The sequence below is a fragment of the Opisthocomus hoazin genome, chromosome 8 (assembly GCF_030867145.1).
Source record: "Opisthocomus hoazin isolate bOpiHoa1 chromosome 8, bOpiHoa1.hap1, whole genome shotgun sequence".
NCBI lineage: Eukaryota > Metazoa > Chordata > Aves > Opisthocomiformes > Opisthocomidae > Opisthocomus > Opisthocomus hoazin.
The window spans coordinates 6,803,369-6,942,185 of record NC_134421.1 but is presented as its reverse complement, the minus strand read 5'-3'; positions in this window follow the sequence as shown (position 1 = coordinate 6,942,185).

Below are 138,817 nucleotides of genomic sequence, written 5' to 3'. Positions count from 1 at the left end.
CTGCCCATGGCACTGCTCGCACAGAGGCACAGAGCCTGGGGCTGCTTGCTTGTCTTGCCACCTCAAACTTCAACCGTGGTTTTGTGGTCTGTGCCGGGCGCCTGCGGCAGCCCTGCTCCCAAAATAAGAACATCTTCAGATAGCTTCCCGCCAGAAAGAGCTAGCCTGGAAAGCTCTTGCTCAGCCTCATCTGCCCATGGCACTGCTCGCTCAGAGGCACAGAGACTGGGGCTGCTTGCTTGTCTTGCCACCTCAAACTTCAAAAGTATATTTGGGGGTCCTTGCCGGGCGCCTCCGGCAGCCCTCCTCCCAAAATGCGAACGTCTGCAGATAGCTCTCGACCAGAAAGAGCTAGCCTGGAGAGCTGCTGCTCAGCCTCATCTGTCCGTGGCACTGCTCGCACAGAGACAGAGACTAAGGCTAATTGCTTGTCTTGCCACCTCAAACTTCAAAAGCAGCTTTAGGGGCCCGTGCTGGGCGCCTGCGGCAGCCCTGCTCCCAAAATGCGCACGTCTGCAGATAGCTCGCAGGCAGAAAGAGCTAGCCTGGAGAGCTGCTGCTCAGCCTCATCTGTCCGTGGCACTGCTCGCACAGAAACACAGAGACTGGGGCTGCTTGCTTGTCTTGCCACCTCAAACTTCATACGTATATTTGGGGGTCAGTTCCGGACGCCTCCGGCATCCCTGCTCCCAAAACAAAAACATCTACAGATAGCTTGCCGCCAGAAAGAGCTAGCCTGGAAAGCTCTTGCTCAGCCTTATCTGCCCATGGCACTGCTCGCACAGAGGCACAGAGACTGGGGCTGCTTGCTTGTCTTGCCACCTGAAGCTTCAAACGTATATTTTGTGGTCCGTGCCGGGTGCCTGTGGCAGCCCTGCTCCCAAAATGCGAAAGTCTGCAGATAGCTCGCAGCCACAAAGAGTTGGCCTGGAAAGCTGTTGCTCAGCCTCATCTGCCCATGGCACTGCTCGCACAGAGGCACAGAGACTGGGTCTGCTTCCTTGTCTTGCCATCTCAAACTTCAAAAGTAACTTTGTGGAATTCGTGCAGGGAGCCTCCGGCATCCCTGCTCCCGAAATGCGAAGGTCTGCAGATACCACGCAGGCCGAAATAGCTAGCCTGCAAAGCTGTTGCTCAGCCTCATCTGCCCATGGCACTGCTCGCACAGAGGCACAGAGACTGGGGCTGCTTGCTTGTCTTGCCACCTCAAACTTCAAAAGTATATTTGGGGGTCCTTGCCGGGCGCCTCCGGCAGCCCTCCTCCCAAAATGCGAACGTCTGCAGATAGCTCTCGACCAGCAAGAGCTAGCCTGGAGAGCTGCTGCTCAGCCTCATCTGTCCGTGGCACTGCTCGCACAGAGACAGAGACTAAGGCTGCTTGCTTGTCTTGCCATCTCAAACTTCAAACGTAGCTTTGAGGGTCCGTGCCTTGCGCTTCTGTTAGCACTGCTCCCGATTTGCGAAGGTCTGCAGACAGCTCGCAGCCAGAAAGAGCTAGCCTGTAAAGCTGTTGCTCAGCCTCATCTGCCCATGGCACTGCTCGCACAGAGGCACAGAGACTGGGGCTGCTTGCTTGTCTTGCCATCTCAAACTTCAAACGTAGCTTTGAGGGTCCGTGCCTTGCGCTTCTGTTAGCACTGCTCCCGAATTGCGAAGGTCTGCAGATACCACGCAGGCAGAAAGAGCTAGCCTATAAAGCTGTTGCTCAGCCTCATCTGCCCATGGCACTGCTCGCACAGAGGCACAGAGCCTGGGGCTGCTTGCTTGTCTTGCCACCTCAAACTTCAACCGTGGTTTTGTGGTCTGTGCCGGGCGCCTGCGGCAGCCCTGCTCCCAAAATAAGAACATCTTCAGATAGCTTGCCGCCAGAAAGAGCTAGCCTGGAAAGCTCTTGCTCAGCCTCATCTGCCCATGGCACTGCTCGCACAGAGGCACAGAGCCTGGGGCTGCTTCCTTGTCTTCCCACCTCAAACATCAAACTTAGCTTTCTGGGGTCCGTGCTGGGCGGCTCGGCAGCCCTGCTCCCAAAATGCGAACATCAGCAGATAGCTCGCAGGCAGAAAGAGCTAGCCTGCAAAGCTGTTGCTCAGCCTCATCTGCCCATGGCACTGCTCGCACAGAGGCACAGAGACTGGGTCTGCTTCCTTGTCTTGCCATCTCAAACTTCAAAAGTAAATTTGTGGAATTCGTGCAGGCAGCCTCCGGCATCCCTGCTCCCGAAATGCGAACGTCTGGAGATAGCTCGCAGCCAGAAAGAGCTAGCCTGGAAAGCTGTTGCTCAGCCTCATCTGTCCGTGGCACTGCTCGCACAGAGACAGAGACTGGGGCTGCTTGCTTGTCTTGCCACCTCAAACTTCAAAAGCAGCTTTAGGGGCCCGTGCTGGGCGCCTGCGGCAGCCCTGTTCCCAAAATGCGAACATCAGCAGATAGCTTGCAGGCAGAAAGAGCTAGCCTGGAAAGCTGTTGCTCAGCCTCATCTGCCCACGGCACTGCTCGCACAGAGGCACAGAGACTGGGGCTGCTTGCTTGTCTTGCATCTCAAACTTCAAACGTAGCTTTGAGGGTCCGTGCCTTGCGCTTCTGTTAGCACTGCTCCCGAATTGCGAAGGTCTGCAGATAGCTCGCAGCCAGAAAGAGCTAGCCTGTAAAGCTGTTGCTCAGCCTCATCTGCCCATGGCACTGCTCGCACAGAGGCACAGAGACTGGGGCTGCTTCCTTGTCTTGCCATCTGAAACTTCAAAAGTAACTTTGTGGAATTCTTGCAGGGAGTCTCCGGCATCCCTGCTCCCGAAAGGCGAACGTCTGGAGATAGCTCGCAGGCAGAAAGAGCTAGCGCGGAAAGCTGTTGCTCAGCCTCATCTGCCCATGGCACTGCTCGCACAGAGGCACAGAGACTGGGGCTGCTTGCTTGTCTTGCCACCTCAAACATCAAACGTATATTTGGGGGTTAATGCCAGACGCCTCCGGCAGCCCTGCTCCCAAAATAAGAACATCTTCAGATAGTTTGTCACCAGAAAGAGCTAGCCTGGAAAGCTGTTGCTCAGCCTCATCTGCCCATGGCACTGCTCGCACAGAGGCACAGAGACTAAGGCTGCTTGCTTGTCTTGCCACCTCAAACTTCAAAAGTATATTTGGGGGTCCTTGCCGGGCGCCTCCGGCAGCCCTCCTCCCAAAATGCGAACGTCTGCAAACAGCTCGCAGCCAGCAAGAGCTAGCCTGGAGAGCTGCTGCTCAGCCTCATCTGTCCGTGGCACTGCTCGCACAGAAACACAGAGACTGGGGCTGCTTGCTTGTCTTGCCTCCTCAAACTTCATACGTATATTTCGGGGTTAGTGCCGGACGCCTCCGGCATCCCTGCTCCCAAAATACGAACATCTACAGATAGCTTGCCGCCAGAAAGAGCTAGCCTGGAAAGCTGTTGCTCAGCCTCATCTGCCCATGGCACTGCTCGCACAGAGGCACAGAGCCTGGGGCTGCTTGCTTGTCTTCCCATCTCAAACTTCAAACGTATATTTTGTGGTCCGTGCCGGGTGCCTGTGGCAGCCCTGCTCCCAAAATGCGAACGTCTGCAGATAGCTCGCAGCCAGAAAGAGCTAGCCTGTAAAGCTGTTCCTCAGCCTCATCTGCCCATGGCACTGCTCGCACAGAGGCACAGAGACTGGGGCTGCTTGCTTGTCTTGCCATCTCAAACTGCAAACGTAGCGTTGAGGGTCCGTGCCTTGCGCTTCTGTTAGCACTGCTCCCGAATTGCGAAGGTCTGCAGATACCACGCAGGCAGAAAGAGCTAGCCTGTAAAGCTGTTGCTCAGCCTCATCTGCCCATGGCACTGCTCGCACAGAGGCACAGAGCCTGGGACTGCTTGCTTGTCTTGCCACCTCAAACTTCAACCGTGGTTTTGTGGTCTGTGCCGGGCGCCTGCGGCAGCCCTGCTCCCAAAATAAGAACATCTTCAGATAGCTTGCCGCCAGAAAGAGCTAGCCTGGAAAGCTCTTGCTCAGCCTCATCTGCCCATGGCACTGCTCGCACAGAGGCACAGAGCCTGGGGCTGCTTCCTTCTCTTGCCACCTCAAACATGAAACTTAGCTTTCTGGGGTCCGTGCTGGGCGGCTCGGCAGCCCTGCTCCCAAAATGCGAACGTCTGGAGATAGCTCGCAGGCAGAAAGAGCTAGCCTGCAAAGCTGTTGCTCAGCCTCATCTGCCCATCGCACTGCTCGCACAGAGGCACAGAGACTGGGGCTGCTTGCTTGTCTTGCCACCTCAAACTTCAAAAGTATATTTGGGGGTCCTTGCCGGACGCCTCCGGCAGCCCTCCTCCCAAAATGCGAACGTCTGCAGATAGCTCTTGACCAGCAAGAGCTAGCCTGGAGAGCTGCTGCTCAGCCTCATCTGTCCGTGGCACTGCTCGCACAGAGACAGAGACTAAGGCTAATTGCTTGTCTTGCCACCTCAAACTTCAAAAGCAGCTTTAGGGGCCCGTGCTGGGCGCCTGCGGCAGCCCTGCTCCCAAAATGCGAACGTCTGCAGATAGCTCGCAGGCAGAAAGAGCTAGCCTGGAGAGCTGCTGCTCAGCCTCATCTGTCCGTGGCACTGCTCGCACAGAAACACAGAGACTGGGGCTGCTTGCTTGTCTTGCCACCTCAAACTTCATACGTATATTTGGGGGTCAGTTCCGGACGCCTCCGGCATCCCTGCTCCCAAAACAAAAACATCTACAGATAGCTTGCCGCCAGAAAGAGCTAGCCTGGAAAGCTCTTGCTCAGCCTTATCTGCCCATGGCACTGCTCGCACAGAGGCACAGAGACTGGGGCTGCTTGCTTGTCTTGCCACCTGAAGCTTCAAACGTATATTTTGTGGTCCGTGCCGGGTGCCTGTGGCAGCCCTGCTCCCAAAATGCGAAAGTCTGCAGATAGCTCGCAGCCACAAAGAGTTGGCCTGGAAAGCTGTTGCTCAGCCTCATCTGCCCATGGCACTGCTCGCACAGAGGCACAGAGACTGGGTCTGCTTCCTTGTCTTGCCATCTCAAACTTCAAAAGTAACTTTGTGGAATTCGTGCAGGGAGCCTCCGGCATCCCTGCTCCCGAAATGCGAAGGTCTGCAGATACCACGCAGGCCGAAATAGCTAGCCTGCAAAGCTGTTGCTCAGCCTCATCTGCCCATGGCACTGCTCGCACAGAGGCACAGAGACTGGGGCTGCTTGCTTGTCTTGCCACCTCAAACTTCAAAAGTATATTTGGGGGTCCTTGCCGGGCGCCTCCGGCAGCCCTCCTCCCAAAATGCGAACGTCTGCAGATAGCTCTCGACCAGCAAGAGCTAGCCTGGAGAGCTGCTGCTCAGCCTCATCTGTCCGTGGCACTGCTCGCACAGAGACAGAGACTAAGGCTGCTTGCTTGTCTTGCCATCTCAAACTTCAAACGTAGCTTTGAGGGTCCGTGCCTTGCGCTTCTGTTAGCACTGCTCCCGATTTGCGAAGGTCTGCAGACAGCTCGCAGCCAGAAAGAGCTAGCCTGTAAAGCTGTTGCTCAGCCTCATCTGCCCATGGCACTGCTCGCACAGAGGCACAGAGACTGGGGCTGCTTGCTTGTCTTGCCATCTCAAACTTCAAACGTAGCTTTGAGGGTCCGTGCCTTGCGCTTCTGTTAGCACTGCTCCCGAATTGCGAAGGTCTGCAGATACCACGCAGGCAGAAAGAGCTAGCCTATAAAGCTGTTGCTCAGCCTCATCTGCCCATGGCACTGCTCGCACAGAGGCACAGAGCCTGGGGCTGCTTGCTTGTCTTGCCACCTCAAACTTCAACCGTGGTTTTGTGGTCTGTGCCGGGCGCCTGCGGCAGCCCTGCTCCCAAAATAAGAACATCTTCAGATAGCTTGCCGCCAGAAAGAGCTAGCCTGGAAAGCTCTTGCTCAGCCTCATCTGCCCATGGCACTGCTCGCACAGAGGCACAGAGCCTGGGGCTGCTTCCTTGTCTTCCCACCTCAAACATCAAACTTAGCTTTCTGGGGTCCGTGCTGGGCGGCTCGGCAGCCCTGCTCCCAAAATGCGAACATCAGCAGATAGCTCGCAGGCAGAAAGAGCTAGCCTGCAAAGCTGTTGCTCAGCCTCATCTGCCCATGGCACTGCTCGCACAGAGGCACAGAGACTGGGTCTGCTTCCTTGTCTTGCCATCTCAAACTTCAAAAGTAAATTTGTGGAATTCGTGCAGGCAGCCTCCGGCATCCCTGCTCCCGAAATGCGAACGTCTGCAGATAGCTCGCAGGCAGAAAGAGCTAGCCTGGAAAGCTGTTGCTCAGCCTCATCTGTCCGTGGCACTGCTCGCACAGAGACAGAGACTGGGGCTGCTTGCTTGTCTTGCCACCTCAAACTTCAAAAGCAGCTTTAGGGGCCCGTGCTGGGCGCCTGCGGCAGCCCTGTTCCCAAAATGCGAACATCAGCAGATAGCTTGCAGGCAGAAAGAGCTAGCCTGGAAAGCTGTTGCTCAGCCTCATCTGCCCACGGCACTGCTCGCACAGAGGCACAGAGACTGGGGCTGCTTGCTTGTCTTGCATCTCAAACTTCAAACGTAGCTTTGAGGGTCCGTGCCTTGCGCTTCTGTTAGCACTGCTCCCGAATTGCGAAGGTCTGCAGATAGCTCGCAGCCAGAAAGAGCTAGCCTGTAAAGCTGTTGCTCAGCCTCATCTGCCCATGGCACTGCTCGCACAGAGGCACAGAGACTGGGGCTGCTTCCTTGTCTTGCCATCTGAAACTTCAAAAGTAACTTTGTGGAATTCTTGCAGGGAGTCTCCGGCATCCCTGCTCCCGAAAGGCGAACGTCTGGAGATAGCTCGCAGGCAGAAAGAGCTAGCGCGGAAAGCTGTTGCTCAGCCTCATCTGCCCATGGCACTGCTCGCACAGAGGCACAGAGACTGGGGCTGCTTGCTTGTCTTGCCACCTCAAACATCAAACGTATATTTGGGGGTTAATGCCAGACGCCTCCGGCAGCCCTGCTCCCAAAATAAGAACATCTTCAGATAGTTTGTCACCAGAAAGAGCTAGCCTGGAAAGCTGTTGCTCAGCCTCATCTGCCCATGGCACTGCTCGCACAGAGGCACAGAGACTAAGGCTGCTTGCTTGTCTTGCCACCTCAAACTTCAAAAGTATATTTGGGGGTCCTTGCCGGGCGCCTCCGGCAGCCCTCCTCCCAAAATGGGAACGTCTGCAAACAGCTCGCAGCCAGAAAGAGCTAGCCTGGAGAGCTGCTGCTCAGCCTCATCTGTCCGTGGCACTGCTCGCACAGAAACACAGAGACTGGGGCTGCTTGCTTGTCTTGCCTCCTCAAACTTCATACGTATATTTCGGGGTTAGTGCCGGACGCCTCCGGCATCCCTGCTCCCAAAATAAGAACATCTACAGATAGCTTGCCGCCAGAAAGAGCTAGCCTGGAAAGCTGTTGCTCAGCCTCATCTGCCCATGGCACTGCTCGCACAGAGGCACAGAGCCTGGGGCTGCTTGCTTGTATTGCCATCTCAAACTTCAAACGTATATTTTGTGGTCCGTGCCGGGTGCCTGTGGCAGCCCTGCTCCCAAAATGCGAACGTCTGCAGATAGCTCGCAGCCAGAAAGAGCTAGCCTGTAAAGCTGTTCCTCAGCCTCATCTGCCCATGGCACTGCTCGCACAGAGGCACAGAGACTGGGGCTGCTTGCTTGTCTTGCCACCTCAAACATCAAACGTATATTTGGGGGTTAATGCCAGACGCCTCCGGCAGCCCTGCTCCCAAAATAAGAACATCTTCAGATAGTTTGTCACCAGAAAGAGCTAGCCTGGAAAGCTGTTGCTCAGCCTCATCTGCCCATGGCACTGCTCGCACAGAGGCACAGAGACTGGGGCTGCTTGCTTGTCTTGCCATCTCAAACTGCAAACGTAGCGTTGAGGGTCCGTGCCTTGCGCTTCTGTTAGCACTGCTCCCGAATTGCGAAGGTCTGCAGATACCACGCAGGCAGAAAGAGCTAGCCTGTAAAGCTGTTGCTCAGCCTCATCTGCCCATGGCACTGCTCGCACAGAGGCACAGAGCCTGGGACTGCTTGCTTGTCTTGCCACCTCAAACTTCAACCGTGGTTTTGTGGTCTGTGCCGGGCGCCTGCGGCAGCCCTGCTCCCAAAATAAGAACATCTTCAGATAGCTTGCCGCCAGAAAGAGCTAGCCTGGAAAGCTCTTGCTCAGCCTCATCTGCCCATGGCACTGCTCGCACAGAGGCACAGAGCCTGGGGCTGCTTCCTTCTCTTGCCACCTCAAACATGAAACTTAGCTTTCTGGGGTCCGTGCTGGGCGGCTCGGCAGCCCTGCTCCCAAAATGCGAACGTCTGGAGATAGCTCGCAGGCAGAAAGAGCTAGCCTGCAAAGCTGTTGCTCAGCCTCATCTGCCCATCGCACTGCTCGCACAGAGGCACAGAGACTGGGGCTGCTTGCTTGTCTTGCCACCTCAAACTTCAAAAGTATATTTGGGGGTCCTTGCTTGACGCCTCCGGCAGCCCTCCTCCCAAAATGCGAACGTCTGCAGATAGCTCTCGACCAGCAAGAGCTAGCCTGGAGAGCTGCTGCTCAGCCTCATCTGTCCGTGGCACTGCTCGCACAGAGACAGAGACTAAGGCTAATTGCTTGTCTTGCCACCTCAAACTTCAAAAGCAGCTTTAGGGGCCCGTGCTGGGCGCCTGCGGCAGCCCTGCTCCCAAAATGCGAACGTCTGCAGATAGCTCGCAGGCAGAAAGAGCTAGCCTGGAGAGCTGCTGCTCAGCCTCATCTGTCCGTGGCACTGCTCGCACAGAAACACAGAGACTGGGGCTGCTTGCTTGTCTTGCCACCTCAAACTTCATACGTATATTTGGGGGTCAGTTCCGGACGCCTCCGGCATCCCTGCTCCCAAAACAAAAACATCTACAGATAGCTTGCCGCCAGAAAGAGCTAGCCTGGAAAGCTCTTGCTCAGCCTTATCTGCCCATGGCACTGCTCGCACAGAGGCACAGAGACTGGGGCTGCTTGCTTGTCTTGCCACCTGAAGCTTCAAACGTATATTTTGTGGTCCGTGCCGGGTGCCTGTGGCAGCCCTGCTCCCAAAATGCGAAAGTCTGCAGATAGCTCGCAGCCACAAAGAGTTGGCCTGGAAAGCTGTTGCTCAGCCTCATCTGCCCATGGCACTGCTCGCACAGAGGCACAGAGACTGGGTCTGCTTCCTTGTCTTGCCATCTCAAACTTCAAAAGTAACTTTGTGGAATTCGTGCAGGGAGCCTCCGGCATCCCTGCTCCCGAAATGCGAAGGTCTGCAGATACCACGCAGGCCGAAATAGCTAGCCTGCAAAGCTGTTGCTCAGCCTCATCTGCCCATGGCACTGCTCGCACAGAGGCACAGAGACTGGGGCTGCTTGCTTGTCTTGCCACCTCAAACTTCAAAAGTATATTTGGGGGTCCTTGCCGGGCGCCTCCGGCAGCCCTCCTCCCAAAATGCGAACGTCTGCAGATAGCTCTCGACCAGCAAGAGCTAGCCTGGAGAGCTGCTGCTCAGCCTCATCTGTCCGTGGCACTGCTCGCACAGAGACAGAGACTAAGGCTGCTTGCTTGTCTTGCCATCTCAAACTTCAAACGTAGCTTTGAGGGTCCGTGCCTTGCGCTTCTGTTAGCACTGCTCCCGATTTGCGAAGGTCTGCAGACAGCTCGCAGCCAGAAAGAGCTAGCCTGTAAAGCTGTTGCTCAGCCTCATCTGCCCATGGCACTGCTCGCACAGAGGCACAGAGACTGGGGCTGCTTGCTTGTCTTGCCATCTCAAACTTCAAACGTAGCTTTGAGGGTCCGTGCCTTGCGCTTCTGTTAGCACTGCTCCCGAATTGCGAAGGTCTGCAGATACCACGCAGGCAGAAAGAGCTAGCCTATAAAGCTGTTGCTCAGCCTCATCTGCCCATGGCACTGCTCGCACAGAGGCACAGAGCCTGGGGCTGCTTGCTTGTCTTGCCACCTCAAACTTCAACCGTGGTTTTGTGGTCTGTGCCGGGCGCCTGCGGCAGCCCTGCTCCCAAAATAAGAACATCTTCAGATAGCTTGCCGCCAGAAAGAGCTAGCCTGGAAAGCTCTTGCTCAGCCTCATCTGCCCATGGCACTGCTCGCACAGAGGCACAGAGCCTGGGGCTGCTTCCTTGTCTTCCCACCTCAAACATCAAACTTAGCTTTCTGGGGTCCGTGCTGGGCGGCTCGGCAGCCCTGCTCCCAAAATGCGAACATCAGCAGATAGCTCGCAGGCAGAAAGAGCTAGCCTGCAAAGCTGTTGCTCAGCCTCATCTGCCCATGGCACTGCTCGCACAGAGGCACAGAGACTGGGTCTGCTTCCTTGTCTTGCCATCTCAAACTTCAAAAGTAAATTTGTGGAATTCGTGCAGGCAGCCTCCGGCATCCCTGCTCCCGAAATGCGAACGTCTGGAGATAGCTCGCAGCCAGAAAGAGCTAGCCTGGAAAGCTGTTGCTCAGCCTCATCTGTCCGTGGCACTGCTCGCACAGAGACAGAGACTGGGGCTGCTTGCTTGTCTTGCCACCTCAAACTTCAAAAGCAGCTTTAGGGGCCCGTGCTGGGCGCCTGCGGCAGCCCTGTTCCCAAAATGCGAACATCAGCAGATAGCTTGCAGGCAGAAAGAGCTAGCCTGGAAAGCTGTTGCTCAGCCTCATCTGCCCACGGCACTGCTCGCACAGAGGCACAGAGACTGGGGCTGCTTGCTTGTCTTGCATCTCAAACTTCAAACGTAGCTTTGAGGGTCCGTGCCTTGCGCTTCTGTTAGCACTGCTCCCGAATTGCGAAGGTCTGCAGATAGCTCGCAGCCAGAAAGAGCTAGCCTGTAAAGCTGTTGCTCAGCCTCATCTGCCCATGGCACTGCTCGCACAGAGGCACAGAGACTGGGGCTGCTTCCTTGTCTTGCCATCTGAAACTTCAAAAGTAACTTTGTGGAATTCTTGCAGGGAGTCTCCGGCATCCCTGCTCCCGAAAGGCGAACGTCTGGAGATAGCTCGCAGGCAGAAAGAGCTAGCGCGGAAAGCTGTTGCTCAGCCTCATCTGCCCATGGCACTGCTCGCACAGAGGCACAGAGACTGGGGCTGCTTGCTTGTCTTGCCACCTCAAACATCAAACGTATATTTGGGGGTTAATGCCAGACGCCTCCGGCAGCCCTGCTCCCAAAATAAGAACATCTTCAGATAGTTTGTCACCAGAAAGAGCTAGCCTGGAAAGCTGTTGCTCAGCCTCATCTGCCCATGGCACTGCTCGCACAGAGGCACAGAGACTAAGGCTGCTTGCTTGTCTTGCCACCTCAAACTTCAAAAGTATATTTGGGGGTCCTTGCCGGGCGCCTCCGGCAGCCCTCCTCCCAAAATGCGAACGTCTGCAAACAGCTCGCAGCCAGAAAGAGCTAGCCTGGAGAGCTGCTGCTCAGCCTCATCTGTCCGTGGCACTGCTCGCACAGAAACACAGAGACTGGGGCTGCTTGCTTGTCTTGCCTCCTCAAACTTCATACGTATATTTCGGGGTTAGTGCCGGACGCCTCCGGCATCCCTGCTCCCAAAATAAGAACATCTACAGATAGCTTGCCGCCAGAAAGAGCTAGCCTGGAAAGCTGTTGCTCAGCCTCATCTGCCCATGGCACTGCTCGCACAGAGGCACAGAGCCTGGGGCTGCTTGCTTGTATTGCCATCTCAAACTTCAAACGTATATTTTGTGGTCCGTGCCGGGTGCCTGTGGCAGCCCTGCTCCCAAAATGCGAACGTCTGCAGATAGCTCGCAGCCAGAAAGAGCTAGCCTGTAAAGCTGTTCCTCAGCCTCATCTGCCCATGGCACTGCTCGCACAGAGGCACAGAGACTGGGGCTGCTTGCTTGTCTTGCCATCTCAAACTGCAAACGTAGCGTTGAGGGTCCGTGCCTTGCGCTTCTGTTAGCACTGCTCCCGAATTGCGAAGGTCTGCAGATACCACGCAGGCAGAAAGAGCTAGCCTGTAAAGCTGTTGCTCAGCCTCATCTGCCCATGGCACTGCTCGCACAGAGGCACAGAGCCTGGGACTGCTTGCTTGTCTTGCCACCTCAAACTTCAACCGTGGTTTTGTGGTCTGTGCCGGGCGCCTGCGGCAGCCCTGCTCCCAAAATAAGAACATCTTCAGATAGCTTGCCGCCAGAAAGAGCTAGCCTGGAAAGCTCTTGCTCAGCCTCATCTGCCCATGGCACTGCTCGCACAGAGGCACAGAGCCTGGGGCTGCTTCCTTCTCTTGCCACCTCAAACATGAAACTTAGCTTTCTGGGGTCCGTGCTGGGCGGCTCGGCAGCCCTGCTCCCAAAATGCGAACGTCTGGAGATAGCTCGCAGGCAGAAAGAGCTAGCCTGCAAAGCTGTTGCTCAGCCTCATCTGCCCATCGCACTGCTCGCACAGAGGCACAGAGACTGGGGCTGCTTGCTTGTCTTGCCACCTCAAACTTCAAAAGTATATTTGGGGGTCCTTGCCGGACGCCTCCGGCAGCCCTCCTCCCAAAATGCGAACGTCTGCAGATAGCTCTCGACCAGCAAGAGCTAGCCTGGAGAGCTGCTGCTCAGCCTCATCTGTCCGTGGCACTGCTCGCACAGAGACAGAGACTAAGGCTAATTGCTTGTCTTGCCACCTCAAACTTCAAAAGCAGCTTTAGGGGCCCGTGCTGGGCGCCTGCGGCAGCCCTGCTCCCAAAATGCGAACGTCTGCAGATAGCTCGCAGGCAGAAAGAGCTAGCCTGGAAAGCTGTTGCTCAGCCTCATCTGCCCATGGCACTGCTCGCACAGAAGCACAGAGACTGGGGCTGCTTGCTTGTCTTGCCACCTCAAACATCAAACTTAGCTTTCTGGGGTCCGTGCTGGGCAGCTCGGCAGCCCTGCTCCCGAATTGCGAACCTCTGCAGATAGCTCGCAGCCAGAAAGAGCTAGCCTGGAAAGCTGTTGCTCAGCCTCATCTGCCCATGGCTCTGCTCGCACAGAGGCACAGAGACTGGGTCTGCTTCCTTGTCTTGCCATCCTAAACTTCAAAAGTATCTTTGTGGAATTCGTGCAGGGAGCCTCCGGCATCCCTGCTCCCGAAAGTCGAACGTCTGGAGATAGCTCGCAGGCAGAAAGAGCTAGCCTGGAAAGCAGTTGCTCAGCCTCATCTGCCCATGGCACTGCTCGCACAGAGGCACAGAGACTGGGGCTGCTTGCTTGTCTTGCCACCTCAAACTTCAAACGTGCCTTTTTTGGTCCGTGCCGGGCGCGTACGGCAGCCCTGTTCACAAAAAGCAAACGTTTGCATATAGCCCTCAACCAGAAAGAGCTAGCCTGGAGGTCTGCTGCTCAGCCTCATCTGTCCATGGCACTGCTTCCACAGAGGCACAGAGAGTGGGGCTGCTTGCGTCTCCTGCCACCTCAAACTTCAAAAGTATATTTTCTGTTTCGTGCTGGGCATTCCGGCAGCCCTGCTCCCAAAATGCGAACGTCTGCATATAGCTCGCAGGCAGAAAGAGCTAGAGTGCAAAGCTGTTGCTCAGCCTCTTCTGCCCATGGCAGGGCTCGCACAGAGGCACAGAGCCTGCAGCTGCTTGCTTGTCTTGCCACCTGAACCTTGAAAACGTATATTTTGTGGTCCGTGCCGGGTGCCTGTTGCAGCCCTGCTCCCGAAATGCGAACGTCTGGAGATAGCTCGCAGGCAGAAAGAGCTAGCCTGGAAAGCTGTTGCTCAGCCTCATCTGCCCATGGCACTGCTCGCACAGAGGCACAGAGACTGGGGCTGCTTGCTTGTCTTGCCATCTCAAACTTCAAACGTAGCTTTGAGGGTCCGTGCCTTGCGCTTCTGTTAGCACTGCTCCCGAAATGCGAACGCCTGCAGATAGATCGCAGTCAGAAAGAGCTAGCCTGTAAAGCTGTTGCTCAGCCTCATCTGCCCATGGCACTGCTCGCACAGAGGCACAGAGACTGGGGCTGCTTGCTTGTCTTGCCATCTCAAACTTCAAACGTAGCTTTGAGGCTCCGTGCTTTGCGCTTCTGTTAGCACTGCTCCCGAATTGCGAAGGTCTGCAGATAGCTCGCAGCCAGAAAGAGCTAGCCTGGAAAGCTGTTGCTCAGCCTCATCTGCCCATGGCTCTGCTCGCACAGAGGCACAGAGACTGGGTCTGCTTCCTCGTCTTGCCATCTGAAACTTCAAAAGTAACTTTGTGGAATTCGTGCAGGGAGCCTCCGGCATCACTGCTCCCGAAAGGCGAACGTCTGGAGATAGCTCGCAGGCAGAAAGAGCTAGCCCGGAAAGCAGTTGCTCAGCCTCATCTGCCCATGGCACTGCTCGCACAGAGGCACAGAGACTGGGGCTTCTTGCTTGTCTTGCCACCTCAAACTTCAAACGTGCCTTTTTTGGTCCGTGCCGGGCGCGTACGGCAGCCCTGTTCACAAAAAGCAAACGTTTGCAGATAGCCCTCAACCAGAAAGAGCTAGCCTGGAGATCTGCTGCTCAGCCTCATCTGTCCATGGCACTGCTCGCACAGAGGCACAGAGAGTGGGGCTGCTTGCGTCTCCTGTCACCTCAAACTTCAAATGTATCTTTTGTGTTTCGTGCCGGGTGCCTGTGGCAGCCCTGTTCCCAAAATGCGAACGTCTGCAGATAGATCGCAGCCAGAAAGAGCTGGCCTGGAAAGCTGTTGCTCAGCCTCATCTGCCCATGGCACTGCTCGCACAGAGGCACAGAGACTGGGGCTGCTTGCTTGTCTTGCCACCTCAAACTTCATACGTATATTAGGGGGTTAGTTCCGGACGCCTCCGGCATCCCTGCTCCCAAAATAAGAACATCTACAGATAGCTTGCCGCCAGAAAGAGCTAGCCTGGAAAGCTGTTGCTCAGCCTCATCTGCCCATGGCACTGCTCGCACAGAGGCACAGAGACTGGGGCTGCTTGCTTGTCTTGCCATCTCAAACTTCAAACGTAGCTTTGAGGGTCCGTGCCTTGCGCTTCTGTTAGCACTGCTCCCGAAATGCGAACGTCTGCAGACAGCTCGCAGTCAGAAACAGCTAGCCTGTAAAGCTGTTGCTCAGCCTCATCTGCCCATGGCACTGCTCGCACAGAGGCACAGAGACTGGGTCTGCTTCCTTGTCTTGCCATCTCAAACTTCAAAAGTAAATTTGTGGAATTCGTGCAGGGAGCCTCCGGCATCCCTGCTCCCGAAATGCGAACGTCTGGAGATAGTTCGCAGCCAGAAAGAGCTAGCCTGGAAAGCTGTTGCTCAGCCTCATTTGTCCGTGGCACTGCTCGCACACAGGCAGAGACTAAGGCTGCTTGCTTGTCTTGCCACCTCAAACTTCAAAAGCACCTTTAGGGGCCCGTGCTGGGCGCCTGCGGCAGCCCTGCTCCCAAAATGCGAACATCAGCACATAGCTCGCAGGCAGAAAGAGCTAGCCTGGAAAGCTGTTGTTCAGCCTCATCTGCCCACGGCACTGCTCGCACAGAGGCACAGAGACTGGGGCTGCTTGCTTGTCTTGCATCTCAAACTTCAAACGTAGCTTTGAGGGTCCGTGCCTTGCGCTTCTGTTAGCACTGCTCCCGAATTGCGAAGGTCTGCAGATAGCTCGCAGCCAGAAAGAGCTAGCCTGGAAAGCTGTTCCTCAGCCTCATCTGCCCATGGCTCTGCTCGCACAGAGGCACAGAGACTGGGGCTGCTTCCTTGTCTTGCCATCTGAAACTTCAAAAGTAACTTTGTGGAATTCTTGCAGGGAGCCTCCGGCATCCCTGCTCCCGAAAGGCGAACGTCTGGAGATAGCTCGCAGGCAGAAAGAGCTAGCGCGGAAAGCTGTTGCTCAGCCTCATCTGCCCATGGCACTGCTCGCACAGAGGCACAGAGACTGGGGCTGCTTGCTTGTCTTGCCACCTCAAACATCAAACGTATATTTGGGTGTTAAAGCCAGACGCCTCCGGCAGCCCTGCTCCCGAAATAAGAACATCTTCAGATAGCTTGTCGCCAGAAAGAGCTAGCCTGCAAAGCTGTTGCTCAGCCTCATCTGCCCATGGCACTGCTCGCACAGAGGCACAGAGACTAAGGCTGCTTGCTTGTCTTGCCACCTCAAACTTCAAAAGTATATTTGGGGGTCCTTGCCGGGCGCCTCCGGCAGCCCTCCTCCCAAAATGCGAACGTCTGCAAATAGCTCGCAGCCAGAAAGAGCTAGCCTGGAGAGCTGCTGCTCAGCCTCATCTGTCCGTGGCGCTGCTCGCACAGAAACACAGAGACTGGGGCTGCTTGCTTGTCTTGCCACCTCAAACTTCATACGTATATTTGGGGGTTATTTCCGGACGCCTCCGGCATCCCTGCTCCCAAAATAAGAACATCTACATATAGCTTGCCGCCAGAAAGAGCTAGCCTGGAAAGCTCTTGCTCAGCCTCATCTGCCCATGGCACTGCTCGCACAGAGGCACAGAGACTGGGGCTGCTTGCTTGTCTTGCCACCTGAACCTTCAAACGTATATTTTGTGGTCCGTGCCGGGTGCCTGTGGCAGCCCTGCTCCCAAAATGCGAACGTCTGCAGATAGCTCGCAGCCACAAAGAGCTGGCCTGGAAAGCTGTTGCTCAGCCTCATCTGCCCATGGCACTGCTCGCACAGAGGCACAGAGACTGGGGCTGCTTGCTTGTCTTGCCATCTCAAACTTCAAACGTAGCTTTGAGGGTCCGTGCCTTGCGCTTCTGTTAGCACTGCTCCCGAAATGCGAACATCTGCAGATAGCTCGCAGCCAGAAAGAGCTAGCCTGTAAAGCTGTTGCTCAGCCTCATCTGCCCATGGCACTGCTCGCACAGAGGCACAGAGACTGGGGCTGCTTGCTTCTCTTCCCACCTCAAACTTCAACCGTGGATTTTGTGGTCTGTGCCGGGCGCCTGCGGCAGCCCTGCTCCCAAAATAAGAACATCTTCAGATAGCTTGCCGCCAGAAAGAGCTAGCCTGGAAAGCTCTTGCTCAGCCTCATCTGCCCATGGCACTGCTCGCACAGAGGCACAGAGCCTGGGGCTGCTTCCTTGTCTTCCCACCTCAAACATCAAACTTAGCTTTCTGGGGTCCGTGCTGGGCGGCTCGGCAGCCCTGCTCCCAAAATGCGAACGTCTGGAGATAGCTCGCAGGCAGAAAGAGCTAGCCTGCAAAGCTGTTGCTCAGCCTCATCTGCCCATGGCACTGCTCGCACAGAGGCACAGAGACTAAGGCTGCTTGCTTGTCTTGCCACCTCAAACTTCAAAAGTATATTTGGGGGTCCTTGCCGGGCGCCTCCGGCAGCCCTCCTCCGAACATGCGAACGTCTGCAGATAGCTCTCGACCAGAAAGAGCTAGCCTGGAGAGCTGCTGCTCAGCCTCATCTGTCCGTGGCACTGCTCGCACAGAGGCACAGAGACTAAGGCTGCTTGCTTGTCTTGCCACCTCAAACTTCAAAAGCAGCTTTAGGGGCCCGTGCTGGGCGCCTGCGGCAGCCCTGCTCCCAAAATGCGAACGTCTGCAGATAGCTCGCAGGCAGAAAGAGCTAGCCTGGAAAGCTGTTGCTCAGCCTCATCTGCCCATGGCACTGCTCGCACAGAGGCACAGAGACTGGGGCTGCTTGCTTGTCTTGCCATCTCAAACTTCAACCGTAGCTTTGAGGGTCCGTGCCTTGCGCTTCTGTTAGCACAGCTCCCGAATTGCGAAGGTCTGCAGATAGCTCGCAGCCAGAAAGAGCTAGCCTGTAAAGCTGTTCCTCAGCCTCATCTGCCCATGGCACTGCTCGCACAGAGGCACAGAGACTGGGGCTGCTTGCTTGTCTTGCCACCTCAAACTTCAAAAGTATATTTGGGGGTCCTTGCCGGACGCCTGCGGCAGCCCTGCTCCAAAAATAAGAACATCTTCAGATAGCTTGCCGCCAGAAAGAGCTAGCCTGGAAAGCTCTTGCTCAGCCTCACCTGCCCATGGCACTGCTCACACAGAGGCACAGAGCCTGGGGCTGCTTCCTTGTCTTGCCACCTCAAGATTCAAAAGTATATATGGGGGTCCTTGCCGGGAGCCTCCGGCAGCCCTCCTCCCAAAATGCGAACGTCTGCAGATAGCTCGCAGCCAGAAAGAGCTAGTCTGGAGAGCTGCTGCTCAGCCTCATCTGCCCATGGCACTGCTCGCACAGAGGCACAGAGACTGGGGCTGCTTGCTTATTTTGCCACCTCAAACTTCAAACGTATATTTGGGGGTTAGTGCCAGACGCCTCCGGCAGCCCTGCTCCCAAAATAAGAACATCTTCAGATAGCTTGTCGCCAGAAAGAGCTAGCCTGGAAAGCTGTTGCTCAGCCTCATCTGCCCATGGCACTGCTCGCACAGAGGCACAGAGACTGGGGCTGCTTGCTTGTCTTGCCATCTCAAACTTCAAACGTATATTTTGTGGTCCTTCACGGGTGCCTGTGGCAGCCCTGCTCCCGAAATGCGAACGTCTGCAGATAGCTCGCAGCCACAAAGAGCTAGCCTGCAAATCTCTTGCTCAGCCTCATCTGCCCATGGCACTGCTCGCACAGAGGCACAGAGACTAAGGCTGCTTGCTTGTCTTGCCACCTCAAACATCAAACGTATATTTGGGTGTTAAAGCCAGACGCCTCCGGCAGCCCTGCTCCCAAAATAAGAACATCTTCAGATAGCTTGTCGCCAGAAAGAGCTAGCCTGCAAAGCTGTTGCTCAGCCTCATCTGCCCATGGCACTGCTCGCACAGAGGCACAGAGACTAAGGCTGCTTGCTTGTCTTGCCACCTCAAACTTCAAAAGTATATTTGGGGGTCCTTGCCGGGTGCCTCCGGCAGCCCTCCTCCCAAAATGCGAACGTCTGCAAATAGCTCACAGCCAGAAAGAGCTAGCCTGGAGAGCTGCTGCTCAGCCTCATCTGTCCGTGGCACTGCTCGCACAGAAACACAGAGACTGGGGCTGCTTGCTTGTCTTGCCACCTCAAACTTCATACGTATATTTGGGGGTTATTTCTGGACGCCTCCGGCATCCCTGCTCCCAAAATAAGAACATCTACAGATAGCTTGCCGCCAGAAAGAGCTAGCCTGGAAAGCTCTTGCTCAGCCTCATCTGCCCATGGCACTGCTCGCACAGAGGCACAGAGACTGGGGCTGCTTGCTTGTCTTGCCACCTGAACCTTCAAACGTATATTTTGTGGTCCGTGCCGGGTGCCTGTGGCAGCCCTGCTCCCAAAATGCGAACGTCTGCAGATAGCTCGCAGCAACAAAGAGCTGGCCTGGAAAGCTGTTGCTCAGCCTCATCTGCCCATGGCACTGCTCGCACAGAGGCACAGAGACTAGGGCTGCTTGCTTGTCTTGCCATCTCAAACTTCAAACGTAGCTTTGAGGGTCCGTCCCTTGCGCTTCTGTTAGCACTGCTCCCGAAATGCGAACATCTGCAGATAGCTCGCAGCCAGAAAGAGCTAGCCTGTAAAGCTGTTGCTCAGCCTCATCTGCCCATTGCACTGCTCGCACAGAGGCACAGAGACTGGGTCTGCTTGCTTCTCTTCCCACCTCAAACTTCAACCGTGGATTTTGTGGTCTGTGCCGGGCGCCTGCGGCAGCCCTGCTCCCAAAATAAGAACATCTTCAGATAGCTTGCCGCCAGAAAGAGCTAGCCTGGAAAGCTCTTGCTCAGCCTCATCTGCCCATGGCACTGCTCGCACAGAGGCACAGAGCCTGGGGCTGCTTCCTTGTCTTCCCACCTCAAACATCAAACTTAGCTTTATGGGGTCCGTGCTGGGCGGCTCGGCAGCCCTGCTCCCAAAATGCGAACGTCTGGAGATAGCTCGCAGGCAGAAAGAGCTAGCCTGCAAAGCTGTTGCTCAGCCTCATCTGCCCATGGCACTGCTCGCACAGAGGCACAGAGACTAAGGCTGCTTGCTTGTCTTGCCACCTCAAACTTCAAAAGTATATTTGGGGGTCCTTGCCGGGCGCCTCCGGCAGCCCTCCTCCGAACATGCGAACGTCTGCAGATAGCTCTCGACCAGAAAGAGCTAGCCTGGAGAGCTGCTGCTCAGCCTCATCTGTCCGTGGCACTGCTCGCACAGAGACAGAGACTAAGGCTGCTTGCTTGTCTTGCCACCTCAAACTTCAAAAGCAGCTTTAGGGGCCCGTGCTGGGCGCCTGCGGCAGCCCTGCTCCCAAAATGCGAACGTCTGCAGATAGCTCGCAGGCAGAAAGAGCTAGCCTGGAAAGCTGTTGCTCAGCCTCATCTGCCCATGGCACTGCTCGCACAGAGGCACAGAGACTGGGGCTGCTTGCTTGTCTTGCCATCTCAAACTTCAAACGTAGCTTTGAGGGTCCGTGCCTTGCGCTTCTGTTAGCACAGCTCCCAAATTGCGAAGGTCTGCAGATAGCTCGCAGCCAGAAAGAGCTAGTCTGTAAAGCTGTTCCTCAGCCTCATCTGCCCATGGCACTGCTCGCACAGAGGCACAGAGACTGGGGCTGCTTGCTTGTCTTGCCACCTCAAACTTCAAAAGTATATTTGGGGGTCCTTGCCGGGCGCCTGCGGCAGCCCTGCTCCAAAAATAAGAACATCTTCAGATAGCTTGCCGCCAGAAAGAGCTAGCCTGGAAAGCTCTTGCTCAGCCTCACCTGCCCATGGCACTACTCGCACAGAAACACAGAGACTGGGGCTGCTTGCTTGTCTTGCCACCTCAAACTTCAAACGTGCCTTTTTTGGTCCGTGCCGGGCGCGTACGGCAGCCCTGTTCACAAAAAGCAAACGTTTGCAGATAGCCCTCAACCAGAAAGAGCTAGCCTGGAGATCTGCTGCTCAGCCTCATCTGTCCATGGCACTGCTTCCACAGAGGCACAGAGAGTGGGGCTGCTTGCGTCTCCTGCCACCTCAAACTTCAAAAGTATATTTTCTGTTTCGTGCCGGGCATTCCGGCAGCCCTGCTCCCAAAATGCGAACGTCTGCATATAGCTCGCAGGCAGAAAGAGCTAGAGTGCAAAGCTGTTGCTCAGCCTCTTCTGCCCATGGCAGGGCTCGCACAGAGGCACAGAGCCTGCGGCTGCTTGCTTGTCTTGCCACCTGAACCTTGAAAACGTATATTTTGGGGTCCGTGCCGGGTGCCTCCGGCATCCCTGCTCCCGAAATGCGAACGTCTGCAGATAGCTCGCAGGCAGAAAAAGCTAGCCTGGAAAGCTCTTGCTCAGCCTCATCTGCCCATGGCACTGCTCGCACAGAGGCACAGAGTCTGGGGTTTCTTGCGTCTCCTACTACCTCAAACTTCAAACGTATCTTTTGTGTTTCGTGCCGGGCGCCTCCAGCAGCCCAGCTCCCAAAATGCGAACGTCTGCAGATAGCTCTCGACCAGAAAGAGCTAGCCTGGAGAGCTGCTGCTCAGCCTCATCTGTCCGTGGCGCTGCTCGCACAGAGGCTGAGACTAAGGCTGCTTGCTTGTCTTGCCACCTCAAACTTCAAAAGCAGCTTTAGGGGCCCGTGCTGGGCGCCTGCGGCAGCCCTGCTCCCAAAATAAGAACATCTCCAGATAGCTTGCCGCCAGAAAGAGCTAGCCTGGAAAGCTCTTGCTCAGCTTCATCTGCGCATGGCACTGCTTCACAGAGGCACAGAGACTGGGGCTGCTTGCTTGTCTTGCTACCTGAACCTTCAAACGTATATTTTGTGGTCCGTGCCGGGTGCCTGTTGCAGCCCTGCTTCCAAAATGCGAACGTCTGGAGATAGCTCGCAGGCAGGAAGAGCTAGCCTGGAAAGCTGTTGCTCAGCATCATCTGCCCATGGCACTGCTCGCACAGAGGCACAGAGACTGGGGATTCTTGCGTCTCCTGCCACCTCAAACTTCAAACGTATCTTTTGTGTTTCGTGCCGGGTGCCTGTGGCAGCCCTGTTCCCAAAATGCGAATGTCTGCAGATAGATCGCAGCCAGAAAGATCTGGCCTGGAAAGCTGTTGCTCAGCCTCATCTGCCCATGGCACTGCTCGCACAGAGACACAGAGACTGGGGCTGCTTGCTTGTCTTGCCACCTCAAACTTCATACGTATATTAGGGGGTTAGTTCCGGACGCCTCCGGCATCCCTGCTCCCAAAATAAGAACATCTACAGATAGCTTGCCGCCAGAAAGAGCTAGCCTGGAAAGCTCTTGCTCAGCCTCATCTGCCCATGGCACTGCTCGCACAGAGGCACAGAGACTGGGGCTGCTTGCTTGTCTTGCCATCTCAAACTTCAAACGTATATTTTGTGGTCCTTCACGGGTGCCTGTGGCAGCCCTGCTCCCGAAATGCGAACGTCTGCAGATAGATCGCAGCCACAAAGAGCTAGCCTGCAAATCTCTTGCTCAGCCTCATCTGCCCATGGCACTGCTCGCACAGAGACAGAGACTAAGGCTGCTTGCTTGTCTTGCCACCTCAAACTTCAAAAGCAGCTTTAGGGGCCCGTGCTGGGCGCCTGCGGCAGCCCTGCTCCCAAAATGCGAACGTCTGCAGATAGCTCGCAGCCAGAAAGAGCTAGCCTGCAAAGCTGTTGCTCAGCCTCATCTGCCCATGGCACTGCTCGCACAGAGGCACAAAGACTGGGGCTGCTTGCTTGTCTTGCCATCTCAAACTTCAAACGTAGCTTTGAGGGTCCGTGCCTTGCGCTTCTGTTAGCACTGCTCCCGAATTGCGAAAGTCTGCAGATAGCTCGCAGCCAGAAAGAGCTAGCCTGTAAAGCTGTTGCTCAGCCTCATCTGCCCATGGCACTGCTCGCACAGAAGCACAGAGACTGGGGCTGCTTCCTTGTCTTGCCATCTCAAACTTCAAAAGTAACTTTGTGCAATTCGTGCAGGGAGCCTCCGGCATCCCTGCTCCCGAAAGGCGAACGTCTGGAGATAGTTCGCAGGCAGAAAGAGCTAGCCTGTAAAGCTGTTGCTCAGCCTCATCTGCCCATGGCACTGCTCGCACAGAGGCACAGAGACTGGGGCTGCTTGCTTGTCTTGCCACCTCAAACTTCAAAAGCAGCTTTAGGGGACCGTGCTGGGCGCCTGAGGCAGCCCTGCTCCCAAAATGCGAACGTCTGCAGATAGCTCGCAGCCAGAAAGAGCTAGCCTGGAAAGCTCTTGCTCAGCCTCATCTGCCCATGGCACTGCTCGCACGGAGGCACAAAGACTGGGGATTCTTGCTTGTCTTGCCACCTCAAACTTCAAACATGTCTTTGTGGTCCATGCCGGGCGCGTCCGGCAGCCCTGTTCACAAAAAGCGAACGTTTGCAGATAGCTCCCAACCAGAAAGAGCTAGCCTGGAGATCTGCTGCTCAGCCTCATCTGTCCATGGCACTGCTCGCACAGAGGCAGAGACTAAGACTAATTGCTTGTCTTGCCACCGGAACCTTCAAACATATCTTTTGCTGTCCGTGCCGGGTGCCTGCAGCAGCCCTGCTCCCAAATTGCGAACGTCTGTAGCTAGCTCGCAGGCAGAAAGAGCTAGCCTTCAAATCTGTTGCTCAGCCTCATCTGCCCATGGCACTACTCGCACAGAGGCAGAGACTAAGGCTGCTTGCTTGTCTTGCCATCTGAACATTCAAACGTATCCTTTGGGGTCCGTGCCGGGTGCCTGCGGCAGCCCTGCTCCCAAAATGCGAACGTCTGCAGATAGCTCGCAGCCAGAAAGAGCTAGCCTGCAAAGCTGTTGCTCAGCCTCATCTGCCCATGGCACTGCTCGCACAGAGGCACAGAGACTGGGGCTGCTTGCTTGTCTTGCCATCTCAAACTTCAAACGTAGCTTTGAGGGTCCGTGCCTTGCGCTTCTGTTAGCACTGCTCCCGAATTGCGAAAGTCTGCAGATAGCTCGCAGCCAGAAAGAGCTAGCCTGGAAAGCTCTTGCTCAGCTTCATCTGCCCATGGCACTGCTCGCACAGAGGCACAGAGACTGGGGCTGCTTGCTTGTCTTGCCACCTCAAACTTCAAACGTGGCTTTTGGCGTCCGTGCCGGGTGCCTCCGGCATCCCTGCTCCCAAAATGCGAACGTTTGCAGATAGCTCGCAGGCAGAAAGAGCTAGCCTGCAAAGCTGTTGCTCAGCCTCATCTGCCCATGGCACTGCTCGCACAGAGGCACAGATACTGGGGTTTCTTGCGTCTCCTGCTACCTCAAACTTCAAATGTATCTTTTGTGTTTCGTGCCGGGCGCCTCCGGCCGCCCAGCTCCCAAAATGCGAACGTCTGCAGATAGCTCTCGACCAGAAAGAGCTAGCCTGGAGAGCTGCTGCTCAGCCTCATCTGTCCGTGGCGCTGCTCGCACAGAGGAAGAGACTAAGGCTGCTTGCTTGTCTTGCCACCTCAAACTTCAAAAGCAGCTTTAGGGTCCCGTGCTGGGGGCCTGCGGCAGCCCTGATCCCAAAATGCGAACGTCTGCAGATAGCTCGCAGCCAGAAAGAGCTAGCCCGGAAAGCTGTTGCTCAGCCTCATCTGCCCATGGCACCGATCGCACAGAAACACAGAGACTGGGGCTGCTTGCTTGTCTTGCCACCTCAAACTTCATACGTATATTTGGGGATTAGTGCCGGATGCCTCCGGCAGCCCTGCTCCCACAATAAGAACATCTTCAGATAACTTGCCGCCAGAAAGAGCTAGCCTGGAAAGCTCTTGCTCAGCTTCATCTGCCCATGGCACTGCTCGCACAGAGGCACAGAGACTGGGGCTGCTTGCGTCTCCTGCCACATCAAACTTCAATCGTAGCCTTGGAAGGCGGGACCCGGCCAGGCTCCTTTCGCAGCCCTGCTCCGAAAGTGCGAATGTCTGCAGATAGCTGGCAGCCAGAAGGGGCTAGCCTGGAAAGCTGTTTGTCATCCTCATCTGCCCATGGCACTGCTCGCACAGAGGAACAGAGCCTGGGGCTGCTTACTTGTCTTGCACCTCGAACTTCAAACGTATCCTGGGAAGGGGGGGAACTTGCCAGGCTCCTTTTGCAGCCCTGCTCTGAAAGTGCGAACGTCTGCAGATAGCTGGCAGCCAGAAGGGGCTAGCCTGGAAAGCTGTATGTCAGCCTTATCTGCCCATGGCACTGCTCGCACAGAGGCACAGAGCCTGGGGCTGCTTGCTTGTCTTGCCACCTCAAACTTCAAACGTAGCCTGGGAATGGTGGTGTCCCTGCCAGGCTCCTTTCGCAGCCCTGCTCTGAAAGTGCGAACGTCTGCAGATAGCTGGCAGGCAGAAGGGGCTAGCCTGGAAAGCTGTTGCTCAGCCTCATCTGCCCATGGCACTGCTCGCACAGAGGCACAGAGACTGGGGCTGTTTGCTTGTCTTGCCACCTCAAACTTCAAACGTAGCCTGGGAAGGGGGGACCTTGCCAGGCTCCTTTCGCAGCCCTGCTCCGAAAGTGCGAACGTCTGCAGATAGCTGGCAGCCAGAAGGGGCTAGCCTGCAAAGCTGTTGCTCAGCCTCATCTGCCCATGGCACTGCTCGCACAGAGGCACAGAGAGTGGTGCTGCTTTCTTCTCTTGCCACCTCAAACTTCAAACGTATCCTGGGAATGGTGGTGTCCCTGCCAGGCTCCTTTCGCAGCCCTGCTCCGAAAGTGCGAACGTCTGCAGATAGCTGGCAACCAGAAGGGGCTAGCCTGGAAAGCTGTTGCTCAGCCTCATCTGCCCATGGCACTGCTCGCACAGAGGCACAGAGAATGGGGCTGCTTCCTTGTGTTGTCACCTCAAACTTAAAACGTAGCCTGGGAATGATGGTGACCCTGCCAGGCTCCTTTCGCAGCCCTGCTCCGAAAGTGCGAACGTCTGCAGATAGCTGGCAGGCAGAAGGGGCTAGCCTGGAAAGCTGTTTGTCAGCCTCATCTGCCCATGGCACTGCTCGCACAGAGGCACAGAGACTGGGGCTGCTTGCTTGTCTTGCCACCTCAAACTTCAAACGTAGCCTGGAAAGGGGGGACCCTGCCAGGCTCCTTTCGCAGCCCTGCTCCAAAAGTGCGAACGTCTGCAGATAGCTGGCAGCCAGAAGGGGCTAGCCTGGAAAGCTGTTGCTCAGCCTCATCTGCCCATCGCACTGCTCGCACAGAGGCACAGAGCCTGGGGCTGCTTGCTTGTCTTGCCACCTCAAACTTCTAACACAGCCCGGGAATGGTGGTGTCCCTGCCAGGCTCCTTTCGCAGCCCTGCTCCGAAAGTGCGAACGTCTGCAGATAGCTGGCAGGCAGAAGGGGCTAGCCTGGAAAGCTGTTGCTCAGCCTCATCTGCCCATGGCACTGCTCGCACAGAGGCACAGAGAGTGGGGCTGTTTGCTTGTCTTGCCACCTCAAACTTCTAACACAGCCCGGGAATGGTGGTGTCCCTGCCAGTCTCCTTTCGCAGCCCTGCTCCGAAAGTGCGAACGTCTGCAGATAGCTGGCAGGCAGAAGGGGCTAGCCTGGAAAGCTGTTGCTCAGCCTCATCTGCCCATGGCACTGCTCGCACAGAGGCACAGAGAGTGGGGCTGTTTACTTGTCTTGCCACCTCAAACTTCAAACGTAGCCTGGGAATGGTGGTGACCCTGCCAGGCTCCTTTCGCAGCCCTGCTCCGAAAGTGCGAACGTCTGCAGATAGGTGGCAGGCAGAAGAGGCTAGCCTGGAAAGCTGTTGCTCAGCCTCATCTGCCCGTGGCACTGCTCGCACAGAGGCACAGAGACTGGGGCTGCTTGCTTGTCTTGCCACCTCAAACTTCAAACGTAGCCTGGGAATGGTGGTCTCCCTGCCAGGCTCCTTTCGCAGCTCTGCTCCGAAAGTGCGAACGTCTGCAGATAGCTGGCAGCCAGAAGGGGCTAGCCTGGAAAGCTGTTGCTCAGCCTCATCTGCCCATGGCACTGCTCGCACAGAGGCACAGAGACTGGGGCTGCTTGCTTGTCTTGCCACCTCAAACTTCAAACGTAGCCTTGGAAGGGGGGACCCTGCCAGGCTCCTTTCGCAGCCCTGCTCCGAAAGTGCGAATGTCTGCAGATAGCTGGCAGGCAGAAGGGGCTAGCCTGGAAAGCTGTTGCTCAGCCTCATCTGCCCATGGCACTGCTCGCACAGAGGCACAGAGCCTGCGGCTGCTTACTTGTCTTGCACCTCGAACTTCAAACGTAGCCTGGGAAGGGGGGGACCTTGCCAGGCTCCTTTTGCAGCCCTGCTCCGAAAGTGCGAACGTCTGCAGATAGCTGGCAGCCAGAAGAGGCTAGCCTGGAAAGCTGTTTGTCAGCCTCATCTGCCCATGGCACTGCTCGCACAGAGGCACAGAGACTGGTGCTGCTTGCTTGTCTTGCCACCTCAAACTTCAAACGTAGCCTTGGAATGGTGGTGACCCTGCCAGGCTCCTTTCGCAGCCCTGCTCCGAAAGTGCGAACGTCTGCAGATAGCTGGCAGCCAGAAGGGGCTAGCCTGCAAAGCTGTTGCTCAGCCTCATCTGCCCATGGCACTGCTCGCACAGAGGCACAGAGAGTGGGGCTGCTTGCTTGTCTTGCCACCTCAAACTTCAAACGTAGCCTGGGAAGGGGGGACCCTGCCAGGCTCCTTTCGCAGCCCTGCTCCAAAAGTGCGAACGTCTGCAGATAGCTGGCAGGCAGAAGGGGCTAGCCTGGAAAGCTGTTGCTCAGCCTCATCTGCCCATGGCACTGCTCGCACAGAGGCACAGAGACTGGGGCTGCTTGCTTGTCTTGCCACCTCAAACTTCTAACGTAGCCTGGGAATGGTGGTGTCCCTGCCAGGCTCCTTTCGCAGCCCTGCTCCGAAAGTGCGAACGTCTGCAGATAGCTGGCAGCCAGAAGGGTGATTCGAAGATCCGGTAAGAAAAACCTAACAGTACAATGTATACTGTTAAGCAGGTATTCTTTATTGCGGCGCCGGGCACACGGGGGATTTCTCCTCCAAACGTGCGCGCCAGACACCCTGTTGCTTCAGGTTAAATACAATCACACAGGTAATTATTCATTATATTTCTAGGAACTAATTAGCATATGTAAATATATTTCACGCATGTCTGCTAGTATCTTTGGGTGGTCTTCGGGGGTCCCAAGATGAAGGCCCATCCTCTTCATCACGCTGTTCACTGATTGACATTTGTTTTCTGCGCAAACTCAGTTCTAGCATTACGTATATCATGTCCTTCAGGTTGTTTTGCTCCAGTCTTGTTGCTCTCTTGGTGCCTCCTTATCTCTGTAGCTTAGCGCATTTGCCCTCCCAAGGCTGAGCTGTCTGGAGTAGAGTTATTTAGGAGTCTCTTTTATCCCACAATTATCCCAATTATTTGCTGAAAATCAAGACCACTTTTGTTTCACTTAATTATTTTGTCTAACGACTAAGTGATAGCTTGTGCCCATGTCCTTCCACTACATTCCTTAATGAGAAAACAGGGATTAGTGTAACAGTTATATTGTTAGATCACTATGCATGCAGAAATACAAGTTACAATACTAAAGACTACTAAAAACTAGAGAATATTAAGGCCTTTTTGTTGTAGTTTCACATTTCTTACAATCCTCTCTATCATTCCCCCCTTTTCTTTTAAGACTTTTGCTTCTTTTAGATCAAAAAGTCTTAGTAATCATCAGATCAGTCCATTCTTACATTGCCAGCATAATTGATTACAGCACTTGCAGCACTGAATCATTATGCAAGCCAAAACACATACACCTACTATCACAAGAGCTAGGAAAAATAGGTTCTTTAACCAGGATAAATTTGGTAGCCATGAGGTGCGTTTATTCCACATTTCCTCAAATCCGTAGGAAGTATCATCTTTAACTACTTCGTGTAATATTCTGGTTTGTTTCCAAATTTCCTCTAGATCCGTCGAGACTCTACCACTTTGGTCTATATACACACAGCAGCTTGTGTTTATGACTGTGCAGACACCACCCTGTGAGGCTAGTAGTAAATCAAGGGCCATTCTGTTTTGGATCACTACCTTTGATAGGCTTGATACTTCAGTTTGCAGGGCACTTATGGCATCTGTGGTTCTATTTTCGAGGTTTTCTATCACTGCTGATATGTTTACGATGGCTTTTTCTAATTCACTTACTCCAAGCCATGGAAGGAACCATCTAACAAAGCTGTGAAAGCTAGTAGGCCTTTCTACGATGGGATTGGGAGTATTTGGGGTCCTTTTAATTCGCCTAAAGAAAGTCTTGATCCATCCCTCCTGTTGATGTATTTTGTCAGTAATTGTAATATTGGGGATTACAGCTCCCAGAGTGCATACCCCTTTCCACCCAAAAGGTAGAACCTTCCAAGCTCGATTTCCGCACAGCCAGTACCATCCTGTTTTCTCAGGACTTTTAGGCACCGGCCACCCAACGTCAGGTTTAGTATTAGTTGCCTTAAAGCCCGCTAGTAAATCTTCGTCCCAACTTCCCTCCCCAAACAAATCTTTATATCTGCTACACCCTGTTGTTTTCCCCACATCTATGGTAGTATTACTCTTGCAGAATGGGGTGTTGATCTCTCCCTGTATGTGGCATCGTTGTATGCAGGTATAATTGTACCATGTTTTGGGTTCCTCTATTTGAATTTCTTGCTGGGTGCTCATGTTACCCGATTCCCATTTTTGGTCTACCTTTAAATGTAAGCTGCCGGGGATGGGTATCCCTATGAGGGTTCCCCTGCTCTCTCCTGAAGTTGGCATTTGAGTACAAATCCAACAATCATTTTTGTGTAGTATCTGAGTGATGTTCTGGACTAGGGTTAGATGCAAATTCCTGTCCCATTGTATTGTCCAAATAGCTGGACTCATGGCTACCATCATTACCCACGGAGTTAGATCCATCATGGTCGTCTTGTTATTTTTATCTTGAGAGGTGACTGTTGTTCTACAGTCCAGGGAACAGAGGCTTTCTTGACCCTTGAATAATGAATCCAAGCTGGTTGTTCTCGGATTTTGATTGCAGTAAAAGTGGTTAGCAGCACTTGATAAGGTCCGTTCCACTTCTCTCCAAGGGGATCACCTGAAAGAGTCTTAACAAAAACCCAATCTCCAGGTTTAATCAAGTGTATTGGTTGGTCTAGGCCCCTACCCCGTGCTTCTAGAACTAATTTCTGAACATTATTTATCTGCTTTCCCAAAGCTATCAGATATTCTTGTAAGTATCCCTCCCCAATTTGCACCATATTCTCCCCTTGATATGACAATTGATAAGGCCTTCCAAACAAAATTTCAAATGGACTAATGCCCTCTTTGCTCCTGGGTTTTACTCTGATTCTCAGTAAAGCTAAGGGTAGAGCTTTGTCCCAAGACAAATTTGCCTCCTGACCGATTTTTGCCAGTTGTTGTTTGATCAAATGATTCATTTTTTCTACTTGGCCACTTGCCTGTGGTCTGTAGGGGGTGTGTAGCTGCCAATCAATACCCAAAATTTTACTGATGTGTTGTACTATTTGTGCACAAAAATGTGACCCTCTATCTGAGGATATGATTGCTGGTACCCCAAACCGTGGTATGATTTCATTTAACAGAATTCGTACCACTTCCCGAGCCTTATTTGTTCTACAGGGAAATGCTTCAGGCCATCCGGAAAACGTGTCTGTTATAACCAATAAGTATCTATACCCCCCTTTTCTTGGAAGTTCTGAAAAATCTATTTGCCAATGTTGTCCTGGTATGTTCCCCTTTCCAATTTTCCCCAAGTGTACTTTGCATGTTGTATTTGGATTATTTCTCAGACAAATTTCACACATTTGTGTTGCTTGTTTTACAGTAGTGTACAGGTTTCTGCCTACTATTCTCTTGTTCAGATCTTTATATAGTGCATCTGCTCCCCAGTGAGTTTTGTTGTGTTCTTTTCTGACTATTTCCCATAATAGATTTGAAGGTATAACTGTACGATTATCTGGTGTTAAATACATCTTACCTTGTTCACTTGCTCCCAAATCTTTTACTAATTTCATATCTTCTTTTGAATATTTAAATTCCATTTCTGTATCTACGAGTTTACCATCTGGTACCAGTGCCAAGGTTTTTACAAAACTTCTTTCTGCTGCCCTTTTGGCCTCTTGATCTGCTAGTTTATTTCCCAGTTCCTGTTCAGTGTTACCTTTTTGATGTCCTCTGCAATGCATTATTGCCACTTGTTCTGGTAGATTTATAGCGTCCAAAAGCTGTAAGATTTCTTTTGCATGTTTGATCTGTTTACCTTGAGCTGTGAGCAGTCCTCGTTCTTTCCACAATGCTCCATGAGCATGGACGACCCCGAAGGCGTATTTGGAGTCTGTCCAAATATTTATTTTCTTTCCTTTCGCCAATTCTAAGGCTCTGGTTAAAGCGATTATCTCTGCCTTTTGAGCAGACGTACCTGCAGGTAAAGGTTCTGCCTCGATTACCTTGTGTGCGGTGGTTACTGCATACCCTGCTTTACGAGCTCCGTCTTTTATGAAGCTGCTGCCATCGGTGAACCAGGAGTCCTCTGCACTTTCCAGCGGTTCCTCCTTTAAATCAGGTCTGCTGGAATAGACTGTTTCAATAGTCTCCAAGCAGTCGTGCGTTAGGGGTTCCATAGTGGCGGAATCTTTACTAAGAAAAGATGCTGGATTTACAATGTTAGCTGTCACAATATTAACATCATCTTGTTCCACCAAAATAGCCTGGTACTTTAGGAATCGGGATGGTGAGAGCCAATGGCCCCCTTTTTGTTCCAATACTGCAGAAACTGTGTGTGAGACTATGACTGTCATTTTCTGGCCCATAGTGAACTTACGAGCTTCTTGAATGTTAAGGACAACTGCTGCCACAGCTCGCAGACACCCAGGCCATCCTTTGCTTACCTCATCCAATTGTTTGGAGAAATATGCCACTGCTCTCTTGTGCGGCCCCAGCTGTTGAGCGAGCACTCCCAGGGCAATGCCTTGTCTCTCGTGAGAAAATAGCCAAAAGGGTTTTAGAACATTTGGAAGTCCAAGAGCCGGGGCTCTCATAAGTTCCTTTTTTAACTGTTCAAAAGCCCTTTTTGCATCTCCGGTCCAAATTAGGTATCTGGCATTATTTTTCAACAGTTCATACAAGGGCTTTACCATTAGTCCATAATTATATATCCATAGTCTACACCATCCTGTCATTCCTAAAAAGGTTCTTAATTCTTTTACCGTTTGTGGTTCTGGAGTCCGGCAGATTGCTTCTTTCCTCTCTCTTCCCAGTTCTCGTTGTCCTCTTGAGATTTTGAGTCCGAGGTAAGTCACTTGTTGTTGAATCATCTGAGCTTTCTGTTGAGAAACTCGATAACCATTAAGTCCCAGAAAATTAAGAAGACTCACTGTCCATTTTCTGCAATCCCCCTCTGTTTCTGCAGCGATGAGGAGATCATCGACATATTGTAACAAAGTCCCCTTTTGTGTCGGAGGATTCCACTTTTCGAGATCCCGAGCTAGCTGATTTCCAAAGATGGTAGGGCTATTTTTGAAACCTTGGGGTAACACTGTCCAGGTTAACTGGGTTTTTCGTCCAGAATCTGGATTTTCCCATTCAAAAGCGAATAGGTTCTGACTGTTTGAGGCCAGAGGTAAACAGAAAAAGGCATCTTTTAAATCCAGTACAGTAAACCATCCCTGGCTATCTTCCAGTTTATTCAACAAGGTATAGGGATTAGCTACTACTGGGTAGAGATCTTCCACGATTTTATTAATTGCCCTCAAATCTTGTACTAACCTGTAACTTTTCCCATCCGACTTTTTCACTGGCAAAATGGGGGTGTTGTATTCAGATTCACATTCTATTAACAATCCAAAATTTATAAAACTATCAATTATTTTCTTAATTCCTCTTCGGTCCTCTAGCTTAAGGGGGTATTGTTTGATCTTAACTGGTCGAGCTCCAGGCTTCAATTTTATCTCTATTGGGTCTGCATTTTTGGCTCTGCCTGGAGTTCCCGAAGCCCATACACCTGGATACACTTGGTCCAGTATATCCTGAGGTATTTCTCCTTTTTCTATAATTTGAATCAATGCCAGGCTCAGAATTTCGGTTAATTTAGTATCCTCAATTTTAAATTTTATTTGTCCCTTTCTGAAAATTATTGTGGCATTCAGTTGCTCCAATAGGTCTCGTCCTAGAAGGGACTTAGGGGCCCCAGGCAGGTACAAAAATCTGTGTATTCCAATGTGTTTACCTAATTTGTACTTTAATGGTTTTAGAAAATATGCCTTTTCCGATTGGCCTGTAGCACCCACAACGGTTATAAAATCCTTATCCAAAGGCATCAGTTGTTGATTTAAAACAGAAAACGACGCACCAGTGTCTACCAAAAATTCCACATTCTGTTTCCCTAGCTTTATGTTAACCAGTGGATCCGCTAGGGTGGATTCCCCAGGTCCCCGTCATTCAGTATCCTGTAGGTCAGCAACTATTCTGGGGCAGGGTGCCTTTTTCTTCTGTGGACATTCCCTCTGCCAATGTCCAAATCCTTTACAACGAGCACACTGATTGCTTTTTAGTCTCCTTTGATCGTAATTCCTCTTACTGTTCTCATCCCTGTTACGATACACTCGCCACGCCTCTTCCACTAGTTTCTCTAAATTCCTTACATCTGGTTCTTTAAGTCTCTGCAGCTTCTTTCTAATATCGTTAGCAGCCTGTCCTATAAATAGAGATATTAGCTGCTGTCTAGCTGCATCTGATGCTGGATCCATGGTAGTGTATTTCCGCACTGCGGTTCGTAATTTATCTAAGAATTCTGTCGGAGTTTCTGTCGGACCTTGTTTTACTTCATACAAGGCTGACCAGTTTACTGCTTTCGGGATCCCGTGTTCCAGCCCATACTGAATCCAAATACGGTATTGCTGTAACAGTCGATACTGGGTTTGATCATTAGGGTCCCACCCCGGGTCTCTAAGTGGAACATGTTGCTCCTCGGTCCCTTGTAAAGTACCTGCAGTAATTTGTGCCCTCACATGATCCCTTGCTGTTTTTAACACAATTCCTTTCTCGGTCTCTGTCATTGCCTCTAACATCAAATCCACATCTTTCCAATCCGGATCCAAATTCTTAACTATCCATTCAAATTTCTTGGCTACCCTGCTAGGATCTTCCCTGTATTCCCTTACAGTTTCTCTCCATTTGTCTATATCTTCCATCTGGAAGGGTGTTCTTATCAGGGTTGGCCCCCCCGGCCCCATCGCCTGTCTTAAAGGGGCTTGGATGATGGGTCCCACCCTACTACGAGTCCGAGCAGTGATGGGACTTGACCCGCTAGATGGCGTTCCGTCCTCATCAGAGGACTCGTCCCCGTCTGCGCGGGCGGGGGTTCCCGCAGCCGACCCAGCATCAGGGAGAGGAGGGGGTGACACAAAATCCTCCATACGCTCCTCTAATTTCTTCCGATTCGCTTTTGTTTTTAGACACCTTTGCCCTATGCTGCACGCAGAACAACACCGCTTAAGTCTTTTCGGCTCTTTCTTTCTATCCCTTTCCAATGCCAACACAAGGGGATCCTGCGGGGCTAGATTTATACCACTTTCTTTTTGCCACTCGGGGTGATTTCGCAAAGTGAAAAACATATCGGCATATGAGACCTCATCCCATTTTCCTTCTCTTCTCAAGAACAACATTAGCTGTAGCAAAGTATTATAATCCAGGGTCCCATTCTCAGGCCACTTTGCCTCCTCATCTAACTTGTATAACGGCCACCATTGATTACAATACTTAACTAACGTCCTTTTATTCACACTACCTCCTGGGGGTCCCCCTATCTCCTTCCAATGTTGCAAAATACAGCCCAAGGGGCTCTTCTTCAGAATCTCTTTGCTCTGTGAAGTTCCCATTATGCAGCACGTCCACCTCTTTGTTCCCCAATCAATGTACAGCAAACCCTAACAAACAAATCTAAACAAATCCTTCTAATGCCGATAGCTCTAATTACTTAACCAAAATTCTATACTTTAAGCTAAGAGAAATAATTACTGAACCGCGATTTTACACCAGAACGTTATACAACACTTATAACAAAACAACTATTATAATTATCACTAGTAGTATTCCGTCGATAACAACAATGGGATAATTACTTTAAAATAAACATTCACTGTTTTCTTACGCTTTGTTCTTTACCGGCTGCTTCCCTCGCGGGAGAACAGAACCGCAGGTCAAAACTCCACACTCACCCTTGTTTCTATGTCTCATTCACACAGAGGCCTCACACACAGTCACACAATTTTAACCCGGAGTTACTGCAATCCGAACCGTTTGCCAGAACCGTAGTCAATTTCCAGAATAATGATCCATGTATCAGTCAAGACCGTGTCCAGTGGGGACTCAAACCCCCCACAGTGGGGACTCAAACCCCTATATACCTCTAAGGTGCTAGCAGCCCGGTATACTCTCCCTGCGTAATTAAATTACGACTTAGGGGACTCGAACCCCGTTGCTTAGTAAAAAGTAGTAAAAGAATACCTTTACTCACGGATGGTCCTTGTCTGTTCCCGCGGTGATCCAGATAAGGCGAGGAGCCCCTTCGGGAAAAGGATCCCGAGGGCCCAAGGGGGTCCTGTTCTTACCGGGTCCCGCAGCCGAACAGAGTGTGTCCCATCTGGGGTGCCAAATTGATTCGAAGATCCGGTAAGAAAAACCTAACAGTACAATGTATACTGTTAAGCAGGTATTCTTTATTGCGGCGCCGGGCACACGGGGGATTTCTCCTCCAAACGTGCGCGCCAGACACCCTGTTGCTTCAGGTTAAATACAATCACACAGGTAATTATTCATTATATTTCTAGGAACTAATTAGCATATGTAAATATATTTCACGCATGTCTGCTAGTATCTTTGGGTGGTCTTCGGGGGTCCCAAGATGAAGGCCCATCCTCTTCATCACGCTGTTCACTGATTGACATTTGTTTTCTGCGCAAACTCAGTTCTAGCATTACGTATATCATGTCCTTCAGGTTGTTTTGCTCCAGTCTTGTTGCTCTCTTGGTGCCTCCTTATCTCTGTAGCTTAGCGCATTTGCCCTCCCAAGGCTGAGCTGTCTGGAGTAGAGTTATTTAGGAGTCTCTTTTATCCCACAATTATCCCAATTATTTGCTGAAAATCAAGACCACTTTTGTTTCACTTAATTATTTTGTCTAACGACTAAGTGATAGCTTGTGCCCATGTCCTTCCACTACATTCCTTAATGAGAAAACAGGGATTAGTGTAACAGTTATATTGTTAGATCACTATGCATGCAGAAATACAAGTTACAATACTAAAGACTACTAAAAACTAGAGAATATTAAGGCCTTTTTGTTGTAGTTTCACATTTCTTACAATCCTCTCTATCAAGGGGCTAGCCTGGAAAGCTGTTGCTCAGCCTCATCTGCCCATGGCACTGCTCACACAGAGGCACAGAGACTGGGGCTGCTTGCTTGTCTTGCCACCTCAAACTTCAAACGTAGCCTTGGAATGGTGGTGACCCTGCCAGGCTCCTTTCGCAGCCCTGCTCCGAAAGTGCGAACGTCTGCAGATAGCTGGCAGCCAGAAGGGGCTAGCCTGGAAAGCTGTTGCTCAGCCTCATCTGCCCATGGCACTGCTCGCACAGAGGCACAGAGACTGGGGCTGCTTGCTTGTCTTGCCACCTCAGACTTCAAACGTAGCCTGGGAATGGTGGTGTCCCTGCCAGGCTCCTTTCGCAGCTCTGCTCCGAAAGTGCGAACGTCTGCAGATAGCTGGCAGCCAGAAGGGGCTAGCCTGGAAAGCTGTTGCTCAGCCTCATCTGCCCATGGCACTGCTCGCACAGAGGCACAGAGACTGGGGCTGCTTGCTTGTCTTGCCACCTCAAACTTCAAACGTAGCCTTGGAAGGGGGGACCCTGCCAGGCTCCTTTCGCAGCCCTGCTCCGAAAGTGCGAATGTCTGCAGATAGCTGGCAGGCAGAAGGGGCTAGCCTGGAAAGCTGTTTGTCAGCCTCATCTGCCCATGGCACTGCTCGCACAGAGGCACAGAGACTGGGGCTGCTTGCTTGTCTTGCCACCTCAAACTTAAAACGTAGCCTTGGAAGGGGGGACACTGTCAGGCTCCTTTCGCAGCCCTACTCCGAAAGTGCGAACGTCTGCAGATAGCTGGCAGCCAGAAGGGGCTAGCCTGGAAAGCTGTTGCTCAGCCTCTTCTGCCCATGGCAGGGCTCGCACAGAGGCACAGAGCCTGGGGCTGCTTGCTTGTCTTGCCACCTGAACCTTCAAACGTATCTTTTGGGGTCCGTGCCGGGTGCCTGCAGCAGCCCTGCTCCCAAAATGCGAACGTCTGTAGCTAGCTCGCAGGCAGAAAGAGCTAGCCTTCAAATCTGTTGCTCAGCCTCATCTGCCCATGGCACTACTCGCACAGAGGCAGAGACTAAGGCTGCTTGCTTGTCTTGCCATCTGAACATTCAAACGTATCCTTTGGGGTCCGTGCCGGGTGCCTGCGGCAGCCCTGCTCCCAAAATGCGAACGTCTGCAGATAGCTCGCAGCCAGAAAGAGCTAGCCTGCAAAGCTGTTGCTCAGCCTCATCTGCCCATGGCACTGCTCGCACAGAGGCACAGAGACTGGGGCTGCTTGCTTGTCTTGCCATCTCAAACTTCAAACGTAGCTTTGAGGGTCCGTGCCTTGCGCTTCTGTTAGCACTGCTCCCGAATTGCGAAAGTCTGCAGATAGCTCGCAGCCAGAAAGAGCTAGCCTGGAAAGCTCTTGCTCAGCTTCATCTGCCCATGGCACTGCTCGCACAGAGGCACAGAGACTGGGGCTGCTTGCTTGTCTTGCCACCTCAAACTTCAAACGTGGCTTTTGGCGTCCGTGCCGGGTGCCTCCGGCATCCCTGCTCCCAAAATGCGAACGTCTGCAGATAGCTCGCAGGCAGAAAGAGCTAGCCTGCAAAGCTGTTGCTCAGCCTCATCTGCCCATGGCACTGCTCGCACAGAGGCACAGATACTGGGGTTTCTTGCGTCTCCTGCTACCTCAAACTTCAAATGTATCTTTTGTGTTTCGTGCCGGGCGCCTCCGGCCGCCCAGCTCCCAAAATGCGAACGTCTGCAGATAGCTCTCGACCAGAAAGAGCTAGCCTGGAGAGCTGCTGCTCAGCCTCATCTGTCCGTGGCGCTGCTCGCACAGAGGAAGAGACTAAGGCTGCTTGCTTGTCTTGCCACCTCAAACTTCAAAAGCAGCTTTAGGGTCCCGTGCTGGGGGCCTGCGGCAGCCCTGATCCCAAAATGCGAACGTCTGCAGATAGCTCGCAGCCAGAAAGAGCTAGCCCGGAAAGCTGTTGCTCAGCCTCATCTGCCCATGGCACCGATCGCACAGAAACACAGAGACTGGGGCTGCTTGCTTGTCTTGCCACCTCAAACTTCATACGTATATTTGGGGATTAGTGCCGGATGCCTCCGGCAGCCCTGCTCCCACAATAAGAACATCTTCAGATAACTTGCCGCCAGAAAGAGCTAGCCTGGAAAGCTCTTGCTCAGCTTCATCTGCCCATGGCACTGCTCGCACAGAGGCACAGAGACTGGGGCTGCTTGCGTCTCCTGCCACATCAAACTTCAATCGTAGCCTTGGAAGGCGGGACCCGGCCAGGCTCCTTTCGCAGCCCTGCTCCGAAAGTGCGAATGTCTGCAGATAGCTGGCAGCCAGAAGGGGCTAGCCTGGAAAGCTGTTTGTCATCCTCATCTGCCCATGGCACTGCTCGCACAGAGGAACAGAGCCTGGGGCTGCTTACTTGTCTTGCACCTCGAACTTCAAACGTATCCTGGGAAGGGGGGGAACTTGCCAGGCTCCTTTTGCAGCCCTGCTCTGAAAGTGCGAACGTCTGCAGATAGCTGGCAGCCAGAAGGGGCTAGCCTGGAAAGCTGTATGTCAGCCTTATCTGCCCATGGCACTGCTCGCACAGAGGCACAGAGCCTGGGGCTGCTTGCTTGTCTTGCCACCTCAAACTTCAAACGTAGCCTGGGAATGGTGGTGTCCCTGCCAGGCTCCTTTCGCAGCCCTGCTCTGAAAGTGCGAACGTCTGCAGATAGCTGGCAGGCAGAAGGGGCTAGCCTGGAAAGCTGTTGCTCAGCCTCATCTGCCCATGGCACTGCTCGCACAGAGGCACAGAGACTGGGGCTGTTTGCTTGTCTTGCCACCTCAAACTTCAAACGTAGCCTGGGAAGGGGGGACCTTGCCAGGCTCCTTTCGCAGCCCTGCTCCGAAAGTGCGAACGTCTGCAGATAGCTGGCAGCCAGAAGGGGCTAGCCTGCAAAGCTGTTGCTCAGCCTCATCTGCCCATGGCACTGCTCGCACAGAGGCACAGAGAGTGGTGCTGCTTTCTTCTCTTGCCACCTCAAACTTCAAACGTATCCTGGGAATGGTGGTGTCCCTGCCAGGCTCCTTTCGCAGCCCTGCTCCGAAAGTGCGAACGTCTGCAGATAGCTGGCAACCAGAAGGGGCTAGCCTGGAAAGCTGTTGCTCAGCCTCATCTGCCCATGGCACTGCTCGCACAGAGGCACAGAGAATGGGGCTGCTTCCTTGTGTTGTCACCTCAAACTTAAAACGTAGCCTGGGAATGATGGTGACCCTGCCAGGCTCCTTTCGCAGCCCTGCTCCGAAAGTGCGAACGTCTGCAGATAGCTGGCAGGCAGAAGGGGCTAGCCTGGAAAGCTGTTGCTCAGCCTCATCTGCCCATGGCACTGCTCGCACAGAGGCACAGAGACTGGGGCTGCTTGCTTGTCTTGCCACCTCAAACTTCAAACGTAGCCTGGAAAGGGGGGACCCTGCCAGGCTCCTTTCGCAGCCCTGCTCCAAAAGTGCGAACGTCTGCAGATAGCTGGCAGCCAGAAGGGGCTAGCCTGGAAAGCTGTTGCTCAGCCTCATCTGCCCATCGCACTGCTCGCACAGAGGCACAGAGCCTGGGGCTGCTTGCTTGTCTTGCCACCTCAAACTTCTAACACAGCCCGGGAATGGTGGTGTCCCTGCCAGGCTCCTTTCGCAGCCCTGCTCCGAAAGTGCGAACGTCTGCAGATAGCTGGCAGGCAGAAGGGGCTAGCCTGGAAAGCTGTTGCTCAGCCTCATCTGCCCATGGCACTGCTCGCACAGAGGCACAGAGAGTGGGGCTGTTTGCTTGTCTTGCCACCTCAAACTTCTAACACAGCCCGGGAATGGTGGTGTCCCTGCCAGTCTCCTTTCGCAGCCCTGCTCCGAAAGTGCGAACGTCTGCAGATAGCTGGCAGGCAGAAGGGGCTAGCCTGGAAAGCTGTTGCTCAGCCTCATCTGCCCATGGCACTGCTCGCACAGAGGCACAGAGAGTGGGGCTGTTTACTTGTCTTGCCACCTCAAACTTCAAACGTAGCCTGGGAATGGTGGTGACCCTGCCAGGCTCCTTTCGCAGCCCTGCTCCGAAAGTGCGAACGTCTGCAGATAGGTGGCAGGCAGAAGAGGCTAGCCTGGAAAGCTGTTGCTCAGCCTCATCTGCCCATGGCACTGCTCGCACAGAGGCACAGAGACTGGGGCTGCTTGCTTGTCTTGCCACCTCAAACTTCAAACGTAGCCTTGGAAGGGGGGACCCTGCCAGGCTCCTTTCGCAGCCCTGCTCCGAAAGTGCGAATGTCTGCAGATAGCTGGCAGGCAGAAGGGGCTAGCCTGGAAAGCTGTTTGTCATCCTCATCTGCCCATGGCACTGCTCGCACAGAGGCACAGAGCCTGCGGCTGCTTACTTGTCTTGCACCTCGAACTTCAAACGTAGCCTGGGAAGGGGGGGACCTTGCCAGGCTCCTTTTGCAGCCCTGCTCCGAAAGTGTGAACGTCTGCAGATAGGTGGCAGGCAGAAGGGGCTAGCCTGGAAAGCTGTTTGTCAGCCTCATCTGCCCATGGCACTGCTCGCACAGAGGCACAGAGACTGGTGCTGCTTGCTTGTCTTGCCACCTCAAACTTCAAACGTAGCCTTGGAATGGTGGTGACCCTGCCAGGCTCCTTTCGCAGCCCTGCTCCGAAAGTGCGAACGTCTGCAGATAGCTGGCAGCCAGAAGGGGCTAGCCTGCAAAGCTGTTGCTCAGCCTCATCTGCCCATGGCACTGCTCGCACAGAGGCACAGAGACTGGGGCTGCTTGCTTGTCTTGCCACCTCAAACTTCAAACGTAGCCTGGGAAGGGGGGACCCTGCCAGGCTCCTTTCGCAGCCCTGCTCCAAAAGTGCGAACGTCTGCAGATAGCTGGCAGGCAGAAGGGGCTAGCCTGGAAAGCTGTTGCTCAGCCTCATCTGCCCATGGCACTGCTCGCACAGAGGCACAGAGACTGGGGCTGCTTGCTTGTCTTGCCACCTCAAACTTCTAACGTAGCCTGGGAATGGTGGTGTCCCTGCCAGGCTCCTTTCGCAGCCCTGCTCCGAAAGTGCGAACGTCTGCAGATAGCTGGCAGCCAGAAGGGTGATTCGAAGATCCGGTAAGAAAAACCTAACAGTACAATGTATACTGTTAAGCAGGTATTCTTTATTGCGGCGCCGGGCACACGGGGGATTTCTCCTCCAAACGTGCGCGCCAGACACCCTGTTGCTTCAGGTTAAATACAATCACACAGGTAATTATTCATTATATTTCTAGGAACTAATTAGCATATGTAAATATATTTCACGCATGTCTGCTAGTATCTTTGGGTGGTCTTCGGGGGTCCCAAGATGAAGGCCCATCCTCTTCATCACGCTGTTCACTGATTGACATTTGTTTTCTGCGCAAACTCAGTTCTAGCATTACGTATATCATGTCCTTCAGGTTGTTTTGCTCCAGTCTTGTTGCTCTCTTGGTGCCTCCTTATCTCTGTAGCTTAGCGCATTTGCCCTCCCAAGGCTGAGCTGTCTGGAGTAGAGTTATTTAGGAGTCTCTTTTATCCCACAATTATCCCAATTATTTGCTGAAAATCAAGACCACTTTTGTTTCACTTAATTATTTTGTCTAACGACTAAGTGATAGCTTGTGCCCATGTCCTTCCACTACATTCCTTAATGAGAAAACAGGGATTAGTGTAACAGTTATATTGTTAGATCACTATGCATGCAGAAATACAAGTTACAATACTAAAGACTACTAAAAACTAGAGAATATTAAGACCTTTTTGTTGTAGTTTCACATTTCTTACAATACTCTCTATCAAGGGGCTAGCCTGGAAAGCTGTTGCTCAGCCTCATCTGCCCATGGCACTGCTCACACAGAGGCACAGAGACTGGGGCTGCTTGCTTGTCTTGCCACCTCAAACTTCAAACGTAGCCTTGGAATGGTGGTGACCCTGCCAGGCTCCTTTCGCAGCCCTGCTCCGAAAGTGCGAACGTCTGCAGATAGCTGGCAGCCAGAAGGGGCTAGCCTGGAAAGCTGTTGCTCAGCCTCATCTGCCCATGGCACTGCTCGCACAGAGGCACAGAGACTGGGGCTGCTTGCTTGTCTTGCCACCTCAGACTTCAAACGTAGCCTGGGAATGGTGGTGTCCCTGCCAGGCTCCTTTCGCAGCTCTGCTCCGAAAGTGCGAACGTCTGCAGATAGCTGGCAGGCAGAAGGTGCTAGCCTGGAAAGCTGTTGCTCAGCCTCATCTGCCCATGGCACTGCTCGCACAGAGGCACAGAGACTGGGGCTGCTTGCTTGTCTTGCCACCTCAAACTTCAAACGTAGCCTTGGAAGGGGGGACCCTGCCAGGCTCCTTTCGCAGCCCTGCTCCGAAAGTGCGAATGTCTGCAGATAGCTGGCAGGCAGAAGGGGCTAGCCTGGAAAGCTGTTGCTCAGCCTCATCTGCCCATGGCACTGCTCGCACAGAGGCACAGAGACTGGGGCTGCTTGCTTGTCTTGCCACCTCAAACTTAAAACGTAGCCTTGGAAGGGGGGACACTGCCAGGCTCCTTTCGCAGCCCTACTCCGAAAGTGCGAACGTCTGCAGATAGCTGGCAGCCAGAAGGGTCTAGCCTGGAAAGCTGTTGCTCAGCCTCATCTGCCCATGGCACTGCTCGCACAGAGGCACAGAGCCTGGGGCTGCTTGCTTGTCTTGCCACCTGAACCTTCAAACGTATCTTTTGGGGTCCGTGCCGGGTGCCTCCGGCATCCCTGCTCCCAAAATGCGAACGTCTGCAGATAGCTCGCAGGCAGAAAGAGCTAGCCTGCAAAGCTGTTGCTCAGCCTCATGTGCCCATGGCAGGGCTCGCACAGAGGCACAGAGACTGGGGTTTCTTGCGTCTCCTGCCACCTCAAACTTCAAAAGTATCTTTTGTGTTTCGTGCCGGGCGCCTCCGGCAGCCCAGTTCCCAAAATGCGAACGTCTGCAGATAGCTCTCGACCAGAAAGAGCTAGCCTGGAGAGCTGCTGCTCAGCCTCATCTGTCCGTGGCGCTGCTCGCACAGAGGCAGAGACTAAGGCTGCTTGCTTGTCTTGCCACCTCAAACTTCAAAAGCAGCTTTAGGGTCCCGTGCTGGGTGCCTGTGGCAGCCTTGATCCCAAAATGCGAACGTCTGCAGATAGCTCGCAGCCAGAAAGAGCTAGCCCGGAAAGCTGTTGCTCAGCCTCATCTGCCCATGGCACTGCTCGCACAGAGGCACAAAGACTGGGGCTGCTTGCTTGTCTTGCCATCTCAAACTTCAAACGTAGCTTTGAGCGTCCGTGCCTTGCGCTTCTGTTAGCACTGCTCCCGAAATGCGAACGTCTGCAGATAGCTCACAGCCAGAAAGAGCTAGCCTGTAAAGCTGTTGCTCAGCCTCATCTGCCCATGGCTCTGATCGCACAGAGGCACAGAGGCTGGGTCTGCTTCCTTGTCTTGCCATCTCAAACTTCAAGAGTAACTTTTGGAATTCGTGCAGGGAGCCTTCGGCATCCCTGCTCCTGAAAGTCGAACGTCTGAAGATAGCTCGCAGCCAGAAAGAGCTAGGCCGGAAAGCTGCTGTTAAGCCTCATCTGCCCATGGCACTGCTCGCACAGAGGCACAGAGACTGGGGCTGCTTGCTTGTCTTGCCACCTCAAACTTCAAACGTATATGCGGGTTAGTGCCGGACGCCTCCGGCAGCCCTGCTACCAAAATAAGAACATATTCAGATAGTTTGCCGCCAGAAATAGATAGCCTAGAAAGCTGTTGCTCAGCCTCATCTGCCCATGGCACTGCTCGCACAGAGGCACAGAGCCTGGGGCTGCTTGCTTGTCTTGCCACCTCAAAATTCAAAAGCAACTTTAGGGGCCCGTTCAGGGCGCCTCCAGCAGCCCTGCTCCCAAAATGCGAACGTCTGCAGATAGCTCGCAGGCAGAAAGAGCTAGCCTGGAAAGCTGTTGCTCAGCCTCATCTGCCCATGGCACTGCTCGCACAGAGGCACAGAGACTGGGGCTGCTTGCTTGTCTTGCCACCTCAAACTTCAAAAGTATATTTGGGGGTCCGTGACGGGCGCCTCCGGCATCCCTGCTCCCAAAATAAGAACATCTTCAGATAGCTTCCCGCCAGAAAGAGCTAGCCTGGAAAGCTCTTGCTCAGCTTCATCTGCCCATGGCACTGCTCGCACAGAGGCACAGAGACTGGGGCTGCTTGCGTCTCCTGCCACATCAAACTTCAAACGTAGCCTTGCAAGTGGGGACCCTGCCAGGCTCCTTTCGCAGCTCTGCTCCGAAAGTGCGAATGTCTGCAGATAGCTGGCAGGCAGAAGAGGCTAGCCTGGAAAGCTGTTGCTCAGCCTCATCTGCCCATGGCACTGCTCGCACAGAGGCACAGAGACTGGGGCTGCTTGCTTGTCTTGCCACCTCAAACTTCAAACGTAGCTTGGGAATGGTGGTGTCCCTGCCAGGCTCCTTTCGCAGCCCTGCTCTGAAAGTGCGAACGTCTGCAGATAGCTCACAGCCAGAAGGGGCTAGCCTGGAAAGCTGTTTGTCAGCCTCATCTGCCCATGGCACTGCTCGCACAGAGGCACAGAGAGTGGTGCTGCTTGCTTGTCTTGCCACCTCAAACTTCAAACGTAGCCTGGGAATGGTGGTGTCCCTACCAGGCTCCTTTCGCAGCCCTGCTCCGAAAGTGCGAACGTCTGCAGATAGCTGGCAGGCAGAAGGGGCTAGCCTGGAAAGCTGTTTGTCAGCCTCATCTGCCCATGGCACTGCTCGCACAGAGGCACAGAGACTGGGGCTGCTTGCTTGTCTTGCCACCTCAAACTTCAAACGTAGCCTGGGAATGGTGGTGTCCCTGCCAGGCTCCTTTCGCAGCCCTGCTCCGAAAGTGCGAACGTCTGCGGATAGCTGGCAGCCAGAATGGGCTAGCCTGGAAAGCTGTTTGTCAGCCTCATCTGCCCATGGCACTGCTCGCACAGAGGCACAGAGAATGGGGCTGCTTCCTTGTTCTGTCACCTCAAACTTCAAACGTAGGCTGGGAATGATGGTGACCCTGCCAGGCTCCTTTCGCAGCCCTGCTCCGAAAGTGCGAACGTCTGCAGATAGCTGGCAGGCAGAAGGGGCTAGCCTGGAAAGCTGTTTGTCAGCCTCATCTGCCAATGGCACTGCTCGCACAGAGGCACAGAGACTGGGGCTGCTTGCTTGTCTTGCCACATCAAACTTCAAACGTAGCTTGGGAAGGGGGGACCCTGCCAGGCTCCTTTCGCAGCCCTGCTCCGAAAGTGCGAACGTCTGCAGATAGCTGGCAGCCAGAAGGGGCTAGCCTGGAAAGCTGTTGCTCAGCCTCATCTGCCCATGGCACTGCTCGCACAGAGGCACAGAGCCTGGGGCTGTTTGCTTGTCTTGCCACCTCAAACTTCAAACGTAGCCTGGGAAGGGGGGACCCTGCCAGGCTCCTTTCGCACCCCTGCTCCGAAAGTGCGAATGTCTGCAGATAGCTGGCAGGCCGAAGGGTCTAGCCTGGAAAGCTGTTGCTCAGCCTCATCTGCCCATGGCACTGCTCGCACAGAGGCAAAGAGCCTGCGGCTGCTTACTTGTCTTGCACCTCGAACTTCAAACGTAGCCTGGGAAGGGGGGGACCTTGCCAGGCTCCTTTTGCAGCCCTGCTCTGAAAGTGCGAACGTCTGCAGATAGCTGGCAGGCAGAAGGGGCTAGCCTGGAAAGCTGTTGCTCAGCCTCATCTGCCCATGGCACTGCTCACACAGAGGCACAGAGAATGGGGCTGCTTTCTTGTCTTGTCACCTCAAACTTAAAACGTAGCCTGGGAATGATGGTGCCCCTGCCAGGCTACTTTCGCAGTCCTGCTCCGAAAGTGCGAACGTCTGCAGATAGCTGGCAGCCAGAAGGGGCTAGCCTGGAAAGCTGTTTCTCAGCCTCATCTGCCCATGGCACTGCTCGCACAGAGGCACAGAGACAGGGGCTGTTTGCTTGTCTTGCCACCTCAATCTTCAGACGTAGCCTGGGAAGGGGGGACCCTGCCAGGCTCCTTTCGCAGCCCTGCTCCGAAAGTGCGAACGCTAGCCTGGAAAGCTGTTGCTCAGCCTCATCTGCCCACGTAGCCTTGGAAGGGGGGACCCTGCCAGGCTCCTTTCGCAGCCCTGCTCCGCAAGTGCGAATGTCTGCAGATAGCTGGCAGGCAGAAGGGGCTAGCCTGGAAAGCTGTTTGTCATCCTCATCTGCCCATGGCACTGCTCGCACAGAGGCACAGAGCCTGCGGCTGCTTACTTGTCTTGCACCTCGAACTTCAAACGTTGCCTGGGAAGGGGGGGACCTTGCCAGGCTCCTTTTGCAGCCCTGCTCCGAAAGTGCGAACGTCTGCAGATAGCTGGCAGGCAGAAGGGGCTAGCCTGGAAAGCTGTTGCTCAGCCTCATCTGCCCATGGCACTGCTCGCACAGAGGCACAGAGACTGGGGCTGCTTGCTTGTCTTGCCACCTCAAACTTCAAATGTAGCCTGGAAAGGGGGGACATTGCCAGGCTCCTTTCGCAGCCCTGCTCCGAAAGTGCGAACGTCTGCAGATAGCTGGCAGCCAGAAGGGGCTAGCCATGAAAGCTGTTTGTCAGCCTCATCTGCCCATGGCACTGCTCGCACAGAGGCACAGAGAGTGGGGCTGTTTGCTTGTCTTGCCACCTCAAACTTCAGACGTAGCCTGGGAAGGGGGGACCTTGCCATGCTTCTTTGGCAGCCCTGCTCCGAAAGTGCGAGCGTCTACAGATAGCTGGCAGGCAGAAGGGGCTAACCTGGAAAGCTGTTTGTCAGCCTCATCTGCCCATGGCACTGCTCGCACAGAGGCACAGAGACTGGGGCTGTTTGCTTGTCTTGCCACCTCAAACTTCAAACGTAGGCTGGGAAGGGGCGACCCTGCCAGTCTCCTTTCGCAGCCCTGCTCCGAAAGTGCGAACGTCTGCAGATAGCTGGCAGGCAGAAGGGGCTAGCCTGGAAAGCTGTTGCTCAGCCTCATCTGCCCATGGCACTGCTCGCACAGAGGCACAGAGCCTGGGGCTGCTTGCTTGTCTTGCCACCTCAAACTTCTAACGTAGCCTGGGAATGGTGGTGTCCCTGCCAGGCTCCTTTCGCAAGCCTGCTCTGAAAGTGCGAACGTCTGCAGATAGCTGGCAGGCAGAAGGGGCTAGCCTGGAAAGCTGTTGCTCAGACTCATCTGCACATGGCACTGCTCGCACAGAGGCACAGAGACTGGGGCTGCTTGCTTGTCTTTCCACCTCAAACTTCTAACGTAGCCTGGGAATGGTGGTGTCCCTGCCAGGCTCCTTTCGCAGCCCTGCTCCGAAAGTGCGAACGTCTGCAGATAGCTGGCAGCCAGAAGGGGCTAGCCTGGAAAGCTGTTGCTCAGCCTCATCTGCCCATGGCACTGCTCGCACAGAGGCACAGAGACTGGGGGTGCTTGCTCGTCTTGCTACCTCAAACTTCAAACGTAGCCTGGGAAGGGGGGACCTTGCCAGGCTCCTTTCGCAGCCCTACTCCGAAAGTGCGAATGTCTGCAGATAGCTGGCAGGCAGAAAGGGCTAGCCAGGAAAGCTGTTTGTCTGCCTCATCTGCCCATGGCACTGCTCGCACAGAGGCACAGAGCCTGGTGCTGCTTGCTTGTCTTGCCACCTCAAACTTCAAACGTAGCCTGGGAATGGTGGTGTTCCTGCCAGGCTCCTTTCGCAGCCCTGCTGCGAAAGTGCGAACGTCTGCAGATAGCTGGCAGGCAGAAGGGGCTAGCCTGGAAAGCTGTTGCTCAGCCTCATCTGCCCATGGCACTGCTCGCACAGAGTCACAGAGAGTGGGTCTGCTTGCTTGTCTTGCCACCTCAAACTTCTAACGTAGCCTGGGAATGGAGGTGTCCCTGCCAGGCTCCTTTCGCAGCCCTACTCCGAAAGTGCGAACGTCTGCAGATAGCTGGCAGGCAGAAGGGGCTAGCCTGGAAAGCTGTTGCTCAGCCTCATCTGCCCATGGCACTGCTCGCACAGAGGCACAGAGACTGGGGCTGCTTGCTTGTCTTGCCACCTCAAACTTCAAACGTAGCCTGGGAATGATGGTGTCCCTGCCAGGCTCCTTTCGCAGCCCTGCTCCGAAAGTGCGAACGTCTGCAGATAGCTGGCAGGCAGAAGGGGCTAGCCTGGAAAGCTGTTGCTCAGCCTCATCTGCCCATGGCACTGCTCGCACAGAAGCACAGAGACTGGGGCTGCTTGCTTGTCTTGCCACCTCAAACTTAAAACGTAGCCTGGGAAGGGGGGACCTTGCCAGGCTCCTTTCGCAGCCCTGCTCTGAAAGTGCGAACGTCTGCAGATAGCTGGCAGCCAGAAGGGGCTAGCCTGGAAAGCTGTTGCTCAGCCTCATCTGCCCATGGCACTGCTCGCACAGAGGCACAGAGACTGGGGCTGCTTGCTTGTCTTGCCACCTCAAACTTAAAACGTAGCCTGGGAATGGTGGTGACCCTGCCAGGCTCCTTTCGCAGCCCTGCTCCAAAAGTGCGAACGTCTGCAGATAGCTGGCAGCCAGAAGGGACTAGCCTGGAAAGCTGTTGCTCAGCCTCATCTGCCCATGGCACTGCTCGCACAGAGGCACAGAGACTGGGGCTCCTTGCTTGTCTTGCCACCTCAAACTTCAAACGTAGCCTGGGAAAGGTGGTGTCCCTGCCAGGCTCCTTTCGCAGCCCTGCTCCGAAAGTGCGAACGTCTGCAGATAACTGGCAGCCAGAAGGGGCTAGCCTGGAAAGCTGTTGCTCAGCCTCATCTGCGCATGGCACTGCTCGCACAGAGGCACAGAGACTGGGGGTGCTTGCTCATCTTGCTACCTCAAACTTCAAACGTAGCCTGGGAAGGGGGGACCTTGCCAGGCTCCTTTCGCAGCCCTGCTCTGAAAGTGCGAATGTCTGCAGATAGCTGGCAGGCAGAAGGGGCTAGCCTGGAAAGCTGTTTGTCTGCGTCATCTGCCCATGGCACTGCTCGCACAGAGGCACAGAGCCTGGTGCTGCTTGCTTGTCTTGCCACCTCAAACTTCAAACGTAGCCTGGGAATGGTGGTGTTCCTGCCAGGCTCCTTTCGCAGCCCTGCTCCGAAAGTGCGAACGTCTGCAGATAGCTGGCAGGCAGAAGGGGCTAGCCTGGAAAGCTGTTGCTCAGCCTCATCTGCCCATGGCACTGCTCGCACAGAGTCACAGAGAGTGGGTCTGCTTGCTTGTCTTGCCACCTCAAACTTCTAACGTAGCCTGGGAATGGAGGTGTCCCTGCCAGGCTCCTTTCGCAGCCCTACTCCGAAAGTGCGAACGTCTGCAGATAGCTGGCAGGCAGAAGGGGCTAGCCTGGAAAGCTGTTGCTCAGCCTCATCTGCCCATGGCACTGCTCGCACAGAGGCACAGAGACTGGGGCTGCTTGCTTGTCTTGCCACCTCAAACTTCAAACGTAGCCTGGGAATGGTGGTTTCCCTGCCAGGCTCCTTTCGCAGCCCTGCTCCGAAAGTGCGAACGTCTGCAGATAGCTGGCAGGCAGAAGGGGCTAGCCTGGAAAGCTGTTTGTCAGCCTCATCTGCCCATGGCACTGCTCGCACAGAGGCACAGAGACTGGGGCTGCTTGCTTGTCTTGCCACCTCAAACTTCAAACGTAGCCTGGGAAGGGGGGACCTTGCCAGGCTCCTTTCGCAGCCCTGCTCCGAAAGTGCGAACGTCTGCAGATAGCTGGCAGGCAGAAGGGGCTAGCCTGGAAAGCTGTTGCTCAGCCTCATCTGCCCATGGCACTGCTCGCACAGAGGCACAGAGACTGGGGCTGCTTGCTTGTCTTGCCACCTCAAACTTCAAACGTAGCCTGGGAATGGTGGTGACCCTGCCATGCTCCTTTCGCAGCCCTGCTCCGAAAGTGCGAACGTCTGCAGATAGCTGGCAGGCAGAAGGGACTAGCCTGGAAAGCTGTTGCTCAGCCTCATCTGCCCATGGCACTGCTCGCACAGAGGCACAGAGACTGGGGCTGCTTACTTGTCTTGCACCTCGAACTTCGAACGTAGCCTGGGAAGGGGGGACCTTGCCAGGCTCCTTTTGCAGCCCTGCTCTGAAAGTGCGAATGTCTGCAGATAGCTGGCAGCCAGAAGGGGCTAGCCTGGAAAGCTGTAGCTCAGCCTCATCTGCCCATGGCACTGCTCGCACAGAGGCACAGAGAATGGGGCTGCTTTCTTGTCTTGTCACCTCAAACTTAACACGTAGCCTGGGAATGGTGGTGTCCCTGCCAGGCTCCTTTCGCAGCCCTGCTCCGAAAGTGCGAACGTCTGCAGATAGCTGGCAGGCAGAAGGGGCTAGCCTGGAAAGCTGTTTGTCAGCCTCATCTGCCCATGGCACTGCTCGCACAGAGGCACAGAGCCTGGGGCTGCTTGCTTGTCTTGCCACCTCAAACTTCAAACGTAGCCTGGGAAGGGGGGACCCTGCCTGGCTCCTTTCGCAGTCCTGCTAGGAAAGTGCGAATGTCTGCGGATAGCTGGCAGGCAGAAGGGGATAGCCTGGAAAGCTCTTTGTCATCCTCATCTGCCCATGGCACTGCTCGCACAGAGGCACAGAGCCTGCGGCTGCTTACTTGTCTTGCACCTCGAACTTCAAACGTAGCCTGGGAATGGGGGGACCTTGCCAGGCTCCTTTTGCAGCCCTGCTCCAAAAGTGCGAGCGTCTGCAGATAGCTCGCAGGCAGAAGGGGCTAGCCTGGAAAGCTGTTGCTCAGCCTCATCTGCCCATGGCACTGCTCGCACAGAGGCACAGAGAGTGGGGCTGCTTGCTTGTCTTGCCACCTCAAACTTCAAACGTAGCCTGGGAATGATGGTGTCCCTGTCAGGCTCCTTTTGCAGCCCTCCTCCCAAAGTGCGAACGTCTGCAGATAGGTGGCAGCCAGAAGGGGCTAGCCTGGAAAGCTGTTTGTCAGCCTCATCTGCCCATCGCACTGCTCGCACAGAGGCACAGAGACTGGGGCTGCTTGCTTGTCTTGCCACCTCAAACTTCAAACGTAGCCTGGGAATGGGGGACCCTGCCAGGCTCCTTTCGCAGCCCTGCTCTGAAAGTGCGAACGTCTGCACATAGCTGGCAGGCAGAAGGGTCTAGCCTGGAAAGCTGTTGCTCAGCCTCATCTGCCCATGGCACTGCTCGCACAGAGGCAAAGAGCCTGCGGCTGCTTACTTGTCTTGCACCTCGAACTTCAAACGTAGCCTGGGAAGGGGGGGACCTTGCCAGGCTCCTTTTGCAGCCCTGCTCTGAAAGTGCGAACGTCTGCAGATAGCTGGCAGGCAGAAGGGGCTAGCCTGGAAAGCTGTTGCTCAGCCTCATCTGCCCATGGCACTGCTCGCACAGAGGCACAGAGAATGGGGCTGCTTTCTTGTCTTGTCACCTCAAACTTCAAACGTAGCCTGGGAATGATGGTGCCCCTGCCAGGCTACTTTCGCAGTCCTGCTCCAAAAGTGCGAACGTCTGCAGATAGCTGGCAGCCAGAAGGGGCTAGCCTGGAAAGCTGTTTGTCAGCCTCATCTGCCCATGGCACTGCTCGCACAGAGGCACAGAGACTGGGGCTGCTTGCTTGTCTTGCCACCTCAAACTTCAAACGTAGCCTGGGAATGGTGGTGTCCCTGCCAGGCTCCTTTCGCAGCCCTGCTCCGAAAGTGCGAACGTCTGCAGATAGCTGGCAGCCAGAAGGGTCTAGCCTGGAAAGCTGTTGCTCAGCCTCATCTGCCCATGGCACTGCTCGCACAGAGTCACAGAGAGTGGGTCTGCTTGCTTGTCTTGCACCTCGAACTTCGAACGTAGCCTGGGAAGGGGGGACCTTGCCAGGCTCCTTTTGCAGCCCTGCTCTGAAAGAGCGAATGTCTGCAGATAGCTGGCAGCCAGAAGGGGCTAGCCTGGAAAGCTGTTGCTCAGCCTCATCTGCCCATGGCACTGCTCGCACAGAGGCACAGAGAATGGGGCTGCTTTCTTGTCTTGTCACCTCAAACTTAACACGTAGCCTGGGAATGGTGGTGTCCCTGCCAGGCTCCTTTCGCAGCCCTGCTCCGAAAGTGCGAACGTCTGCAGATAGCTGGCAGGCAGAAGGGGCTAGCCTGGAAAGCTGTTTGTCAGCCTCATCTGCCCATGGCACTGCTCGCACAGAGGCACAGAGACTGGGGCTGTTTGCTTGTCTTGCCACCTCAAACTTCAAACGTAGGCTGGGAAGGGGCGACCCTGCCAGTCTCCTTTCGCAGCCCTGCTCCGAAAGTGCGAACGTCTGCAGATAGCTGGCAGGCAGAAGGGGCTAGCCTGGAAAGCTGTTGCTCAGCCTCATCTGCCCATGGCACTGCTCGCACAGAGGCACAGAGCCTGGGGCTGCTTGCTTGTCTTGCCACCTCAAACTTCTAACGTAGCCTGGGAATGGTGGTGTCCCTGCCAGGCTCCTTTCGCAAGCCTGCTCTGAAAGTGCGAACGTCTGCAGATAGCTGGCAGGCAGAAGGGGCTAGCCTGGAAAGCTGTTGCTCAGACTCATCTGCACATGGCACTGCTCGCACAGAGGCACAGAGACTGGGGCTGCTTGCTTGTCTTTCCACCTCAAACTTCTAACGTAGCCTGGGAATGGTGGTGTCCCTGCCAGGCTCCTTTCGCAGCCCTGCTCCGAAAGTGCGAACGTCTGCAGATAGCTGGCAGCCAGAAGGGGCTAGCCTGGAAAGCTGTTTGTCAGCCTCATCTGCCCATGGCACTGCTCGCACAGAGGCACAGAGACTGGGGCTGCTTGCTTGTCTTGCCACCTCAAACTTCAAACGTAGCCTGGGAAGGGGGGACCTTGCCAGGCTCCTTTCGCAGCCCTTCTCTGAAAGTGCGAACGTCTGCAGATAGCTGGCAGCCAGAAGGGGCTAGCCTGGAAAGCTGTTGCTCAGCCTCATCTGCCCATGGCACTGCTCGCACAGAGGCACAGAGACTGGGGCTGCTTGCTTGTCTTGCCACCTCAAACTTCAAACGTAGCCTGGGAATGGTGGTGACCCTGCCATGCTCCTTTCGCAGCCCTGCTCCGAAAGTGCGAATGTCTGCGGATAGCTGGCAGGCAGAAGGGGATAGCCTGGAAAGCTCTTTGTCATCCTCATCTGCCCATGGCACTGCTCGCACAGAGTCACAGAGAGTGGGTCTGCTTGCTTGTCTTGCCACCTCAAACTTCTAACGTAGCCTGGGAATGGAGGTGTCCCTGCCAGGCTCCTTTCGCAAGCCTGCTCTGAAAGTGCGAACGTCTGCAGATAGCTGGCAGGCAGAAGGGGCTAGCCTGGAAAGCTGTTGCTCAGCCTCATCTGCCCATGGCACTGCTCGCACAGAGGCACAGAGACTGGGGCTGCTTGCTTGTCTTGCCACCTCAAACTTCAAATGTAGCCTGGGAATGGTGGTGTCCCTGCCAGGCTCCTTTCGCAGCCCTGCTCCGAAAGTGCGAACGTCTGCAGATAGCTGGCAGGCAGAAGGGGCTAGCCTGGAAAGCTGTTGCTCAGCCTCATCTGCCCATGGCACTGCTCGCACAGAGGCACAGAGACTGGGGCTGCTTGCTTGTCTTGCCACCTCAAACTTAAAACGTAGCCTGGGAAGGGGGGACCTTGCCAGGCTCCTTTCGCAGCCCTGCTCTGAAAGTGCGAACGTCTGCAGATAGCTGGCAGCCAGAAGGGGCTAGCCTGGAAAGCTGTTGCTCAGCCTCATCTGCCCATGGCACTGCTCGCACAGAGGCACAGAGAGTGGGGCTGCTTGCTTGTCTTGCCACCTCAAACTTCAAACGTAGCCTGGGAATGGTGGTGTCCCTGCCAGGCTCCTTTCGCAGCCCTGCTCCGAAAGTGCGAACGTCTGCAGATAGCTGGCAGGCAGAAGGGGCTAGCCTGGAAAGCTGTTGCTCAGCCTCATCTGCCAATGGCACTGCTCGCACAGAGGCACAGAGACTGGGGCTGCTTGCTTGTCTTGCCACCTCAAACTTAAAACGTAGCCTGGGAAGGGGGGACCTTGCCAGGCTCCTTTCGCAGCCCTGCTCTGAAAGTGCGAACGTCTGCAGATAGCTGGCAGCCAGAAGGGGCTAGCCTGGAAAGCTGTTGCTCAGCCTCATCTGCCCATGGCACTGCTCGCACAGAGGCACAGAGACTGGGGCTGCTTGCTTGTCTTGCCACCTCAAACTTAAAACGTAGCCTGGGAATGGTGGTGACCCTGCCAGGCTCCTTTCGCAGCCCTGCTCCAAAAGTGCGAACGTCTGCAGATAGCTGGCAGCCAGAAGGGACTAGCCTGGAAAGCTGTTGCTCAGCCTCATCTGCCCATGGCACTGCTCGCACAGAGGCACAGAGACTGGGGCTCCTTGCTTGTCTTGCCACCTCAAACTTCAAACGTAGCCTGGGAAAGGTGGTGTCCCTGCCAGGCTCCTTTCGCAGCCCTGCTCCGAAAGTGCGAACGTCTGCAGATAACTGGCAGCCAGAAGGGGCTAGCCTGGAAAGCTGTTGCTCAGCCTCATCTGCCCATGGCACTGCTCGCACAGAGGCACAGAGACTGGGGGTGCTTGCTCATCTTGCTACCTCAAACTTCAAACGTAGCCTGGGAAGGGGGGACCTTGCCAGGCTCCTTTCGCAGCCCTGCTCCGAAAGTGCGAATGTCTGCAGATAGCTGGCAGGCAGAAGGGGCTAGCCTGGAAAGCTGTTTGTCTGCGTCATCTGCCCATGGCACTGCTCGCACAGAGGCACAGAGCCTGGTGCTGCTTGCTTGTCTTGCCACCTCAAACTTCAAACGTAGCCTGGGAATGGTGGTGTTCCTGCCAGGCTCCTTTCGCAGCCCTGCTCCGAAAGTGCGAACGTCTGCAGATAGCTGGCAGGCAGAAGGGGCTAGCCTGGAAAGCTGTTGCTCAGCCTCATCTGCCCATGGCACTGCTCGCACAGAGTCACAGAGAGTGGGTCTGCTTGCTTGTCTTGCCACCTCAAACTTCTAACGTAGCCTGGGAATGGAGGTGTCCCTGCCAGGCTCCTTTCGCAGCCCTACTCCGAAAGTGCGAACGTCTGCAGATAGCTGGCAGGCAGAAGGGGCTAGCCTGGAAAGCTGTTGCTCAGCCTCATCTGCCCATGGCACTGCTCGCACAGAGGCACAGAGACTGGGGCTGCTTGCTTGTCTTGCCACCTCAAACTTCAAACGTAGCCTGGGAATGGTGGTTTCCCTGCCAGGCTCCTTTCGCAGCCCTGCTCCGAAAGTGCGAACGTCTGCAGATAGCTGGCAGGCAGAAGGGGCTAGCCTGGAAAGCTGTTGCTCAGCCTCATCTGCCCATGGCACTGCTCGCACAGAGGCACAGAGACTGGGGCTGCTTGCTTGTCTTGCCACCTCAAACTTCAAACGTAGCCTGGGAAGGGGGGACCTTGCCAGGCTCCTTTCACAGCCCTTCTCTGAAAGTGCGAACGTCTGCAGATAGCTGGCAGCCAGAAGGGGCTAGCCTGGAAAGCTGTTGCTCAGCCTCATCTGCCCATGGCACTGCTCGCACAGAGGCACAGAGACTGGGGCTGCTTGCTTGTCTTGCCACCTCAAACTTCAAACGTAACCTGGGAATGGTGGTGACCCTGCCATGCTCCTTTCGCAGCCCTGCTCCGAAAGTGCGAACGTCTGCAGATAGCTGGCAGGCAGAAGGGACTAGCCTGGAAAGCTGTTGCTCAGCCTCATCTGCCCATGGCACTGCTCGCACAGAGGCACAGAGACTGGGGCTGCTTACTTGTCTTGCACCTCGAACTTCGAACGTAGCCTGGGAAGGGGGGACCTTGCCAGGCTCCTTTTGCAGCCCTGCTCTGAAAGTGCGAATGTCTGCAGATAGCTGGCAGCCAGAAGGGGCTAGCCTGGAAAGCTGTAGCTCAGCCTCATCTGCCCATGGCACTGCTCGCACAGAGGCACAGAGAATGGGGCTGCTTTCTTGTCTTGTCACCTCAAACTTAACACGTAGCCTGGGAAAGGTGGTGTCCCTGCCAGGCTCCTTTCGCAGCCCTGCTCCGAAAGTGCGAACGTCTGCAGATAGCTGGCAGGCAGAAGGGGCTAGCCTGGAAAGCTGTTTGTCAGCCTCATCTGCCCATGGCACTGCTCGCACAGAGGCACAGAGCCTGGGGCTGCTTGCTTGTCTTGCCACCTCAAACTTCAAACGTAGCCTTGGAAGGGGGGACCCTGCCTGGCTCCTTTCGCAGTCCTGCTAGGAAAGTGCGAATGTCTGCGGATAGCTGGCAGGCAGAAGGGGATAGCCTGGAAAGCTCTTTGTCATCCTCATCTGCCCATGGCACTGCTCGCACAGAGGCACAGAGCCTGCGGCTGCTTACTTGTCTTGCACCTCGAACTTCAAACGTAGCCTGGGAAGGGGGGGACCTTGCCAGGCTCCTTTTGCAGCCCTGCTCCAAAAGTGCGAGCGTCTGCAGATAGCTCGCAGGCAGAAGGGGCTAGCCTGGAAAGCTGTTGCTCAGCCTCATCTGCCCATGGCACTGCTCGCACAGAGGCACAGAGAGTGGGGCTGCTTGCTTGTCTTGCCACCTCAAACTTCAAACGTAGCCTGGGAATGATGGTGTCCCTGTCAGGCTCCTTTTGCAGCCCTGCTCCCAAAGTGCGAACGTCTGCAGATAGCTGGCAGGCAGAAGGGGCTAGCCTGGAAAGCTGTTTGTCAGCCTCATCTGCTCATCGCACTGCTCGCACAGAGGCACAGAGACTGGGGCTGCTTGCTTGTCTTGCCACCTCAAACTTCAAACGTAGCCTGGGAATGGGGGACCCTGCCAGGCTCCTTTCGCAGCCCTGCTCTGAAAGTGCGAACGTCTGCACATAGCTGGCAGGCAGAAGGGTCTAGCCTGGAAAGCTGTTGCTCAGCCTCATCTGCCCATGGCACTGCTCGCACAGAGGCACAGAGACTGGGGCTGCTTGCTTGTCTTGCCACCTCAAACTTCTAACGTAGCCTGGGAATGGTGGTGTCCCTGCCAGGCTCCTTTCGCAGCCCTGCTCCGAAAGTGCGAACGTCTGCAGATAGCTGGCAGCCAGAAGGGGCTAGCCTGGAAAGCTGTTTGTCAGCCTCATCTGCCCATGGCACTGCTCGCACAGAGGCACAGAGACTGGGGCTGCTTGCTTGTCTTGCCACCTCAAACTTCAAACGTAGCCTGGGAAGGGGGGACCTTGCCAGGCTCCTTTCGCAGCCCTTCTCTGAAAGTGCGAACGTCTGCAGATAGCTGGCAGCCAGAAGGGGCTAGCCTGGAAAGCTGTTGCTCAGCCTCATCTGCCCATGGCACTGCTCGCACAGAGGCACAGAGACTGGGGCTGCTTGCTTGTCTTGCCACCTCAAACTTCAAACGTAGCCTGGGAATGGTGGTGACCCTGCCATGCTCCTTTCGCAGCCCTGCTCCGAAAGTGCGAATGTCTGCGGATAGCTGGCAGGCAGAAGGGGATAGCCTGGAAAGTTCTTTGTCATCCTCATCTGCCCATGGCACTGCTCGCACAGAGTCACAGAGAGTGGGTCTGCTTGCTTGTCTTGCCACCTCAAACTTCTAACGTAGCCTGGGAATGGAGCTGTCCCTGCCAGGCTCCTTTCGCAAGCCTGCTCTGAAAGTGCGAACGTCTGCAGATAGCTGGCAGGCAGAAGGGGCTAGCCTGGAAAGCTGTTGCTCAGCCTCATCTGCCCATGGCACTGCTCGCACAGAGGCACAGAGACTGGGGCTGCTTGCTTGTCTTGCCACCTCAAACTTCAAACGTAGCCTGGGAATGGTGGTGTCCCTGCCAGGCTCCTTTCGCAGCCCTGCTCCGAAAGTGCGAACGTCTGCAGATAGCTGGCAGGCAGAAGGGGCTAGCCTGGAAAGCTGTTGCTCAGCCTCATCTGCCCATGGCACTGCTCGCACAGAGGCACAGAGACTGGGGCTGCTTGCTTGTCTTGCCACCTCAAACTTAAAACGTAGCCTGGGAAGGGGGGACCTTGCCAGGCTCCTTTCGCAGCCCTTCTCTGAAAGTGCGAACGTCTGCAGATAGCTGGCAGCCAGAAGGGGCTAGCCTGGAAAGCTGTTGCTCAGCCTCATCTGCCCATGGCACTGCTCGCACAGAGGCACAGAGACTGGGGCTGCTTGCTTGTCTTGCCACCTCAAACTTAAAACGTAGCCTGGGAATGGTGGTGACCCTGCCAGGCTCCTTTCGCAGCCCTGCTCCAAAAGTGCGAACGTCTGCAGATAGCTGGCAGCCAGAAGGGACTAGCCTGGAAAGCTGTTGCTCAGCCTCATCTGCCCATGGCACTGCTCGCACAGAGGCACAGAGACTGGGGCTCCTTGCTTGTCTTGCCACCTCAAACTTCAAACGTAGCCTGGGAAAGGTGGTGTCCCTGCCAGGCTCCTTTCGCAGCCCTGCTCCGAAAGTGCGAACGTCTGCAGATAACTGGCAGCCAGAAGGGGCTAGCCTGGAAAGCTGTTGCTCAGCCTCATCTGCCCATGGCACTGCTCGCACAGAGGCACAGAGACTGGGGGTGCTTGCTCATCTTGCTACCTCAAACTTCAAACGTAGCCTGGGAAGGGGGGACCTTGCCAGGCTCCTTTCGCAGCCCTGCTCCGAAAGTGCGAACGTCTGCAGATAGCTGGCAGGCAGAAGGGGCTAGCCTGGAAAGCTGTTTGTCTGCGTCATCTGCCCATGGCACTGCTCGCACAGAGGCACAGAGACTGGGGCTGCTTGCTTGTCTTGCCACCTCAAACTTCAAACGTAGCCTGGGAATGGTGGTGTTCCTGCCAGGCTCCTTTCGCAGCCCTGCTCCGAAAGTGCGAACGTCTGCAGATAGCTGGCAGGCAGAAGGGGCTAGCCTGGAAAGCTGTTGCTCAGCCTCATCTGCCCATGGCACTGCTCGCACAGAGTCACAGAGAGTGGGTCTGCTTGCTTGTCTTGCCACCTCAAACTTCTAACGTAGCCTGGGAATGGAGGTGTCCCTGCCAGGCTCCTTTCGCAGCCCTACTCCGAAAGTGCGAACGTCTGCAGATAGCTGGCAGGCAGAAGGGGCTAGCCTGGAAAGCTGTTGCTCAGCCTCATCTGCCCATGGCACTGCTCGCACAGAGGCACAGAGACTGGGGCTGCTTGCTTGTCTTGCCACCTCAAACTTCAAACGTAGCCTGGGAATGGTGGTTTCCCTGCCAGGCTCCTTTCGCAGCCCTGCTCCGAAAGTGCGAACGTCTGCAGATAGCTGGCAGGCAGAAGGGGCTAGCCTGGAAAGCTGTTGCTCAGCCTCATCTGCCCATGGCACTGCTCGCACAGAGGCACAGAGACTGGGGCTGCTTGCTTGTCTTGCCACCTCAAACTTCAAACGTAGCCTGGGAAGGGGGGACCTTGCCAGGCTCCTTTCGCAGCCCTTCTCTGAAAGTGCGAACGTCTGCAGATAGCTGGCAGCCAGAAGGGGCTAGCCTGGAAAGCTGTTGCTCAGCCTCATCTGCCCATGGCACTGCTCGCACAGAGGCACAGAGACTGGGGCTGCTTGCTTGTCTTGCCACCTCAAACTTCAAACGTAGCCTGGGAATGGTGGTGACCCTGCCATGCTCCTTTCGCAGCCCTGCTCCGAAAGTGCGAACGTCTGCAGATAGCTGGCAGGCAGAAGGGACTAGCCTGGAAAGCTGTTGCTCAGCCTCATCTGCCCATGGCACTGCTCGCACAGAGGCACAGAGACTGGGGCTGCTTACTTGTCTTGCACCTCGAACTTCGAACGTAGCCTGGGAAGGGGGGACCTTGCCAGGCTCCTTTTGCAGCCCTGCTCTGAAAGTGCGAATGTCTGCAGATAGCTGGCAGCCAGAAGGGGCTAGCCTGGAAAGCTGTAGCTCAGCCTCATCTGCCCATGGCACTGCTCGCACAGAGGCACAGAGAATGGGGCTGCTTTCTTGTCTTGTCACCTCAAACTTAACACGTAGCCTGGGAATGGTGGTGTCCCTGCCAGGCTCCTTTCGCAGCCCTGCTCCGAAAGTGCGAACGTCTGCAGATAGCTGGCAGGCAGAAGGGGCTAGCCTGGAAAGCTGTTTGTCAGCCTCATCTGCCCATGGCACTGCTCGCACAGAGGCACAGAGCCTGGGGCTGCTTGCTTGTCTTGCCACCTCAAACTTCTAACGTAGCCTTGGAAGGGGGGACCCTGCCTGGCTCCTTTCGCAGTCCTGCTAGGAAAGTGCGAATGTCTGCGGATAGCTGGCAGGCAGAAGGGGATAGCCTGGAAAGCTCTTTGTCATCCTCATCTGCCCATGGCACTGCTCGCACAGAGGCACAGAGCCTGCGGCTGCTTACTTGTCTTGCACCTCGAACTTCAAACGTAGCCTGGGAAGGGGGGGACCTTGCCAGGCTCCTTTTGCAGCCCTGCTCCAAAAGTGCGAGCGTCTGCAGATAGCTCGCAGGCAGAAGGGGCTAGCCTGGAAAGCTGTTGCTCAGCCTCATCTGCCCATGGCACTGCTCGCACAGAGGCACAGAGAGTGGGGCTGCTTGCTTGTCTTGCCACCTCAAACTTCAAACGTAGCCTGGGAATGATGGTGTCCCTGTCAGGCTCCTTTTGCAGCCCTGCTCCCAAAGTGCGAACGTCTGCAGATAGGTGGCAGCCAGAAGGGGCTAGCCTGGAAAGCTGTTGCTCAGCCTCATCTGCCCATGGCACTGCTCGCACAGAGGCACAGAGACTGGGGCTGCTTGCTTGTCTTGCCACCTCAAACTTCAAACGTAGCCTGGGAATGGGGGACCCTGCCAGGCTCCTTTCGCAGCCCTGCTCTGAAAGTGCGAACGTCTGCACATAGCTGGCAGGCAGAAGGGTCTAGCCTGGAAAGCTGTTGCTCAGCCTCATCTGCCCATGGCACTGCTCGCACAGAGGCAAAGAGCCTGCGGCTGCTTACTTGTCTTGCACCTCGAACTTCAAACGTAGCCTGGGAAGGGGGGGACCTTGCCAGGCTCCTTTTGCAGCCCTGCTCTGAAAGTGCGAACGTCTGCAGATAGCTGGCAGGCAGAAGGGGCTAGCCTGGAAAGCTGTTGCTCAGCCTCATCTGCCCATGGCACTGCTCGCACAGAGGCACAGAGAATGGGGCTGCTTTCTTGTCTTGTCACCTCAAACTTCAAATGTAGCCTGCGAATGATGGTGCCCCTGCCAGGCTACTTTCGCAGTCCTGCTCCAAAAGTGCGAACGTCTGCAGATAGCTGGCAGCCAGAAGGGGCTAGCCTGGAAAGCTGTTTGTCAGCCTCATCTGCCCATGGCACTGCTCGCACAGAGGCACAGAGACAGGGGCTGTTTGCTTGTCTTGCCACCTCAAACTTCAGACGTAGCCTGGGAAGGGGGGACCCTGCCAGGCTCCTTTCGCAGCCCTGCTCCGAAAGTGCGAACGTCTGCAGATAGCTGGCAGGCAGAAGGGTCTAGCCTGGAAAGCTGTTGCTCAGCCTCATCTGCCCATGGCACTGCTCGCACAGAGGCACAGAGCCTGCGGCTGCTTACTTGTCTTGCACCTCGAACTTCGAACGTAGCCTGGGAAGGGGGGACCTTGCCAGGCTCCTTTTGCAGCCCTGCTCTGAAAGTGCGAATGTCTGCAGATAGCTGGCAGCCAGAAGGGGCTAGCCTGGAAAGCTGTAGCTCAGCCTCATCTGCCCATGGCACTGCTCGCACAGAGGCACAGAGAATGGGGCTGCTTTCTTGTCTTGTCACCTCAAACTTAACACGTAGCCTGGGAATGGTGGTGTCCCTGCCAGGCTCCTTTCGCAGCCCTACTCCGAAAGTGCGAACGTCTGCAGATAGCTGGCAGGCAGAAGGGGCTAGCCTGGAAAGCTGTTGCTCAGCCTCATCTGCCCATGGCACTGCTCGCACAGAGGCACAGAACCTGGGGCTGCTTGCTTGTCTTGCCACCTCAAACTTCAAACGTAGCCTTGGAATGGGGGACCCTGCCAGGCTCCTTTTGCAGCCCTGCTAGGAAAGTGCGAATGTCGGCGGATAGCTGGCAGGCAGAAGCGGCTAGCCTGGAAAGCTCTTTGTCATCCTCATCTGCCCATGGCACTGCTCGCACAGAGGCACAGAGCCTGCGGCTGCTTACTTGTCTTGCACCTCGAACTTCAAACGTAGCCTGGGAAGGGGGGGACCTTGCCAGGCTCCTTTTGCAGCCCTGCTCCAAAAGTGCGAGCGTCTGCAGATAGCTGGCAACCAGAAGGGGCTAGCCTGGAAAGCTGTTGCTCAGCCTCATCTGCCCATCGCACTGCTCGCACAGAGGCACAGAGACTGGGGCTGCTTGCTTGTCTTGCCACCTCAAACTTAAAACGTAGCCTGGGAATGATGGTGCCCCTGCCAGGCTACTTTCGCAGTCCTGCTCCGAAAGTGCGAACGTCTGCAGATAGCTGGCAGCCAGAAGGGGCTAGCCTGGAAAGCTGTTTGTCAGCCTCATCTGCCCATGGCACTGCTCGCACAGAGGCACAGAGCCTGGGGCTGTTTGCTTGTCTTGCCACCTCAAACTTCAGACGTAGCCTGGGAAGGGGGGACCCTGCCAGGCTCTTTTCGCAGCCCTGCTCCGAAAGTGCGAACGCTAGCCTGGAAAGCTGTTGCTCAGCCTCATCTGCCCATCGCACTGCTCGCACAGATGCACAGAGCCTGGGGCTGCTTGCTTGTCTTGCCACCTCAAACTTCTAACGTAGCCTGGGAATGGTGGTGTCCCTGCCAGGCTCCTTTCGCAGCCCTGCTCCGAAAGTGCGAACGTCTGCAGATAGCTGGCAGGCAGAAGGGGCTAGCCTGGAAAGCTGTTTGTCAGCCTCATCTGCCCATGGCACTGCTCGCACAGAGGCACAGAGACTGGGGCTGCTTGCTTGTCTTGCCACCTCTAACTTCAAACGTTTCCTGGGAAGGGGGGGACCTTGCCAGGCTCTTTTTGCAGCCCTGCTCCGAAAGTGTGAACATCTGCAGATAGCTGGCAGCCAGAAGGGGCTAGCCTGGAAAGCTGTTTGTCAGCCTCATCTGCCCATGGCACTGCTCGCACAGAGGCACAGAGACTGGGGCTGCTTGCTTGTCTTGCCACCTCAAACTTCAAACGTAGCCTGGGAAGGGGGGACCTTGCCAGGCTCCTTTCGCAGCCCTGCTCCGAAAGTGCGAACGTCTGCAGATAGCTGGCAGGCAGAAGGGGCTAGCCTGGAAAGCTGTTGCTCAGCCTCATCTGCCCATGGCACTGCTTGCACAGAGGCACAGAGAGTGGGGCTGTTTGCTTGTCTTGCCACCTCAAACTTCAAACGTAGCCTGGGAAGGGGGGACCTTGCCATGCTTCTTTGGCAGCCCTGCTCCGAAAGTGCGAGCGTCTACAGATAGCTGGCAGGCAGAAGGGGCTAGCCTGGAAAGCTGTTGCTCAGCCTCATCTGCCCATCGCACTGCTCGCACAGAGGCACAGAGACTGGGGCTGCTTGCTTGTCTTGCCACCTCAAACTTCAAACGTAGCCTGGGAATGGTGGTGTCCCTGCCAGGCTCCTTTCGCAGCCCTGCTCCGAAAGTGCGAACGTCTGCAGATAGCTGGCAGCCAGAAGGGGCTAGCCTGGAAAGCTGTTTGTCAGCCTCATCTGCCCATGGCACTGCTCGCACAGAGGCACAGAGACTGGGGCTGCTTGCTTGTCTTGCCACCTCAAACTTCAAACGTAGCCTGGGGGTGGTGGTGACCCTGCCAGGCTCCTTTCGCAGCCCTGCTCTGAAAGTGCGAACGTCTGCAGATAGCTGGCAGGCAGAAGGGGCTAGCCTGGAAAGCTGTTGCTCAGCCTCATCTGCCCATGGCACTGCTCGCACAGAGGCACAGAGACTGGGGCTGCTTGCTTGTCTTGCCACCTCAAACTTCTCACACAGCCTGGGAATGGTGGTGTCCCTGCCAGGCTCCTTTCGCAGCCCTGCTCCGAAAGTGCGAACGTCTGCAGATAGCTGGCAGGCAGAAGGGACTAGCCTGGAAAGCTGTTGCTCAGCCTCATCTGCCCATGGCACTGCTCGCACAGAGGCACAGAGACTGGGGCTGCTTGCTTGTCTTGCCACCTCAAACTTCAAACGTAGCCTGGGAATGGTGGTGCCCCTGCCAGGCTCCTTTCGCAGCCCTGCTCCGAAAGTGCGAACGTCTGCAGATAGCAGGCAGGCAGAAGGGGCTAGCCTGGAAAGCTTTTGCTCAGCCTCATCTGCCCATGGCACTGCTCGCACAGAGGCACAGAGACTGGGGCTGCTTGCTCGTCTTGCTACCTCAAACTTCAAACGTAGCCTGGGAAGGGGGGACCTTGCCAGGCTCCTTTTGCAGCCCTGCTCCGAAAGTGCGAATGTCTGCAGATAGCTGGCAGGCAGAAGGGGCTAGCCTGGAAAGCTGTTGCTCAGCCTCATCTGCCCATGGCACTGCTCGCACAGAGGCACAGAGAGTGGGGCTGCTTGCTTGTCTTGCCACCTCAAACTTCAAACGTAGCCTGGGAATGATGGTGTCCCTGTCAGGCTCCTTTCGCAGCCCTGCTCCCAAAGTGCGAACGTCTGCAGATAGCTGGCAGCCAGAAGGGGCTAGCCTGGAAAGCTGTTTGTCAGCCTCATCTGCCCATGGCACTGCTCGCACAGAGGCACAGAGACTGGGGCTGCTTGCTTGTCTTGCCACCTCAAACTTCAAACGTAGCCTGGGAAGGGGGGACCCTGCCAGGCTCCTTTCGCAGCCCTGCTCTGAAAGTGCGAACGTCTGCACATAGCTGGCAGGCAGAAGGGTCTACCCTGGAAAGCTGTTGCTCAGCCTCATCTGCCCATGGCACTGCTCGCACAGAGGCAAAGAGCCTGCGGCTGCTTACTTGTCTTGCACCTCGAACTTCAAACGTAGCCTGGGAAGGGGGGGACCTTGCCAGGCTCCTTTTGCAGCCCTCCTCTGAAAGTGCGAACGTCTGCAGATAGCTGGCAGCCAGAAGGGGCTAGCCTGGAAAGCTGTTTGTCAGCCTCATCTGCCCATGGCACTGCTCGCACAGAGGCACAGAGATAGGGGCTGTTTGCTTGTCTTGCCACCTCAAACTTCAGACGTAGCCTTGGAAGGGGGGACCCTGTCAGGCTCCTTTCGCAGCCCTGCTCCAAAAGTGCGAACGCTAGCCTGGAAAGCTGTTGCTCAGCCTCATCTGCCCATCGCACTGCTCGCACAGATGCACAGAGCCTGGGGCTGCTTGCTTGTCTTGCCACCTCAAACTTCTAACGTAGCCTGGGAATGGTGGTGTCCCTGCCAGGCTCCTTTCGCAGCCCTGCTCCGAAAGTGCGAACGTCTGCAGATAGCTGGCAGGCAGAAGGGGCTAGCCTGGAAAGCTGTTTGTCAGCCTCATCTGCCCATGGCACTGCTCGCACAGAGGCACAGAGACTGGGGCTGCTTGCTTGTCTTGCCACCTCAAACTTCAAACGTAGCCTGGGAAGGGGGGACCTTGCCAGGCTCCTTTCGCAGCCCTACTCCGAAAGTGCGAACGTCTGCAGATAGCTGGCAGGCAGAAGGGGCTAGCCTGGAAAGCTGTTGCTCAGCCTCATCTGCCCATGGCACTGCTCGCACAGAGGCACAGAGACTGGGGCTGCTTGCTCGTCTTGCCACCTCAAACTTCAAACGTAGCCTGGGAAGGGGGGACCTTGCCAGGCTCCTTTTGCAGCCCTGCTCCGAAAGTGCGAACGTCTGCAGATAGCTGGCAGCCAGAAGGGGCTAGCCTGGAAAGCTGTTGCTCAGCCTCATCTGCCCATGGCACTGCTCGCACAGAGGCACAGAGACTGGGGCTGCTTGCTTGTCTTGCCACCTCAAACTTCAAACGTAGCCTTGGAAGGGGGGACCCTGCCAGGCTCCTTTCGCAGCCCTGCTCCGCAAGTGCGAATGTCTGCAGATAGCTGGCAGCCAGAAGGGGCTAGCCTGGAAAGCTGTTTGTCATCCTCATCTGTCCATGGCACTGCTCGCACAGAGGCACAGAGACTGGGGCTGCTTACTTGTCTTGCACCTCGAACTTCAAACGTTGCCTGGGAAGGGGGGGACCTTGCCAGGCTCCTTTTGCAGCCCTGCTCCGAAAGTGCGAACGTCTGCAGATAGCTGGCAGCCAGAAGGGGCTAGCCTGGAAAGCTGTTTGTCAGCCTCATCTGCCCATGGCACTGCTCGCACAGAGGCACAGAGACTGGGGCTGCTTGCTTGTCTTGCCACCTCAAACTTCAAACGTAGCCTTGGAAGGGGGGACCCTGCCAGGCTCCTTTCGCAGCCCTGCTCCGCAAGTGCGAATGTCTGCAGATAGCTGGCAGCCAGAAGGGGCTAGCCTGGAAAGCTGTTTGTCATCCTCATCTGTCCATGGCACTGCTCGCACAGAGGCACAGAGACTGGGGCTGCTTACTTGTCTTGCACCTCGAACTTCAAACGTTGCCTGGGAAGGGGGGGACCTTGCCAGGCTCCTTTTGCAGCCCTGCTCCGAAAGTGCGAACGTCTGCAGATAGCTGGCAGCCAGAAGGGGCTAGCCTGGAAAGCTGTTTGTCAGCCTCATCTGCCCATGGCACTGCTCGCACAGAGGCACAGAGACTGGGGCTGCTTGCTTGTCTTGCCACCTCAAACTTCAAACGTAGCCTGGGAAGGGGGGACCTTGCCAGGCTCCTTTCGCAGCCCTGCTCCGAAAGTGCGAACGTCTGCAGATAGCTGGCAGCCAGAAGGGGCTAGCCTGGAAAGCTGTTTGTCAGCCTCATCTGCCCATGGCACTGCTCGCACAGAGGCACAGAGAGTGGGGCTGTTTGCTTGTCTTGCCACCTCAAACTTCAAACGTAGCCTGGGAAGGGGGGACCTTGCCATGCTTCTTTGGCAGCCCTGCTCCGAAAGTGCGAACGTCTACAGATAGCTGGCAGGCAGAAGGGGCTAGCCTGGAAAGCTGTTGCTCAGCCTCATCTGCCCATGGCACTGCTCGCACAGAGGCACAGAGCCTGCGACTGCTTACTTGTCTTGCACCTCGAACTTCAAATTTAGCCTGGGAAGGGGTTGACCTTGCCAGGCTCCTTTCGCAGCCCTGCTCCGAAAGTGCGAACGTCTGCAGATAGCTGGCAGCCAGAAGGGACTAGCCTGGAAAGCTGTTTGTCATCCTCATCTGCCCATGGCACTGCTCGCACAGAGGCACAGAGACTGGGGCTGCTTGCTTGTCTTGCCACCTCAAACTTCAAACGCATGCTGGGAATGGTTGTGTCCCTGCCAGGCTCCTTTCGCAGCCCTGCTCCGAAAGTGTGAACGTCTGCAGATAGGTGGCAGCCAGAAGGGGCTAGCCTGGAAAGATGTTTGTCAGCCTCATCTGCCTATGGCACTGCTCGCACAGAGGCACAGAGACTGGGGCTGCTTGCTTGTCTTGCCACCTCAAACTTCTAACGTAGCCTGGGAATGGTTGTGTCCCTGCCAGGCTCCTTTCGCAGCCCTGCTCCGAAAGTGCGAACGTTTGGAGATAGCTGGCAGCCAGAAGGGGCTAGCCTGGAAAGCTGTTGCTCAGCCTCATCTGCCCATGGCACTGCTCGCACAGAGTCATAGAGAGTGGGGCTGCTTGCTTGTCTTGCCACCACAAACTTAAAACGTAGCCTTGGAATGGAGGTGTCCCTGCCAGGCTCCATTCGCAGCCCTGCTCTGAAAGTGCGAACGTCTGCAGATAGCTGGCAGGCAGAAGGGGCTAGCTTGGAAAGCTGTTGCTCAGCCTCATCTGCCCATGGCACTGCTCGCACAGAGGCACAGAGACTGGGGCTGCTTGCTTGTCTTGCCACCTCAAACTTCTAACGTAGCCTGGGAATGGTGGTGTCCCTGCCAGGCTCCTTTCGCAGCCCTGCTCCGAAAGTGCGAACGTCTGCAGATAGCTGGCAGGCAGAAGGGGCTAGCCTGGAAAGCTGTTGCTCAGCCTCATCTGCCCATCGCACTGCTCGCACAGAGGCACAGAGACTGGGGCTGCTTGCTTGTCTTGCCACCTCAAACTTCAAACGTAGCCTGGGAATGGGGGACCCTGCCAGGCTCCTTTCGCAGCCCTGCTCCGAAAGTGCGAACGTCTGCAGATAGCTGGCAGCCAGAAGGGGCTAGCCTGGAAAGCTGTTGCTCAGCCTCATCTGCCCATGGCACTGCTCGCACAGAGGCACAGAGCCTGCAGCTGCTTACTTTTCTTGCACCTCGAACTTCGAACGTAGCCTTGGAAGGGGGGACCTTGCCAGGCTCCTTTTGCAGCCCTGCTCTGAAAGTGCGAATGTCTGCAGATAGCTGGCAGGCAGAAGGTGCTAGCCTGGAAAGCTGTTTGTCAGCCTCATCTGCCCATGGCACTGCTCGCACAGAGGCACAGAGAATGGGGCTGTATGCATGTCTTGCCACCTCAAACTTCAAACGTAGGCTGGGAAGGGGCGACCCTGCCAGTCTCCTTTCGCAGCCCTGCTCCGAAAGTGCGAACGTCTGCAGATAGCTGGCAGGCAGAAGGGGCTAGCCTGGAAAGCTGTTGCTCAGCCTCATCTGCCCATCGCACTGCTCGCACAGAGGCACAGAGCCTGGGGCTGCTTGCTTGTCTTGCCACCTCAAACTTCTAACGTAGCCTGGGAATGGTGGTGTCCCTGCCAGGCTCCTTTTGCAGCCCTGCTCCAAAAGTGCGAACGTCTGCAGATAGCTGGCAGGCAGAAGGGGCTAGCCTGGAAAGCTGTTGCTCAGCCTCATCTGCCCATGGCACTGCTCGCACAGAGGCACAGAGACTGGGGCTGCTTGCTTGTCTTGCCACCTCAAACTTCAAACGTAGCCTGGGAATGGTGGTGTTCCTGCCAGGCTCCTTTCACAGCCCTGCTCCGAAAGTGCGAACGTCTGCAGATAGCTGGCAGGCAGAAGAGGCTAGCCTGGAAAGCTGTTGCTCAGCCTCATCTGCCCATGGCACTGCTCGCACAGAGTCACAGAGACTGGGGCTGCTTGCTTGTCTTGCCACCTCAAACTTCAAACGTAGCCTGGGAATGGTGGTGTCCCTGCCAGGCTCCTTTCGCAGCCCTGCTCCGAAAGTGCGAACGTCTGCAGATAGCTGGCAGGCAGAAGGGGCTAGCCTGGAAAGCTGTTTGTCAGCCTCATCTGCCCATGGCACTGCTCGCACAGAGGCACAGAGCCTGCGGCTGCTTACTTGTCTTGCACCTCGAACTTCAAACGTAGCCTGGGAAGGGGTTGACCTTGCCAGGCTCCTTTTGCAGCCCTGCTCCGAAAGTGCGAACGTCTGCAGATAGCTGGCAGGCAGAAGGGGCTAGCCTGGAAAGCTGTTGCTCAGCCTCATCTGCCCATGGCACTGCTCCCACAGAGGCACAGAGACTGGGGCTGCTTGCTAGTCTTGCCACCTCAAACTTCAAACGTAGCCTGGGAAGGGGGGACATTGCCAGGCTCCTTTCGCAGCCCTGCTCCGAAAGTGCGAACGTCTGCAGATAGCTGGCAGCCAGAAGGGGCTAGCCTGGAAAGCTGTTGCTCAGCCTCATCTGCCCATGGCACTGCTCGCACAGAGGCACAGAGACTGGGGCTGCTTGCTTGTCTTGCCACCTCAAACTCAAAACGTAGCCTGGCAATGGTGGTGACCCTGCCAGGCTCCTTTCGCAGCCCTGCTCCGAAAGTGCGAACGTCTGCAGATAGCTGGCAGGCAGAAGGGGCTAGCCTGGAAAGCTGTTGCTCAGCCTCATCTGCCCATGGCACTGCTCGCACAGAGGCACAGAGACTGGGGCTGCTTGCTTGTCTTGCCACCTCAAACTTCAAACGTAGCCTGGGAATGGTGGTGTCCCTGCCAGGCTCCTTTCGCAGCCCTGCTCCGAAAGTGCGAACGTCTGCAGATAGCTGGCAGGCAGAAGGGGCTAGCCTGGAAAGCTGTTGCTCAGCCTCATCTGCCCATGGCACTGCTCGCACAGAGGCACAGAGCCTGGGGCTGCTTGCTTGTCTTGCCACCTCAAACTTCAAACGTAGCCTGGGAATGGAGGTGTCCCTGCCAGGCTCCTTTCGCAGCCCTGGTCCGAAAGTGCGAACGTCTGCAGATAGCTGGCAGGCAGAAGGGGCTAGCCTGTAAAGCTGTTTGTCAGCCTCATCTGCCCATGGCACTGCTCGCACAGAGGCACAGAGCCTGCGGCTGCTTACTTGTCTTGCACCTCGAACTTCAAACGTAGCCTGGGAAGGGGTTGACCTTGCCAGGCTCCTTTCGCAGCCCTGCTCCGAAAGTGCGAACGTCTGCAGATAGCTGGCAGGCAGAAGGGGCTAGCCTGGAAAGCTGTTGCTCAGCCTCATCTGCCCATGGCACTGCTCCCACAGAGGCACAGAGACTGGGGCTGCTTGCTTGTCTTGCCACCTCAAACTTCAAACGTAGCCTGGGAATGATGGTGTCCCTGCCAGGCTCCTTTCGCAGCCCTGCTCCCAAAGTGCGAACGTCTGCAGATAGGTGGCAGGCAGAAGGGGCTAGCCTGGAAAGCTGTTGCTCAGCCTCATCTGCCCATGGCACTGCTCGCACAGAGGCACAGAGACTGGGGCTACTTGCTTGTCTTGCCACCTCAAACTTCAAACGTAGCCTGGGAATGGGGGACCCTGACAGGCTCCTTTCGCAGCCCTGCTCTGAAAGTGCGAACGTCTGCACATAGCTGGCAGCCAGAAGGGTCTAGCCTCGAAAGCTGTTGCTCAGCCTCATCTGCCCATGGCACTGCTCGCACAGAGGCACAGAGCCTGCGGCTGCTTACTTGTCTTGCACCTCGAACTTCAAACGTAGCCTGGGAAGGGGGGGCCTTGCCAGGCTCCTTTTGCAGCCCTGCTCCGAAAGTGCGAACGTCTGCAGATAGCTGGCAGGCAGAAGGGGCTAGCCTGGAAAGCTGTTGCTCAGCCTCATCTGCCCATGGCAATGCTCGCACAGAGGCACAGAGACTGGGGCTGCTTGCTTGTCTTGCCACCTCAAAATTCAAACGTAGCCTGGAAGGGGGGACCTTGCCAGACTCCTTTCGCAGCCCTGCTCTGAAAGTGCGAACGTCTGCAGATAGCTGGCAGGCAGAAGGGGCTAGCCTGGAAAGCTGTTGCTCAGCCTCATCTGCCCATGGCACTGCTCGCACAGAGGCACAGAGACTGGGGCTGCTTGCTCGTCTTGCCACCTCAAACTTCAAACGTAGCCTGGGAAGGGGGGACCTTGCCAGGCTCCTTTCGCAGCCCTGCTCCGAAAGTGCGAACGTCTGCAGATAGCTGGCAGCCAGAAGGGGCTAGCCTGGAAAGCTGTTGCTCAGCCTCATCTGCCCATGGCACTGCTCGCACAGAGGCACAGAGAATGGGGCTGCTTGCTTGTCTTGCCACCTCAAACTTCAAACGTAGCCTGGGAATGGTGGTGTCCCTGCCAGGCTCCTTTCGCAGCCCTGCTCCGAAAGTGCGAACGTCTGCAGATAGCTGGCAGGCAGAAGGGGCTAGCCTGGAAAGCTGTTGCTCAGCCTCATCTGCCCATGGCACTGCTCGCACAGAGGCACAGAGACTGGTGCTGCTTGCTCGTCTTGCCACCTCAAACTTCAAACGTAGCCTGGGAAGGGGGGACCCTGCTGGCTCCTTTCGCAGCCCTGCTCCGAAAGTGCGAACGTCTGCAGATAGCTGGCAGCCAGAAGGGGCTAGCCTGGAAAGCTGTTGCTCAGCCTCATCTGCCCATGGCACTACTCGCACAGAGGCACAGAGACTGGGGCGGCTTGCTTGTCTTGCCACCTCAAACTTCTAACACAGCCTGGGAATGGTGGTGTCCCTGCCAGGCTCCTTTCGCAGCCCTGCTCCGAAAGTGCGAACGTCTGCAGATAGCTGGCAGGCAGAAGGGGCTAGCCTCGAAAGCTGTTGCTCAGCCTCATCTGCCCATGGCACTGCTCGCACAGAGGCACAGAGACTGGGGCTGCTTGCTTGTCTTGCCACCTCAAACTTCAAACGTAGCCTGGGAATTGTGGTGTCCCTGCCAGGCTCCTTTCGCAGCCCTGCTCCGAAAGTGCGAACGTCTGCAGATAGCTGGCAGGCAGAAGGGGCTAGCCTGGAAAGCTGTTGCTCAGCCTCATCTGCCCATGGCACTGCTCGCACAGACGCACAGAGACTGGGGCTGCTTGCTTGTCTTGCCACCTCAAACTTCAAACGTAGCCTGGGAATGGTGGTGTCCCTGCCAGGCTCCTTTCGCAGCCCTGCTCCGAAAGTGCGAACGTCTGCAGATAGCTGGCAGCCAGAAGGGGCTAGCCTGGAAAGCTGTTGCTCAGCCTCATCTGCCCATGGCACTGCTCGCACAGAGGCACAGAGACTGGGGCTGCTTGCTCGTCTTGCCACCTCAAACTTCAAACGTAGCCTGGGAAGGGGGGACCTTGCCAGACTCCTTTTGCAGCCCTGCTCCGAAAGTGCGAACGTCTGCAGATAGCTGGCAGGCAGAAGGGGCTAGCCTGGAAAGCTGTTGCTCAGCCTCATCTGCCCATGGCACTGCTCGCACAGAGGCACAGAGACTGGGGCTGTTTGCTTGTCTTGCCACCTCAAACTTCAAACGTAGCCTGGGAAGGGGGGACCCTGCCAGGCTCCTTTCGCAGCCCTGCTCCGAAAGTGCGAACGTCTGCAGATAGCTGGCAGGCAGAAGAGGCTAGCCTGGAAAGCTGTTGCTCAGCCTCATCTGCCCATGGCACTGCTCGCACAGAGGCACAGAGACTGGGGCTGCTTGCTTGTCTTGCCACCTCAAACTTCTAACACAGCCTGGGAATGGTGGTGTCCCTGCCAGGCTCCTTTCGCAGCCCTGCTCCGAAAGTGCGAACGTCTGCAGATAGCTGGCAGGCAGAAGGGGCTAGCCTGGAAAGCTGTTGCTCAGCCTCATCTGCCCATGGCACTGCTCGCACAGAGGCACAGAGACTGGGGCTGCTTGCTTGTCTTGCCACCTCAAACTTCTAACGTAGCCTGGGAAGGGGGGACCTTGCCAGGCTCCTTTCGCAGCCCTGCTCCGAAAGTGCGAACGTCTGCAGATAGCTGGCAGCCAGAAGGGGCTAGCCTGGAAAGCTGTTGCTCAGCCTCATCTGCCCATGGCACTGCTCGCACAGAGGCACAGAGACTGGGGCTGCTTGCTTGTCTTGCCACCTCAAACTCAAAACGTAGCCTGGCAATTGTGGTGACCCTGCCAGGCTCCTTTCGCAGCCCTGCTCCGAAAGTGCGAACGTCTGCAGATAGCTGGCAGCCAGAAGGGGCTAGCCTGGAAAGCTGTTGCTCAGCCTCATCTGCCCATGGCACTGCTCGCACAGAGGCACAGAGACTGGGGCTGCTTGCTTGTCTTGCCACCTCAAACTTCAAACGTAGCCTGGGAATGGTGGTGTCCCTGCCAGGCTCCTTTCGCAGCCCTGCTCCGAAAGTGCGAACGTCTGCAGATAGCTGGCAGGCAGAAGGGGCTAGCCTGGAAAGCTGTTGCTCAGCCTCATCTGCCCATGGCACTGCTCGCACAGAGGCACAGAGACTGGGGCTGTTTGCTTGTCTTGCTACCTCAAACTTCAAACGTAGCCTGGGAAGGGGGGACCCTGCCAGGCTCCTTTCGCAGCCCTGCTCCGAAAGTGCGAACGTCTGCAGATAGCTGGCAGCCAGAAGGGGCTAGCCTGGAAAGCTGTTGCTCAGCCTCATCTGCCCATGGCACTACTCGCACAGAGGCACAGAGACTGGGGCGGCTTGCTTGTCTTGCCACCTCAAACTTCTAACACAGCCTGGGAATGGTGGTGTCCCTGCCAGGCTCCTTTCGCAGCCCTGCTCCGAAAGTGCGAACGTCTGCAGATAGCTGGCAGGCAGAAGGGGCTAGCCTGGAAAGCTGTTGCTCAGCCTCATCTGCCCATGGCACTGCTCGCACAGAGGCACAGAGACTGGGGCTGCTTGCTTGTCTTGCCACCTCAAACTTCAAACGTAGCCTGGGAATTGTGGTGTCCCTGCCAGGCTCCTTTCGCAGCCCTGCTCCGAAAGTGCGAACGTCTGCAGATAGCTGGCAGGCAGAAGGGGCTAGCCTGGAAAGCTGTTGCTCAGCCTCATCTGCCCATGGCACTGCTCGCACAGAGGCACAGAGACTGGGGCTGCTTGCTTGTCTTGCCACCTCAAACTTCAAACGTAGCCTGGGAATGGTGGTGTCCCTGCCAGGCTCCTTTCGCAGCCCTGCTCCGAAAGTGCGAACGTCTGCAGATAGCTGGCAGCCAGAAGGGGCTAGCCTGGAAAGCTGTTGCTCAGCCTCATCTGCCCATGGCACTGCTCGCACAGAGGCACAGAGACTGGGGCTGCTTGCTCGTCTTGCCACCTCAAACTTCAAACGTAGCCTGGGAAGGGGGGACCTTGCCAGACTCCTTTTGCAGCCCTGCTCCGAAAGTGCGAACGTCTGCAGATAGCTGGCAGGCAGAAGGGGCTAGCCTGGAAAGCTGTTGCTCAGCCTCATCTGCCCATGGCACTGCTCGCACAGAGGCACAGAGACTGGGGCTGTTTGCTTGTCTTGCCACCTCAAACTTCAAACGTAGCCTGGGAAGGGGGGACCCTGCCAGGCTCCTTTCGCAGCCCTGCTCCGAAAGTGCGAACGTCTGCAGATAGCTGGCAGGCAGAAGAGGCTAGCCTGGAAAGCTGTTGCTCAGCCTCATCTGCCCATGGCACTGCTCGCACAGAGGCACAGAGACTGGGGCTGCTTGCTTGTCTTGCCACCTCAAACTTCTAACACAGCCTGGGAATGGTGGTGTCCCTGCCAGGCTCCTTTCGCAGCCCTGCTCCGAAAGTTCGAACGTCTGCAGATAGCTGGCAGGCAGAAGGGGCTAGCCTGGAAAGCTGTTGCTCAGCCTCATCTGCCCATGGCACTGCTCGCACAGAGGCACAGAGACTGGGGCTGCTTGCTTGTCTTGCCACCTCAAACTTCTAACGTAGCCTGGGAAGGGGGGACCTTGCCAGGCTCCTTTCGCAGCCCTGCTCCGAAAGTGCGAACGTCTGCAGATAGCTGGCAGCCAGAAGGGGCTAGCCTGGAAAGCTGTTGCTCAGCCTCATCTGCCCATGGCACTGCTCGCACAGAGGCACAGAGAGTGGGGCTGTTTGCTTGTCTTGCCACCTCAAACTTCAAACGTAGCCTGGGAAGGGGGGACTCTGCCAGTCTCCTTTCGCAGCCCTGCTCCGAAAGTGCGAACGTCTGCAGATAGCTGGCAGGCAGAAGGGTCTAGCCTGGAAAGCTGTTGCTCAGCCTCATCTGCCCATGGCACTGCTCGCACAGAGGCACAGAGCCTGGGGCTGCTTGCTTGTCTTGCCACCTCAAACTTCAAACGTAGCCTGGGATTGGTGGTGTCCCTGCCAGGCTCCTTTCGCAGCCCTGGTCCGAAAGTGCGAACGTCTGCAGATAGCTGGCAGGCAGAAGGGGCTAGCCTGGAAAGCTGTTTGTCAGCCTCATCTGCCCATGGCACTGCTCGCACAGAGGCACAGAGACTGGGGCTGCTTGCTTGTCTTGCCACCTCAAACTTCAAACGTAGCCTGGGAGAGGGGGACCTTGCCAGGCTCCTTTCGCAGCCCTCCTCCGAAAGTGCGAATGTCTGCAGATAGCTGGCAGGCAGAAGGGGCTAGCCTGGAAAGCTGTTGCTCAGCCTCATCTGCCCATGGCACTGCTCGCACAGAGGCACAGAGACTGGGGCTGCTTGCTTGTCTTGCCACCTCAAACTTCTAACGTAGCCTGGGAATGGTGGTGTCCCTGCCAGGCTCCTTTCGCAGCCCTGCTCCGAAAGTGCGAACGTCTGCAGATAGCTGGCAGGCAGAAGGGGCTAGCCTGGAAAGCTGTTGCTCAGCCTCATCTGCCCATGGCACTGCTCGCACAGAGGCACAGAGACTGGGGCTGCTTGCTTGTCTTGCCACCTCAAACTTCTAACGTAGCCTGGGAATGGTGCTGTCCCTGCCAGGCTCCTTTCGCAGCCCTGCTCCGAAAGTGCGAACGTCTGCAGATAGCTGGCAGCCAGAAGGGGCTAGCCTGGAAAGCTGTTGCTCAGCCTCATCTGCCCATGGCACTGCTCGCACAGAGGCACAGAGACTGGGGCTGCTTACTTCTCTTGCACCTCGAACTTCAAACGTAGCCTGGGAAGGGGGGGACCTTGCCAGGCTCCTTTTGCAGCCCTGCTCCGAAACTCCGAACGTCTGCAGATAGCTGGCAGGCAGAAGGGGCTAGCCTGGAAAGCTGTTTGTCATCTTCATCTACCCATGGCACTGCTCGCACAGAGGCACAGAGACTGGGGCTGCTTGCTTGTCTTGCCACCTCAAACTTCAAACGTAGCCTGGGAATGGTGGCGTCCCTGCCAGGCTCCTTTCGCAGCCCTGCTCCGAAAGTGCGAACGTCTGCAGATAGCTGGCAGGCAGAAGGGGCTAGCCTGGAAAGCTGTTGCTCAGCCTCATCTGCCCATGGCACTGCTCGCACAGAGGCACAGAGAGTGGGGCTGCTTGCTTCTCTTGCCACCTCAAACTTAAAACGTATCCTGGGAATGGTGGTGACCCTGCCAGGCTCCTTTCGCAGCCCTGCTACGAAAGTGCGAACGTCTGCAGATAGGTGGTAGCCAGAAGGGGCTAGCCTGGAAAGCTGTTGCTCAGCCTCATCTGCCCATGGCACTGCTCGCACAGAGGCACAGAGACTGGGGCTGCTTGCTTGTCTTGCCACCTCAAACTTCAAACGTAGCCTGGGAAGGGGGGACCCTGCCAGGCTCCTTTCGCAGCCCTGCTCCGAAAGTGCGAACGTCTGCAGATAGCTGGCAGGCAGAAGAGGCTAGCCTGGAAAGCTGTTGCTCAGCCTCATCTGCCCATGGCACTGCTCGCACAGAGGCACAGAGACTGGGGCTGCTTGCTTGTCTTGCCACCTCAAACTTCTAACACAGCCTGGGAATGGTGGTGTCCCTGCCAGGCTCCTTTCGCAGCCCTGCTCCGAAAGTGCGAACGTCTGCAGATAGCTGGCAGCCAGAAGGGGCTAGCCTGGAAAGCTGTTGCTCAGCCTCATCTGCCCATGGCACTGCTCGCACAGAGGCACAGAGCCTGGGGCTGCTTGCTTGTCTTGCCACCTCAAACTTCAAACGTAGCCTGGGATTGGTGGTGTCCCTGCCAGGCTCCTTTCGCAGCCCTGGTCCGAAAGTGCGAACGTCTGCAGATAGCTGGCAGGCAGAAGGGGCTAGCCTGGAAAGCTGTTTGTCAGCCTCATCTGCCCATGGCACTGCTCGCACAGAGGCACAGAGACTGGGGCTGCTTGCTTGTCTTGCCACCTCAAACTTCAAACGTAGCCTGGGAATGGGGGACCCTGCCAGGCTCCTTTCGCAGCCCTGCTCCGAAAGTGCGAACGTCTGCAGATAGGTGGCAGGCAGAAGGGGCTAGCCTGGAAAGCTGTTGCTCAGCCTCATCTGCCCATGGCACTGCTCGCACAGAGGCACAGAGAATGGGGCTGCTTGCTTGTCTTGTCACCGCAAACTTAAAACGTAGCCTGGGAATGATGGTGACCCTGCCAGACTCCTTTCGCAGCCCTGCTCCGAAAGTGCGAACATCTGCAGATAGCTGGCAGGCAGAAGGGGCTAGCCTGGAAAGCTGTTGCTCAGCCTCATCTGCCCATGGCACTGCTCGCACAGAGGCACAGAGCCTGGGGCTGCTTGCTTGTCTTGCCACCTCAAACTTCAAACGTAGCCTGGGAAGGGGGGACCTTGCCAGGCTCCTTTCGCAGCCCTGCTCCGAAAGTGCGAATGTCTGCAGATAGCTGGCAGGCAGAAGGGGCTAGCCTGGAAAGCTGTTGCTCAGCCTCATCTGCCCATGGCACTGCTCGCACAGAGGCACAGAGACTGGGGCTGCTTGCTTGTCTTGCCACCTCAAACTTCAAACGTAGCCTGGGAATGGTGGTGTCCCTGCCAGGCTCCTTTCGCAGCCCTGCTCCGAAAGTGCGAACGTCTGCAGATAGCTGGCAGGCAGAAGGGGCTAGCCTGGAAAGCTGTTGCTCAGCCTCATCTGCCCATGGCACTGCTCGCACAGAGGCACAGAGACTGGGGCTGCTTGCTTGTCTTGCCACCTCAAACTTCTAACGTAGCCTGGGAATGGTGGTGTCCCTGCCAGGCTCCTTTCGCAGCCCTGCTCCGAAAGTGCGAACGTCTGCAGATAGCTGGCAGCCAGAAGGGGCTAGCCTGGAAAGCTGTTGCTCAGCCTCATCTGCCCATGGCACTGCTCGCACAGAGGCACAGAGACTGGGGCTGCTTACTTCTCTTGCACCTCGAACTTCAAACGTAGCCTGGGAAGGGGGGGACCTTGCCAGGCTCCTTTTGCAGCCCTGCTCCGAAACTCCGAACGTCTGCAGATAGGTGGCAGCCAGAAGGGGCTAGCCTGGAAAGCTGTTTGTCATCTTCATCTACCCATGGCACTGCTCGCACAGAGGCACAGAGACTGGGGCTGCTTGCTTGTCTTGCCACCTCAAACTTCAAACGTAGCCTGGGAATGGTGGTGTCCCTGCCAGGCTCCTTTCGCAGCCCTGCTCCGAAAGTGCGAACGTCTGCAGATAGCTGGCAGGCAGAAGGGGCTAGCCTGGAAAGCTGTTGCTCAGCCTCATCTGCCCATGGCACTGCTCGCACAGAGGCACAGAGAGTGGGGCTGCTTGCTTCTCTTGCCACCTCAAACTTAAAACGTATCCTGGGAATGGTGGTGACCCTGCCAGGCTCCTTTCGCAGCCCTGCTACGAAAGTGCGAACGTCTGCAGATAGGTGGTAGCCAGAAGGGGCTAGCCTGGAAAGCTGTTGCTCAGCCTCATCTGCCCATGGCACTGCTCGCACAGAGGCACAGAGACTGGGGCTGCTTGCTTGTCTTGCCACCTCAAACTTCTAACGTAGCCTGGGAATGGTGGTGTCCCTCCCAGGCTCCTTTCGCAGCCCTGCTCCGAAAGTGCGAACATCTGCACATAGCTGGCAGCCAGAAGGGGCTAGCCTGGAAAGCTGTTGCTCAGCCTCATCTGCCCATGGCACTGCTCGCACAGAGGCACAGAGACTGGGGCTGCTTGCTTGTCTTGCCACCTCAAAATTCAAACGGAGCCTGGAAGGGGGGACCTTGCCAGGCTCCTTTCGCAGCCCTGCTCTGAAAGAGCGAACGTCTACAGATAGCTGGCAGGCAGAAGGGGCTAGCCTGGAAAGCTGTTGCTCAGCCTCATCTGCCCATGGCACTGCTCGCACAGAGGCACAGAGACTGGGTCTGCTTGCTTGTCTTGCCACCTCAAACTTCAAACGTAGCCTGGGAAGGGGGGACCTTGCCAGGCTCCTTTCGCAGCCCTGCTCCGAAAGTGCGAACGTCTGCAGATAGCTGGCAGCCAGAAGGGGCTAGCCTGGAAAGCTGTTGCTCAGCCTCATCTGCCCATGGCACTGCTCGCACAGAGTCACAGAGACTGGGGCTGCTTGCTTGTCTTGCCACCTCAAACTTCAAACGTAGCCTGGGAATTGTGGCGTCCCTGCCAGGCTCCTTTCGCAGCCCTGCTCCGAAAGTGCGAACGTCTGCAGATAGCTGGCAGGCAGAAGGGGCTAGCCTGGAAAGCTGTTGCTCAGCCTCATCTGCCCATGGCACTGCTCGCACAGAGGCACAGAGACTGGGGCTGCTTGCTTCTCTTGCCACCTCAAACTTAAAACGTAGCCTGGGAAGGGGGGACCTTGCCAGGCTCCTTTCGCAGCCCTGCTCCGAAAGTGCGAACGTCTGCAGATAGCTGGCAGGCAGAAGGGGCTAGCCTGGAAAGCTGTTGCTCAGCCTCATCTGCCCATGGCACTGCTCGCACAGAGGCACAGAGAGTGGGGCTGCTTGCTTGTCTTGCCACCTCAAACTTCTAACGTAGCCTGGGAATGGTGGTGTCCCTCCCAGGCTCCTTTCGCAGCCCTGCTCCGAAAGTGCGAACATCTGCACATAGCTGGCAGCCAGAAGGGGCTAGCCTGGAAAGCTGTTGCTCAGCCTCATCTGCCCATGGCACTGCTCGCACAGAGGCACAGAGACTGGGGCTGCTTGCTCGTCTTGCCACGTCAAACTTCAAACGTAGCCTGGGAAGGGGGGACCTTGCCAGGCTCCTTTCGCAGCCCTGCTCCGAAAGTGCGAACGTCTGCAGATAGCTGGCAGCCAGAAGGGGCTAGCCTGGAAAGCTGTTGCTCAGCCTCATCTGCCCATGGCACTGCTCGCACAGAGGCACAGAGACTGGGGCTGCTTGCTTGTCTTGCCACCTCAAACTCAAAACGTAGCCTGGGAATGGTGGTGCCCCTTCCAGGCTCCTTTCGCAGCCCTGCTCCGAAAGTGCGAACGTCTGCAGATAGCTGGCAGGCAGAAGGGGCTAGCCTGGAAAGCTGTTGCTCAGCCTCATCTGCCCATGGCACTGCTCGCACAGAGGCACAGAGACTGGGGCTGCTTGCTTGTCTTGCCACCTCAAACTTCAAACGCATGCTGGGAATGGTGGTGTCCCTGCCAGGCTCCTTTCGCAGCCCTGCTCCGAAAGTGCGAACGTCTGCAGATAGCTGGCAGGCAGAAGGGGCTAGCCTGGAAAGCTGTTGCTCAGCCTCATCTGCCCATGGCACTGCTCGCACAGAGGCACAGAGACTGGGGCTGTTTGCTTGTCTTGCCACCTCAAACTTCTAACACAGCCTGGGAATGGTGGTGTCCCTGGAGGCTCCTTTCGCAGCCCTGCTCCGAAAGTGCGAACGTCTGCAGATAGCTGGCAGCCAGAAGGGGCTAGCCTGGAAAGCTGTTGCTCAGCCTCATCTGCCCATGGCACTGCTCGCACAGAGGCACAGAGACTGGGGCTGCTTGCTTGTCTTGCCACCTCAAACTTCAAACGTAGCCTGGGAATGATGGTGTCCCTGCCAGGCTCCTTTCGCAGCCCTGCTCCCAAAGTGCGAACGTCTGCAGATAGGTGGCAGGCAGAAGGGGCTAGCCTGGAAAGCTGTTGCTCAGCCTCATCTGCCCATGGCACTGCTCGCACAGAGGCACAGAGCCTGCGGCTGCTTACTTGTCTTGCACCTCGAACTTCAAACGCATGCTGGGAAGGGGGGGCCTTGCCAGGCTCCTTTTGCAGCCCTGCTCTGAAAGTGCGAACGTCTGCAGATAGCTGGCAGGCAGAAGGGGCTAGCCTGGAAAGCTGTTTGTCATCCTCATCTGCCCATGGCACTGCTCGCACAGAGGCACAGAGACTGGGGCTGCTTGCTTGTCTTGCCACCTCAAACTTCTAACGTAGCCTGGGAATGGTGGTGTCCCTGCCAGGCTCCTTTCGCAGCCCTGCTCCGAAAGTGCGAACATCTGCACATAGCTGGCAGCCAGAAGGGGCTAGCCTGGAAAGCTGTTGCTCAGCCTCATCTGCCCATGGCATGCTCGCACAGAGGCACAGACACTGGGGCTGCTTGCTTGTCTTGCCACCTCAAAATTCAAACGTAGCCTGGAAGGGGGGACCTTGCCAGGCTCCTTTCGCAGCCCTGCTCCGAAAGTACGAACGTCTGCAGATAGCTGGCAGGCAGAAGGGGCTAGCCTGGAAAGCTGTTGCTCAGCCTCATCTGCCCATGGCACTGCTCGCACAGATGCACAGAGAGTGGGTCTGCTTGCTCGACTTGCCACCTCAAACTTCAAACGTAGCCTGGGAAGGGGGGGACCTTGCCAGGCTCCTTTTGCAGCCCTGCTCCGAAACTCCGAACGTCTGCAGATAGCTGGCAGGCAGAAGGGGCTAGCCTGGAAAGCTGTTTGTCATCCTCATCTGCCCATGGCACTGCTCGCACAGAGGCACAGAGACTGGGGCTGCTTGCTTGTCTTGCCACCTCAAACTTCAAACGTAGCCTGGGAATGGTGGTGTTCCTGCCAGGCTCCTTTCGCAGCCCTGCTCCGAAAGTGCGAACGTCTGCAGATAGCTGGCAGCCAGAAGGGGCTAGCCTGGAAAGCTGTTGCTCAGCCTCATCTGCCCATGGCACTGCTCGCACAGAGGCACAGAGACTGGGGCTGCTTGCTTGTCTTGCCACCTCAAACTCAAAACGTAGCCTGGGAATGGTGGTGTCCCTGCCAGGCTCCTTTCGCAGCCCTGCTCCGAAAGTGCGAACGTCTGCAGATAGCTGGCAGCCAGAAGGGGCTAGCCTGGAAAGCTGTTGCTCAGCCTCATCTGCCCATGGCACTGCTCGCACAGAGGCACAGAGACTGGGGCTGCTTGCTTGTCTTGCCACCTCAAACTTCAAACGCATGCTGGGAATGGTGGTGTCCCTGCCAGGCTCCTTTCGCAGCCCTGCTCCGAAAGTGCGAACGTCTGCAGATAGCTGGCAGGCAGAAGGGGCTAGCCTGGAAAGCTGTTGCTCAGCCTCATCTGCCCATGGCACTACTCGCACAGAGGCACAGAGACTGGGGCTGCTTGCTTGTCTTGCCACCTCAAACTTCTAACGTAGCCTGGGAAGGGGGGACCTTGCCAGGCTCCTTTCGCAACCCTGCTCCGAAAGTGCGAACGTCTGCAGATAGCTGGCAGGCAGAAGGGGCTAGCCTGGAAAGCTGTTTGTCAACCTCATCTGCCCATGGCACTGCTCGCACAGAGGCACAGAGACTGGGGCTGCTTACTTGTCTTGCCACCTCAAACTTCAAACGTAGCCTGGGAAGGGGGGACTCTGCCAGTCTCCTTTCGCAGCCCTGCTCCGAAAGTGCGAACGTCTGCAGATAGCTGGCAGCCAGAAGGGGCTAGCCTGGAAAGCTGTTGCTCAGCCTCATCTGCCCATGGCACTACTCGCACAGAGGCACAGAGACTGGGGCTGCTTGCTTGTCTTGCCACCTCAAACTTCTAACACAGCCTGGGAATGGTTGTGTCCCTGCCAGGCTCCTTTCGCAGCCCTGCTCCGAAAGTGCGAACGTCTGCAGACAGCTGGCAGCCAGAAGGGGCTAGCCTGGAAAGCTGTTTGTCAGCCTCATCTGCCCATGGCACTGCTCGCACAGAGGCACAGAGACTGGGGCTGTTTGCTTGTCTTGCCACCTCAAACTTCAAACGTAGCCTGGGAAGGGGGGACTCTGCCAGTCTCCTTTCGCAGCCCTGCTCCGAAAGTGCGAACGTCTGCAGATAGCTGGCAGCCAGAAGGGGCTAGCCTGGAAAGCTGTTGCTCAGCCTCATCTGCCCATGGCACTACTCGCACAGAGGCACAGAGACTGGGGCTGCTTGCTTGTCTTGCCACCTCAAACTTCTAACACAGCCTGGGAATGGTTGTGTCCCTGCCAGGCTCCTTTCGCAGCCCTGCTCCGAAAGTGCGAACGTCTGCAGATAGGTGGCAGGCAGAAGGGGCTAGCCTGGAAAGCTGTTGCTCAGCCTCATCTGCCCATGGCACTGCTCGCACAGAGGCACAGAGCCTGGAGCTGCTTGCTTGTCTTGCCACCTCAAACTTCAAACGTAGCCTGGGATTGGTGGTGTCCCTGCCAGGCTCCTTTCGCAGCCCTGCTCCGAAAGTGCGAACGTCTGCAGATAGCTGGCAGCCAGAAGGGGCTAGCCTGGAAAGCTGTTTGTCATCCTCATCTGCCCATGGCACTGCTCGCACAGAGGCACAGAGCCTGCGGCTGCTTGCTTGTCTTGCCACCTCAAACTTCAAACGTAGCCTGGGAATTGTGGTGTCCCTGCCAGGCTCCTTTCGCAGCCCTGCTCCGAAAGTGCGAACGTCTGCAGATAGCTGGCAGGCAGAAGGGGCTAGCCTGGAAAGCTGTTTGTCAGCCTCATCTGCCCATGGCACTGCTCGCACAGAGGCACAGAGACTGGGGCTGCTTGCTTGTCTTGCCACCTCAAACTTCAAACGTAGCCTTGGAATGGTGGTGACCCTGCCAGGCTCCTTTCGCAGCCCTGCTACGAAAGTGCGAACGTCTGCAGATAGGTGGTAGCCAGAAGGGGCTAGCCTGGAAAGCTGTTTGTCATCCTCATCTGCCCATGGCACTGCTCGCACAGAGGCACAGAGACTGGGGCTGCTTGCTTGTCTTGCCACCTCAAACTTCTAACGTAGCCTGGGAATGGTGGTGTCCCTGCCAGGCTCCTTTCGCAGCCCTGCTCCGAAAGTGCGAACGTCTGCAGATAGCTGGCAGCCAGAAGGGGCTAGCCTGGAAAGCTGTTGCTCAGCCTCATCTGCCCATGGCACTGCTCGCACAGAGGCACGGAGAGTGGGGCTGCTTGCTTGTCTTGCCACCTCAAAATTCAAACGTAGCCTGGGAAGGGGGGACCTTGCCTGGCTCCTTTCGCAGCCCTGCTCCGAAAGTGCGAACGTCTGCAGATAGCTGGCAGGCAGAAGGGGCTAGCCTGGAAAGCTGTTGCTCAGCCTCATCTGCCCATGGCACTGCTCGCACAGAGGCACAGAGCCTGGGGCTGGTTGCTTGTCTTGCCACCTCAAACTTCAAACGCATGCTGGGAATGGTGTTGTCCCTGCCAGGCTCCTTTCGCAGCCCTGCTCCGAAAGTGCGAACGTCTGCAGATAGCTGGCAGGCAGAAGGGGCTAGCCTGGAAAGCTGTTGCTCAGCCTCATCTGCCCATGGCACTGCTCGCACAGAGGCACAGAGACTGGGGCTGTTTGCTTGTCTTGCCACCTCAAACTTCTAACACAGCCTGGGAATGGTGGTGTCCCTGCCAGGCTCCTTTCGCAGCCCTGCTCCGAAAGTGCGAACGTCTGCAGATAGCTGGCAGGCAGAAGGGGCTAGCCTGGAAAGCTGTTGCTCAGCCTCATCTGCCCATGGCACTGCTCCCACAGAGGCACAGAGACTGGGGCTTCTTGCTTGTCTTGCCACCTCAAACTTGAAAAGTAGCCGGGGAATGATGCTGTCCCTGCCAGGCTCCTTTCGCAGCCCTGCTCCGAAAGTGCGAACGTCTGCAGATAGCTGGCAGACAGAAGGGGCTAGCCTGGAAAGCTGTTGCTCAGCCTCATCTGCCCATGGCACTGCTCGCACAGAGGCACAGAGCCTGCGGCTGCTTACTTGTCTTGCACCTCGAACTTCAAACGTAGCCTGGGAAGGGGGGGCCTGTCCAGGCTCCTTTTGCAGCCCTGCTCTGAAAGTGCGAACGTCTGCAGATAGCTGGCAGCCAGTAGGGGCTAGCCTGGAAAGCTGTTTGTCATCCTCATCTGCCCATGGCACTGCTCGCACAGAGGCACAGAGACTGGGGCTGCTTGCTTGTCTTGCCACCTCAAACTTCTAACGTAGCCTGGGAATGGTGGTGTCCCTGCCAGGCTCCTTTCGCAGCCCTGCTCCGAAAGTGCGAACATCTGCACATAGCTGGCAGCCAGAAGGGGCTAGCCATGAAAGCTGTTGCTCAGCCTCATCTGCCCATGGCACTGCTCGCACAGAGGCACAGAGACTGGGGCTGCTTGCTTGTCTTGCCACCTCAAAATTCAAACGTAGCCTGGAAGGGGGGACCTTGCCAGGCTCCTTTTGCAGCCCTGCTCTGATAGTGCGAACGTCTGCAGATAGCTGGCAGGCAGAAGGGGCTAGCCTGGAAAGCTGTTGCTCAGCCTCATCTGCCCATGGCACTGCTCGCACAGAGGCACAGAGACTGGGGCTGCTTGCTCGTCTTGCCACCTCAAACTTCAAACGTAGCCTGGGAAGGGGGGACCTTGCCAGGCTCCTTTCGCAGCCCTGCTCCGAAAGTGCGAACGTCTGCAGATAGCTGGCAGCCAGAAGGGGCTAGCCTGGAAAGCTGTTGCTCAGCCTCATCTGCCCATGGCACTGCTCGCACAGAGGCACAGAGACTGGGGCTGCTTGCTTGTCTTGCCACCTCAAACTTCAAACGCATGCTGGGAATGGTGGTGTCCCTGCCAGGCTCCTTTCGCAGCCCTGCTCCGAAAGTGCGAACGTCTGCAGATAGCTGGCAGGCAGAAGGGGCTAGCCTGGAAAGCTGTTGCTCAGCCTCATCTGCCCATGGCACTGCTCGCACAGAGGCACAGAGACTGGGGCTGTTTGCTTGTCTTGCCACCTCAAACTTCAAACGTAGCCTGGGAAGGGGGGACCCTGCCAGGCTCCTTTCGCAGCCCTGCTCCGAAAGTGCGAACGTCTGCAGATAGCTGGCAGCCAGAAGGGGCTAGCCTGGAAAGCTGTTGCTCAGCCTCATCTGCCCATGGCACTACTCGCACAGAGGCACAGAGACTGGGGCTGCTTGCTTGTCTTGCCACCTCAAACTTCTAACACAGCCTTGGAATGGTGGTGTCCCTGCCAGGCTCCTTTCGCAGCCCTGCTCCGAAAGTGCGAACGTCTGCAGATAGCTGGCAGCCAGAAGGGGCTAGCCTGGAAAGCTGTTGCTCAGCCTCATCTGCCCATGGCACTGCTCGCACAGAGGCACAGAGACTGGGGCTGCTTGCTTGTCTTGCCACCTCAAACTTCTAACGTAGCCTGGGAAGGGGGGACCTTGCCAGGCTCCTTTCGCAGCCCTGCTCCGAAAGTGCGAACGTCTGCAGATAGCTGGCAGCCAGAAGGGGCTAGCCTGGAAAGCTGTTGCTCAGCCTCATCTGCCCATGGCACTGCTCGCACAGAGGCACAGAGACTGGGGCTGCTTGCTTGTCTTGCCACCTCAAACTCAAAACGTAGCCTGGGAATGGTGGTGTCCCTGCCAGGCTCCTTTCGCAGCCCTGCTCCGAAAGTGCGAACGTCTGCAGATAGCTGGCAGCCAGAAGGGGCTAGCCTGGAAAGCTGTTGCTCAGCCTCATCTGCCCATGGCACTGCTCGCACAGAGGCACAGAGACTGGGGCTGCTTGCTTGTCTTGCCACCTCAAACTTCAAACGCATGCTGGGAATGGTGGTGTCCCTGCCAGGCTCCTTTCGCAGCCCTGCTCCGAAAGTGCGAACGTCTGCAGATAGCTGGCAGGCAGAAGGGGCTAGCCTGGAAAGCTGTTGCTCAGCCTCATCTGCCCATGGCACTACTCGCACAGAGGCACAGAGACTGGGGCTGCTTGCTTGTCTTGCCACCTCAAACTTCTAACGTAGCCTGGGAAGGGGGGACCTTGCCAGGCTCCTTTCGCAACCCTGCTCCGAAAGTGCGAACGTCTGCAGATAGCTGGCAGGCAGAAGGGGCTAGCCTGGAAAGCTGTTTGTCAACCTCATCTGCCCATGGCACTGCTCGCACAGAGGCACAGAGACTGGGGCTGCTTACTTGTCTTGCCACCTCAAACTTCAAACGTAGCCTGGGAAGGGGGGACTCTGCCAGTCTCCTTTCGCAGCCCTGCTCCGAAAGTGCGAACGTCTGCAGATAGCTGGCAGCCAGAAGGGGCTAGCCTGGAAAGCTGTTGCTCAGCCTCATCTGCCCATGGCACTACTCGCACAGAGGCACAGAGACTGGGGCTGCTTGCTTGTCTTGCCACCTCAAACTTCTAACACAGCCTGGGAATGGTTGTGTCCCTGCCAGGCTCCTTTCGCAGCCCTGCTCCGAAAGTGCGAACGTCTGCAGACAGCTGGCAGCCAGAAGGGGCTAGCCTGGAAAGCTGTTTGTCAGCCTCATCTGCCCATGGCACTGCTCGCACAGAGGCACAGAGACTGGGGCTGTTTGCTTGTCTTGCCACCTCAAACTTCAAACGTAGCCTGGGAAGGGGGGACTCTGCCAGTCTCCTTTCGCAGCCCTGCTCCGAAAGTGCGAACGTCTGCAGATAGCTGGCAGCCAGAAGGGGCTAGCCTGGAAAGCTGTTGCTCAGCCTCATCTGCCCATGGCACTACTCGCACAGAGGCACAGAGACTGGGGCTGCTTGCTTGTCTTGCCACCTCAAACTTCTAACACAGCCTGGGAATGGTTGTGTCCCTGCCAGGCTCCTTTCGCAGCCCTGCTCCGAAAGTGCGAACGTCTGCAGATAGGTGGCAGGCAGAAGGGGCTAGCCTGGAAAGCTGTTGCTCAGCCTCATCTGCCCATGGCACTGCTCGCACAGAGGCACAGAGCCTGGAGCTGCTTGCTTGTCTTGCCACCTCAAACTTCAAACGTAGCCTGGGATTGGTGGTGTCCCTGCCAGGCTCCTTTCGCAGCCCTGCTCCGAAAGTGCGAACGTCTGCAGATAGCTGGCAGCCAGAAGGGGCTAGCCTGGAAAGCTGTTTGTCATCCTCATCTGCCCATGGCACTGCTCGCACAGAGGCACAGAGCCTGCGGCTGCTTGCTTGTCTTGCCACCTCAAACTTCAAACGTAGCCTGGGAATTGTGGTGTCCCTGCCAGGCTCCTTTCGCAGCCCTGCTCCGAAAGTGCGAACGTCTGCAGATAGCTGGCAGGCAGAAGGGGCTAGCCTGGAAAGCTGTTTGTCAGCCTCATCTGCCCATGGCACTGCTCGCACAGAGGCACAGAGACTGGGGCTGCTTGCTTGTCTTGCCACCTCAAACTTCAAACGTAGCCTTGGAATGGTGGTGACCCTGCCAGGCTCCTTTCGCAGCCCTGCTACGAAAGTGCGAACGTCTGCAGATAGGTGGTAGCCAGAAGGGGCTAGCCTGGAAAGCTGTTTGTCATCCTCATCTGCCCATGGCACTGCTCGCACAGAGGCACAGAGACTGGGGCTGCTTGCTTGTCTTGCCACCTCAAACTTCTAACGTAGCCTGGGAATGGTGGTGTCCCTGCCAGGCTCCTTTCGCAGCCCTGCTCCGAAAGTGCGAACGTCTGCAGATAGCTGGCAGCCAGAAGGGGCTAGCCTGGAAAGCTGTTGCTCAGCCTCATCTGCCCATGGCACTGCTCGCACAGAGGCACGGAGAGTGGGGCTGCTTGCTTGTCTTGCCACCTCAAAATTCAAACGTAGCCTGGGAAGGGGGGACCTTGCCTGGCTCCTTTCGCAGCCCTGCTCCGAAAGTGCGAACGTCTGCAGATAGCTGGCAGGCAGAAGGGGCTAGCCTGGAAAGCTGTTGCTCAGCCTCATCTGCCCATGGCACTGCTCGCACAGAGGCACAGAGCCTGGGGCTGGTTGCTTGTCTTGCCACCTCAAACTTCAAACGCATGCTGGGAATGGTGTTGTCCCTGCCAGGCTCCTTTCGCAGCCCTGCTCCGAAAGTGCGAACGTCTGCAGATAGCTGGCAGGCAGAAGGGGCTAGCCTGGAAAGCTGTTGCTCAGCCTCATCTGCCCATGGCACTGCTCGCACAGAGGCACAGAGACTGGGGCTGTTTGCTTGTCTTGCCACCTCAAACTTCTAACACAGCCTGGGAATGGTGGTGTCCCTGCCAGGCTCCTTTCGCAGCCCTGCTCCGAAAGTGCGAACGTCTGCAGATAGCTGGCAGGCAGAAGGGGCTAGCCTGGAAAGCTGTTGCTCAGCCTCATCTGCCCATGGCACTGCTCCCACAGAGGCACAGAGACTGGGGCTTCTTGCTTGTCTTGCCACCTCAAACTTGAAAAGTAGCCGGGGAATGATGCTGTCCCTGCCAGGCTCCTTTCGCAGCCCTGCTCCGAAAGTGCGAACGTCTGCAGATAGCTGGCAGACAGAAGGGGCTAGCCTGGAAAGCTGTTGCTCAGCCTCATCTGCCCATGGCACTGCTCGCACAGAGGCACAGAGCCTGCGGCTGCTTACTTGTCTTGCACCTCGAACTTCAAACGTAGCCTGGGAAGGGGGGGCCTGTCCAGGCTCCTTTTGCAGCCCTGCTCTGAAAGTGCGAACGTCTGCAGATAGCTGGCAGCCAGTAGGGGCTAGCCTGGAAAGCTGTTTGTCATCCTCATCTGCCCATGGCACTGCTCGCACAGAGGCACAGAGACTGGGGCTGCTTGCTTGTCTTGCCACCTCAAACTTCTAACGTAGCCTGGGAATGGTGGTGTCCCTGCCAGGCTCCTTTCGCAGCCCTGCTCCGAAAGTGCGAACATCTGCACATAGCTGGCAGCCAGAAGGGGCTAGCCATGAAAGCTGTTGCTCAGCCTCATCTGCCCATGGCACTGCTCGCACAGAGGCACAGAGACTGGGGCTGCTTGCTTGTCTTGCCACCTCAAAATTCAAACGTAGCCTGGAAGGGGGGACCTTGCCAGGCTCCTTTTGCAGCCCTGCTCTGATAGTGCGAACGTCTGCAGATAGCTGGCAGGCAGAAGGGGCTAGCCTGGAAAGCTGTTGCTCAGCCTCATCTGCCCATGGCACTGCTCGCACAGAGGCACAGAGACTGGGGCTGCTTGCTCGTCTTGCCACCTCAAACTTCAAACGTAGCCTGGGAAGGGGGGACCTTGCCAGGCTCCTTTCGCAGCCCTGCTCCGAAAGTGCGAACGTCTGCAGATAGCTGGCAGCCAGAAGGGGCTAGCCTGGAAAGCTGTTGCTCAGCCTCATCTGCCCATGGCACTGCTCGCACAGAGGCACAGAGACTGGGGCTGCTTGCTTGTCTTGCCACCTCAAACTTCAAACGCATGCTGGGAATGGTGGTGTCCCTGCCAGGCTCCTTTCGCAGCCCTGCTCCGAAAGTGCGAACGTCTGCAGATAGCTGGCAGGCAGAAGGGGCTAGCCTGGAAAGCTGTTGCTCAGCCTCATCTGCCCATGGCACTGCTCGCACAGAGGCACAGAGACTGGGGCTGTTTGCTTGTCTTGCCACCTCAAACTTCAAACGTAGCCTGGGAAGGGGGGACCCTGCCAGGCTCCTTTCGCAGCCCTGCTCCGAAAGTGCGAACGTCTGCAGATAGCTGGCAGCCAGAAGGGGCTAGCCTGGAAAGCTGTTGCTCAGCCTCATCTGCCCATGGCACTACTCGCACAGAGGCACAGAGACTGGGGCTGCTTGCTTGTCTTGCCACCTCAAACTTCTAACACAGCCTTGGAATGGTGGTGTCCCTGCCAGGCTCCTTTCGCAGCCCTGCTCCGAAAGTGCGAACGTCTGCAGATAGCTGGCAGCCAGAAGGGGCTAGCCTGGAAAGCTGTTGCTCAGCCTCATCTGCCCATGGCACTGCTCGCACAGAGGCACAGAGACTGGGGCTGCTTGCTTGTCTTGCCACCTCAAACTTCTAACGTAGCCTGGGAAGGGGGGACCTTGCCAGGCTCCTTTCGCAGCCCTGCTCCGAAAGTGCGAACGTCTGCAGATAGCTGGCAGGCAGAAGGGTCTAGCCTGGAAAGCTGTTTGTCAACCTCATCTGCCCATGGCACTGCTCGCACAGAGGCACAGAGACTGGGGCTGCTTGCTTGTCTTGCCACCTCAAACTTCTAACGTAGCCTGGGAAGGGGGGACCTTGCCAGGCTCCTTTCGCAGCCCTGCTCCGAAAGTGCGAACGTCTGCAGATAGCTGGCAGGCAGAAGGGGCTAGCCTGGAAAGCTGTTGCTCAGCCTCATCTGCCCATGGCACTGCTCGCACAGAGGCACAGAGACTGGGGCTGTTTGCTTGTCTTGCCACCTCAAACTTCAAACGTAGCCTGGGAAGGGGGGACCCTGCCAGGCTCCTTTCGCAGCCCTGCTCCGAAAGTGCGAACGTCTGCAGATAGCTGGCAGCCAGAAGGGGCTAGCCTGGAAAGCTGTTGCTCAGCCTCATCTGCCCATGGCACTACTCGCACAGAGGCACAGAGACTGGGGCTGCTTGCTTGTCTTGCCACCTCAAACTTCTAACACAGCCTTGGAATGGTGGTGTCCCTGCCAGGCTCCTTTCGCAGCCCTGCTCCGAAAGTGCGAACGTCTGCAGATAGCTGGCAGGCAGAAGGGGCTAGCCTGGAAAGCTGTTTGTCAGCCTCATCTGCCCATGGCACTGCTCGCACAGAGGCACAGAGAGTGGGGCTGCTTGCTTGTCTTGCCACCTCAAACTTCTAACGTAGCCTGGGAAGGGGGGACCTTGCCAGGCTCCTTTCGCAGCCCTGCTCCGAAAGTGCTAACGTCTGCAGATAGCTGGCAGGCAGAAGGGGCTAGCCTGGAAAGCTGTTGCTCAGCCTCATCTGCCCATGGCACTGCTCGCACAGAGGCACAGAGACTGGGGCTGTTTGCTTGTCTTGCCACCTCAAACTTCTAACACAGCCTGGGAATGGTGGTGTCCCTGCCAGGCTCCTTTCGCAGCCCTGCTCCGAAAGTGCGAACGTCTGCAGATAGCTGGCAGGCAGAAGAGGCTAGCCTGGAAAGCTGTTGCTCAGCCTCATCTGCCCATGGCACTGCTCCCACAGAGGCACAGAGACTGGGGCTGCTTGCTTGTCTTGCCACCTCAAACTTCAAAAGTAGCCGGGGAATGATGGTGTCCCTGCCAGGCTCCTTTCGCAGCCCTGCTCCGAAAGTGCGAACGTCTGCAGATAGGTGGCAGGCAGAAGGGGCTAGCCTGGAAAGCTGTTGCTCAGCCTCATCTGCCCATGGCACTGCTCGCACAGAGGCACAGAGCCTGCGGCTGCTTACTTGTCTTGCACCTCGAACTTCAAACGTAGCCTGGGAAGGGGGGGCCTTGCCAGGCTCCTTTTGCAGCCCTGCTCTGAAAGTGCGAACGTCTGCAGATAGCTGGCAGCCAGTAGGGGCTAGCCTGGAAAGCTCTTTGTCATCCTCATCTGCCCATGGCACTGCTCGCACAGAGGCACAGAGACTGGGGCTGCTTGCTTGTCTTGCCACCTCAAACTTCTAACGTAGCCTGGAAATGGTGGTGTCCCTGCCAGGCTCCTTTCGCAGCCCTGCTCTGAAAGTGCGAACGTCTGCAGATAGCTGGCAGGCAGAAGGGGCTAGCCTGGAAAGCTGTTGCTCAGCCTCATCTGCCCATGGCACTGCTCGCACAGAGGCACAGAGACTGGGGCTGCTTGCTCGTCTTGCCACCTCAAACTTCAAACGTAGCCTGGGAAGGGGGGACCTTGCCAGGCTCCTTTCGCAGCCCTGCTCCGAAAGTGCGAACGTCTGCAGATAGCTGGCAGGCAGAAGGGGCTAGCCTGGAAAGCTGTTTGTCAGCCTCATCTGCCCATGGCACTGCTCGCACAGAGGCACAGAGACTGGGGCTGCTTGCTTGTCTTGCCACCTCAAACTTCTAACGTAGCCTGGGAAGGGGGGACCTTGCCAGGCTCCTTTCGCAGCCCTGCTCCGAAAGTGCGAACGTCTGCAGATAGCTGGCAGCCAGAAGGGGCTAGCGTGGAAAGCTGTTGCTCAGCCTCATCTGCCCATGGCACTGCTCGCACAGAGGCACAGAGAGTGGGGCTGCTTGCTTGTCTTGCCACCTCAAACTTCAAACGTAGCCTGGGAATGGGGGACCCTGCCAGGCTCCTTTCGCAGAACTGCTCCGAAAGTGTGAACGTCTGCAGATAGGTGGCAGGCAGAAGGGGCTAGCCTGGAAAGCTGTTGCTCAGCCTCATCTGCCCATGGCACTGCTCGCACAGAGGCACAGAGAATGGTGCTGCTTCCTTGTCTTGTCACCGCAAACTTAAAACGTAGCCTGGGAATGATGGTGACCCTGCCAGGCTCCTTTCGCAGCCCTGCTCCGAAAGTACGAACGTCTGCAGATAGCTGGCAGGCAGAAGGGGCTAGCCTGGAAAGCTCTTTGTCAGCCTCATCTGCCCATGGCACTGCTCGCACAGAGGCACAGAGCCTGGGGCTGCTTGCTTGTCTTGCCACCTCAAACTTCAAACGTAGCCTGGGAAGGGGGACCTTGCCACGCTCCTTTCGCAGCCCTGCTCCGAAAGTGCGAACGTCTGCAGATAGCTGGCAGCCAGAAGGGGCTAGCCTGGAAAGCTGTTGCTCAGCCTCATCTGCCCATGGCACTGCTCGCACAGAGGCACAGAGACTGGGGCTGCTTGCTTGTCTTGCCACCTCAAACTTCTAACGTAGCCTGGGAATGGTGGTGTCCCTGCCAGGCTCCTTTCGCAGCCCTGCTCCGAAAGTGCGAACGTCTGCAGATAGCTGGCAGGCAGAAGGGGCTAGCCTGGAAAGCTGTTGCTCAGCCTCATCTGCCCATGGCACTGCTCGCACAGAGGCACAGAGAGTGGGGCTGCTTGCTTGTCTTGCCACCTCAAACTTCTAACGTAGCCTGGGAAGGGAGGACCTTGCCAGGCTCCTTTCGCAGCCCTGCTCCGAAAGTGCGAATGTCTGCAGATAGCTGGCAGGCAGAAGGGGCTAGCCTGGAAAGCTGTTGCTCAGCCTCATCTGCCCATGGCACTGCTTGCACAGAGGCACAGAGACTGGGGCTGCTTGCTTGTCTTGCCACCTCAAACTTCAAACGTAGCCTGGGAATGGTGGTGTCCCTGCCAGGCTCCTTTCGCAGCCCTGCTCCGAAAGTGCGAACGTCTGCAGATAGCTGGCAGGCAGAAGGGGCTAGCCTGGAAAGCTGTTGCTCAGCCTCATCTGCCCATGGCACTGCTCGCACAGAGGCACAGAGAGTGGGGCTGCTTGCTTGTCTTGCCACCTCAAACTTCAAACGTAGCCTGGGAATGGTGGTGTCCCTGCCAGGCTCCTTTCGCAGCCCTGCTCCGAAAGTGCGAACGTCTGCAGATAGCTGGCAGGCAGAAGGGGCTAGCCTGGAAAGCTGTTTGTCAGCCTCATCTGCCCATGGCACTGCTCGCACAGAGGCACAGAGACTGGGGCTGCTTGCTTGTCTTGCCACCTCAAACTTCTAACACATCCTGGGAATGGTGGTGTCCCTGCCAGGCTCCTTTCGCAGCCCTGCTCCGAAAGTGCGAACGTCTGCAGATAGCTGGCAGGCAGAAGGGGCTAGCCTGGAAAGCTGTTACTCAGCCTCATCTGCCCATGGCACTGCTCGCACAGAGGCACAGAGACTGGGGCTGCTTGCTTGTCTTGCCACCTCAAACTTCTAACGTAGCCTGGGAAGGGGGGACCTTGCCAGGCTCCTTTCGCAGCCCTGCTCCGAAAGTGCGAACGTCTGCAGATAGCTGGCAGCCAGAAGGGGCTAGCCTGGAAAGCTGTTTGTCAGCCTCATCTGCCCATGGCACTGCTCGCACAGAGGCACACAGAGTGGGGCTGTTTGCTTGTCTTGCCACCTCAAACTTCAAACGTAGCCTGGGAAGGGGGGACTCTGCCAGTCTCCTTTCGCAGCCCTGCTCCGAAAGTGCGAACGTCTGCAGATAGCTGGCAGGCAGAAGGGTCTAGCCTGGAAAGCTGTTGCTCAGCCTCATCTGCCCATGGCACTGCTCGCACAGAGGCACAGAGACTGGGGCTGCTTGCTTGTCTTGCCACCTCAAACTTCAAACGTAGCCTGGGAATGGGGGACCCTGCCAGGCTCCTTTCGCAGCCCTGCTCCGAAAGTGCGAACGTCTGCAGATAGCTGGCAGCCAGAAGGGGCTAGCCTGGAAAGCTGTTGCTCAGCCTCATCTGCCCATGGCACTGCTCGCACAGAGGCACAGAGAATGGGGCTGCTTGCTTGTCTTGTCACCGCAAACTTAAAACGTAGCCTGGGAATGATGGTGACCCTGCCAGGCTCCTTTCGCAGCCCTGCTCCGAAAGTGCGAACGTCTGCAGATAGCTGGCAGGCAGAAGGGGCTAGCCTGGAAAGCTGTTGCTCAGCCTCATCTGCCCATGGCACTGCTCGCACAGAGGCACAGAGCCTGGGGCTGCTTGCTTGTCTTGCCACCTCAAACTTCAAACTAAGCCTGGGAATGGTGGTGTCCCTGCCAGGCTCCTTTCGCAGCCCTGCTCCGAAAGTGCGAACGTCTGCAGATAGCTGGCAGGCAGAAGGGGCTAGCCTGGAAAGCTGTTGCTCAGCCTCATCTGCCCATGGCACTGCTCGCACAGAGGCACAGAGCCTGGGGCTGCTTGCTTGTCTTGCCACCTCAAACTCCAAACGTAGCCTGGGAAGGGGGGACCTTGCCAGGCTCCTTTCGCAGCCCTCCTCTGAAAGTGCGAATGTCTGCAGATAGCTGGCAGGCAGAAGGGGCTAGCCTGGAAAGCTGTTGCTCAGCCTCATCTACCCATGGCACTGCTCGCACAGAGTCACAGAGCCTGGGGCTGCTTGCTTGTCTTGCCACCTCAAACTTAAAACGTAGCCTGGGAATGGTGGTGTCCCTGCCAGGCTCCTTTCGCAGCCCTGCTCCGAAAGTGCGAACGTCTGCAGATAGCTGGCAGCCAGAAGGGGCTAGCCTGGAAAGCTGTTGCTCAGCCTCATCTGCCCATGGCACTGCTCGCACAGACGCACAGAGACTGGGGCTGCTTACTTCTCTTGCACCTCGAACTTCAAACGTAGCCTGGGAAGGGGGGGACCTTGCCAGGCTCCTTTTGCAGCCCTGCTCCGAAACTCCGAACGTCTGCAGATAGCTGGCAGGCAGAAGGGGCTAGCCTGGAAAGCTGTTTGTCAGCCTCATCTGCCCATGGCACTGCTCGCACAGAGGCACAGAGACTGGGGCTGCTTGCTTGTCTTGCCACCTCAAACTTCAAACGTAGCCTGGGAATGGTGGTGTCCCTGCCAGGCTCCTTTCGCAGCCCTGCTCCGAAAGTGCGAACGTCTGCAGATAGCTGGCAGGCAGAAGGGGCTAGCCTGGAAAGCTGTTGCTCAGCCTCATCTGCCCATGGCACTTCTCGCACAGAGGCACAGAGACTGGGGCTGCTTGCTTGTCTTGCCACCTCAAACTTAAAACGTATCCTGGGAATGGTAGTGACCCTGCCAGGCTCCTTTCGCAGCCCTGCTACGAAAGTGCAAACGTCTGCAGATAGCTGGCAGGCAGAAGGGGCTAGCCTGGAAAGCTGTTTGTCAGCCTCATCTGCCCATGGCACTGCTCGCACAGAGGCACAGAGAATAGGGCTGCTTGCTTGTCTTGCCACCTCAAACTTCTAACGTAGCCTGGGAATGGTGGTGTCCCTGCCAGGCTCCTTTCGCAGCCCTGCTCTGAAAGTGCGAACGTCTGCAGATAGGTGGCAGCCAGAAGGGGCTAGCCTGGAAAGCTGTTTGTCAGCCTCATCTGCCCATGGCACTGCTCGCACAGAGGCACAGAGACTGGGGCTGCTTGCTTGTCTTGCCACCTCAAACTTCAAACGTAGCCTGGGAATGGTGGTGTCCCTGCCAGGCTCCTTTCGCAGCCCTGCTCTGAAAGTGCGAACGTCTGCAGATAGCTGGCAGGCAGAAGGGGCTAGCCTGGAAAGCTGTTGCTCAGCCTCATCTGCCCATGGCACTGCTCGCACAGAGGCACAGAGACTGGGGCTGTTTGCTTGTCTTGCCACCTCAAACTTCAAACGTAGCCTGGGAAGGGGGGACCTTGCCAGGCTCCTTTCGCAGCCCTGCTCCGAAAGTGCGAACGTCTGCAGATAGCTGGCAGCCAGAAGGGGCTAGCCTGGAAAGCTGTTGCTCAGCCTCATCTGCCCATGGCACTGCTCGCACAGAGGCACAGAGACTGGGGCTGCTTGCTTGTCTTGCCACCTCAAACTTCTAACTTAGCCTGGGAATGGTGGTGTCCCTGCCAGGCTCCTTTCGCAGCCCTGCTCCGAAAGTGCGAACGTCTGCAGATAGCTGGCAGCCAGAAGGGGCTAGCCTGGAAAGCTGTTGCTCAGCCTCATCTGCCCATGGCACTGCTCGCACAGAGGCACAGAGCCTGGGGCTGCTTGCTTGTCTTGCCACCTCAAACTTCAAACGTAGCCTGGGATTGGTGTTGTCCCTGCCAGGCTCCTTTCGCAGCCCTGCTCCGAAAGTGCGAACGTCTGCAGATAGGTGGCAGCCAGAAGGGGCTAGCCTGGAAAGCTGTTGCTCAGCCTCATCTGCCCATGGCACTGCTCGCACAGAGGCACAGAGAATGGGGCTGCTTGCTTGTCTTGTCACCGCAAACTTAAAACGTAGCCTGGGAATGATGGTGACCCTGCCAGGCTACTTTCGCAGCCCTGCTCCGAAAGTGCGAACGTCTGCAGATAGCTGGCAGGCAGAAGGGGCTAGCCTGGAAAGCTCTTTGTCAGCCTCATCTGCCCATGGCACTGCTCGCACAGAGGCACAGAGCCTGGGGCTGCTTGCTTGTCTTGCCACCTCAAACTTCAAACGTAGCCTGGGAAGGGGGACCTTGCCAGGCTCCTTTCGCAGCCCTGCTCCTAAAGTGCGAATGTCTGCAGATAGCTGGCAGGCAGAAGGGGCTAGCCTGGAAAGCTGTTGCTCAGCCTCATCTGCCCATGGCACTGCTCGCACAGAGGCACAGAGCCTGGGGCTGCTTGCTTGTCTTGCAACCTCAAACTTCTAACGTAGCCTGGGAATGGTGGTGTCCCTGCCAGGCTCCTTTCGCAGCCCTGCTCCGAAAGTGCGAACGTCTGCAGATAGCTGGCAGGCAGAAGGGGCTAGCCTGGAAAGCTGTTGCTCAGCCTCATCTGCCCATGGCACTGCTCGCACAGAGGCACAGAGACTGGGGCTGCTTGCTTGTCTTGCCACCTCAAACTTCAAACGTAGCCTGGGAAGGGGGTACCTTGCCAGGCTCCTTTCGCAGCCCTGCTCCGAAAGTGCGAATGTCTGCAGATAGCTGGCAGGCAGAAGGGGCTAGCCTGGAAAGCTGTTGCTCAGCCTCATCTGCCCATGGCACTGCTCGCACAGAGGCACAGAGACTGGGGCTGCTTGCTTGTCTTGCCACCTCAAACTTCTAACACAGCCTGGGAATGGTGGTGTCCCTGCCAGGCTCCTTTCGCAGCCCTGCTCCGAAAGTGCGAACGTCTGCAGATAGCTGACAGCCAGAAGGGGCTAGCCTGGAAAGCTGTTGCTCAGCCTCATCTGCCCATGGCACTGCTCGCACAGAGGCACAGAGACTGGGGCTGTTTGCTTGTCTTGCCACCTCAAACTTCAAACGTAGCCTGGGAAGGGGGGACCCTGCCAGGCTCCTTTCGCAGCCCTGCTCCGAAAGTGCGAACGTCTGCAGATAGCTGGCAGCCAGAAGGGGCTAGCCTGGAAAGCTGTTGCTCAGCCTCATCTGCCCATGGCACTGCTCGCACAGAGGCACAGAGACTGGGGCTGTTTGCTTGTCTTGCCACCTCAAACTTCAAACGTAGCCTGGGAAGGGGGGACCCTGCCAGGCTCCTTTCGCAGCCCTGCTCCGAAAGTGCGAACGTCTGCAGATAGCTGGCAGCCAGAAGGGGCTAGCCTGGAAAGCTGTTGCTCAGCCTCATCTGCCCATGGCACTGCTCGCACAGAGGCACAGAGACTGGGGCTGCTTGCTTTTCTTGCCACCTCAAACTTCTAACGTAGCCCGGGAAGGGGGCACCTTGCCAGGCTCCTTTCGCAGCCCTGCTCCGAAAGTGCGAACGTCTGCAGATAGCTGGCAGGCAGAAGGGACTAGCCTGGAAAGCTGTTTGTCAACCTCATCTGCCCATGGCACTGCTCGCACAGAGGCACAGAGACCTGGGCTGCTTGCTTGTCTTGCCACCTCAAACTTCAAACGTAGCCTTGGAAGGGGGGACTCTGCCAGTCTCCTTTCGCAGCCCTGCTCCGAAAGTGCGAACGTCTGCAGATAGCAGGCAGGCAGAAGGATCTAGCCTGGAAAGCTGTTGCTCAGCCTCATCTGCCCATGGCACTGCTCGCACAGAGGCACAGAGACTGGGGCTGCTTGCTTGTCTTGCCACCTCAAACTTCAAACGTAGCCTGGGATTGGTGGTGTCCCTGCCAGGCTCCTTACGCAGCCCTGCTCCGAAAGTGCGAACGTCTGCAGATAGCTGGCAGCCAGAAGGGGCTAGCCTGGAAAGCTGTTGCTCAGCCTCATCTGCCCATGGCACTGCTCACACAGAGGCACAGATACTGGGGCTGCTTGCTTGTCTTGCCACCTCAAACTTCAAAAGTAGCCTGGGAAGGGGGGACATTGCCAGGCTCCTTTCGCAGCCCTGCTCCGAAAGTGCGAACGTCTGCAGATAGCTGGCAGGCAGAAGGGGCTAGCCTGGAAAGCTGTTTGTCAGCCTCATCTGCCCATGGCACTGCTCGCACAGAGGCACAGAGACTGGGGCTGCTTGCTTGTCTTGCCACCTCAAACTTCAAACGTAGCCTGGGAATGGTGGTGTCCCTGCCAGGCTCCTTTCGCAGCCCTGCTCCGAAAGTGCGAACGTCTGCAGATAGCTGGCAGGCAGAAGGGGCTAGCCTGGAAAGCTGTTGCTCAGCCTCATCTGCCCATGGCACTTCTCGCACAGAGGCACAGAGAATGGGGCTGCTTGCTTGTCTTGCCACCTCAAACTTAAAACGTATCCTGGGAATGGTGGTGACCCTGCCAGGCTCCTTTCGCAGCCCTGCTACGAAAGTGCGAATGTCTGCAGATAGGTGGTAGCCAGAAGGGGCTAGCCTGGAAAGCTGTTTTTCAGCCTCATCTGCCCATGGCACTGCTCGCACAGAGGCACAGAGACTGGGGCTGCTTGCTTGTCTTGCCACCTCAAACTTCTAACGTAGCCTGGGAATGGTGCTGTCCCTGCCAGGCTCCTTTCGCAGCCCTGCTCCGAAAGTGCGAACGTCTGCAGATAGGTGGCAGCCAGAAGGGGCTAGCCTGGAAAGCTGTTTGTCATCCTCATCTGCCCATGGCACTGCTCGCACAGAGGCACAGAGACTGGGGCTGCTTGCTTGTCTTGCCACCTCAAACTTCAAACGTAGCCTGGGAATGGTGGTGTCCCTGCCAGGCTCCTTTCGCAGCCCTGCTCTGAAAGTGCGAACGTCTGCACATAGCTGGCAGCCAGAAGGGGCTAGCCTGGAAAGCTGTTGCTCAGCCTCATCTGCCCATGGCACTGCTCGCACAGAGGCACAGAGACTGGGGCTGTTCGCTTGTCTTGCCACCTCAAACTTCAAACGTAGCCTGGGAAGGGGGGACCTTGCCAGGCTCCTTTCGCAGCCCTGCTCCGAAAGTGCGAACGTCTGCAGATAGCTGGCAGCCAGAAGGGGCTAGCCTGGAAAGCTGTTGCTCAGCCTCATCTGCCCATGGCACTGCTCGCACAGAGGCACAGAGCCTGGGGCTGCTTGCTTGTCTTGCCACCTCAAACTTCTAACACATCCTTGGAATGGTGGTGTACCTGCCAGGCTCCTTTCGCAGCCCTGCTCCGAAAGTGCGAACGTCTGCAGATAGCTGGCAGGCAGAAGGGGCTAGCCTGGAAAGCTGTTGCTCAGCCTCATCTGCCCATGGCACTGCTCGCACAGAGGCACAGAGCCTGGGGCTGCTTGCTTGTCTTGCCACCTCAAACTTCAAACGTAGCCTGGGATTGGTGGTGTCCCTGCCAGGCTCCTTTCGCAGCCCTGCTCCGAAAGTGCGAACGTCTGCAGATAGCTAGCAGCCAGAAGGGGCTAGCCTGGAAAGCAGTTTGTCAGCCTCATCTGCCCACGGCACTGCTCGCACAGAGGCACAGAGACTGGGGCTTCTTGCTTGTCTTGCCACCTCAAATTTCAAACGTAGCCTGGGAATGGGGGACCCTGCCAGGCTCCTTTCGCAGCCCTGCTCCGAAAGTGCGAACGTCTGCAGATAGCTGGCAGCCAGAAGGGGCTAGCCTGGAAAGCTGTTGCTCAGCCTCATCTGCCCATGGCACTGCTCGCACAGAGGCACAGAGAATGGGGCTGCTTGCTTGTCTTGTCACCGCAAACTTAAAACGTAGCCTGGGAATGATGGTGACCCTGCCAGGCTCCTTTCGCAGCCCTGCTCCGAAAGTGCGAACGTCTGCAGATAGCTGGCAGGCAGAAGGGGCTAGCCTGGAAAGCTGTTTGTCAGCCTCATCTGCCCATGGCACTGCTCGCACAGAGGCACAGAGCCTGGGGCTGCTTGCTTGTCTTGCCACCTCAAACTTCAAACGTAGCCTGGGAAGGGGGACCTTGCCAGGCTCCTTTCGCAGCCCTGCTCCGAAAGTGCGAACGTCTGCAGATAGCCGGCAGCCAGAAGTGGCTAGCCTGGAAAGCTGTTTGTCAGCCTCATCTGCCCATGGCACTGCTCGCACAGAGGCACAGAGCCTGGGGCTGCTTGCTTGTCTTGCAACCTCAAACTTCTAACGTAGCCTGGGAATGGTGGTGTCCCTGCCAGGCTCCTTTCGCAGCCCTGCTCCGAAAGTGCGAACGTCTGCAGATAGCTGGCAGGCAGAAGGGGCTAGCCTGGAAAGCTGTTGCTCAGCCTCATCTGCCCATGGCACTGCTCGCACAGAGGCACAGAGACTGGGGCTGCTTGCTTGTCTTGCCACCTCAAACTTCAAACGTAGCCTGGGAAGGGGGTACCTTGCCAGGCTCCTTTCGCAGCCCTGCTCCGAAAGTGCGAATGTCTGCAGATAGCTGGCAGGCAGAAGGGGCTAGCCTGGAAAGCTGTTGCTCAGCCTCATCTGCCCATGGCACTGCTCGCACAGAGGCACAGAGACTGGGGCTGCTTGCTTGTCTTGCCACCTCAAACTTCTAACTTAGCCTGGGAATGGTGGTGTCCCTGCCAGGCTCCTTTCGCAGCCCTGCTCCGAAAGTGCGAACGTCTGCAGATAGCTGACAGCCAGAAGGGGCTAGCCTGGAAAGCTGTTGCTCAGCCTCATCTGCCCATGGCACTGCTCGCACAGAGGCACAGAGCGTGGGGCTGCTTGCTTGTCTTGCCACCTCAAACTTCTAACGTAGCCTGGGAAGGGGGGACCTTGCCAGGCTCCTTTCGCAGCCTGGCTCCGAAAGTGCGAACGTCTGCAGATAGCTGGCAGCCAGAAGTGGCTAGCCTGGAAAGCTGTTTGTCAACCTCATCTGCCCATGGCACTGCTCGCACAGAGGCACAGAGAGTGGGGCTGTTTGCTTGTCTTGCCACCTACAACTTCAAACGTAGCCTGGGAAGGGGGGACTCTGCCAGTCTCCTTTCGCAGCCCTGCTCCGAAAGTGCGAACGTCTGCAGATAGCTGGCAGGCAGAAGGGTCTAGCCTGGAAAGCTGTTGCTCAGCCTCATCTGCCCATGGCACTGCTCGCACAGAGGCACAGAGCCTGGGGCTGCTTGCTTGTCTTGCCACCTCAAACTTCAAACGTAGCCTGGGATTGGTGGTGTCCCTGCCAGGCTCCTTTCGCAGCCCTGCTCCGAAAGTGCGAACGTCTGCAGATAGCTGGCAGGCAGAAGGGGCTAGCCTGGAAAGCTGTTGCTCAGCCTCATCTGCCCATGGCACTGCTCGCACAGGCGCACAGAGACTGGGGCTGCTTGCTTATCTTGCCACCTCAAACTTCTAACACAGCCTTGGAATGGTGGTGTCCCTGCCAGGCTCCTTTCGCAGCCCTGCTCCGGAAGTGCGAACGTCTGCAGGTAGGTGGCAGCCAGAAGGGGCTAGCGTGGAAAGCTGTTGCTCAGCCTCATCTGCCCATGGCACTGCTCGCACAGAGGCACAGAGAATGGGGCTGCTTGCTTGTCTTGTCACCGCAAACTTAAAACGTAGCCTGGGAATGATGGTGACCCTGCCAGGCTCCTTTCGCAGCCCTGCTCCGAAAGTGCGAACGTCTGCAGATAGCTGGCAGGCAGAAGGGTCTAGCCTGGAAAGCTGTTGCTCAGCCTCATCTGCCCATCGCACTGCTCGCACAGAGGCACAGAGCCTGGGGCTGCTTGCTTGTCTTGCCACCTCAAACTTCTAACTTAGCCTGGGAATGGTGGTGTCCCTGCCAGGCTCCTTTCGCAGCCCTGCTCCGAAAGTGCGAACGTCTGCAGATAGCTGGCAGGCAGAAGGGGCTAGCCTGGAAAGCTGTTGCTCAGCCTCATCTGCCCATGGCACTGCTCGCACAGAGGCACAGAGACTGGGGCTGCTTGCTTGTCTTGCCACCTCAAACTTCTAACACAGCCTTGGAATGGTGGTGTCCCTGCCAGGCTCCTTTCGCAGCCCTGCTCCGAAAGTGCGAACGTCTGCATATAGCTGGCAGCCAGAAGGGGCTAGCCTGGAAAGCTGTTGCTCAGCCTCCTCTGCCCATGGCACTGCTCGCACAGAGGCACAGAGACTGGGGCTGCTTGCTTGTCTTGCCACCTCAAACTTCTAACGTAGCCTGGGAAGGGGGGACCTTGCCAGGCTCCTTTCGCAGCCCTGCTCCGAAAGTGCGAACGTCTGCAGATAGCTGGCAGCCAGAAGGGACTAGCCTGGAAAGCTGTTTGTCAACCTCATCTGCCCATGGCACTGCTCGCACAGAGGCACAGAGACCTGGGCTGCTTGCTTGTCTTGCCACCTCAAACTTCAAACGTAGCCTGGGAAGGGGGGACTCTGCCAGTCTCCTTTCGCAGCCCTGCTCCGAAAGTGCGAACGTCTGCAGATAGGTGGCAGCCAGAATGGTCTAGCCTGGAAAGCTGTTTGTCAGCCTCATCTGCCCATGGCACTGCTCGCACAGAGGCACAGAGACTGGGGCTGCTTGCTTGTCTTGCCACCTCAAACTTCAAACGTAGCCTGGGAAGGGGGGACATTGCCAGGCTCCTTTCGCAGCCCTGCTCCGAAAGTGCGAATGTCTGCAGATAGGTGGCAGCCAGAAGGGGCTAGCCTGGAAAGCTGTTGCTCAGCCTCATCTGCCCATGGCACTGCTCGCACAGAGGCACAGAGAATGGGGCTGCTTGCTTGTCTTGTCACCGCAAACTTAAAACGTAGCCTGGGAATGATGATGACCCTGCCAGGCTCCTTTCGCAGCCCTGCTCCGAAAGTGCGAACGTCTGCAGATAGCTGGCAGCCAGAAGGGGCTAGCCTGGAAAGCTGTTGCTCAGCCTCATCTGCCCATGGCACTGCTCGCACAGAGGCACAGAGCCTGGGGCTGCTTGCTTGTCTTGCCACCTCAAACTTCTAACTTAGCCTGGGAATGGTGGTGTCCCTGCCAGGCTCCTTTCGCAGCCCTGCTCCGAAAGTGCGAACGTCTGCAGATAGCTGGCAGCCAGAAGGGGCTAGCCTGGAAAGCTGTTGCTCAGCCTCATCTGCCCATGGCACTGCTCGCACAGAGGCACAGAGACTGGGGCTGCTTGCTTGTCTTGCCACCTCAAACTTCAAACGTAGCCTGGGAAGGGGGGACCCTGCCAGGCTCCTTTCGCAGCCCTGCTCCGAAAGTGCGAACGTCTGCAGATAGCCGGCAGCCAGAAGGGGCTAGCCTGGAAAGCTGTTTGTCAGCCTCATCTGCCCATGGCACTGCTCGCACAGAGGCACAGAGACTGGGGCTGCTTGCTTGTCTTGCCACCTCAAACTTCTAACACAGCCTGGGAATGGTGGTGTCCCTGCCAGGCTCCTTTCGCAGCCCTGCTCCGAAAGTGCGAACGTCTGCAGATAGGTGGCAGGCAGAAGGGGCTAGCCTGGAAAGCTGTTGCTCAGCCTCATCTGCCCATGGCACTGCTCGCACAGAGGCACAGAGCGTGGGGCTGCTTGCTTGTCTTGCCACCTCAAACTTCTAACGTAGCCTGGGAAGGGGGGACCTTGCCAGGCTCCTTTCGCAGCCCTGCTCCGAAAGTGCGAACGTCTGCAGATAGCTGGCAGCCAGAAGGGTCTAGCCTGGAAAGCTGTTGCTCAGCCTCATCTGCCCATGGCACTGCTCGCACAGAGGCACAGAGCCTGGGGCTGCTTGCTTGTGTTGCCACCTCAAACTTCAAACGTAGCCTGGGATTGGTGGTGTCCCTGCCAGGCTCCTTTCGCAGCCCTGCTCCGAAAGTGCGAACGTCTGCAGATAGCTGGCAGGCAGAAGGGGCTAGCCTGGAAAGCTGTTTGTCAGCCTCATCTGCCCATGGCACTGCTCACACAGAGGCACAGAGACTGGGGCTGCTTGCTTGTCTTGCCACCTCAAACTTCAAACGTAGCCTGGGAAGGGGGGACATTGCCAGGCTCCTTTCGCAGCCCTGCTCCGAAAGTGCGAACGTCTGCAGATAGGTGGCAGCCAGAAGGGGCTAGCCTGGAAAGCTGTTGCTCAGCCTCATCTGCCCATGGCACTGCTCGCACAGAGGCACAGAGAATGGGGCTGCTTGCTTGTCTTGTCACCGCAAACTTAAAACGTAGCCTGGGAATGATGATGACCCTGCGAGGCTCCTTTCGCAGCCCTGCTCCGAAAGTGCGAACGTCTGCAGATAGCTGGCAGGCAGAAGGGGCTAGCCTGGAAAGCTGTTGCTCAGCCTCATCTGCCCATCGCACTGCTCGCACAGAGGCACAGAGCCTGGGGCTGCTTGCTTGTCTTGCCACCTCAAACTTCTAACTTAGCCTGGGAATGGTGGTGTCCCTGCCAGGCTCCTTTCGCAGCCCTGCTCCGAAAGTGCGAACGTCTGCAGATAGGTGTCAGGCAGAAGGGGCTAGCCTGGAAAGCTGTTGCTCAGCCTCATCTGCCCATGGCACTGCTCGCACAGAGGCACAGAGACTGGGGCTGCTTGCTTGTCTTGCCACCTCAAACTTCAAATGTAGCCTGGGAAGGGGGGACCCTGCCAGGCTCCTTTCGCAGCCCTGCTCCGAAAGTGCGAACGTCTGCAGATAGCTGGCAGCCAGAAGGGGCTAGCCTGGAAAGCTGTTTGTCAGCCTCATCTGCCCATGGCACTGCTCGCACAGAGGCACAGAGACTGGGGCTGCTTGCTTGTCTTGCCACCTCAAACTTCTAACACAGCCTGGGAATGGTGGTGTCCCTGCCAGGCTCCTTTCGCAGCCCTGCTCCGAAAGTGCGAACGTCTGCAGATAGCTGACAGCCAGAATGGGCTAGCCTGGAAAGCTGTTGCTCAGCCTCATCTGCCCATGGCACTGCTCGCACAGATGCACAGAGCGTGGGGCTGCTTGCTTGTCTTGCCACCTCAAACTTCTAACGTAGCCTGGGAAGGGGGGACCTTGCCAGGCTCCTTTCGCAGCCCTGCTCCGAAAGTGCGCACGTCTGCAGATAGCTGGCAGCCAGAAGGGGCTAGCCTGGAAAGCTGTTGCTCAGCCTCATCTGCCCATGGCACTGCTCGCACAGAGGCACAGAGAGTGGGGCTGTTTGCTTGTCTTGCCACCTCAAACTTCAAACGTAGCCTGGGAAGGGGGGACTCTGCCAGTCTCCTTTCGCAGCCCTGCTCCGAAAGTGCGAACGTCTGCAGATAGCTGGCAGGCAGAAGGGTCTAGCCTGGAAAGCTGTTGCTCAGCCTCATCTGCCCATGGCACTGCTCGCACAGAGGCACAGAGCCTGGGGCTGCTTGCTTGTCTTGTCACCTCAAACTTCAAACGTAGCCTGGGAATGGTGGTGTCCCTGCCAGGCTCCTTTCGCAGCCCTGCTCCGAAAGTGCGAACGTCTGCAGATAGCTGGCAGCCAGAAGGGGCTAGCCTGGAAAGCTGTTGCTCAGCCTCATCTGCCCATGGCACTGCTCGCACAGGCGCACAGAGACTGGGGCTGTTTGCTTGTCTTGCCAACTCAAACTTCTAACACAGCCTTGGAATGGTGGTGTCCCTGCCAGGCTCCTTTCGCAGCCCTGCTCCGAAAGTGCGAACGTCTGCAGATAGCTGGCAGGCAGAAGGGGCTAGCCTGGAAAGCTGTTGCTCAGCCTCATCTGCCCATGGCACTGCTCGCACAGAGGCACAGAGACTGGGGCTGCTTGCTTGTCTTGCCACCTCAAACTTCTAACGTAGCCTGGGATTGGTGGTGTCCCTGCCAGGCTCCTTTCGCAGCCCTGCTCCAAAAGTGCGAACGTCTGCAGATAGCTGGCAGCCAGAAGGGGCTAGCCTGGAAAGCTGTTTGTCAGCCTCATCTGCCCATGGCACTGCTCGCACAGAGGCACAGAGACTGGGGCTGCTTGCTTGTCTTGCCACCTCAAACTTCAAACGTAGCCTGGGAATGGGGGACCCTGCCAGGCTCCTTTCGCAGCCCTGCTCCGAAAGTGCGAACGTCTGCAGGTAGGTGGCAGCCAGAAGGGGCTAGCCTGGAAAGCTGTTGCTCACCCTCATCTGCCCATGGCACTGCTCGCACAGAGGCACAGAGAATGGGGCTGCTTGCTTGTCTTGTCACCGCAAACTTAAAACGTAGCCTGGGAATGATGGTGACCCTGAAAGGCTCCTTTCGCAGCCCTGCTCCGAAAGTGCGAACGTCTGCAGATAGCTGGCAGGCAGAAGGGGCTAGCCTGGAAAGCTGTTGCTCAGCCTCATCTGCCCATCGCACTGCTCGCACAGAGGCACAGAGCCTGGGGCTGCTTGCTTGTCTTGCCACCTCAAACTTCTAACTTAGCCTGGGAATGGTGGTGTCCCTGCCAGGCTCCTTTCGCAGCCCTGCTACGAAAGTGCGAACGTCTGCAGATAGCTGGCAGGCAGAAGGTGCTAGCCTGGAAAGCTGTTGCTCAGCCTCATCTGCCCATGGCACTGCTCGCACAGAGGCACAGAGCCTGGGGCTGCTTGCTTGTCTTGCCACCTCAAACTTCTAACTTAGCCTGGGAATGGTGGTGTCCCTGCCAGGCTCCTTTCGCAGCCCTGCTACGAAAGTGCGAACGTCTGCAGATAGCTGGCAGCCAGAAGGGGCTAGCCTGGAAAGCTGTTGCTCAGCCTCATCTGCCCATGGCACTGCTCACACAGAGGCACAGAGACTGGGGCTGCTTGCTTGTCTTGCCACCTCAAACTTCAAACGTAGCCTGGGAAGGGGGGACATTGCCAGGCTCCTTTCGCAGCCCTGCTCCGAAAGTGCGAACGTCTGCAGATAGGTGGCAGCCAGAAGGGGCTAGCCTGGAAAGCTGTTGCTCAGCCTCATCTGCCCATGGCACTGCTCGCACAGAGGCACAGAGAATGGGGCTGCTTGCTTGTCTTGTCACCGCAAACTTAAAACGTAGCCTGGGAATGATGATGACCCTGCCAGGCTCCTTTCGCAGCCCTGCTCCGAAAGTGCGAACGTCTGCAGATAGCTGGCAGGCAGAAGGGGCTAGCCTGGAAAGCTGTTGCTCAGCCTCATCTGCCCATCGCACTGCTCGCACAGAGGCACAGAGCCTGGGGCTGCTTGCTTGTCTTGCCACCTCAAACTTCTAACTTAGCCTGGGAATGGTGGTGTCCCTGCCAGGCTCCTTTCGCAGCCCTGCTCCGAAAGTGCGAACGTCTGCAGATAGCTGGCAGCCAGAAGGGGCTAGCCTGGAAAGCTGTTGCTCAGCCTCATCTGCCCATGGCACTGCTCGCACAGAGGCACAGAGACTGGGGCTGCTTGCTTGTCTTGCCACCTCAAACTTCAAATGTAGCCTGGGAAGGGGGGACCCTGCCAGGCTCCTTTCGCAGCCCTGCTCCGAAAGTGCGAACGTCTGCAGATAGCTGGCAGGCAGAAGGGGCTAGCCTGGAAAGCTGTTTGTCAGCCTCATCTGCCCATGGCACTGCTCGCACAGAGGCACAGAGACTGGGGCTGCTTGCTTGTCTTGCCACCTCAAACTTCTAACACAGCCTGGGAATGGTGGTGTCCCTGCCAGGCTCCTTTCGCAGCCCTGCTCCGAAAGTGCGAACGTCTGCAGATAGCTGACAGCCAGAAGGGGCTAGCCTGGAAAGCTGTTGCTCAGCCTCATCTGCCCATCGCACTGCTCGCACAGAGGCACAGAGCCTGGGGCTGCTTGCTTGTCTTGCCACCTCAAACTTCTAACTTAGCCTGGGAATGGTGGTGTCCCTGCCAGGCTCCTTTCGCAGCCCTGCTCCGAAAGTGCGAACGTCTGCAGATAGGTGGCAGCCAGAAGGGGCTAGCCTGGAAAGCTGTTGCTCAGCCTCATCTGCCCATGGCACTGCTCGCACAGAGGCACAGAGACTGGGGCTGCTTGCTTGTCTTGCCACCTCAAACTTCAAATGTAGCCTGGGAAGGGGGGACCCTGCCAGGCTCCTTTCGCAGCCCTGCTCCGAAAGTGCGAACGTCTGCAGATAGCTGGCAGGCAGAAGGGGCTAGCCTGGAAAGCTGTTTGTCAGCCTCATCTGCCCATGGCACTGCTCGCACAGAGGCACAGAGACTGGGGCTGCTTGCTTGTCTTGCCACCTCAAACTTCTAACACAGCCTGGGAATGGTGGTGGCCCTGCCAGGCTCCTTTCGCAGCCCTGCTCCGAAAGTGCGAACGTCTGCAGATAGCTGACAGCCAGAAGGGGCTAGCCTGGAAAGCTGTTGCTCAGCCTCATCTGCCCATGGCACTGCTCGCACAGATGCACAGAGCGTGGGGCTGCTTGCTTGTCTTGCCACCTCAAACTTCTAACGTAGCCTGGGAAGGGGGGACCTTGCCAGGCTCCTTTCGCAGCCCTGCTCCGAAAGTGCGCACGTCTGCAGATAGCTGGCAGCCAGAAGGGGCTAGCCTGGAAAGCTGTTGCTCAGCCTCATCTGCCCATGGCACTGCTCGCACAGAGGCACAGAGAGTGGGGCTGTTTGCTTGTCTTGCCACCTCAAACTTCAAACGTAGCCTGGGAAGGGGGGACTCTGCCAGTCTCCTTTCGCAGCCCTGCTCCGAAAGTGCGAACGTCTGCAGATAGCTGGCAGGCAGAAGGGTCTAGCCTGGAAAGCTGTTGCTCAGCCTCATCTGCCCATGGCACTGCTCGCACAGAGGCACAGAGCCTGGGGCTGCTTGCTTGTCTTGTCACCTCAAACTTCAAACGTAGCCTGGGAATGGTGGTGTCCCTGCCAGGCTCCTTTCGCAGCCCTGCTCCGAAAGTGCGAACGTCTGCAGATAGCTGGCAGCCAGAAGGGGCTAGCCTGGAAAGCTGTTGCTCAGCCTCATCTGCCCATGGCACTGCTCGCACAGGCGCACAGAGACTGGGGCTGTTTGCTTGTCTTGCCACCTCAAACTTCTAACACAGCCTTGGAATGGTGGTGTCCCTGCCAGGCTCCTTTCGCAGCCCTGCTCCGAAAGTGCGAACGTCTGCAGATAGCTGGCAGGCAGAAGGTGCTAGCCTGGAAAGCTGTTGCTCAGCCTCATCTGCCCATGGCACTGCTCGCACAGAGGCACAGAGACTGGGGCTGCTTGCTTGTCTTGCCACCTCAAACTTCTAACGTAGCCTGGGATTGGTCGTGTCCCTGCCAGGCTCCTTTCGCAGCCCTGCTCCAAAAGTGCGAACGTCTGCAGATAGCTGGCAGCCAGAAGGGGCTAGCCTGGAAAGCTGTTTGTCAGCCTCATCTGCCCATGGCACTGCTCGCACAGAGGCACAGAGACTGGGGCTGCTTGCTTGTCTTGCCACCTCAAACTTCAAACGTAGCCTGGGAATGGGGGACCCTGCCAGGCTCCTTTCGCAGCCCTGCTCCGAAAGTGCGAACGTCTGCAGGTAGGTGGCAGCCAGAAGGGGCTAGCCTGGAAAGCTGTTGCTCACCCTCATCTGCCCATGGCACTGCTCGCACAGAGGCACAGAGAATGGGGCTGCTTGCTTGTCTTGTCACCGCAAACTTAAAACGTAGCCTGGGAATGATGGTGACCCTGAAAGGCTCCTTTCGCAGCCCTGCTCCGAAAGTGCGAACGTCTGCAGATAGCTGGCAGGCAGAAGGGGCTAGCCTGGAAAGCTGTTGCTCAGCCTCATCTGCCCATCGCACTGCTCGCACAGAGGCACAGAGCCTGGGGCTGCTTGCTTGTCTTGCCACCTCAAACTTCTAACTTAGCCTGGGAATGGTGGTGTCCCTGCCAGGCTCCTTTCGCAGCCCTGCTACGAAAGTGCGAACGTCTGCAGATAGCTGGCAGGCAGAAGGTGCTAGCCTGGAAAGCTGTTGCTCAGCCTCATCTGCCCATGGCACTGCTCGCACAGAGGCACAGAGACTGGGGCTGCTTGCTTGTCTTGCCACCTCAAACTTCTAACACAGCCTTGGAATGGTGGTGTCCCTGCCAGGCTCCTTTCGCAGCCCTGGTCCGAAAGTGCGAACGTCTGCAGATAGCTGGCAGCCAGAAGGGGCTAGCCTGGAAAGCTGTTGCTCAGCCTCATCTGCCCATGGCACTGCTCACACAGAGGCACAGAGACTGGGGCTGCTTGCTTGTCTTGCCACCTCAAACTTCAAACGTAGCCTGGGAAGGGGGGACATTGCCAGGCTCCTTTCGCAGCCCTGCTCCGAAAGTGCGAACGTCTGCAGATAGGTGGCAGCCAGAAGGGGCTAGCCTGGAAAGCTGTTGCTCAGCCTCATCTGCCCATGGCACTGCTCGCACAGAGGCACAGAGAATGGGGCTGCTTGCTTGTCTTGTCACCGCAAACTTAAAACGTAGCCTGGGAATGATGATGACCCTGCCAGGCTCCTTTCGCAGCCCTGCTCCGAAAGTGCGAACGTCTGCAGATAGCTGGCAGGCAGAAGGGGCTAGCCTGGAAAGCTGTTGCTCAGCCTCATCTGCCCATCGCACTGCTCGCACAGAGGCACAGAGCCTGGGGCTGCTTGCTTGTCTTGCCACCTCAAACTTCTAACTTAGCCTGGGAATGGTGGTGTCCCTGCCAGGCTCCTTTCGCAGCCCTGCTCCGAAAGTGCGAACGTCTGCAGATAGCTGGCAGCCAGAAGGGGCTAGCCTGGAAAGCTGTTGCTCAGCCTCATCTGCCCATGGCACTGCTCGCACAGAGGCACAGAGACTGGGGCTGCTTGCTTGTCTTGCCACCTCAAACTTCAAATGTAGCCTGGGAAGGGGGGACCCTGCCAGGCTCCTTTCGCAGCCCTGCTCCGAAAGTGCGAACGTCTGCAGATAGCTGGCAGGCAGAAGGGGCTAGCCTGGAAAGCTGTTTGTCAGCCTCATCTGCCCATGGCACTGCTCGCACAGAGGCACAGAGACTGGGGCTGCTTGCTTGTCTTGCCACCTCAAACTTCTAACACAGCCTGGGAATGGTGGTGTCCCTGCCAGGCTCCTTTCGCAGCCCTGCTCCGAAAGTGCGAACGTCTGCAGATAGCTGACAGCCAGAAGGGGCTAGCCTGGAAAGCTGTTGCTCAGCCTCATCTGCCCATGGCACTGCTCGCACAGAGGCACAGAGCGTGGGGCTGCTTGCTTGTCTTGCCACCTCAAACTTCTAACGTAGCCTGGGAAGGGGGGACCTTGCCAGGCTCCTTTCGCAGCCCTGCTCCGAAAGTGCGCACGTCTGCAGATAGCTGGCAGCCAGAAGGGGCTAGCCTGGAAAGCTGTTGCTCAGCCTCATCTGCCCATGGCACTGCTCGCACAGAGGCACAGAGAGTGGGGCTGTTTGCTTGTCTTGCCACCTCAAACTTCAAACGTAGCCTGGGAAGGGGGGACTCTGCCAGTCTCCTTTCGCAGCCCTGCTCCGAAAGTGCGAACGTCTGCAGATAGCTGGCAGGCAGAAGGGTCTAGCCTGGAAAGCTGTTGCTCAGCCTCATCTGCCCATGGCACTGCTCGCACAGAGGCACAGAGCCTGGGGCTGCTTGCTTGTCTTGTCACCTCAAACTTCAAACGTAGCCTGGGAATGGTGGTGTCCCTGCCAGGCTCCTTTCGCAGCCCTGCTCCGAAAGTGCGAACGTCTGCAGATAGCTGGCAGCCAGAAGGGGCTAGCCTGGAAAGCTGTTGCTCAGCCTCATCTGCCCATGGCACTGCTCGCACAGGCGCACAGAGACTGGGGCTGTTTGCTTGTCTTGCCACCTCAAACTTCTAACACAGCCTTGGAATGGTGGTGTCCCTGCCAGGCTCCTTTCGCAGCCCTGCTCCGAAAGTGCGAACGTCTGCAGATAGCTGGCAGGCAGAAGGGGCTAGCCTGGAAAGCTGTTGCTCAGCCTCATCTGCCCATGCCACTGCTCGCACAGAGGCACAGAGCCTGGGGCTGCTTGCTTGTCTTGCCACCTCAAACTTCTAAAGTAGCCTGGGAAGGGGGGACCTTGCCAGGCTCCTTTCGCAGCCCTGCTCCGAAAGTGCGAACGTCTGCAGATAGCTGGCAGCCAGAAGGGACTAGCCTGGAAAGCTGTTTGTCAACCTCATCTGCCCATGGCACTGCTCGCACAGAGGCACAGAGACCTGGGCTGCTTGCTTGTCTTGCCACCTCAAACTTCAAACGTAGCCTGGGAAGGGGGGACTCAGCCAGTCTCCTTTCGCAGCCCTGCTCTGAAAGTGCGAACGTCTGCAGATAGCTGGCAGGCAGAAGAGGCTAGCCTGGAAAGCTGTTGCTCAGCCTCATCTGCCCATGGCACTGCTCGCACAGAGGCACAGAGCCTGGGGCTGCTTGCTTGTCTTGCCACCTCAAACTTCAAACGTAGCCTGGGATTGGTGGTGTCCCTGCCAGGCTCCTTTCGCAGCCCTGCTCCAAAAGTGCGAACGTCTGCAGATAGCTGGCAGCCAGAAGGGGCTAGCCTGGAAAGCTGTTTGTCAGCCTCATCTGCCCATGGCACTGCTCGCACAGAGGCACAGAGACTGGGGCTGCTTGCTTGTCTTGCCACCTCAAACTTCAAACGTAGCCTGGGAATGGGGGACCCTGCCAGGCTCCTTTCGCAGCCCTGCTCCGAAAGTGCGAACGTCTGCAGGTAGGTGGCAGCCAGAAGGGGCTAGCCTGGAAAGCTGTTGCTCACCCTCATCTGCCCATGGCACTGCTCGCACAGAGGCACAGAGAATGGGGCTGCTTGCTTGTCTTGTCACCGCAAACTTAAAACGTAGCCTGGGAATGATGGTGACCCTGAAAGGCTCCTTTCGCAGCCCTGCTCCGAAAGTGCGAACGTCTGCAGATAGCTGGCAGGCAGAAGGGGCTAGCCTGGAAAGCTGTTGCTCAGCCTCATCTGCCCATCGCACTGCTCGCACAGAGGCACAGAGCCTGGGGCTGCTTGCTTGTCTTGCCACCTCAAACTTCTAACTTAGCCTGGGAATGGTGGTGTCCCTGCCAGGCTCCTTTCGCAGCCCTGCTACGAAAGTGCGAACGTCTGCAGATAGCTGGCAGGCAGAAGGTGCTAGCCTGGAAAGCTGTTGCTCAGCCTCATCTGCCCATGGCACTGCTCGCACAGAGGCACAGAGACTGGGGCTGCTTGCTTGTCTTGCCACCTCAAACTTCTAACACAGCCTTGGAATGGTGTTGTCCCTGCCAGGCTCCTTTCGCAGCCCTGCTCCGAAAGTGCGAACGTCTGCAGATAGCTGGCAGGCAGAAGGGGCTAGCCTGGAAAGCTGTTGCTCAGCCTCATCTGCCCATGGCACTGCTCGCACAGAGGCACAGAGACTGGGGCTGCTTGCTTGTCTTGCCACCTCAAACTTCTAACGTAGCTAGGGAAGGAGGGACCTTGCCAGGCTCCTTTCGCAGCCCTGCTCCGAAAGTGCGAACGTCTGCAGAGAGCTGGCAGCCAGAAGGGGCTAGCCTGGAAAGCTGTTGCTCAGCCTCATCTGCCCATGGCACTGCTCGCACAGAGGCACAGAGAATGGGGCTGCTTGCTTGTCTTGTCACCGCAAACTTAAAACGTAGCCTGGGAATGATGGTGACCCTGTCAGGCTCCTTTCGCAGCCCTGCTCCGAAAGTGCGAACGTCTGCAGATAGCTGGCAGGCAGAAGGGGCTAGCCTGGAAAGCTGTTGCTCAGCCTCATCTGCCCATCGCACTGCTCGCACAGAGGCACAGAGCCTGGGGCTGCTTGCTTGTCTTGCCACCTCAAACTTCAAACGTAGCCTGGGAATGGTGGTGTCCCTGCCAGGCTCCTTTCGCAGCCCTGCTCCGAAAGTGCGAACGTCTGCAGATAGCTGGCAGGCAGAAGGGGCTAGCCTGGAAAGCTGTTTGTCAGCCTCATCTGCCCATGGCACTGCTCGCACAGAGGCACAGAGACTGGGGCTGCTTGCTTGTCTTGCCACCTCAAACTTCAAACGTAGCCTGGGAAGGGGGGACCCTGCCAGGCTCCTTTCGCAGCCCTGCTCCGAAAGTGCGAACGTCTGCAGATAGCCGGCAGCCAGAAGGGGCTAGCCTGGAAAGCTGTTTGTCAGCCTCATCTGCCCATGGCACTGCTCGCACAGAGGCACAGAGACTGGGGCTGCTTGCTTGTCTTTCCACCTCAAACTTCTAACACAGCCTGGGAATGGTGGTGTCCCTGCCAGGCTCCTTTCGCAGCCCTGCTCCGAAAGTGCGAACGTCTGCAGATAGCTGACAGCCAGAAGGGGCTAGCCTGGAAAGCTGTTGCTCAGCCTCATCTGCCCATGGCACTGCTCGCACAGAGGCACAGAGACTGGGGCTGCTTGCTTGTCTTGCCACCTCAAACTTCTAACACAACCTGGGAAGGGGGGACCTTGCCAGGCTCCTTTCGCAGCCCTGCTCCGAAAGTGCGAACGTCTGCAGATAGCTGGCAGCCAGAAGGGGCTAGCCTGGAAAGCTGTTTGTCAACCTCATCTGCCCATGGCACTGCTCGCACAGAGGCACAGAGCCTGGGGCTGTTTGCTTGTCTTGCCACCTCAAACTTCAAACGTAGCCTGGGAATGGGGACCCTGCCAGGCTCCTTTCGCAGCCCTGCTCCGAAAGTGCGAACGTCTGCAGATAGGTGGCAGCCAGAAGGGGCTAGCCTGGAAAGCTGTTGCTCAGCCTCATCTGCCCATGGCACTGCTCGCACAGAGGCACAGAGACTGGGGCTGCTTGCTTGTCTTGTCACCGCAAACTTAAAACGTAGCCTGGGAATGATGGTGACCCTGTCAGGCTCCTTTCGCAGCCCTGCTCCGAAAGTGCGAACGTCTGCAGATAGCTGGCAGCCAGAAGGGGCTAGCCTGGAAAGCTGTTGCTCAGCCTCATCTGCCCATGGCACTGCTCGCACAGAGGCACAGAGACTGGGGCTGCTGCTTGTCTTGCCACCTCTAACTTCAAACGTAGCCTGGGAAGGGGGGACCCTGCCAGGCTCCTTTCGCAGCCCTGCTCCGAAAGTGCGAACGTCTGCAGATAGCCGGCAGCCAGAAGGGGCTAGCCTGGAAAGCTGTTTGTCAGCCTCATCTGCCCATGGCACTGCTCGCACAGAGGCACAGAGACTGGGGCTGCTTGCTTGTCTTTCCACCTCAAACTTCTAACACAGCCTGGGAATGGTGGTGTCCCTGCCAGGCTCCTTTCGCAGCCCTGCTCCGAAAGTGCGAACGTCTGCAGATAGCTGACAGCCAGAAGGGGCTAGCCTGGAAAGCTGTTGCTCAGCCTCATCTGCCCATGGCACTGCTCGCACAGAGGCACAGAGACCGGGGCTGCTTGCTTGTCTTGCCACCTCAAACTTCTAACGTAGCCTGGGAAGGGGGGACCTTGCCAGGCTCCTTTCGCAGCCCTGCTCCGAAAGTGCGAACGTCTGCAGATAGCTGGCAGCCAGAAGGGGCTAGCCTGGAAAGCTGTTTGTCAACCTCATCTGCCCATGGCACTGCTCGCACAGAGGCACAGAGCCTGGGGCTGTTTGCTTGTCTTGCCACCTCAAACTTCAAACGTAGCCTGGGAAGGGGGGACTCTGCCAGTCTCCTTTCGCAGCCCTGCTCCGAAAGTGCGAACGTCTGCAGATAGCTGACAGCCAGAAGGGGCTAGCCTGGAAAGCTGTTGCTCAGCCTCATCTGCCCATGGCACTGCTCGCACAGAGGCACAGAGCCTGGGGCTGCTTGCTTGTCTTGCCACCTCAAACTTCAAACGTAGCCTGGGATTGGTGGTGTCCCTGCCAGGCTCCTTTCGCAGCCCTGCTCCGAAAGTGCGAACGTCTGCAGATAGCTGGCAGGCAGAAGGGGCTAGCCTGGAAAGCTGTTGCTCAGCCTCATCTGCCCATGGCACTGCTCGCACAGGCGCACAGAGACTGGGGCTGCTTGCTTGTCTTGCCACCTCAAACTTCAAACGTAGCCTGGGAATGGTGGTGTCCCTGCCAGGCTCCTTTCGCAGCCCTGCTCCGAAAGTGCGAACGTCTGCAGATAGCTGGCAGCCAGAAGGGGCTAGCCTGGAAAGCTGTTTGTCAGCCTCATCTGCCCATGGCACTGCTCGCACAGAGGCACAGAGACTGGGGCTGCTTGCTTGTCTTGCCACCTCAAACTTCAAACGTAGCCTGGGAAGGGGGGACCCTGCCAGGCTCCTTTCGCAGCCCTGCTCCGAAAGTGCGAACGTCTGCAGATAGCCGGCAGCCAGAAGGGGCTAGCCTGGAAAGCTGTTTGTCAGCCTCATCTGCCCATGGCACTGCTCGCACAGAGGCACAGAGACTGGGGCTGCTTGCTTGTCTTTCCACCTCAAACTTCTAACACAGCCTGGGAATGGTGGTGTCCCTGCCAGGCTCCTTTCGCAGCCCTGCTCCGAAAGTGCGAACGTCTGCAGATAGCTGACAGCCAGAAGGGGCTAGCCTGGAAAGCTGTTGCTCAGCCTCATCTGCCCATGGCACTGCTCGCACAGAGGCACAGAGACTGGGGCTGCTTGCTTGTCTTGCCACCTCAAACTTCTAACACAACCTGGGAAGGGGGGACCTTGCCAGGCTCCTTTCGCAGCCCTGCTCCGAAAGTGCGAACGTCTGCAGATAGCTGGCAGCCAGAAGGGGCTAGCCTGGAAAGCTGTTGCTCAGCCTCATCTGCCCATGGCACTGCTCGCACAGAGGCACAGAGCCTGGGGCTGTTTGCTTGTCTTGCCACCTCAAACTTCAAACGTAGCCTGGGAATGGGGACCCTGCCAGGCTCCTTTCGCAGCCCTGCTCCGAAAGTGCGAACGTCTGCAGATAGGTGGCAGCCAGAAGGGGCTAGCCTGGAAAGCTGTTGCTCAGCCTCATCTGCCCATGGCACTGCTCGCACAGAGGCACAGAGCCTGGGGCTGCTTGCTTGTCTTGCCACCTCAAACTTCTAACTTAGCCTGGGAATGGTGGTGTCCCTGCCAGGCTCCTTTCGCAGCCCTGCTCCGAAAGTGCGAACGTCTGCAGATAGCTGGCAGCCAGAAGGGGCTAGCCTGGAAAGCTGTTGCTCAGCCTCATCTGCCCATGGCACTGCTCGCACAGAGGCACAGAGACTGGGGCTGCTTGCTTGTCTTGCCACCTCAAACTTCTAACACAACCTGGGAAGGGGGGACCTTGCCAGGCTCCTTTCGCAGCCCTGCTCCGAAAGTGCGAACGTCTGCAGATAGCTGGCAGCCAGAAGGGGCTAGCCTGGAAAGCTGTTGCTCAGCCTCATCTGCCCATGGCACTGCTCGCACAGAGGCACAGAGCCTGGGGCTGTTTGCTTGTCTTGCCACCTCAAACTTCAAACGTAGCCTGGGAATGGGGACCCTGCCAGGCTCCTTTCGCAGCCCTGCTCCGAAAGTGCGAACGTCTGCAGATAGGTGGCAGCCAGAAGGGGCTAGCCTGGAAAGCTGTTTGTCAGCCTCATCTGCCCATGGCACTGCTCGCACAGGCGCACAGAGACTGGGGCTGCTTGCTTGTCTTGCCACCTCAAACTTCAAACGTAGCCTGGGAATGGTGGTGTCCCTGCCAGGCTCCTTTCGCAGCCCTGCTCCGAAAGTGCGAACGTCTGCAGATAGCTGGCAGCCAGAAGGGGCTAGCCTGGAAAGCTGTTTGTCAGCCTCATCTGCCCATGGCACTGCTCGCACAGAGGCACAGAGACTGGGGCTGCTTGCTTGTCTTGCCACCTCAAACTTCAAACGTAGCCTGGGAAGGGGGGACCCTGCCAGGCTCCTTTCGCAGCCCTGCTCCGAAAGTGCGAACGTCTGCAGATAGCCGGCAGCCAGAAGGGGCTAGCCTGGAAAGCTGTTTGTCAGCCTCATCTGCCCATGGCACTGCTCGCACAGAGGCACAGAGACTGGGGCTGCTTGCTTGTCTTTCCACCTCAAACTTCTAACACAGCCTGGGAATGGTGGTGTCCCTGCCAGGCTCCTTTCGCAGCCCTGCTCCGAAAGTGCGAACGTCTGCAGATAGCTGACAGCCAGAAGGGGCTAGCCTGGAAAGCTGTTGCTCAGCCTCATCTGCCCATGGCACTGCTCGCACAGAGGCACAGAGACTGGGGCTGCTTGCTTGTCTTGCCACCTCAAACTTCTAACACAACCTGGGAAGGGGGGACCTTGCCAGGCTCCTTTCGCAGCCCTGCTCCGAAAGTGCGAACGTCTGCAGATAGCTGGCAGCCAGAAGGGGCTAGCCTGGAAAGCTGTTGCTCAGCCTCATCTGCCCATGGCACTGCTCGCACAGAGGCACAGAGCCTGGGGCTGTTTGCTTGTCTTGCCACCTCAAACTTCAAACGTAGCCTGGGAATGGGGACCCTGCCAGGCTCCTTTCGCAGCCCTGCTCCGAAAGTGCGAACGTCTGCAGATAGGTGGCAGCCAGAAGGGGCTAGCCTGGAAAGCTGTTGCTCAGCCTCATCTGCCCATGGCACTGCTCGCACAGAGGCACAGAGCCTGGGGCTGCTTGCTTGTCTTGCCACCTCAAACTTCTAACTTAGCCTGGGAATGGTGGTGTCCCTGCCAGGCTCCTTTCGCAGCCCTGCTCCGAAAGTGCGAACGTCTGCAGATAGCTGGCAGCCAGAAGGGGCTAGCCTGGAAAGCTGTTGCTCAGCCTCATCTGCCCATGGCACTGCTCGCACAGAGGCACAGAGACTGGGGCTGCTTGCTTGTCTTGCCACCTCAAACTTCTAACACAACCTGGGAAGGGGGGACCTTGCCAGGCTCCTTTCGCAGCCCTGCTCCGAAAGTGCGAACGTCTGCAGATAGCTGGCAGCCAGAAGGGGCTAGCCTGGAAAGCTGTTGCTCAGCCTCATCTGCCCATGGCACTGCTCGCACAGAGGCACAGAGCCTGGGGCTGTTTGCTTGTCTTGCCACCTCAAACTTCAAACGTAGCCTGGGAATGGGGACCCTGCCAGGCTCCTTTCGCAGCCCTGCTCCGAAAGTGCGAACGTCTGCAGATAGCCGGCAGCCAGAAGGGGCTAGCCTGGAAAGCTGTTTGTCAGCCTCATCTGCCCATGGCACTGCTCGCACAGAGGCACAGAGACTGGGGCTGTTTGCTTGTCTTTCCACCTCAAACTTCTAACACAGCCTGGGAATGGTGGTGTCCCTGCCAGGCTCCTTTCGCAGCCCTGCTCCGAAAGTGCGAACGTCTGCAGATAGCTGACAGCCAGAAGGGGCTAGCCTGGAAAGCTGTTGCTCAGCCTCATCTGCCCATGGCACTGCTCGCACAGAGGCACAGAGACTGGGGCTGCTTGCTTGTCTTGCCACCTCAAACTTCTAACACAAGCTGGGAAGGGGGGACCTTGCCAGGCTCCTTTCGCAGCCCTGCTCCGAAAGTGCGAACGTCTGCAGATAGCTGGCAGCCAGAAGGGGCTAGCCTGGAAAGCTGTTGCTCAGCCTCATATGCCCATGGCACTGCTCGCACAGAGGCACAGAGCCTGGGGCTGTTTGCTTGTCTTGCCACCTCAAACTTCAAACGTAGCCTGGGAATGGGGACCCTGCCAGGCTCCTTTCGCAGCCCTGCTCCGAAAGTGCGAACGTCTGCAGATAGGTGGCAGCCAGAAGGGGCTAGCCTGGAAAGCTGTTGCTCAGCCTCATCTGCCCATGGCACTGCTCGCACAGAGGCACAGAGCCTGGGGCTGCTTGCTTGTCTTGCCACCTCAAACTTCAAACGTAGCCTGGGAATGGTGGTGTCCCTGCCAGGCTCCTTTCGCAGCCCTGCTCCGAAAGTGCGAACGTCTGCAGATAGCTGGCAGCCAGAAGGGGCTAGCCTGGAAAGCTGTTGCTCAGCCTCATCTGCCCATGGCACTGCTCGCACAGAGGCACAGAGACTGGGGCTGCTTGCTTGTCTTGCCACCTCAAACTTCTAACACAACCTGGGAAGGGGGGACCTTGCCAGGCTCCTTTCGCAGCCCTGCTCCGAAAGTGCGAACGTCTGCAGATAGCTGGCAGCCAGAAGGGGCTAGCCTGGAAAGCTGTTGCTCAGCCTCATCTGCCCATGGCACTGCTCGCACAGAGGCACAGAGCCTGGGGCTGTTTGCTTGTCTTGCCACCTCAAACTTCAAACGTAGCCTGGGAATGGGGACCCTGCCAGGCTCCTTTCGCAGCCCTGCTCCGAAAGTGCGAACGTCTGCAGATAGGTGGCAGCCAGAAGGGGCTAGCCTGGAAAGCTGTTGCTCAGCCTCATCTGCCCATGGCACTGCTCGCACAGAGGCACAGAGACTGGGGCTGCTTGCTTGTCTTGCCACCTCAAACTTCAAACGTAGCCTGGGAAGGGGGGACCCTGCCAGGCTCCTTTCGCAGCCCTGCTCCGAAAGTGCGAACGTCTGCAGATAGCCGGCAGCCAGAAGGGGCTAGCCTGGAAAGCTGTTTGTCAGCCTCATCTGCCCATGGCACTGCTCGCACAGAGGCACAGAGACTGGGGCTGCTTGCTTGTCTTTCCACCTCAAACTTCTAACACAGCCTGGGAATGGTGGTGTCCCTGCCAGGCTCCTTTCGCAGCCCTGCTCCGAAAGTGCGAACGTCTGCAGATAGCTGACAGCCAGAAGGGGCTAGCCTGGAAAGCTGTTGCTCAGCCTCATCTGCCCATGGCACTGCTCGCACAGAGGCACAGAGACTGGGGCTGCTTGCTTGTCTTGCCACCTCAAACTTCTAACACAACCTGGGAAGGGGGGACCTTGCCAGGCTCCTTTCGCAGCCCTGCTCCGAAAGTGCGAACGTCTGCAGATAGCTGGCAGCCAGAAGGGGCTAGCCTGGAAAGCTGTTGCTCAGCCTCATCTGCCCATGGCACTGCTCGCACAGAGGCACAGAGACTGGGGCTGTTTGCTTGTCTTGCCACCTCAAACTTCAAACGTAGCCTGGGAATGGGGACCCTGCCAGGCTCCTTTCGCAGCCCTGCTCCGAAAGTGCGAACGTCTGCAGATAGGTGGCAGCCAGAAGGGGCTAGCCTGGAAAGCTGTTGCTCAGCCTCATCTGCCCATGGCACTGCTCGCACAGAGGCACAGAGAATGGGGCTGCTTGCTTGTCTTGTCACCGCAAACTTAAAACGTAGCCTGGGAATGATGGTGACCCTGTCAGGCTCCTTTCGCAGCCCTGCTCCGAAAGTGCGAACGTCTGCAGATAGCTGGCAGGCAGAAGGGGCTAGCCTGGAAAGCTGTTGCTCAGCCTCATCTGCCCATCGCACTGCTCGCACAGAGGCACAGAGCCTGGGGCTGCTTGCTTGTCTTGCCACCTCAAACTTCTAACTTAGCCTGGGAATGGTGGTGTCCCTGCCAGGCTCCTTTCGCAGCCCTGCTCCGAAAGTGCGAACGTCTGCAGATAGCTGGCAGCCAGAAGGGGCTAGCCTGGAAAGCTGTTGCTCAGCCTCATCTGCCCATGGCACTGCTCGCACAGAGGCACAGAGACTGGGGCTGCTTGCTTGTCTTGCCACCTCAAACTTCTAACACAACCTGGGAAGGGGGGACCTTGCCAGGCTCCTTTCGCAGCCCTGCTCCGAAAGTGCGAACGTCTGCAGATAGCTGGCAGCCAGAAGGGGCTAGCCTGGAAAGCTGTTGCTCAGCCTCATCTGCCCATGGCACTGCTCGCACAGAGGCACAGAGCCTGGGGCTGTTTGCTTGTCTTGCCACCTCAAACTTCAAACGTAGCCTGGGAATGGGGACCCTGCCAGGCTCCTTTCGCAGCCCTGCTCCGAAAGTGCGAACGTCTGCAGATAGGTGGCAGCCAGAAGGGGCTAGCCTGGAAAGCTGTTGCTCAGCCTCATCTGCCCATGGCACTGCTCGCACAGAGGCACAGAGAATGGGGCTGCTTGCTTGTCTTGTCACCTCAAACTTCTAACGTAGCCTGGGAAGGGGGGACCTTGCCAGGCTCCTTTCGCAGCCCTGCTCCGAAAGTGCGAACGTCTGCAGATAGCTGGCAGGCAGAAGGGGCTAGCCTGGAAAGCTGTTTGTCAACCTCATCTGCCCATGGCACTGCTCGCACAGAGGCACAGAGCCTGGGGCTGTTTGCTTGTCTTGCCACCTCAAACTTCAAACGTAGCCTGGGAAGGGGGGACTCTGCCAGTCTCCTTTCGCAGCCCTGCTCCGAAAGTGCGAACGTCTGCAGATAGCTGGCAGGCAGAAGGGGCTAGCCTGGAAAGCTGTTGCTCAGCCTCATCTGCCCATGGCACTGCTCGCACAGAGGCACAGAGCCTGGGGCTGCTTGCTTGTCTTGCCACCTCAAACTTCAAACGTAGCCTGGGATTGGTGGTGTCCCTGCCAGGCTCCTTTCGCAGCCCTGCTCCGAAAGTGCGAACGTCTGCAGATAGCTGGCAGGCAGAAGGGGCTAGCCTGGAAAGCTGTTGCTCAGCCTCATCTGCCCATGGCACTGCTCGCACAGGCGCACAGAGACTGGGGCTGCTTGCTTGTCTTGCCACCTCAAACTTCTAACACAGCCTTGGAATGGTGGTGTCCCTGCCAGGCTCCTTTCGCAGCCCTGCTCCGAAAGTGCGAACGTCTGCAGATAGCTGGCAGCCAGAAGGGGCTAGCCTGGAAAGCTGTTGCTCAGCCTCATCTGCCCATGGCACTGCTCGCACAGAGGCACAGAGACTGGGGCTGCTTGCTTGTCTTGCCACCTCAAACTTCTAACGTAGCCTGGGAAGGGGGGACCTTGCCAGGCTCCTTTCGCAGCCCTGCTCCGAAAGTGCGAACGTCTGCAGATAGCTGGCAGGCAGAAGGGTCTAGCCTGGAAAGCTGTTGCTCAGCCTCATCTGCCCATGGCACTGCTCGCACAGAGGCACAGAGACTGGGGCTGCTTGCTTGTCTTGCCACCTCAAACTTCTAACACAACCTGGGAAGGGGGGACCTTGCCAGGCTCCTTTCGCAGCCCTGCTCCGAAAGTGCGAACGTCTGCAGATAGCTGGCAGCCAGAAGGGGCTAGCCTGGAAAGCTGTTGCTCAGCCTCATCTGCCCATGGCACTGCTCGCACAGAGGCACAGAGCCTGGGGCTGTTTGCTTGTCTTGCCACCTCAAACTTCAAACGTAGCCTGGGAATGGGGACCCTGCCAGGCTCCTTTCGCAGCCCTGCTCCGAAAGTGCGAACGTCTGCAGATAGCCGGCAGCCAGAAGGGGCTAGCCTGGAAAGCTGTTTGTCAGCCTCATCTGCCCATGGCACTGCTCGCACAGAGGCACAGAGACTGGGGCTGTTTGCTTGTCTTTCCACCTCAAACTTCTAACACAGCCTGGGAATGGTGGTGTCCCTGCCAGGCTCCTTTCGCAGCCCTGCTCCGAAAGTGCGAACGTCTGCAGATAGCTGACAGCCAGAAGGGGCTAGCCTGGAAAGCTGTTGCTCAGCCTCATCTGCCCATGGCACTGCTCGCACAGAGGCACAGAGACTGGGGCTGCTTGCTTGTCTTGCCACCTCAAACTTCTAACACAAGCTGGGAAGGGGGGACCTTGCCAGGCTCCTTTCGCAGCCCTGCTCCGAAAGTGCGAACGTCTGCAGATAGCTGGCAGCCAGAAGGGGCTAGCCTGGAAAGCTGTTGCTCAGCCTCATCTGCCCATGGCACTGCTCGCACAGAGGCACAGAGCCTGGGGCTGTTTGCTTGTCTTGCCACCTCAAACTTCAAACGTAGCCTGGGAATGGGGACCCTGCCAGGCTCCTTTCGCAGCCCTGCTCCGAAAGTGCGAACGTCTGCAGATAGGTGGCAGCCAGAAGGGGCTAGCCTGGAAAGCTGTTGCTCAGCCTCATCTGCCCATGGCACTGCTCGCACAGAGGCACAGAGCCTGGGGCTGCTTGCTTGTCTTGCCACCTCAAACTTCTAACTTAGCCTGGGAATGGTGGTGTCCCTGCCAGGCTCCTTTCGCAGCCCTGCTCCGAAAGTGCGAACGTCTGCAGATAGCTGGCAGCCAGAAGGGGCTAGCCTGGAAAGCTGTTGCTCAGCCTCATCTGCCCATGGCACTGCTCGCACAGAGGCACAGAGACTGGGGCTGCTTGCTTGTCTTGCCACCTCAAACTTCTAACACAACCTGGGAAGGGGGGACCTTGCCAGGCTCCTTTCGCAGCCCTGCTCCGAAAGTGCGAACGTCTGCAGATAGCTGGCAGCCAGAAGGGGCTAGCCTGGAAAGCTGTTGCTCAGCCTCATCTGCCCATGGCACTGCTCGCACAGAGGCACAGAGCCTGGGGCTGTTTGCTTGTCTTGCCACCTCAAACTTCAAACGTAGCCTGGGAATGGGGACCCTGCCAGGCTCCTTTCGCAGCCCTGCTCCGAAAGTGCGAACGTCTGCAGATAGGTGGCAGCCAGAAGGGGCTAGCCTGGAAAGCTGTTGCTCAGCCTCATCTGCCCATGGCACTGCTCGCACAGAGGCACAGAGACTGGGGCTGCTTGCTTGTCTTGCCACCTCAAACTTCAAACGTAGCCTGGGAAGGGGGGACCCTGCCAGGCTCCTTTCGCAGCCCTGCTCCGAAAGTGCGAACGTCTGCAGATAGCCGGCAGCCAGAAGGGGCTAGCCTGGAAAGCTGTTTGTCAGCCTCATCTGCCCATGGCACTGCTCGCACAGAGGCACAGAGACTGGGGCTGCTTGCTTGTCTTTCCACCTCAAACTTCTAACACAGCCTGGGAATGGTGGTGTCCCTGCCAGGCTCCTTTCGCAGCCCTGCTCCGAAAGTGCGAACGTCTGCAGATAGCTGACAGCCAGAAGGGGCTAGCCTGGAAAGCTGTTGCTCAGCCTCATCTGCCCATGGCACTGCTCGCACAGAGGCACAGAGACTGGGGCTGCTTGCTTGTCTTGCCACCTCAAACTTCTAACACAACCTGGGAAGGGGGGACCTTGCCAGGCTCCTTTCGCAGCCCTGCTCCGAAAGTGCGAACGTCTGCAGATAGCTGGCAGCCAGAAGGGGCTAGCCTGGAAAGCTGTTGCTCAGCCTCATCTGCCCATGGCACTGCTCGCACAGAGGCACAGAGACTGGGGCTGTTTGCTTGTCTTGCCACCTCAAACTTCAAACGTAGCCTGGGAATGGGGACCCTGCCAGGCTCCTTTCGCAGCCCTGCTCCGAAAGTGCGAACGTCTGCAGATAGGTGGCAGCCAGAAGGGGCTAGCCTGGAAAGCTGTTGCTCAGCCTCATCTGCCCATGGCACTGCTCGCACAGAGGCACAGAGAATGGGGCTGCTTGCTTGTCTTGTCACCGCAAACTTAAAACGTAGCCTGGGAATGATGGTGACCCTGTCAGGCTCCTTTCGCAGCCCTGCTCCGAAAGTGCGAACGTCTGCAGATAGCTGGCAGCCAGAAGGGGCTAGCCTGGAAAGCTGTTGCTCAGCCTCATCTGCCCATCGCACTGCTCGCACAGAGGCACAGAGCCTGGGGCTGCTTGCTTGTCTTGCCACCTCAAACTTCTAACTTAGCCTGGGAATGGTGGTGTCCCTGCCAGGCTCCTTTCGCAGCCCTGCTCCGAAAGTGCGAACGTCTGCAGATAGCTGGCAGCCAGAAGGGGCTAGCCTGGAAAGCTGTTGCTCAGCCTCATCTGCCCATGGCACTGCTCGCACAGAGGCACAGAGACTGGGGCTGCTTGCTTGTCTTGCCACCTCAAACTTCTAACACAACCTGGGAAGGGGGGACCTTGCCAGGCTCCTTTCGCAGCCCTGCTCCGAAAGTGCGAACGTCTGCAGATAGCTGGCAGCCAGAAGGGGCTAGCCTGGAAAGCTGTTGCTCAGCCTCATCTGCCCATGGCACTGCTCGCACAGAGGCACAGAGCCTGGGGCTGTTTGCTTGTCTTGCCACCTCAAACTTCAAACGTAGCCTGGGAATGGGGACCCTGCCAGGCTCCTTTCGCAGCCCTGCTCCGAAAGTGCGAACGTCTGCAGATAGGTGGCAGCCAGAAGGGGCTAGCCTGGAAAGCTGTTGCTCAGCCTCATCTGCCCATGGCACTGCTCGCACAGAGGCACAGAGAATGGGGCTGCTTGCTTGTCTTGTCACCTCAAACTTCTAACGTAGCCTGGGAAGGGGGGACCTTGCCAGGCTCCTTTCGCAGCCCTGCTCCGAAAGTGCGAACGTCTGCAGATAGCTGGCAGGCAGAAGGGGCTAGCCTGGAAAGCTGTTTGTCAACCTCATCTGCCCATGGCACTGCTCGCACAGAGGCACAGAGCCTGGGGCTGTTTGCTTGTCTTGCCACCTCAAACTTCAAACGTAGCCTGGGAAGGGGGGACTCTGCCAGTCTCCTTTCGCAGCCCTGCTCCGAAAGTGCGAACGTCTGCAGATAGCTGGCAGGCAGAAGGGGCTAGCCTGGAAAGCTGTTGCTCAGCCTCATCTGCCCATGGCACTGCTCGCACAGAGGCACAGAGCCTGGGGCTGCTTGCTTGTCTTGCCACCTCAAACTTCAAACGTAGCCTGGGATTGGTGGTGTCCCTGCCAGGCTCCTTTCGCAGCCCTGCTCCGAAAGTGCGAACGTCTGCAGATAGCTGGCAGGCAGAAGGGGCTAGCCTGGAAAGCTGTTGCTCAGCCTCATCTGCCCATGGCACTGCTCGCACAGGCGCACAGAGACTGGGGCTGCTTGCTTGTCTTGCCACCTCAAACTTCTAACACAGCCTTGGAATGGTGGTGTCCCTGCCAGGCTCCTTTCGCAGCCCTGCTCCGAAAGTGCGAACGTCTGCAGATAGCTGGCAGCCAGAAGGGGCTAGCCTGGAAAGCTGTTGCTCAGCCTCATCTGCCCATGGCACTGCTCGCACAGAGGCACAGAGACTGGGGCTGCTTGCTTGTCTTGCCACCTCAAACTTCTAACGTAGCCTGGGAAGGGGGGACCTTGCCAGGCTCCTTTCGCAGCCCTGCTCCGAAAGTGCGAACGTCTGCAGATAGCTGGCAGGCAGAAGGGTCTAGCCTGGAAAGCTGTTGCTCAGCCTCATCTGCCCATGGCACTGCTCGCACAGGCGCACAGAGACTGGGGCTGCTTGCTTGTCTTGCCACCTCAAACTTCAAACGTAGCCTGGGATTGGTGGTGTCCCTGCCAGGCTCCTTTCGCAGCCCTGCTCCGAAAGTGCGAACGTCTGCAGATAGCTGGCAGCCAGAAGGGGCTAGCCTGGAAAGCTGTTTGTCAGCCTCATCTGCCCATGGCACTGCTCGCACAGAGGCACAGAGACTGGGGCTGCTTGCTTGTCATGCCACCTCAAACTTCAAACGTAGCCTGGGAATGGGGGACCCTGCCAGGCTCCTTTCGCAGCCCTGCTCCGAAAGTGCGAACGTCTGCAGGTAGGTGGCAGCCAGAAGGGGCTAGCCTGGAAAGCTGTTGCTCAGCCTCATCTGCCCATGGCACTGCTCGCACAGAGGCACAGAGAATGGGGCTGCTTGCTTGTCTTGTCACCGCAAACTTAAAACGTAGCCTGGGAATGATGGTGACCCTGAAAGGCACCTTTCGCAGCCCTGCTCCGAAAGTGCGAACGTCTGCAGATAGCTGGCAGCCAGAAGGGGCTAGCCTGGAAAGCTGTTGCTCAGCCTCATCTGCCCATCGCACTGCTCGCACAGAGGCACAGAGACTGGGGCTGCTTGCTTGTCTTGCCACCTCAAACTTCTAACACAGCCTGGGAATGGTGGTGTCCCTGCCAGGCTCCTTTCGCAGCCCTGCTCCGAAAGTGCGAACGTCTGCAGATAGCTGGCAGCCAGAAGGGGCTAGCCTGGAAAGCTGTTTGTCAACCTCATCTGCCCATGGCACTGCTCGCACAGAGGCACAGAGCCTGGGGCTGTTTGCTTGTCTTGCCACCTCAAACTTCAAACGTAGCCTGGGAAGGGGGGACTCTGCCAGTCTCCTTTCGCAGCCCTGCTCCGAAAGTGCGAACGTCTGCAGATAGCTGGCAGGCAGAAGGGGCTAGCCTGGAAAGCTGTTGCTCAGCCTCATCTGCCCATGGCACTGCTCGCACAGAGGCACAGAGCCTGGGGCTGCTTGCTTGTCTTGCCACCTCAAACTTCAAACGTAGCCTGGGATTGGTGGTGTCCCTGCCAGGCTCCTTTCGCAGCCCTGCTCCGAAAGTGCGAACGTCTGCAGATAGCTGGCAGGCAGAAGGGGCTAGCCTGGAAAGCTGTTGCTCAGCCTCATCTGCCCATGGCACTGCTCGCACAGGCGCACAGAGACTGGGGCTGCTTGCTTGTCTTGCCACCTCAAACTTCAAACGTAGCCTGGGAATGGTGGTGTCCCTGCCAGGCTCCTTTCGCAGCCCTGCTCCGAAAGTGCGAACGTCTGCAGATAGCTGGCAGCCAGAAGGGGCTAGCCTGGAAAGCTGTTTGTCAGCCTCATCTGCCCATGGCACTGCTCGCACAGAGGCACAGAGACTGGGGCTGCTTGCTTGTCTTGCCACCTCAAACTTCAAACGTAGCCTGGGAAGGGGGGACCCTGCCAGGCTCCTTTCGCAGCCCTGCTCCGAAAGTGCGAACGTCTGCAGATAGCCGGCAGCCAGAAGGGGCTAGCCTGGAAAGCTGTTTGTCAGCCTCATCTGCCCATGGCACTGCTCGCACAGAGGCACAGAGACTGGGGCTGCTTGCTTGTCTTTCCACCTCAAACTTCTAACACAGCCTGGGAATGGTGGTGTCCCTGCCAGGCTCCTTTCGCAGCCCTGCTCCGAAAGTGCGAACGTCTGCAGATAGCTGACAGCCAGAAGGGGCTAGCCTGGAAAGCTGTTGCTCAGCCTCATCTGCCCATGGCACTGCTCGCACAGAGGCACAGAGACTGGGGCTGCTTGCTTGTCTTGCCACCTCAAACTTCTAACACAACCTGGGAAGGGGGGACCTTGCCAGGCTCCTTTCGCAGCCCTGCTCCGAAAGTGCGAACGTCTGCAGATAGCTGGCAGCCAGAAGGGGCTAGCCTGGAAAGCTGTTGCTCAGCCTCATCTGCCCATGGCACTGCTCGCACAGAGGCACAGAGCCTGGGGCTGTTTGCTTGTCTTGCCACCTCAAACTTCAAACGTAGCCTGGGAATGGGGACCCTGCCAGGCTCCTTTCGCAGCCCTGCTCCGAAAGTGCGAACGTCTGCAGATAGGTGGCAGCCAGAAGGGGCTAGCCTGGAAAGCTGTTGCTCAGCCTCATCTGCCCATGGCACTGCTCGCACAGAGGCACAGAGAATGGGGCTGCTTGCTTGTCTTGTCACCGCAAACTTAAAACGTAGCCTGGGAATGATGGTGACCCTGTCAGGCTCCTTTCGCAGCCCTGCTCCGAAAGTGCGAACGTCTGCAGATAGCTGGCAGCCAGAAGGGGCTAGCCTGGAAAGCTGTTGCTCAGCCTCATCTGCCCATCGCACTGCTCGCACAGAGGCACAGAGCCTGGGGCTGCTTGCTTGTCTTGCCACCTCAAACTTCTAACTTAGCCTGGGAATGGTGGTGTCCCTGCCAGGCTCCTTTCGCAGCCCTGCTCCGAAAGTGCGAACGTCTGCAGATAGCTGGCAGCCAGAAGGGGCTAGCCTGGAAAGCTGTTGCTCAGCCTCATCTGCCCATGGCACTGCTCGCACAGAGGCACAGAGACTGGGGCTGCTTGCTTGTCTTGCCACCTCAAACTTCAAACGTAGCCTGGGAAGGGGGGACCCTGCCAGGCTCCTTTCGCAGCCCTGCTCCGAAAGTGCGAACGTCTGCAGATAGCCGGCAGCCAGAAGGGGCTAGCCTGGAAAGCTGTTTGTCAGCCTCATCTGCCCATGGCACTGCTCGCACAGAGGCACAGAGACTGGGGCTGCTTGCTTGTCTTTCCACCTCAAACTTCTAACACAGCCTGGGAATGGTGGTGTCCCTGCCAGGCTCCTTTCGCAGCCCTGCTCCGAAAGTGCGAACGTCTGCAGATAGCTGACAGCCAGAAGGGGCTAGCCTGGAAAGCTGTTGCTCAGCCTCATCTGCCCATGGCACTGCTCGCACAGAGGCACAGAGACCGGGGCTGCTTGCTTGTCTTGCCACCTCAAACTTCTAACGTAGCCTGGGAAGGGGGGACCTTGCCAGGCTCCTTTCGCAGCCCTGCTCCGAAAGTGCGAACGTCTGCAGATAGCTGGCAGGCAGAAGGGGCTAGCCTGGAAAGCTGTTTGTCAACCTCATCTGCCCATGGCACTGCTCGCACAGAGGCACAGAGCCTGGGGCTGTTTGCTTGTCTTGCCACCTCAAACTTCAAACGTAGCCTGGGAAGGGGGGACTCTGCCAGTCTCCTTTCGCAGCCCTGCTCCGAAAGTGCGAACGTCTGCAGATAGCTGGCAGGCAGAAGGGGCTAGCCTGGAAAGCTGTTGCTCAGCCTCATCTGCCCATGGCACTGCTCGCACAGAGGCACAGAGCCTGGGGCTGCTTGCTTGTCTTGCCACCTCAAACTTCAAACGTAGCCTGGGATTGGTGGTGTCCCTGCCAGGCTCCTTTCGCAGCCCTGCTCCGAAAGTGCGAACGTCTGCAGATAGCTGGCAGGCAGAAGGGGCTAGCCTGGAAAGCTGTTGCTCAGCCTCATCTGCCCATGGCACTGCTCGCACAGGCGCACAGAGACTGGGGCTGCTTGCTTGTCTTGCCACCTCAAACTTCTAACACAGCCTTGGAATGGTGGTGTCCCTGCCAGGCTCCTTTCGCAGCCCTGCTCCGAAAGTGCGAACGTCTGCAGATAGCTGGCAGCCAGAAGGGGCTAGCCTGGAAAGCTGTTGCTCAGCCTCATCTGCCCATGGCACTGCTCGCACAGAGGCACAGAGAGTGGGGCTGCTTGCTTGTCTTGCCACCTCAAACTTCTAACGTAGCCTGGGAAGGGGGGACCTTGCCAGGCTCCTTTCGCAGCCCTGCTCCGAAAGTGCGAACGTCTGCAGATAGCTGGCAGGCAGAAGGGTCTAGCCTGGAAAGCTGTTGCTCAGCCTCATCTGCCCATGGCACTGCTCGCACAGAGGCACAGAGACTGGGGCTGCTTGCTTGTCTTGCCACCTCAAACTTCAAACGTAGCCTGGGATTGGTGGTGTCCCTGCCAGGCTCCTTTCGCAGCCCTGCTCCGAAAGTGCGAACGTCTGCAGATAGCTGGCAGCCAGAAGGGGCTAGCCTGGAAAGCTGTTTGTCAGCCTCATCTGCCCATGGCACTGCTCGCACAGAGGCACAGAGACTGGGGCTGCTTGCTTGTCATGCCACCTCAAACTTCAAACGTAGCCTGGGAATGGGGGACCCTGCCAGGCTCCTTTCGCAGCCCTGCTCCGAAAGTGCGAACGTCTGCAGGTAGGTGGCAGCCAGAAGGGGCTAGCCTGGAAAGCTGTTGCTCAGCCTCATCTGCCCATGGCACTGCTCGCACAGAGGCACAGAGAATGGGGCTGCTTGCTTGTCTTGTCACCGCAAACTTAAAACGTAGCCTGGGAATGATGGTGACCCTGAAAGGCACCTTTCGCAGCCCTGCTCCGAAAGTGCGAACGTCTGCAGATAGCTGGCAGCCAGAAGGGGCTAGCCTGGAAAGCTGTTGCTCAGCCTCATCTGCCCATCGCACTGCTCGCACAGAGGCACAGAGACTGGGGCTGCTTGCTTGTCTTGCCACCTCAAACTTCTAACACAGCCTGGGAATGGTGGTGTCCCTGCCAGGCTCCTTTCGCAGCCCTGCTCCGAAAGTGCGAACGTCTGCAGATAGCTGGCAGCCAGAAGGGGCTAGCCTGGAAAGCTGTTGCTCAGCCTCATCTGCCCATCGCACTGCTCGCACAGAGGCACAGAGCCTGGGGCTGCTTGCTTGTCTTGCCACCTCAAACTTCTAACTTAGCCTGGGAATGGTGGTGTCCCTGCCAGGCTCCTTTCGCAGCCCTGCTACGAAACTGCAAACGTCTGCAGATAGCTGGCAGGCAGAAGGGTCTAGCCTGGAAAGCTGTTGCTCAGCCTCATCTGCCCATGGCACTGCTCGCACAGAGGCACAGAGCCTGGGGCTGCTTGCTTGTCTTGCCACCTCAAACTTCTAACACAGCCTTGGAATGGTGGTGTCCCTGCCAGGCTCCTTTCGCAGCCCTGCTCCGAAAGTGCGAACGTCTGCAGATAGCTGGCAGCCAGAAGGGGCTAGCCTGGAAAGCTGTTGCTCAGCCTCATCTGCCCATGGCACTGCTCGCACAGAGGCACAGAGACTGGGGCTGCTTGCTTGTCTTGTCACCGCAAACTTAAAACGTAGCCTGGGAATGATGGTGACCCTGTCAGGCTCCTTTCGCAGCCCTGCTCCGAAAGTGCGAACGTCTGCAGATAGCTGGCAGGCAGAAGGGGCTAGCCTGGAAAGCTGTTGCTCAGCCTCATCTGCCCATCGCACTGCTCGCACAGAGGCACAGAGCCTGGGGCTGCTTGCTTGTCTTGCCACCTCAAACTTCTAACTTAGCCTGGGAATGGTGGTGTCCCTGCCAGGCTCCTTTCGCAGCCCTGCTACAAAAGTGCGAACGTCTGCAGATAGCTGGCAGGCAGAAGGTGCTAGCCTGGAAAGCTGTTGCTCAGCCTCATCTGCCCATGGCACTGCTCGCACAGAGGCACAGAGACTGGGGCTGCTTGCTTGTCTTGCCACCTCAAACTTCTAACACAGCCTTGGAATGGTGGTGTCCCTGCCAGGCTCCTTTCGCAGCCCTGCTCCGAAAGTGCGAACGTCTGCAGATAGCTGACAGCCAGAAGGGGCTAGCCTGGAAAGCTGTTGCTCAGCCTCATCTGCCCATGGCACTGCTCGCACAGAGGCACAGAGCCTGGGGCTGCTTGCTTGTCTTGCCACCTCAAACTTCTAACGTAGCCTGGGAAGGAGGGACCTTGCCAGGCTCCTTTCGCAGCCCTGCTCCGAAAGTGCGAACGTCTGCAGATAGGTGGCAGCCAGAAGGGGCTAGCCTGGAAAGCTGTTGCTCAGCCTCATCTGCCCATGGCACTGCTCGCACAGAGGCACAGAGAATGGGGCTGCTTGCTTGTCTTGTCACCGCAAACTTAAAACGTAGCCTGGGAATGATGGTGACCCTGCCAGGCTCCTTTCGCAGCCCTGCTCCGAAAGTGCGAACGTCTGCAGATAGCTGGCAGGCAGAAGGGGCTAGCCTGGAAAGCTGTTGCTCAGCCTCATCTGCCCATCGCACTGCTCGCACAGAGGCACAGAGCCTGGGGCTGCTTGCTTGTCTTGCCACCTCAAACTTCTAACTTAGCCTGGGAATGGTGGTGTCCCTGCCAGGCTCCTTTCGCAGCCCTGCTCCGAAAGTGCGAACGTCTGCAGATAGCTGGCAGGCAGAAGGGGCTAGCCTGGAAAGCTGTTGCTCAGCCTCATCTGCCCATGGCACTGCTCGCACAGAGGCACAGAGACTGGGGCTGCTTGCTTGTCTTGCCACCTCAAACTTCAAACGTAGCCTGGGAAGGGGGGACCCTGCCAGGCTCCTTTCGCAGCCCTGCTCCGAAAGTGCGAACGTCTGCAGATAGCCGGCAGCCAGAAGGGGCTAGCCTGGAAAGCTGTTTGTCAGCCTCATCTGCCCATGGCACTGCTCGCACAGAGGCACAGAGACTGGGGCTGCTTGCTTGTCTTTCCACCTCAAACTTCTAACACAGCCTGGGAATGGTGGTGTCCCTGCCAGGCTCCTTTCGCAGCCCTGCTCCGAAAGTGCGAACGTCTGCAGATAGCTGACAGCCAGAAGGGGCTAGCCTGGAAAGCTGTTGCTCAGCCTCATCTGCCCATGGCACTGCTCGCACAGAGGCACAGAGACCGGGGCTGCTTGCTTGTCTTGCCACCTCAAACTTCTAACGTAGCCTGGGAAGGGGTGACCTTGCCAGGCTCCTTTCGCAGCCCTGCTCCGAAAGTGCGAACGTCTGCAGATAGCTGGCAGGCAGAAGGGGCTAGCCTGGAAAGCTGTTTGTCAACCTCATCTGCCCATGGCACTGCTCGCACAGAGGCACAGAGCCTGGGGCTGTTTGCTTGTCTTGCCACCTCAAACTTCAAACGTAGCCTGGGAAGGGGGGACTCTGCCAGTCTCCTTTCGCAGCCCTGCTCCGAAAGTGCGAACGTCTGCAGATAGCTGGCAGGCAGAAGGGGCTAGCCTGGAAAGCTGTTGCTCAGCCTCATCTGCCCATGGCACTGCTCGCACAGAGGCACAGAGCCTGGGGCTGCTTGCTTGTCTTGCCACCTCAAACTTCAAACGTAGCCTGGGATTGGTGGTGTCCCTGCCAGGCTCCTTTCGCAGCCCTGCTCCGAAAGTGCGAACGTCTGCAGATAGCTGGCAGGCAGAAGGGGCTAGCCTGGAAAGCTGTTGCTCAGCCTCATCTGCCCATGGCACTGCTCGCACAGGCGCACAGAGACTGGGGCTGCTTGCTTGTCTTGCCACCTCAAACTTCTAACACAGCCTTGGAATGGTGGTGTCCCTGCCAGGCTCCTTTCGCAGCCCTGCTCCGAAAGTGCGAACGTCTGCAGATAGCTGGCAGCCAGAAGGGGCTAGCCTGGAAAGCTGTTGCTCAGCCTCATCTGCCCATGGCACTGCTCGCACAGAGGCACAGAGACTGGGGCTGCTTGCTTGTCTTGCCACCTCAAACTTCTAACGTAGCCTGGGAAGGGGGGACCTTGCCAGGCTCCTTTCGCAGCCCTGCTCCGAAAGTGCGAACGTCTGCAGATAGCTGGCAGGCAGAAGGGTCTAGCCTGGAAAGCTGTTGCTCAGCCTCATCTGCCCATGGCACTGCTCGCACAGAGGCACAGAGACTGGGGCTGCTTGCTTGTCTTGCCACCTCAAACTTCAAACGTAGCCTGGGATTGGTGGTGTCCCTGCCAGGCTCCTTTCGCAGCCCTGCTCCGAAAGTGCGAACGTCTGCAGATAGCTGGCAGCCAGAAGGGGCTAGCCTGGAAAGCTGTTTGTCAGCCTCATCTGCCCATGGCACTGCTCGCACAGAGGCACAGAGACTGGGGCTGCTTGCTTGTCATGCCACCTCAAACTTCAAACGTAGCCTGGGAATGGGGGACCCTGCCAGGCTCCTTTCGCAGCCCTGCTCCGAAAGTGCGAACGTCTGCAGGTAGGTGGCAGCCAGAAGGGGCTAGCCTGGAAAGCTGTTGCTCAGCCTCATCTGCCCATGGCACTGCTCGCACAGAGGCACAGAGAATGGGGCTGCTTGCTTGTCTTGTCACCGCAAACTTAAAACGTAGCCTGGGAATGATGGTGACCCTGAAAGGCACCTTTCGCAGCCCTGCTCCGAAAGTGCGAACGTCTGCAGATAGCTGGCAGCCAGAAGGGGCTAGCCTGGAAAGCTGTTGCTCAGCCTCATCTGCCCATGGCACTGCTCGCACAGAGGCACAGAGACTGGGGCTGCTTGCTTGTCTTGCCACCTCAAACTTCTAACACAGCCTGGGAATGGTGGTGTCCCTGCCAGGCTCCTTTCGCAGCCCTGCTCCGAAAGTGCGAACGTCTGCAGATAGCTGGCAGCCAGAAGGGGCTAGCCTGGAAAGCTGTTGCTCAGCCTCATCTGCCCATCGCACTGCTCGCACAGAGGCACAGAGCCTGGGGCTGCTTGCTTGTCTTGCCACCTCAAACTTCTAACTTAGCCTGGGAATGGTGGTGTCCCTGCCAGGCTCCTTTCGCAGCCCTGCTACGAAACTGCAAACGTCTGCAGATAGCTGGCAGGCAGAAGGGTCTAGCCTGGAAAGCTGTTGCTCAGCCTCATCTGCCCATGGCACTGCTCGCACAGAGGCACAGAGACTGGGGCTGCTTGCTTGTCTTGCCACCTCAAACTTCTAACACAGCCTTGGAATGGTGGTGTCCCTGCCAGGCTCCTTTCGCAGCCCTGCTCCGAAAGTGCGAACGTCTGCAGATAGCTGGCAGCCAGAAGGGGCTAGCCTGGAAAGCTGTTGCTAAGCCTCATCTGCCCATGGCACTGCTCGCACAGAGGCAGAGAGACTGGGGCTGCTTGCTTGTCTTGTCACCGCAAACTTAAAACGTAGCCTGGGAATGATGGTGACCCTGTCAGGCTCCTTTCGCAGCCCTGCTCCGAAAGTGCGAACGTCTGCAGATAGCTGGCAGGCAGAAGGGGCTAGCCTGGAAAGCTGTTGCTCAGCCTCATCTGCCCATCGCACTGCTCGCACAGAGGCACAGAGCCTGGGGCTGCTTGCTTGTCTTGCCACCTCAAACTTCTAACTTAGCCTGGGAATGGTGGTGTCCCTGCCAGGCTCCTTTCGCAGCCCTGCTACAAAAGTGCGAACGTCTGCAGATAGCTGGCAGGCAGAAGGTGCTAGCCTGGAAAGCTGTTGCTCAGCCTCATCTGCCCATGGCACTGCTCGCACAGAGGCACAGAGACTGGGGCTGCTTGCTTGTCTTGCCACCTCAAACTTCTAACACAGCCTGGGAATGGTGGTGTCCCTGCCAGGCTCCTTTCGCAGCCCTGCTCCGAAAGTGCGAACGTCTGCAGATAGCTGACAGCCAGAAGGGGCTAGCCTGGAAAGCTGTTGCTCAGCCTCATCTGCCCATGGCACTGCTCGCACAGAGGCACAGAGACTGGGGCTGCTTGCTTGTCTTGCCACCTCAAACTTCTAACGTAGCCTGGGAAGGAGGGACCTTGCCAGGCTCCTTTCGCAGCCCTGCTCCGAAAGTGCGAACGTCTGCAGATAGGTGGCAGCCAGAAGGGGCTAGCCTGGAAAGCTGTTGCTCAGCCTCATCTGCCCATGGCACTGCTCGCACAGAGGCACAGAGAATGGGGCTGCTTGCTTGTCTTGTCACCGCAAACTTAAAACGTAGCCTGGGAATGATGGTGACCCTGCCAGGCTCCTTTCGCAGCCCTGCTCCGAAAGTGCGAACGTCTGCAGATAGCTGGCAGGCAGAAGGGGCTAGCCTGGAAAGCTGTTGCTCAGCCTCATCTGCCCATCGCACTGCTCGCACAGAGGCACAGAGCCTGGGGCTGCTTGCTTGTCTTGCCACCTCAAACTTCTAACTTAGCCTGGGAATGGTGGTGTCCCTGCCAGGCTCCTTTCGCAGCCCTGCTCCGAAAGTGCGAACGTCTGCAGATAGCTGGCAGGCAGAAGGGGCTAGCCTGGAAAGCTGTTGCTCAGCCTCATCTGCCCATGGCACTGCTCGCACAGAGGCACAGAGACCTGGGCTGCTTGCTTGTCTTGCCACCTCAAACTTCAAACGTAGCCTGGGAAGGGGGGACCCTGCCAGGCTCCTTTCGCAGCCCTGCTCCGAAAGTGAGAACGTCTGCAGATAGCCGGCAGGCAGAAGGGGCTAGCCTGGAAAGCTGTTTGTCAGCCTCATCTGCCCATGGCACTGCTCGCACAGAGGCACAGAGACTGGGGCTGCTTGCTTGTCTTGCCACCTCAAACTTCTAACACAGCCTGGGAATGGTGGTGTCCCTGCCAGGCTCCTTTCGCAGCCCTGCTCCGAAAGTGCGAACGTCTGCAGATAGCTGACAGCCAGAAGGGGCTAGCCTGGAAAGCTGTTGCTCAGCCTCATCTGCCCATGGCACTGCTCGCACAGAGGCACAGAGAGTGGGGCTGCTTGCTTGTCTTGCCAC